The sequence below is a fragment of the Nerophis lumbriciformis genome, linkage group LG33 (assembly GCF_033978685.3).
Source record: "Nerophis lumbriciformis linkage group LG33, RoL_Nlum_v2.1, whole genome shotgun sequence".
NCBI classification, from domain to species: Eukaryota; Metazoa; Chordata; class Actinopteri; order Syngnathiformes; family Syngnathidae; genus Nerophis; species Nerophis lumbriciformis.
Window position 1 is genome coordinate 18345393 of NC_084580.2, and position 126551 is coordinate 18471943.

The 126551-nt window shown below is 39.1% G+C and overlaps 4 protein-coding genes, 2 long non-coding RNA genes and 3 pseudogenes across 6 annotated transcripts in view; 4 read left to right on the top strand and 5 right to left on the bottom strand.

The window, feature by feature from the left end:
* LOC140677490 (uncharacterized) overlaps positions 1-14392 on the top strand; it is a 14896-nt gene extending 504 nt beyond the window's left edge. The window contains exons 2-4 of the mRNA XM_072912126.1: positions 10031-10860; positions 10945-11604; positions 14255-14392. Coding sequence (XP_072768227.1) covers positions 10031-10860; positions 10945-11604; positions 14255-14392 — 1628 coding nt within the window. The remainder of the gene's footprint in view (positions 1-10030; positions 10861-10944; positions 11605-14254) is intronic.
* A 5780-nt stretch (positions 14393-20172) lies between these two features.
* Positions 20173-22995, bottom strand: LOC133575911 (uncharacterized). Its single transcript, XR_009811535.1, has 2 exons — positions 21686-22995; positions 20173-21531 (listed from the first exon to the last, which is right to left on the bottom strand). It is a non-coding gene; the product is annotated as an uncharacterized lncRNA (long non-coding RNA).
* An 86-nt stretch (positions 22996-23081) lies between these two features.
* LOC133575549 (major histocompatibility complex class I-related gene protein-like) lies at positions 23082-27122 on the bottom strand. The gene is made up of 6 exons (XM_061928212.2): positions 26938-27122; positions 26089-26355; positions 25636-25914; positions 24331-24639; positions 24111-24218; positions 23082-24012 (listed from the first exon to the last, which is right to left on the bottom strand). Exons 1-6 carry the CDS (start codon positions 26993-26995, stop codon positions 23987-23989), a joined length of 1047 nt encoding a protein of 348 aa, XP_061784196.1. The 5' UTR covers positions 26996-27122; the 3' UTR covers positions 23082-23986.
* Positions 27123-28736: 1614 nt separating this feature from the next.
* LOC140677491 (uncharacterized) lies at positions 28737-43319 on the top strand (annotated as a pseudogene).
* An 8649-nt stretch (positions 43320-51968) lies between these two features.
* Positions 51969-91596, bottom strand: LOC133575552 (uncharacterized). Its single transcript, XR_009811507.1, has 2 exons — positions 88274-91596; positions 51969-52618 (listed from the first exon to the last, which is right to left on the bottom strand). It is a non-coding gene; the product is annotated as an uncharacterized lncRNA (long non-coding RNA).
* On the bottom strand, positions 55537-58919 carry LOC133575550 (major histocompatibility complex class I-related gene protein-like; annotated as a pseudogene).
* A 4-nt stretch (positions 91597-91600) lies between the features above and the next one.
* On the bottom strand, positions 91601-95363 carry LOC133575605 (major histocompatibility complex class I-related gene protein-like; the record flags this gene model as incomplete). The annotated part of the gene is made up of 5 exons (XM_061928296.2): positions 95214-95363; positions 94365-94631; positions 93912-94190; positions 91817-92125; positions 91601-91704 (listed from the first exon to the last, which is right to left on the bottom strand). Coding segments are annotated over exons 1-5 (1017 nt in total), but the record flags the coding sequence as incomplete, so codon positions are not given.
* A 14549-nt stretch (positions 95364-109912) lies between these two features.
* Positions 109913-111443, top strand: LOC140677492 (uncharacterized; annotated as a pseudogene).
* LOC140677493 (uncharacterized) lies at positions 111440-112785 on the top strand. Its single transcript, XM_072912128.1, has 3 exons — positions 111440-111554; positions 111779-112011; positions 112264-112785. The coding sequence occupies exons 1-3, from the start codon at positions 111440-111442 to the stop codon at positions 112783-112785; spliced, it is 870 nt and encodes a 289-aa protein (XP_072768229.1).
* Positions 112786-126551: the final 13766 nt, after the last annotated feature.

The following is a 126551-nucleotide window of genomic DNA, read 5'->3' on the forward strand; positions in this document are numbered from 1 at the left end:
TTCACCACACCTAGTGTGTGTGTGACTATTGTTGGTACTTTCACTTTAACTTAACTTCTCTTATTATTGCAACAACAATGCCAACACACAGCAATTCCACTCAATCTAGGCCAAGCTGGCTGTACACTGTGGCATTGAACCCAGCAAAACTGGAAATGCCACAGCACAAGACAACACTAAGATCCTCCCTATGACGAAGGACTCGGAGGACAGCATTCCAGATGCCTTTGAGGTGGTGCCAAGAGTTCTTGTCCAGCATGACTATGCCAACTGGACACCACCTCAGAACTGTCCCTTACCTAACAACCGTGTCACATACATTGGTGGCTGGGTGGTAAGAAACATTCTCACCAGGCTAACGTGTCACACATGTAGATTTGTCTTAGTTACAGAAGTTCTCACACGGTCATACCACTTATTAAAATGAATAAACAATGGTGGACTTATTATTATTAATGTAATATATAGATATTGATATAATGTACAAATAAAAAAATGATATATATTTATATATACACAGACACACACATGACATAGCCCACATTCCTGTAGAGTTACATTCTTCTATTTACAGGTTTATGGATTTTCTATGAACTCGAATGTAACACTAATTCCATATAGGTGTATTGAGGGGATAAAAATAGTGTTTAAACAATAGTTTCTCTGTGGGTGGAAATTAAACAGTTTGAGTGGTAATGAATTTACATGAAAGTCACAACAGAAAACGTATACCTCCCAATCTCTGGAATACGGCATTTGGAATTATACACCATATTGAATGTGAATTCACAAGATAATATTTAACCATTTTACTTTTAAGACTCCAATCATTAGATTCAAGTCAATCATATTAAAACCCTCTTCAACACATTTAATCATTGCTACTTTTCTTATATAATGACATTTGCTTTTCCACATGAATTTTAGGTTGACGTCCTCAATAGTTGTAACAATCTTGGTTGTAGTAGGCAGGGAACAAGCCGGGGAGATAAGTCTGGACATGCTATCCATTTTAGTCAGCAAGATTCCTCCAAAGATGGATAAGTCCCGCTGAAGCCACCTGTTTAGGATTGATTTACAGCCATCAATATACGCTTTTCCAAGTTGACCTTATCTGCTCTGATCTTATTTGTTACATTAAACAATGCCTAAATATTTGCCCTCATCTTTCACTTTGATATTGTGCAATGTTGTGCTTGGACAATGGTGTAAGGTGAGGATTTCACACTTGTCCATGTTGAAGTCCAGTCCAGAAGCTTTAGAAAACAAATCAATAGCTTGTAGGGCCAAAGGGATTTGATGATGATTTTCAAAAAAAAGGGTGGCTTCATCAGCAAGTTGACTTATCAATATCTCATTTCCCATCACTTGAATGCCTTCTATAAAAGAGTTCTTCATGAAAATAGCTAACATTTCTGCCACCATTATAAATAGTAAAGGTGATCTTCCACAGCTTTGTCTTATTCCTCTTTTGACATCAAATGTAGATGAATCTAGTCTAGAGCTACTCAACTATTAATATCAGTGGATAACATTTGAATTGAATTCAATAAACATTTTTACCAGTATAAAATGATTGCAAACAGCCCCTTTAAGGCCTTTGGAAATGTTCCAGTCTGAAGTGAGACGTTAACTAGATGAAGGAATTGTGGTGACAAACTGCTCAGCACAGACTTTAGAAATCTAGTGGGTAACTCATCAAGGTGTGTATGTTAATGTTAGATATGTGTCGTCTCTAAGCAGAAGAAAACTTTGACCTTATGGCTCTTGGCACAGTTGTTCTGTCCATCTGACGCTTTGTGCTGACTTCACCGATGTTATAGTTTTATTTCTGTTAATGATAGTTAATCACATTTGGCAGTTCTGCCTCGCATGGGTTAGATTCCAAGCCAGGGTTAGATTCCAAGCCAGGGTTGGATCAGGAAGTAAAAACTAAAGCTGAAACAATTCATGTGATTGACTCGCTGTGGCCAAAGTGCTAAAAGTGGGAAGAGGGGAAAAGCATGAGGCTGAATCTTCTGGTGGCAAAGCATCCAAGAAAAGGAAAGTGAAATGTGAAATTAGACACGGTAAAGCCAAACATTGACTGGACGCTTGATCCAAGTCGCTTAACCGCAGTGACCATCATGAAAGATAAAGATGGTACATTTCAACATGATAGGATCTGCCGCTATGAATATTAATGAGCTACCTGTTACATCTCAGGGCAACAGGTGTGTACTTGTGGTCATGGACTACTTTACACGCTATGTCAACCTTTTTCCAGCGTGCCTTTAAATCCAGGGGAGACAGGGCCTTCTCTGTGGTCGGCCCTAAGCTCTAAAACACTCTGCCCCTCCATGTTCAAACTGCTCCCACAGTGGAGTGTTTTAAGTCTCGTCTTAAGACCCACTTTTATTATCGCATCAATTCCTAGATATGGTCGAAACTACTTAAAGTGCACTACGTATAATAAACGCAACATTATTAATATTGCTACCACGGATAATTTAAACAAAAACTCGTCAAAACAGCCCAATACTTATAATATGGGCTTTTTAAACATAAGATCATTGTCTCCCAAACCATTATTAGTTAATGAGGTCATTAGAGACAACAATCTTAACGTCATTGGTCTTAGCGAAACCTGGCTCAAACCAGACGATTTTTTTGCGCTAAATGAGGCATCTCCTCCTAACTATATGAATGCGCATATTGCCCGTCCCCTCAAAATATACAATGAAAACTTTAACCTTACCCCTAACCTAAAAAATAAATACAAATCGTTTGAGGTGCTTACTATGAGGTCTGTCGCACCGCTGCCTCTCGATGTGGCTGTTATCTACCGCCCCCCAGGGCCCTACTCGGACTTTATCAATGAATTCTCAGAGTTCGTTGCTGATCTAGTGACGCACGCAGACAATATAATCATAATGGGGGACTTTAATATCCATATGAATACCCCATCGGACCCTCAGTGCGTGGCGCTCCAGACTATAATTGATAGCTGTGGTCTTACACAAATAATAAATGAACCTACGCATCACAACGGTAATACGATAGATCTAGTGCTGGTCAGGGGTGTCACCACCTCCAAAGTTATGGTACTCCCGTATACAAAAGTAATGTCCGATCATTACCTTATAAAATTCGAAGTTCTGACTCATTGTCAACAGGCTAATAATAATAATAACTGCTATAGCAGCCGCAACATTAATGCTTCCACAACGATGACTCTTGCTGACCTACTGCCTTCGGTAATGGCACCATTCCCAAATTATGTCGGCTCTATTGATAACCTAACTAACAACTTTGACAATGCCCTGCGCGAAACCATTGATAGTATAGCACCGCTAAAACAAAAAAGGGCCCCTAAAAGGCGCACCCCATGGTTTACAGAAGAAACCAGAGCCCATAAATTATCATGTAGAAAGTTGGAACGCAAATGGCGCACGACCAAGCTTGAGGTTTTCCATCAAGCATGGAGTGATAGTTTAATATCGTATAAACGCATGCTTACCTTAGCTAAAGCTAAATATTACTCAAATCTCATCCGCCTCAACAAAAACGACCCTAAATTTTTGTTTAGTACAGTAGCATCGCTAACCCAACAAGGGACTCCTCCCAATAGCTCCACCCACTCGGCAGATGACTTTATGAATTTCTTTAATAAGAAAATTGAACTCATTAGAAAGGAGATTAAATATAACGCATCCCAGCTACAACTGGGTTCTATTAACAGAGATACGACTGCATATACGGATACTGCAATACAAAATAGTCTCTCTCTTTTTGATGAAATAACATTAGAGGAACTATTACGGCGTGTAAGTGGGATAAAACAAACAACATGTTTACTTGACCCACTTCCTGGGAAACTTATCAAGGAGCTTTTTGTATTATTAGGTCTATCAGTGCTAAATATTATAAACTTATCACTTTCCTCTGGCACTGTTCCCCTAGCATTCAAGAAAGCGGTTATTCATCCTCTGCTCAAAAGACCTAACCTCGATCCTGACCTCATGGTAAACTACCGACCGGTGTCCCACCTTCCGTTTATTTCGAAAATCCTCGAAAAAATTGTTGCACAGCAGCTAAATGAACACTTAGTGTCTAACAATCTCTGTGAACCTTTTCAATCCGGTTTCAGGGCAAATCACTCTACGGAGACAGCCCTCGCAAAAATGACTAATGATCTATTGCAAACGATGGATTCTGATGCGTCATCTATGTTGCTGCTTCTTGATCTTAGCGTTGCTTTCTATACCGTCGATCATATTATTTTATTAGAGCGTATCAAAACACGTATTTGTATGTCAGACTTAGCCTTGTCGTGGTTTAACTCTTATCTTACTGACAGGATGCAGTGCGTCTCCCATAACAATGTGACCTCGGACTATGTTAAGGTAACGCGCGGAGTTCCTCAGGGTTCGGTTCTTGGCCCTGCACTCTTTAGTATCTACATGCTGCCGCTAGGGGACATCATACGCAAATACGGTGTTAGCTTTCACTGTTATGCTGATGACACCCAACTCTACATGCCCCTAAAGCTGACCAACACGCCGGATTGTAGTCAGCTGGAGGCGTGTCTTAATGAAATTAAACAATGGATGTGCGCTAACTTCTTGCAACTCAACGCCAAGAAAACGGAAATGCTGATTATCGGTCCTGCTAGACACCGACATTTATTTAATAATACCACCTTAACATTTGACAACCAAACAATTACACAAAGCGACTCGGCAAAGAATCTGGGTATTATCTTCCACCCAACTCTCTCCTTTGAGTCACACATTAAGAGTGTTACTAAAACGGCCTTCTTTCATCTCCGTAATATCGCTAAAATTTGTTCCATTTTGTCCACTAGCGACGCTGAGATCATTATTCATGCGTTCGTTACGTCTCGTCTCGATTACTGTAACGGATTATTTACGGGTCTCCCTATGTCTAGCATTAAAAGATTACAATTGGTACAAAATGTGGCTGCTAGACTTTTGACAAGAACAAGAAAATTTGATCATATTACGCCTATACTGGCTCACCTGCACTGGCTTCCTGTGCACTTAAGATGTGACTTTAAGGTTTTACTACTTACGTATAAAATACTACACGGTCTAGCTCCGTCCTATCTTGCCGATTGTATTGTGCCATATGTCCCGGCAAGAAATCTGCGTTCAAAGAACTCTGGCTTATTAGTGATTCTCAGAGCCCCAAAAAAGTCTGCGGACTATAGAGCGTTTTCTATTCTGGCTCCAGTACTATGGAATGCCCTCCCGGTAACAGTTAGAGATGCTACCTCAGTAGAAGCATTTAAGTTCCATCTTAAAACTCATTTGTATACTCTAGGGGGGAGGGGGGGGGGGGGGGGGGTTACCCACATATGCGGTCCTCTCCAAGGTTTCTCATAGTCATTCACATCGACGTCCCACTGGGGTGAGTTTTTCCTTGCCTTTATGTGGGCTCTGTACCGAGGATGTCGTTGTGGCTTGTGCAGCCCTTTGAGACACTTGTGATTTAGAGCTATATAAATAAACACTGATTGATTGATTTTGCCGGAGCACATTTGTATCACTACTAGAGGTATTTTGACAAAAACAGAGGATTGTGTGTTTTATTTGTATGACCAGCAACATTTTAATGGTACTATATGTAGGACATTACAATGCAGTACTGCCATCTGCTGGTGATTTTTGGCTCCTGCACGATAAATTGACGTGTAGGCGAGAGGCAGGAGCTTAGTTTAACATTCACGTTGCCTTTTACCTCATTTTTCATTATAATTGATTCAATGTTTGTTTACTTCTTACTCTCACATCTTTACTAACTTTATATTTCATTATTAACACTTTTCTTCAATAGGAAGATGCTTTGTCTTGTGGGGATGATGCAATGCTTTGATTTAGATTCTTCATGAAAACGAGACAGTTTGAGGTTGATGTTCCTCTCAGTTTGTAACAATGTGTGATTGATTGATTGAAGGAGTTATGAGAAGTTTGCATAGGAAAGGGTACAGTTTCATCACGATACACATTCACTGCTACAAGAAAGCCTGAGATGGTTTCAGTTGAAATATTTGTTTGTCTCACACAGATAGAACACAACATATACAGAAAGTAGCATTTAAAAGACAACAATACTGCAGGAAAATAAAAGCAAAAGACTTTGTATATTCCCTGTGATAGAGTAGGTTGCTCTGGATGCGGAATGCTGGTCTGATATCTTCTTAGGACAAGGACTCTGGTCAGAGAGTAGGGCACAGAGAGGCTTTCAGGCACTCTTTAATGATGAAGTTGAACAATTGTAGTATAGGTGTGTGTGATGTGTGGTCTAAAGGGAACACATACAAATAATGATTAGGATACATTTAGGCAATAAAATATGCAATAAAACAACAGGATATGTATAATATTATATATAATATAATATACTCTACAATGTGTTATAAAACTAATATACAAACAAATGTACATGGACTATTAAAGCAGTCCATTAGAGATGAATGGGGAATAAGCACTGTTGATTTAGACAGTGCTTTAAACGTGGTCTGTGTCGCCATCTAGTGGTAGAATAGGGTAACTACTGTGTAAGAAGAAGTATTAACAGGGCGAAAGTTGAGCTGGCGAATTATGTCGTCAAGCAGAAACATTGTTGCAAACAAACACTCGTTTAAGGCTACATCTAACACATTATAGGCATTTTAGCATTAATAACCGTGCTATATTCGACGTATACTTACATTTTAGTCAGGAACGCACACAATGCTGTTTACACAAGAGCCCATATTACACAGAAACGCTACAAACAGGAAATGACGTCTCAGACTAGATCGCCAAATCGCCAAACTCACACAGTCACCAAATACATTTTATACTGTAATCAAATCTAATTTAGGTTGTTATTTTACTTCCTGATTCTGACTTACATGCATCAATAAGTGAACGTAAACAATTATTTTCAATAACCAAAGTAGTCAACTTTTGAATTATTAAAAGAACATAAAGGTGACTGACTTTCCTTCAGCGTGTCGTAGATAGTCTCCAATTCCTAAAAATAAATTGTTGATGGAGATACTCCATAAAACAGCACATAGTAAAACATGTTTTTGGTAAAAGTTCCTTTTGGCCCAGCCAACAAAATGACCACAAAAAGTATTTTGCATGATGACAAAAACATACCATTTAAAAGTGATTTTGGAATTACATTTTTTATTTCCATGATATTGAAGTTATGGGAATGACTATGTAATTAAAAGATAATGGTTAAGTTTAGAGATAAAGTTTAGGTGTGATAGACCGTATACAGAATAAAATATTTACACACTTTACATCAGTGAGTGTAAAGTTATGAATGCCTCAATCAATGCTGCCTCGTACTTGTAAAAACTTTTCAAATTGCCACCCATCAAATTGCCAAGTCTGTTTTTGTACTCACTTTTGAATTAATTTTAGTGGCTGGGACAAAAGGAAGTATTTCCCGCATTTTTATTGGTTGTTTTGCTACACACTTTTAACACAACACACAAAACATTAATTGTGTTAATAAATGTCATTATGTTAACAGTGTCAATCCAAAACTATTTCTATTCTCTCTTTATCTTATTTACTTATTTACCCAACAGACGTCCAGCAGCCCCCTCACATTAAAGAGGAAGAGGAGGAGCCACAGCCCCCTCACATTAAAGAGGAAGAGGAGGAAGTGTGGATCACTCAGGAGGGAGAGTGTCTTCTAGGGCACACACACACACACACACACACACACACACACACACACACACACACACACACACACACACACACACACACACTTAGTTTTTTGTAATTGGTTTTCAATCTTCATTATTTACTTCAAGTTATTACGATCTCTCTCTCTCTCTCTCTCTCTCTCTCTCTCTCTCTCTCTCTCTCTCTCTCTCTCTCTCTCTCTCTCTCTCTCTCTCTCTCTCTCTCTCTCTCTCTCTCTCTCTCTCTCTCTCTCTCTCTCTATCTATCTATCTACTAACCCCGTTTCCATATGAGTTGGGAAATTGTGTTAGATGTAAATATAAACGGAATACAATGATTTTCAAATCATTTTCAACCCATATTCAGTTGAATATGCTACAAAGACAACATATTTGATGTTCAAACTGATAAACTTTTTTTTTGCAAATAATCATTAACTTTAGAATTTGATGCCAGCAACACGTGACAAAGAAGTTGGGAAAGGTGGCAATAAATACTGATAAAGTTGAGGAATGCTCATCAAACACTTATTTGGAACATCCCACAGATGTGCAGGCTAATTGGGAACAGGTGGGTGCCATGATTGGGTATAAAAACAGCTTCCCAAAAAATGCTCAGTCTTTCACAAGAAAGGATGGGGCGAGGTACACCCCTTTGTCCACAACTGTGTGAGCAAATAGTCAAACAGTTTAAAAACAACGTTTCTCAAAGTGCAATTGCAAGAAATTTACAGTCCATAATATCATCAAAAGGTTCAGAGAATCTGGAGAAATCACTCCACGTAAGCGGCATGGCCGGAAACCAACACTGAATGACCGTGTCCTTAGATCCCTCAGACGGCACTGTATCAAAAACCGACATCAATCTCTAAAGGATATCACCACATGGGCTCAGGAACACTTCAGAAAACCACTGTCACTAAATACAGTTGGTCGCTACATCTGTAAGTGCAAGTTAAATCTTTACTATGCAAAGCGAAAGCCATTTATCAACAACATCCAGAAATGCCGCCGGCTTCTCTGGGCCCGAGATCATCTAAGATGGACTCATGCAAAGTGGAAAAGTGTTCTGTGGTCTGACGAGTCCACATTTCAAATTGTTTTTGGAAATATTCGACATCGTGTCATCCGGACCAAAGGGGAAGCGAACCATCCAGACTGTTATCGACGCAAAGTTGAAAAGCCAGCATCTGTGATGGTATGGGGGTGTATTTGTTCCCAAGGCATGGGTAACTTACACATCTGTGAAGGCACCATTAATGCTGAAAGGTACATACAGGTTTTGGAACAACATATGCTGCCATCTAAGCGCCATCTTTTTCATGGACGCCCCTGCTTATTTCAGCAAGACAATGCCAAGCCTCATTCAGCACGTGTTACAACAGCGTGGCTTCGTAAAAAAAGAGTGCGGGTCCTTTCCTGGCCCGCCTGCAGTCCAGACCTGTCTCCCATTGAAAATGTGTGGCGCATTATGAAGCGTAAAATACGACAGCGGAAACCCCGGACTGTTGAACGACTGAAGCTCTACATTAAACAAGAATTGGAAAGAATTCCACTTTCAAAGCTTCAACAATTACTTTCCTCAGTTCCCAATCGTTTGAGTGTTGTTAAAAGAAAAGGTGATGTAACACAGTGGTGAACATGCCCTTTCCCAACTACTTTGGCACGTGTTGCAGCCATGAAATTCTAAGTTAATTATTATTTGCAAAAAAAAAAAAAAAGTTTATGAGTTTGAACATCAAATATCTTGTCTTTGTAGTGCATTCAATTGAATATGGGTTGAAAATGATTTGCAAATGATTGTATTCCGTTAATATTTACATCTAACACAATTTCCCAACTCATATGGAAACGGGGTTTGTATCTATCTATCTATCTATATATATATATATATATATATATATATATATATATATATATATATATATATATATATATATATATATATATACATATATATATATATATATATATATATACATATACATACATTGTTTTGATTAATTTCAATATCTTACATACACTTGTTGTTACATATGTTGACCAGATGTTGAGATATTTGCTGGGAATCCATATTGGTTCTCCACGAGCGTCCCACTTTTGTTGATAAATATATTTAATCGGCTATGGAATAGTTTTTCCAGGATTTTGGAGAATGGTGGAAGTAATGAAACTGGTCTGTAGTTAGTAAAGCTCAAACAAAATCTTGTTGTTCGTGTATGACTTAAGTGTTATTATGACAATGACAATAAAGGAATTGATTGATTGATTGATTGATTATGTCTCCATTCTAATAAATTGGTACGACTTTTGCAATTTTCATTTTGTCAGCGGAGAGTCATGAAGAGGAGTGGCACACCAGTGTGGGACAGAAGGAGCTACAGGCCCCCTCCCACATTAAAGAGGAGCAGCTTCATGATGAAGATGAAGCTCAGTCCTTACAGCTTCATCACAGTCAAAGTGAGGAGAACAGAGGGGCGGAGCTTGTAAGTCAACACATCACAGAAGTTGATGGAGAGCATTGTGAAGATATAAAGTCAGAACCAGACAGCATCTTTGCTCCACTGTCAGACATGGACCACATGATGTCAGACTCTTCTGATCACAGTGACCACATCCAAAAACCTTTGGAGAGTAAAAATGACTCTAAAGGTGATACGAGACATCACACTAACAACAAACACTTTGACTGCTCTGAATGTGGGAAATCATTTAGACGGAAGAGTCATTTTACAGTTCACATGAAAATACATACTGGAGAGAAACCTTTTACCTGCTCTGTTTGTAAGAAGAGTTTCTCCACAAAACATTACATGACCACACACATGCGAACACACACTGGAGAGAAACCCTTTACTTGCTCCGTTTGTAAGAAGAGTTTCTCCAGAAAGCGTAACATTACCACACACATGAGATTACACACTGGAGAGAAACCTTTTACTTGCTCCGTTTGTAAGAAGAGTTTTTCCAAAAAGGGTGACATGACCACACACATGAGAACACACACTGGAGAGAAACCTTTTGCTTGCTCAGCTTGTGCTAAAAGATTCAACACTAAGAATGACATGACCAAACACATGAGAACACACACAGGTGAGAAACCTTTTATTTGCTCTGTTTGTAAGAAGAGTTTCTCCAGAAAGGAACGCATGACCACACACATGAGAACACACACTGGAGAGAAACCTTTTGATTGCTCAACTTGTGCTAAAAGATTCAACACTAAACAGGAAATTATATTGCACGTGAGAACACACACAGGTGAGAAACCTTTTACTTGCCCTGTTTGTAAGAAGAGTTTCTCCAGAAAGGAACGCATGACCACACACATGAGAACACACACTGGAGAGAAACCTTTTGCTTGCTCAACTTGTGCTAAAAGATTCAACACTAAACAGGAAATTATATTGCACGTGAGAACACACACAGGTGAGAAAGCTTTTACTTGCTCTGTTTGTAAGAAGAGTTTCTCCAGAAAGGAACACATGACCACACACATGAGAACACACACTGGAGAGAAACCTTTTGCTTGCTCAACTTGTGCTAAAAGATTCAACACTAAACAGGAAATTATATTGCACGTGAGAACACACACAGGTGAGAAACCTATTACTTGCCCTGTTTGTAAGAAGAGTTTCTCCAGAAAGGAACGCATGACCACACACATGAGAACACACACTGGAGAGAAACCTTTTGCTTGCTCAACTTGTGCTAAAAGATTCAACACTAAACAGGAAATTATATTGCACGTGGGAACACACACAGGTGAGAAAGCTTTTATTTGCTCTGTTTGTAAGAAGAGTTTCTCCACAAAACAAACCATGACCGCACACATGAGAACACACACTGGACAGAAACTGTTTAGTTGCACTGTGTGTGATAAGATGTTCAGGTTTAAGAATCAGGTCAGTAGACACAAGTGTGTAACAGTCATGGAAGCTGCAGAGATTTAAAAACACTTAAACAGTGATTGTGCTAAATGTACTTTAAAAACACAGCATGTTTAATATGAATGTATATTTGATGTTGTATGTAGTGCTTCTCATCTTCTAGTCTTATATGTTGTCCTGTCGTTACTTTTTAAGTTGTGTGCATGTATTGAATATTATATATGTAGCTACTAGTTTATTTTATTTTCTCATTATTTAAAGAGAAGGCATCTTATCTATTTTTTTTTGTGTGTCTTATAAAAACACACATTTTTTCGATTGCATTTTATTGATGCTATTATCCAATTAAAAGTATGAATGAATAAAATGGTTAACAAAATGTGGACTCTGGTAGATTAGCAGCATTGTTACATCATGGATGTTAACTACTGCAAAACATCAACAAAGAAGAAAAAGGCTGAAGTTAGCAACACATAACTAAACTTTAGAGCCATCGTGAGTGGAGTTGGTTGTTTTTATTGCTGCATTTGTACTTTTTTCACCTCACATCTTCACTTTTAATCCTAAAGTCTTCTTCAAATATATTGTTGTAGGCTTCTGAGATTTGTGTTCTTGGTGTGTGTGTGTGTGTAGTCTGTGGAAAGGGTTGTTGTCCCTTGTGGCTCTATTACTTAGGATGATCAATGATTCCAGAACAAATAAAACATTTCCACTGTTTTTTTATGAGGCAAACATCTGTGTTGTATTGAAAGAGCAATCCATCTAAATATAGGCCTATCTCTCTGCTCAACCTTGACCACAACATTTTTACAAAGGTACTAGCCACTAGATTAAACAAACCCATAGAAACAATTATTCATGCAGATCAAGTTGGCTTTACACCTGGTAGGCATTCTTTTTTTAATGTGTGACGCTAGGTAAACATTTTGTATTCTGACAAGAGGGACTATGCCAATGGAGCTGTCCTGTCACTGGACGCCCAGAAAGCCTTTGATTCTATTGAATGGCCATATTTATTTAAAGTTATGAGGTTTGATTTTGGGGAAACTTTTGTAAATTGGATTAAAATGATTTATCACTCTCCTAAATCCGCTGTTATCACAAATAACATGAAATCAGGGCCATTTAGTCAACACCGAGGAGTACGTCAAGGAGACTGTCTGTCTCCCGTGCTATTTAAGATAGCACTAGAACCCTAGCCAATAGGAATAAGGAATCACCCTAGTATTAGAGCCATTCCAGTTGGTGCATCAGAAGCTCTCGCCAGCTTGTATGCAGATGATTTAATTGTCACTCTTGTCAGAGTTTGTAGTTGACGAACCCCAAGATGCAGAGATGGCAGCAGGCTTGGTACAAGAAAACATGTTTTTAATGTTCAAAAATAAGAAAATGAAAACACGAACCAGAAAACAGGAAGCAGGAACAGGAGTCAGGATCCAGGGAATAGCTTAACGACAGCATACAGCAAACAACGACACGACAGGTAGGAACGACAATGATCCAGCCATGACTGGAGGAGAAGGCAGGTTTAAATAGTAGCTGGCTGATTGACACCAGGTGTGGCCAGGTGCCAATCAGCCACAGCTGAGGGGAAGCAGCACTCAGGGAGACACTCAGGAAATGAAGACAAAATAAAAGCGCTGACAGGAAACTAAGACAAACAGAGAAAAAACTAAAACATAGTCAAACTGTCAGGGACAAGCCTGACAACTCTAATGAATCCCAAGCAGGACATCCCTAACCTTTTTCAATATATTAGCTCTTTTGGTAAAATTTCTGGCTATACCATAAATTGGGCCAAAAGTGATGTTATTTTTATTGGTGAAAATATTGACTTGCAGAACTGTCCAGTGAAAATTGTACCGTATTATATTATATATCTCGGACTCAAAATATCTAAAAGTCCTAAATCATTGTTAATATTAAACCTTCCTGAGACAAACTGAAATCCAACATAGAATACTGGAGAACCCTACCACTATCTATGAGTAAATGCCATAAAGATGGTATCCCTACCAACATTTTCGTACCTCTTCCAAAATCTACCAAGTTTTATATCAAATTATTACTTTAAGAAAACAGATACAAACATTTTGGATTTTGTTTGGGGGTATAAAAAACATAGATTATCTAAAAAACCTATATTCAGATCTACCCGTGGTGGTTTGGGTCTTCCGATATTCAAACATTGTTATTGGGCAGCAAATGCTCGGGCATCGGCATACTGGCAATGGTGGTCATTGACATACTGGCAATGGTGGTCATTAACATACTGGCAATGGTGGTCATTAACATACTGGTAATGGTGGTCATTGGCAATAAGGCAATGGTGGTCATTAACATACTGGCAATGGTGGTCATTGACATACTGGCAATGGTGGTCATTGGCATACTGGTAATGGTGGTCATTGACATACTGGCAATGGTGGTCATTGACATACTGGCAATGGTGGTCATTGACATACTGGCAATGGTGGTCATTGGCATACTGGTAATGGTGGTCATTGACATACTGGCAATGGTGGTCATTGACATACTGGCAATGGTGGTCATTGGCATACTGGTAATGGTGGTCATTAACATACTGGCAATGGTGGTCATTGACATACTGGCAATGGTGGTCATTGGCATACTGGTAATGGTGGTCATTGGCATACTGGCATAGGTGGTCATTAACATACTGGCAATGGTGGTCATTGACATACTGGCAATGGTGGTCATCGGCATACTGGCAGTGGTGGTCATTAGCATACTGGCAATGGTGGTCATTGGTATACTGGCAATGGTGGTCATCAGACTATGAGTTATTCAACTATGTCCCTTTGTGGATACAATTTGAATTGATGTCCCTAATAAAGCCATATGTCTCCTTGACATCTTTACTTTTTACTCAGGCTTCATCTATTGAGTCAGTAAGTCATAGTTTTGTTGTAAGAAATTATCTTAGGATCTTAATGCAAATAAAAAACATTTATAAAGTTCCAAATATATGGATCCATACACCAGTCTGCCATAATTTTGTCTTTACCACAGCATTATTGGACAAGACATGTGCAGCATGGCACAGGAAGGGGCTAAAATGTCTACAGGATTTCTATATTGATGGAAATGTTGCTTCCTTTGGCCAATTACAAGAAAAGTATAGTTTATCTAACTAATTTTTTCAGATATATGCAACTTAGACATTTTGTAAGCGAGAACATCCCTCATTTGAAACCAAAGAGAAAGGACATGCTCTCTTGGAATTATTTTTGATTTCTCCGAACAAAAAAATCTCTCTAATTTTACATTCTGTTTTAGTAAAGAGCTTGAGTTGGCACTATCTATTAAGAGAGCATGGGAAAAAATAAATGGGTGATGGTCTCCCTAATGAGGTATGGACGACTGCACTTTCATACATTCATTAACAGGGCTCAACAAGGAGTTCCTTTCAAGTCTACTTTAAGCTAGTTCGGTGACGATCGCAAACATTTTCATCTGCTCGAATCTCATGCCAAACAAAGTATCATCGGTATGTATCGTTGAGTAGTATGCTAATTTTTAATTTGAGTTGTATTTTTTTGTTGGCTGTGATGTAATTTGGGACGTTTTATGGCCAAAAGTCAGTCATGCTAATTTTCGTAATTCAGTGATCGAAGCAGCTCCTATTTTCCCATCAAGCAGTTGTTTGAACATTCAGTTGACACAACCGAGCGCATAAAAGATTACATAGCCACTCAGGCCCAAGAGAAAAGTCAAATAAAAGTTGAATCACCACACAATCAGCCATCATCATGGAATGAAACACAACATTATAAACCACCAGATGTGAGCTCCATTCAACACTCACATCTCCAGACAGAGCACAATGAACACAGAGTTGGCTTTGTTTCTACCCTACAACAAAGGACGACACCTTCACGGCCAGAAGTCACATCAGTCACCAGTCCATCTTCAAACAACATACGAGACAATCACCAAGATTACAAGTCAAGCTACAGTTCTCCTTTGCATCCAAGGTCCAGCCGTACACCTTGTCAGCCTGTCTACAATCAAGGGAATGTGGCAGACTTTGCAAGATATCTACCTCACCGTGACCTAGTCACAACGAGCCTGATAAAGTTCAGCGACCAGCCATGCAGTTACAGGGCTTGGAAACAGTCCTTTGTGAACACAGTCAGAGGCCTCAACATAACGTCCAGTGAAGAAATGGATTTGTTGGTCACGTGGCTAGGCAAGGAGTCAGCTAAGCACGCAAAACGCATCAGGGCTGTCCATGTCAACTCCCCAGACAAAGGCCTAAAAAGGATATGGGACAGACTGGAAACCTGTTACAGCGCACCCAAAATGGTTGAGGATTCACTGTTTGAACGGATCCACGGCTTCCCTAAAATCATCAACAGAGACTATTCAAAGCTCCATGAGTTGAGTGATTTTCTCATAGAATTGGAGGCAGCCAAGGAAGATGGAGACCTGCCTGACCTTGCATATTTGGACACAGCGCGTGGGATAAACCCATTAGTTCAAAAGTTACCATTCAACCTTCAAGAAAAGTGGCTCAACGTTGGCACAAACTATAAATTACAACACAATGTAACATTTCCCCCCTTTTATGTTTTTGTTGACTTCATTGGAAAACAAGCTATAATTAGGAATGACCCAGGCTTCAAGTTTGCAGGTCAAATTGACACCTCAAAAGCAGACAAAGTCCAATGGAAGCAGATCCAAAATAGAGAAGTCTCAGTTCATAAGATCGATTTCCAGTCTACTGCCCCTCCTATTAATGACAAGCAACACTTTGAAGATGATGATCCCGAGAAACAATGCCCTATTTATAAAAAGCCTCACATGCTCCAGAAATGTCGGGCCTTCCGTACAATGCCGTTGCAACGCAAGAATTCCTGAAAGAGAATGGCATATGTTTTAAGTGTTGCACATCCACTCAACACATAGCAAAAAACTGTAAATGTATTACTAAGTGCACTGAGTGTGAGAGCGCAAAACACATTTCTGCACTTCATCCTGGACCTGCACCATGGATCCAGGTCCCAACCCCCCTGACACAGCTTGGCGGGGAGCAAGACTCAGAAACTTCAACTGAGGTCAGTGCTTGATGTACAGATGTATGTGGTGTGATCAAAGCTACAAATCCTGCTCAAAGATCTGCCTTGTTAAAATATATCCTAGCAGCCGTCCTGAGAAATCCCTGAAAGTTTATGCAATCATCGACGAGCAGAGTAACAAGTCCCTTGCTCGTTCAGAGTTCTTTGAGATCTTCAACATTCAAAATCCTTCATCTCCATACACACTCCGAACCTGCTCTGGAGTGACGGAAACCACTGGGAGAAGAGCTTCACGCTATAAAATTGAATCCATGGACGGAAAAGTGCGCCTCTCTTTACCAAGCCTCCTGGAATGTGATGATCTACCTAACAACAGATCAGAAATCCCAACAACTAATGCTGCAGCCAACCATACTCACCTCAAATCAGTTGCTAACCTCATCCCAGAGCTGGATCCTAACGCGTCTATCATGCTTCTCCTTGGGAGAGACATCATCCCTGTCCACAAAGTGCGCAAACAGGTTGATGGGCCACGCGATGGTCCCTATGCTCAAAAACTTGACCTTGGATGGGTGATCGTTGGAAATGTAGGCTTGGGGGATGTTCACAAGCCGACCACAGTGAATAACTTCAACACCATTACGACTGAACAAAGGCGTACCACAGTCTTTAAACCTTGTCCTAACGTATTTCAAGTCAAGGAGAGACATGGCCAGTTTCAAAGCCCTGAAAACTCAAAGGTAACCTTCACAAAGAAATGTAAGCAAGATGACGTGGGCTCTACAGTGTTTCAGCAGACTAAAGATGACAACAAAGTCGGTCCATTCATTGATGACATCCCCTTCCTGCAAATCATGGAGAGGGGTTTGAAAAAGGACATAACCAACAGCTGGGCAGCTCCGCTGTCATTTAAGACTCCTAGCCCAAGCTTTCTGACAACAACAAAAACAAATCCTTTTTCCTCTCTGAGACACAACTTCGAAAGAAAACCAGTGATGAAAGAGCACTTTTTTAGCTTCATGGAAAATATCTTTCAAAATGAACATGCTGAAATAGCTCCCCCACTCACATCTAATGAAGAAAGATGGTATTTACAGGCCTTTGGTGTCTACCATCCGAAGAAACCTGGTAACATCCGTGTGGTGTTTGACTCCAGCGCCCAATACTATGGTGTGTCACTAAGCGACGTGCTGTTAACTGGACCCGACCTCAACAACACCCTTATAGGGGTACTCCTCAGGTTTCGCAAAGAAGCTGTAGCCATAACAGCAGACATTCGGCAGATGTACCACTGTTTCTTAGTCAGAGAAGATGACCGCAATTATCTCAGGTTTTTATGGTTCAGAAACAACAACTCATGTGAAGACATCATGGAATACAGAATGAGGGTCCATGTCTTTGGAAATGGTCCCTCTCCCGCAGTGGCCATCTACTGTTTAAGACTGAAAAATGCAGAGCCCGTTGTAAAGCAGTTGGTCAACCGCGACTTTTATGTAGATGAAGGGCTAACATCACTTCCCTCCGTCGAAACTGCAGTGAAGCTGCTCAAGAGGACGCAAGACGTTCTGTCAGACTTATACTTGAGGCTTCACAAAATCGCCTCAAATAAAGGAAAAGTTATGAATGCATTCCCATCTCAGGACCATGCCATCAATTTAAAGGACCTGGACTTCACTTCAGATACCCTGCCCATGCAACATAGTCTGGGACTTAACTGGGATCTAACGTCAGACACATTTACCTTTCAAGTAGCTGATGAGCAAAAGCCTTTCACCCGCAGAGGTGTCTTGTCAACTGTCAACAGCATCTATGATCCCCTAGGATTTCTTGCCCCTGTCACCATACAAGACAAGCTGATCCTGCGTGAGTTCATGCAGAACAACGGAGATTAGGATGCACCTCTTCCTCAAGAAATGGAAGAGACATGGTCAACGTGGCGATGCTCATTGAAAGATCTCAGCAATCTCCAGATCCCAAGAGTTTACACACAGGCCTCTCCTACAGCGGTGTTAAAAAGAGAGATAGTCATCTTTTGTGACGCTTCCACAAAGGCAATTGCAGCAGTTGCACACTTAAAACTAACAGAGAAAAATGGAACCAAACACGTGGGATTATATATATATATATATATATATATATATATATATATATATATATATATATATATATATATATATATATATATATATATATATATATATATATACATATATATATATATATACACACATATATATATATATACACACATATATATATACACACACATATATATATATATATATATATATATATATATATATATATATATATATATATATATATATATATATATATATATATATATATATATATTTCTTGGCCATTCTTCAGAGAATATGAATGATAACACAAAAACCTTTCTTCCACTCATGCTTAATGGTTGTGTGAAGCTATTTATTGGCAGACAACTGTGTTTACTCTTTTTAAATCAAAATTACAAAAGAAAGTACTGTATTTTTCGGAGTATAAGTCGCACCTGCCGAAAATGTATAATAAAGAAGGAAAAAAACATGCATAAGTTGCACTGGCAAACTATGAAAAAAACTGCGACTTATAGTTCGAAAAATACGGTACCCAAAAAAGATCAGTTATAATAATACATAATGTTGTATATAGAGAACATACAAACACTTTATTTATTGAATCACAAATATTGAAATTCAACGATTTGGTGCAATTTGCAAACAGCTAAAATGGTGTACAAAGCAAACTATAACCTGCTACCCAAGAATGTACAACAAGTATTCTCTACAAAAGAGGAGAAATATAACCTTAGAGAAAAATCTAATTGAAAACATTTGTATGCACTTATAACACTTAAAACCTTTAGCATATCTGTATGTGGAATTAAATGATGGAATGGATTAACCAAAGAAACCAATATGATCCAGTTTAAGAGACTGTTCAAAACGTACAAAAAAGAACAAATATGATGAACATCTTCAACCTTTTTTTTTTAGATAAGGATTATTTATGTATTTAATATTTGTTGACTTACTACGGTAGATTAATTATTTATTCACTGTTCTGTTACAGAGAACAAGGAAATGGGATAAAATTGCTATGATATGAAAAGTGGTAGGATTAAGTAAGCTCTGCTTCTTCCTACTCCTTTTCGGACGTGCTGTCATGAAACAACTGGAAATATGTGATGCATTACATGTATCGTATGCATGTTCCACATAAACTGAACTGAAACTGAACGGCAATAACACGAGACAAAAGTTTGCCCCTTTTAGGCTCATTACCTGACACGTACTTTTGTTTTTCTCGTTCTAATTATGTTTTTCAAGAGACGGTTGGCAACACTAAATTCACACTAAATAATTCAAACAGCTGGAAAAAAAATCTTATTTTATCTGTAAAAGTGTCTCACAATCTGCTGTATGTGCTTGTGTCTTTTTGACAGGAATACTTGAGACATTTGACACTTGTTTTGCATGACTGCAAGCTGAGATTGTTATCATGTGTGTAATGACAAACCACCTCCAACACAGAATTGTATTTGACAAGTTTTTACTGAATAAAACACCCAGAATGTACATGAAACATAGTACACATAAAACACTGAATATCAAGAGTATATGAACGGCCTACCTTGTTTACTTCCCAAATGACATCCTCGGCATGTTTGGCAATCAAGCAAAAATATGACTATGCAAAAAGGAAAGGAAAAACAGCAAATATTTTCAAAAAATATAAACATTCTGCAACGCTTTGTCATAAAAACCTTGTGTCACTGTCCCCCTCCGTCACACTAACTGGTAGGGTTGGCTACCCAATTCAGTACTTTTGTAGGTAATGACCGAATTCCCTCGGTACTATCAATTCACGTAAAATCAAACGGTGCCGTAGTTCGATACCTTTGTTGCATGTGACGTCATGTCCGGTTTCAGACTGGTCATGTCTGGTTTCAGACTAAACACGTAAACAATCACTCAAGCAGCACTCAGGCCGGACTCAGCCAAACTCCCTCTAAGTCACCTTGCCATTTTCAACACCAACAAAGTGTGCTTAATAAAAAATACGCTCAAATGTAAAGTAATGCTACACCCTTTCAAAATGCGCTAGCTTAATGCTAATATACATAGGATTAGCCATAGACAGGCAATTATTAGCATGAGCGATTTAACATGGCGATTTCAACACCTTTGATTTGGTAAAGGAAACGATAACTAATAATATAATTCGAATTTTACAGTTTTGTCCAATGAGGACAATACTTACAGTATTGACACTTTGTAGGGCGCAACCTAACAAATTCATCTTCCTGAAAAAAAGCTACTTTCTAGTTTGACAACATAGCATAAATAGTTATACAGTGCTGCCATCTAATGGTCTTGGAAGTGCAACTGCATTGCAAGTGAGACTAATGTAACCAGAAAACAAGATATAACAACTGGACAGCAGTTCTCATAATCATCATTCTTAAATGTTACAACAAAAAATTGATTATCAAACAATTAACATTAACATAAAAAAGTACCGAAAAATTGTGCTATTGTTCCACAATATTTGTAAAAATAATGATGACATGTGACACAAGGTGATATTCACTGATAAGCAGCTGTCTATTGGTTTGAAAAGGAAAGAATAAATCCTTGTCAATGTGATGACACGTGAGCCCCAAATGATGACATCACAACTACATGGACACAAACATCAACATCAACATGATTCACTGGCAAAATATTGTTGACAAATGCAGATTGAAGGTGTTTTCTCAGCCATAAACACCCAAAGAAGACATGATGGATGAGATGAGGAGCAATTAGTGCAGATGTGAAAGAAACGTCCAAGTGTGATGAGGTCCCTCAGCGATGGAGACATCTCTCTGTGTTCCAGTGCACAAAGCATCCTGGAGGAAGAAGATGACTCAGCACATTCCCAACAAAAGCAGGTGAATCCAAGTGCGGATGTTAGCATGTGGCAGAGTGAGAGCCAAGTTGAACATCATCTTCACACAAAGTCGGAAGAACATTTGGAGGTGCATGAAAAAGAAAAGTCCTCACTGTGTCTCACTCAGCCTTCAGCCTTCACGTCTCTCTGAGAGCTCGTTACCAGCGTCACCAGCTGTGGGAGCACAAAACGCACCGTGAGCTGGTTACGCTGCTCATGCAGAGCCAACACCTCACTCTGGTGAAGGAAGTCCATCCAGAAGGTGCATCTTCACTCATATCACATCTTTGCAGCTGTCAATTCAATCAGAAGCATCAAGAAGCAGAATTCTGCTCTTCTACTTCCTGACTAGTCTAAGACTAAGTCTCCAAACAGGTTAAGCTTGGCTTCAAGGCTCATGTGCAACCAGCCCTCCAGTGTCTTAGTCACCTAAGTGTCCCATTATTGATTGATTGATTGATTGAGACTTTTATTAGTAGGTTGCGGTGGTAGTAGATTCGAGAGAGAAATCTCGTTCGTTGGTTGACCTTTTTGATTACCTTGGTTGCCATTTTATCACAGGAAAGATCAGCCTCTAGAATGGAACCTAGGTAGGTGACCTCATCCTTCCTGGTGATAACAATGTCACCCACTTTTATAGTGAAGTCATTGACTTTCTTAAGGTTGATGTGGGACCCAAACAGGATGGATTCAGTTTTACCCAAGTGTATGGATAGCTTAGTGCCATGCCTCTGTTTCCTTTCACTTTGCCCATTTCATCTTCTTCTTTTTTACTGGCTTCTTGATCTTTATTCTTGAGTCTGTTCTGTGTGAGATGCTAAATAATTGTGTGAATGCTCCAAACATTCACTAATATGGTTTTCTACACCAAAATTCATCTATTTATTATTAAACTTCTTCTTCTTGTTAAGATTTTGGCGCGTTCTACCTTCCATATTTTTCACCCGAATCAAACCGTTCCAACTTCAAACTGTTCAGCCTATTCGGGAATCGTGGGCTTTCCCTTGACAAATTCCAAATATTCCCAGATTTCCCCAGAATTCCAGATTTTCCGGGACATTTTTTCCCATTCCAAATGAATTGGCCATTTTTCAAACTTCCACCGTTTCCATTTTTCTACCTATTTAAACCATTCCACCTTCAACACATTCCACCATCCTGGAAATTCAAATTTCCCTTTTTTCCAAGTTAAAAACAATTCCAAGATTTTCCACAATTCCTGGTTTTCCAAAGCCCCATTTCCACCCTTTTTTTCTGGCGACTACTCCTTTCACATTTTTCAACGCATTTCAACCATTCTACTGTCAAAACATTCCTCTTAATCAGGACAAAAAACTAATTCCAGGAATACCATTTCTCAATTCAACATGTTACTATTTCAACATTTCTCGACCGATTTGAAAAATTCCAACACCAACCATTTCAACTCATTCAAGTTGTTTTCATTTTCCAACAAATTGCCAAATACCATTTACTATTTTTAAATGTTTTGCTCATTCAGGATATTCATGCTCCTAATCATTTCCTAAAAAATTCCCAATTTTCCAGGAAGTTCCCATTGAAATGAATGGGACATTTTTCCAAGTTGCGCAATTCCCACATTTTTCAATCTATTCAAAGCATTTCAACATTAACACATTCCTCTCATCCTGGACATTCAAACTAACACTTTCCCAAGTTTCAAACCAAATTCCGGTTTTCCTGGGAATTCAAACTCTTCAACATTCAAACTTTCTTCTATTCTTACATTCATACTACATTCTGTCAGCATTTCAGTTCAACTTCAGCATTGGAGCATTCACACGCCATTCCTTCAGGAATTGCCTCATTTAGTTACATTTGTATCTCCTCCTCCTACTATTGTGGGGGATTGATAATCAGCATATATTCTGCACATACATGAAGACAGACACGCTTAATGGATTGCGCTCTCTATTTTGCTCATTTCAGAGACTCTGCACACAAATTAATTAGATCAGGTTTGCACATATTTTAATACACACAAACCTTTAGTAGATCAGGCCCTTGATGTTCGTTATCATGACGACTCATCAAAAGTTGGCTGTGATACTTTCTATTGCGTGCGCTTACACGAGTATCAAGCTACTCCTAATGGAGGGAAGCTTTTATTTTCCTGCTGAACTTGTAACACGTGTCTACATCACACCTTAAAACAGGAAGTTTGCAAGTTGACCCTTACAAAGATACCAACAATCCAGAATTTTGGTGGTAACAGAAACAGAAAGTCAATATTATATGGAATATACCTGACATAAAGGTGTATAACAAAGATGAATATGTAATAAATGATATTAATAACTTCAATCTTTGTGGGGGTAAACTTACAAAGTGTGTGAGTGATGCTTCACCACTGCTTTGTTTATTGTTATGGTTTCCAAGAAAGAGAAGATGTTTTACTTACCAGCTGGATCGTATTCGGCTGAAATGAAAGAGAAAGCAGGTGAAATTCACATCTCATGAATGACGGCAGAGACTTTTTCGAGTCTTCCTGAAAGAGGAAACATTTGTGTCCCTCACCTTGTCTGCTTCGGCGACGCTTGATGATGAAGATGATGATGAAGATGCCGGCCGCCAGGAGGAGCACCACAGCGAGGACCGCCAGCGTGGCAGTGACGCTCACGTTGCCTGTTGGTATGGTATGGTTTATTTGTTTGACAGCTGCTTCATAAGTCACATGAAGGAACATCAGGTGGTTACATTGACACTATTCAACATGTCCTAGATGTGTCTTTCTCACCTTCATGGCTTGCGTTGCTCAGGATGCTTCTTCTCTCCAGCTTGGTGACCAGGTCCTCCTTGACGCCAGACAGCTGGAACACACATTCGTACTTGCCCTCCACCTCGGCCGTCACCTCCACTTTCAGGTCCACCGACATCTGGAAGGTTCCGTCGTGGTTGGGGAGCAGCTCTCCGTGCTCCACGTCCTCGAAGATCTGCTCGCCGTCTTTCCTCCAAAACAAGTCGGCTAGGTCGGGGTAGAAACCTGTCGCCATGCAGGTGACCGGAGAGGATGGCGTCTTCTGGAGGAGGAACACCTCTGGAAGCTCTGCACAGGAAGTGACGTGTGAATGGAGGATGACGTGGAGAGAAGATGGAGGTAAAGATGGAGTGAAAGAGAGAGAATAAAGGTAAAGATGGAGAGAAAAGGAGACAATTAAGGTAAAGATAGAGATAAATGGACAAAATGGAGGTAAAGATAGAAAAAAAGGAGAAAATGTAGGTAAAGAGAGAGAGAAAAGGAGAGAATGAAGGTAAAGATAGAGAGAAAAGGTGAGAATAAAAGGTAAAGATGGTGATAAAAGGAGAGAATGGAGGTAAAGATAGAGAAAAAATGAGAAAATGAAGGGAAAGATTAGAGAAAAGAAGGCAAAGATGCAGAAAAAAAGAGAACATTTGAGGTTAAGATGGATAGAAAAGGAGAGAATGAAAGTAAAGATGGAGAGAATAAAAGGTCAAAATGGAAAGAAAAGGAGAGAAAGGAGGTAAAGATGGAGAGAGAAGGAAAGAATGAAGGTAAAGATGGAGAGAAAATGTGAGAATAAAAGGTAAAGATGGTGATAAAAGGAGAGAATGGAGGTAAAGATAGACAGACAATTAGAAAATGAAGGGAAAGATTAGAGAAAAGAAGGCAAAGATGCAGAAAAAAGGAGAACATTTGAGGTAAAGATGGAGAGAAAAGGAGAGAATGAAGGTAAAGATGGAGAGAATGAAGGTAAAGATGGAGATAAACGGACAAAATGGAGGTAAAGATGGAGATAAACGGACAAAATGTAGGTAAAGATGGATAAAAAAGGAGAAAATGTAGGTAAAGAAAGAGAAAAGGCGAGAATGAAGTAACGATGGAGTAAATGAAGGTAAAGATGGAAAGAAAAGGTGAGAATAAAAGATAAAGATTGAGATAAAAGGAGAGAATTGAGGTAAAGATGGAGAGAAAAGGAGGTGAAGAGAAAAGAGTATTAGGAGACAGAGTGTAATGTCAGTAATGTTCCTATAGGGGGAGTGCTAACATGTTAAAAGGTGAAAGTACAAGGTGTGCTTCTACCTGTTCTCATTAGGACCTTCTTCCCATACTCCACATACTTCTTCAAGTAAGAAGGACATTCCTCAGTGTAATAATACTTATTGTCGTCTAGTATAAATATGTCTTGGTCCCACTTGAGTTTGGAGGGGAAAGCTTGTTGTTTTGCTGCAGTAAATGTCCATGTCTTCATGTCCAACGATATGAAATCTTCTCCATCATAACTGAACTGCTGCCAACCTTTAACCTCATCAGTCTCATCATTCCATTCACATCCTGACATCTTCTGAACAATGTGAACACCTGAGAGACACAAAGTGTTGTAAAGCAGAGTGAAACTAACACACAACATGTCTTTGTTGTAGGTTATTATGGGATGGACAGAGACAAGGTATATCAGTGCAGTAATGTGTGTTTTTAATACAGTATAAACATATCAAATATATTAGAATAGTAGAAAGTTCAACATAAACAAACCTCCAGTTTGGTTGAAACGCTTCATGGCTATTTCAATGTTGGTTTTGAAGACATGTTCAACAACAATGTAGTAATCTGTTTGTCTCTGCCAGTAGTTTGGATCCTCTGCTGTGATTTTGTTCATCCAGTCCTGTTTGGATTCTGCTTTCCTGATGTTGCTGTCATAGTAACTAATCTCAACTTCATCAACATAACCAACACTCACATACTCTGGGAAGTTTGGAACTTGAGAGGATGCAGTGTGGAAATACTTGAGTGAATGAATCACTGAAAGACAAAAGGCATAAAAACAACATTTGATTCTTTAGTTTCATGTTGAACAATTCCTATTTGAAATGATGCTGTCTTCATTTCAACTTCAAACACTGCTGCTTCTCACAGTAAACAATCACTTCCTGTTCTAAGAGACAATAACAGCGTTTGTCTTTGACTTCATATTTATACCTCACTTTAAGACCACACACATGAATAACTTGACTTATTTCCTTCTACAACCGTAAGTGTCAAATAAATATATGACATTATTGCTAGCAGAGAAGTCAAAGTAGTTTTTCTAGGTGAGGGGAAGTTCAAACTAGTGATGTCACTGCCAAAGCATGGAAATATAGCAGCGCCTTATGGAATGTTTACAATGGAATACAACAACAATATTAGAATACTCTTCATTTAAATATTAGGACTATTCCCAGTAAAAAAGCATTTAAGAAACATGTAAAGTCACTTTTTAGACTTAAGAGTTTACCTTTCATGTTATCAGTTTGAGAACTTTTTTCTTTTTCTCTTTCCTTTCTTTTATGAAATGAGCATGTAGGAATGAGGTGTATAAAGTTGTAAAGAAAGTGGACTTACCAGGCGTCACGCTGTGTGTTTGTACAACTAGGAGAAAGAAGAAAAGCAAGTTCATCATTAAATGTCACAAGTGCCGAAGTCAATAAAAAAAGTTTCTAGTTTTAATCCTCAGAGAAAAGCAAGGCGACGACAACTTGCTTGACGAGTAAACATGAAATGGACGCCAAGGCGGAAACGAGCTTCTATAAAATCACGTGACTTGAAAGAACTTTCTGGAGGAGGAGACAAATATTTGACAGCAACGCAGCTAACACATGAATATTAACAAAATAAAAGTCATATCATCATTACAAGAATAAAAGTGAATCTAGCGAGGGTGACGTCATGTTTTTTGAAGCAGCTTTATCATAATACACACACACACTTTATAGGAACAATACACAACAACAAGATGAACCTTTTACATAAGTCATATTGTAGCGTCTAAGCCAGGCATGTCCAAAGGGCGGCCCGAGGGCCATTTGTGGCCCCCAGCTAATTTGTTAACGGCCCCCGGCACATTCTGAAAATACTACAATAAAAATGTAAAACATGAAAAAGTGTAATAAAAGAGTAAACAGGTGAAATGTAACAAGAAAAAGTGGCAATGTTGACACTAATAACACAAAGCTGCCATGTGGACTGTTATTGACCTATTGAAGGCTCCAATTACTTCACTGGAACAATTCCACTTTGAAATATTTTGGGGGGAAAATATTGCATATTTTGTGCGAAACGTAGTTTTCTTTTAAAAAAAGGGCATCAAACAAACAAACAAACAAAAAATGAAAAAATTATAAAATCTTATAATCAACAGATCTACAGACTTAAGCGTTAAAAGTAAAAAAAAAAATAGAAATTTGGCTTATTTTCAACACTTATTCTTTTTATTTTTTTATTGTTATGAATTATTGACCTATTTATGGTTCCAATTACTTCACATCAAATATTCCACTTTGAAATATTTTGGGGGGAAATGTTGCATAGTTTGTGTGTTTGCCATAAAAATAAGGGTTTTGACATAAAGGGCATAAACATAAAAACAACATTTAATAAAACGTTATAACGACAGACAGACCTGAAGTTGATATCGAGATTCAAGCGTTAAATGAAAAAATAATTTATGACTTATTTCTAACATTTTTTATGACTGAGACCCTTCCGGGTACCCGGGACCAAACTTGAGGAAAGCCATAAAGGTTAAAAAACAACAACTATATATTGTATTGGTTTTAAAAAAGGAAAAATATAAAAATGGCCCCCGCATGCTTTGATTTTTCAGTCTGTGGCCCTGAGTGGAAAAAGTTTGGACACCCCTGGTCTAAGCGTTTAAAACACTCTTTTAAAAGGACAAAAAACTATTTTATTTGTAACTGTTTGTATGTGTGTAATAATTGAAGAATTGAACATACATATACAATGCACACACATATCAAGGCACTTTCAATATTCAATATTTTATAACAAGTTAAACAATTACATAGGAATATAAAATAAATCAAATTAAATACAATGCTCATACCAACCACACCTTGAAAAATAAGACACAATACAAATGAGATTAAAATAAAACATATATAAGTAAATATAATAAATTAAAATTGGGCTTATTAAAAACAACTTAAATTTCTCCAATAAATATTTAAATTTAAGGCTGTTTTTACTTCTTACAATTTTCCAATATGTAATTAATATTTTAATGTAGGAGATTGGGTTTCACTTTAAGAAAGCGACTTTTGTGTATGAAAAATGTAGCTCGCACGAGCTGGGTTGCATATGACGTCATACCGTTTGTTCTTCTTCGTGGCTTAATTGACACGATGGTCAAGCAGCTGGAGCGTAGAACTAAAACAAGTGAGAGTGAGTGTAGAGTTTGAGCACAAAATGTCCTATAGCTGGCTTGCAATCACGTGACCTAGAGGCACATCTGGCCACTCCCGGGTTTCAGACCATGGTCTAGAGTCCCATTAGGCTACTGTTTATTTACCTGAATCCTTGCAGAAAGGTTTAGCAGCAAATATAAAAGCCATCATTACAAAAAGATATTTAAAATGGGATGGAGTGGATTTTAAAAATATAGTTTCTAAAGATTGAAAGCATTTATCATCAGCAAGACGTTACTGACCTCACTTCATTTGACACTCACAAGGATTTAGAGAAGAAACCATTAGATGCACCAATGTCTTTACATCTGAGGGCTCCACTAATTAAACATTAAGTTTAAGTTAAGGATAAGTTTGTTTGCAGTTGATTTCCTGCTACAAATATTAGTCTCATCTACAATTCATGTCTGCCGTTGTTTTTATGCTGTGAAGTTCATATTTTGTCTGTGAAGTTGACCGAGAGGAAGTCGCTACTACCACAAAATAAAATACAAGTCCTTTAAAATGAGTGTTTTTTACGTAAAGGTAAAGTAAAGTAATATAATGTATGAATGGATGTATATAGTGTAATATATTTGGGAGGGTTGTGATCTTTTAATGGCTTTTAAGTAGAGGAGACACAAACATCAGTGTGGATCTACAGGAGCTTTATTTTTCTACTCACCACAAAGTGAATTATGTTCCTTCAACAATTGTTATTTCTTTGGAATCCAAGTAAATAATATATTACATATAGCTTATTATTTGTGCACTACTGACAAGTGATGCACCAAAAATGTGGTGGTCTTAAATAGACTTTGCTCACCAAAACCGGATGTTGTGGTTGAAATATCCACTTCTGCTGGTGACTGAGTCTTTTACGGAGCACACGAATGACGTAGCTCATCCAAAGCTGATGAGAAATTCACATTCAGGTTGCATTGCGTTTAGACTGAAGTCACACTTAAAAAGCTAAGAATCCAATGGGATCCAGGACTACCTCCTGATGTGGCCTCAATCTGATGCCAAAAGATCAGATGTGAAGGACTTTGGAGCGTTTGGACTGTCAAAAAAAATCAAATGTTTGTCACTTGAGGGCAGAAAAATAATCAGATTTGGTGTGCAGTAAACGGGCCATAAGACTTGCTCAGTGGCCTTGTGGTTAGAGTGTCTGCCCTGAGACTGGAAGGTGGAGAGTTCAAACCCTGGCCGAGTCATACCAAAGACTTAAAAAATGGGACCCATTACCTCCCTGCTTGGCACTCAGCATCAAGGGTTGGAATTGGGGGTTAAACCACCAAAAATATTCCCGGGCGCGGCACCGGTGCTGCTCACTGCTCCCCTCACCTCCCAGGGGGTGAACAAGGGGATGGGTCAAATGCAGAGGACAAATTTCCCCACACCTAGTGTGTGTGTGACTATTGTTGGTACTTTAACTTTAACTTAACTTCTCTTATTATTGCAACAACAATGCCAACACACAGCAATTCCACTCAATCTAGGCCAAGCTGGCTGTACACTGTGGCATTGAACCCAGCAAAACTGGAAATGCCACAGCACAAGACAACACTAAGATCCTCCCTATGACGAAGGACTCGGAGGACAGCATTCCAGATGCCTTTGAGGTGGTGCCAAGAGTTCTTGTCCAGCATGACTATGCCAACTGGACACCACCTCAGAACTGTCCCATACCTAACAACCGTGTCACATACATTGGTGGCTGGGTGGTAAGAAACATTCTCACCAGGCTAACGTGTCACACATGTAGATTTGTCTTAGAAGAAGTTCTCACACGGTCATACCACTTATTAAAATGAATAAACAATGGTGGACTTATTATTATTAATGAAATATATAGATATTGATATAATGTACAAATAATAAAATGATATATATTTATATATACACAGACACACACATGACATAGCCCACATTCCTGTAGAGTTACATTCTTCTATTTACAGGTTTATGGATTTTCTACGAACTAGAATGTAACACTAATTCCATATAGGTGTATTGAGGGGATAAAAATAGTGTTTAAACAATAGTTTCCAGTAAAGTAGGGTCTGTGGGTGTAAATTAAACAGTTTGAGTGGTAATGAATTTACATGAAAGTCACAACAGAAAACGTATACCTCCCAATCTCTGGAATACGGCATTTGGAATTATACACCATATTGAATGTGAATTCACAAGATAATATTTAACCATTTTACTTTTAAGACTTCAATCATTAGATTCAAGTCAATCATATTAAAACCCTCTTCAACACATTTAATCATTGCTACTTTTCTTATATAATGACATTTGCTTTTCCACATGAATTTTAGGTTGACATCCTCAATAGTTGTAACAATCTTGGTTGTAGTAGGCAGGGAACAAGCCGGGTAGATAAGTCTGGACATGCTATCCATTTTAGTCAGCAAGATTCTTCCAAAGATGGATAAGTCCCGCTGAAGCCACCTGTTTAGGATTGATTTACAGCGATCAATATACGCTTTTCCAAGTTGACCTTATCTGCTCTGATCTTATTTGTTACATTAAACAATGCCTAAATATTTGCCCTCATCTTTCACTTTGATATTGTACAATGTTGTGCTTGGACAATGGTGTAAGGTGAGGATTTCACACTTGTCCATGTTGAAGTCCAGTCCAGAAGCTTTAGAAAACAAATCAATAGCTTGTAGGGCCAAAAGGATTTGATGATGATTTTCAAAAAAAAGTGTGGCTTCATCAGCAAGTTGACTTATCAAAATCTCATTTCCCATCACTTGAATGCCTTCCATAAAAGAGTTCTTCATGAAAATAGCTAACATTTCTGCCACCATTATAAATAGTAAAGGTGATCTTCCACAGCTTTGTCTTATTCCTCTTTTGACATCAAATGTAGATGAATCTAGTCTAGAGCTACTCAACTATTAATATCAGTGTATAACATTTGAATTGAATTCAATAAAAAATGTTACCAGTATAAAATGATTGGTGTTTACGGCGGTCACTCACCCTGTCTGGTCAACACGTACGTGCAGAGAAGGCGTGCACACGTACAAAAGCAGTCCAAGAGAGGCAACAAACAATTTGCAATTATGTTATTGTTAAGATAGGATTTACATTCAATGACAGCTAACGCTAACTATCCAAGTCGCTATTATTAGCTAACAACACTTAAAGCTAATGCATGTGTTACGTACGTATGTAGTTACATCATTACGGCCTAGAAGCCGAAAGAAAGGAGGGATATGCTGTGTGAAATCAATTGGAAAGTTAGCGCCCTCTAGACATCTGTGTAAATGTTGCAAACAGCCCCTTTAAGGCCTTTGGAAATGTTCCAGTCTGAAGTGAGACGTTAACTAGATGAAGGAATTGTGGTGACAAACTGCTCAGCACAGACTTTAGAAATCTAGTGGGTAACTCATCAAGGTGTGTATGTTAATGTTAGATATGTGCCATCTCCAAGCAGAAGAAAACTTTGACCTTGGCTCTTGGCACAGTTGTTCTGTCCATCTGACGCTTTGTGCTGACTTCACCGATGTTATAGTTTTATTTCTGTTAATGATAGTTAATCACATTTGGCAGTTCTGCCTCGCATGGGTTAGATTCCAAGCCAGGGTTGGATCAGGAAGTAAAAACTAAAGCTGAAACAATTCATGTGATTGACTCGCTGTGGCCAAAGTGCTAAAAGTGGGAGGAGGGGAAAAGCATGAGGCTGAATCTTCTGGTGGCAAAGCATCCAAGAAAAGGAAAGTGAAATGTGAAATCAGACACGGTAAAGCCAAACATTGACTGGACGCTTGATCCAAGCCGCTTAACCGCGGTGACCATCATGAAAGATAAAGATGGTACATTTCAACGTGATAGGATCTGCCGCTATTAATATTAATGAGCTACCTGTTACATCTCAGGGCAACAGGTGTGTACTTGTGGTTATGGACTACTTTACACGCTATGTCAACCTTTTCCAGCGTGCCTTTAAATCCAGGGGAGACAGGGCCTTCTCTGTGGTCGGCCCTATAAGCTCTAGAACACTCTGCCCCTCCATGTTCAAACTGCTCCCACAGTGGAGTGTTTTAAGTCTCGTCTTAAGACCCACTTTTATTCTTTGGCTTTTAACACTACGTGAGTTGTGTGGTCCTCTGTCCTCTGTTGTCCTGTGTGGTTTTTTTTAATACATTTTTATTTCTATTTACTGTTTTAATTGGTTTTACCCTTTAAAATCGTTTTTAATCATATTGTTTTTGTATTGTTTTTATATTGGTTTTATATTTATTCATTTTTTGTTTTTATTCAGTCATTAATGGAGCTAAGGATAATATTTGAATATTGTTTTTAATATTGTTTTTGATATTGTTTTTAATATTGTTGTGCCGCACTTTGGAATTATTTTTGTTGTTTAAATGTGCTATATAAATAAAGTGGATTGGATTGGATTTACAGTAGCAAAATGTATGTTTGAGGACTATATCAGACAACATGGGTTGCCAGAGTGTAGTCACACAGACCAGGTAGGCAATTTGCGTCAGACCTTGTAGAACACTTTGTAAAACCTTGCTGGAATAGTTACCTCTACTGCCTCCCAGTGGCCGTTAGAAAGGATGCATACATTTTGTGTTGAAGTCCTTAAAGCTGTCTCTCACTTTTTGTCTTGTCCTTTGTGTCCCAGATGAAGTGGTTAGTGGCTCGGGGGAGGATAGGCGGGGCATTAGTTCAGCAACATTCTTCTTTTCTTTTCTTTTTTACAAGAACTTTGCTGACAAAGTGCAAGTGTTTGTAGGCGTTACTGTACATGTTGGTATTGATCACACCACCCAGGGAAAGTTTTCAGGATCATTAAATGATTTTGACTTTCATTTTGTGAACAATATAAACATATATGAACACAACAATGTAAGACCACTAGTTATGCGAATATAGTTGTACACGTTGGCTCCAATGACACTAGGATGAGACAGTCAGAGATTACAAAGAGAAACATAGCCAGGACTTGTGATCTCGCTAGAAAGATGTCCAGGCATCGAGTAATTGTCTCTGGCCCCCTGCCTGCGAGAGGCAATGATGAGAGATATAGCAGATTAGTCTCGCTTAACAAGTGGCTGACTAGCTTCTGTAGACAACAGGGACTAACGTTTATTGATAATTGGCCTTCTTTCTAGGGCAAACCAGGCTTGCTGATGAGAGACGGCCTTCACCCTAACCAGGAAGGCGCCATCATCCTGGCTAAAAACATAGACTACTGTTTAAGTCACATTTGACGAACTACACTAGAGCAAGCCCGGTCACAGGCAATTACAGAGCCTGCTAGTCCGGGTGAGGAGTCAGTTAAGCTAGAACTAGCCAGCGCCAGGCTGGATAATCCCTGTACACATAGCAATTCTCTTAGAATAATACACAACTCACATAATGTGTTTTCTGTTGTGAATGTGTCAGAGGTAGATATGCATTCTACTGAGGTGGCAAATCATGATGCGTTCAGTCGATCGCAGCATCAAGAAAACAATCTGAAAATTCCCGTCGTATCAATTCCTAGATATGGTCGAAACTACTTAAAGTGCACTACGCATAATAAATGCAACATTATTAATATTGCTACCACGGATAATTTAAACAAAAACTTGTCAAAACAGCCCAATACTTATAATATGGGCTTTTTAAACATAAGATCATTGTCTCCCAAAACGTTATTAGTTAATGAGGTCATTAGAGACAACAATCTTAATGTCATTGGTCTTAGCGAAACCTGGCTCAAACCAGACGATTTTTTTGCGCTAAATGAGGCATCTCCTCCTAACTATACGAATGCGCCTATTGTCCGTCCCCTCAAAAGGGGTGGGGGGGTCGCACTAATATACAATGAAAACTTTAACCTTACCCCTAACCTAAATAATAAATACAAATCGTTTGAGGTGCTTACTATGAGGTCTGTCGCACCGCTGCCTCTCGATATGGCTGTTATCTACCGCCCCCCAGGGCCCTACTCGGTATTATCAATGAATTCTCAGAGTTCGTTGCTGATCTAGTGACGCACGCAGACAATATAATCATAATGGGGGACTTTAATATCCATATGAATACCCCATCGGACCCTCAGTGCGTGGCGCTCCAGACTATAATTGATAGCTGTGGTCTTACACAAATAATAAATGAACCTACGCATTGCAATGGTAATACGATAGATCTAGTGCTGGTCAGGGGTGTCACCACCTCCAAAGTTATGGTACTCCCGTATACAAAAGTAATGTCCGATCATTACCTTATAAAATTCGAAGTTCTGACTCATTGTCAACAAACTAATAATAATAATAACTGCTATAGCAGCCGCAACATTAATGCTGCCACAACGATGACTCTTGCTGACCTACTGCCTTCGGTAATGGCACCATTCCCAAATTATGTCGGCTCCATTGATAACCTAACTAACAACTTTGACAATGCCCTGCGCGAAACCATTGATAGTATAGCACCGCTAAAACAAAAAAGGGCCCCTAAAAGGCGCACCCCATGGTTTACAGAAGAAACCAGAGCCCATAAATTATCATGTAGAAAGTTGGAACGCAAATGGCCCGCGACCAAGCTTGAGGTTTTCCATCAAGCATGGAGTGATAGTTTAATATCGTATAAACACATGCTTACCTTAGCTAAAGCTAAATATTACTCAAATCTCATCCGCCTCAACAAAAACGACCCTAAATTTTTGTTTAGTACAGTAGCATCGCTAACCCAACAAGGGACTCCTCCCAATAGCTCCACCCACTCGGCATATGACTTTATGAATTTCTTTAATAAGAAAATGGAACTCATTAGAAAGGAGATTAAAGATAACGCATCCCAGCTACAACTGGGTTCTATTAACACAGATACGACTGTATATACGACGGATACTGAAATACAAAATAGTCTCTCTCTTTTTGATGAAATAACATTAGAGGAACTATTACAGCGTGTAAGTGGGATAAAACAAACAACATGTTTACTTGACCCACTTCCTGGGAAACTTATCAAGGAGCTTTTTGTATTATTAGGTCCATCAGTGCTAAATATTATAAACTTATCACTCTCCTCCGGCACTGTTCCCCTAGCATTCAAGAAAGCGGTTATTCATCCTCTGCTCAAAAGACCTAACCTCGACCCTGACCTCATGGTTAACTACTGACCGGTGTCCCACCTTCCGTTTATTTCAAAAATCCTCGAAAAAATTGTTGCACAGCAGCTAAATGAACACTTAGTGTCTAACAATCTCTGTGAATCTTTTCAATCCGGTTTCAGGGCAAATCACTCTACGGAGACAGCCCTCGCAAAAATGACTAATGATCTATTGCTAACGATGGATTCTGATGCGTCATCTATGTTGCTGCTTCTTGATCTTAGCGCTGCTTTCGATACCGTCGATCATAATGTTTTATTAGAGCGTATCAAAACACGTATTGGTATGTCAGACTTCGTCGGGGTTTAACTCTTATCTTACTGACAGGATGCAGTGCGTCTCCCATAACAATGTGACCTCGGACTATGTTAAGGTAACGTGCGGAGTTCCTCAGGGTTCGGTTCTTGGCCCTGCACTCTTGAGTATGTACATGCTGCCGCTAGGGGACATCATACGCAAATACGGTGTTAGCTTTCACTGTTATGCTGATGACACTCAACTCTACATGCCCCTAAAGCTGACCAACACGCCGGATTGTAGTCAGCTGGAGGCGTGTCTTAATAAAATTAAACAATGGATGTCCGCTAACTTCTTGCAACTCAACGCCAAGAAAACGGAAATGCTGATTATCGGTCCTGCTAGACACCGACATTTATTTAATAATACCACCTTAACATTTGACAACTAAACAATTACACAAAGCGACTCGGCAAAGAATCTGGGTATTATCTTCCACCCAACTCTCTCCTTTGAGTCACACATTAAGAGTGTTACTAAAATGGCCTTCTTTCATCTCCGTAATATCGCTAAAATTTGTTCCATTTTGTCCACTAGCGACGCTGAGATCATTATTCATGCGTTCGTTACGTCTCGTCTCGATTACTGTAACGTATTATTTTCGGGTCTCCCTATGTCTAGCATTAAAAGATTACAGTTGGTACAAAATGTGGCTGCTAGACTTTTGACAAGAACAAGAAAGTTTGATCATATTACGCCTATACTGGCTCACCTGCACTGGCTTCCTGTGCACGTAAGATGTGACTTTAAGGTTTTACTACTTACGTATAAAATACTACACGGTCTAGCTCCGTCCTATCTTGCCGATTGTATTGTGCCATATGTCCCGGCAAGAAATCTGCGTTCAAAGAACTCTGGCTTATTAGTGATTCCCAGAGCCCAAAAAAAGTCTGCGGACTATAGAGCGTTTTCTATTCTGGCTCCAGTACTATGGAATGCCCTCCCGGTAACAGTTAGAGATGCTACCTCAGTAGAAGCATTTAAGTTCCATCTTAAAACTCATTTGTATACTCTAGCCTTTAAATAGACCCCCTTTTTCGAGCAGTTGATCTGCCATTTATTTTCCTTTCTCCTCTGCTCCCCCTATCCCTTGTGGAGAGGGAGACACACAGGTCCGGTGGCCATGGATGAAGTGCTGGCTGTCCAGAGTCGGGACCCGGGGTGGACCGCTCGCCTGTGTATCGGTTGGGAACATCTCTGCGCTGCAGACCCGTCTCCGCTCGGGATGGTTTCCTGCTGACCCCACTATGGACTGGACTCTTACTATTATGTTGGATCCACTATGGACTGTACTCTCACAATATTATGTCAGACCCACTCGACAGCCATTGCATTCGGTCTCCCCTAGAGGGGGGGGGGGGGGTTACCCACATATGCGGTCCTCTCCAAGGTTTCTCATAGTCATTCACATCGACGTCCCACTGGGGTGAGTTTTTCCTTGCCCTTATGTGGGCTCTGTACCGAGGATGTCATTGTGGCTTGTGCAGCCCTTTGAGACACTTGTGATTTAGGGCTACATAAATAAACACTGATTGATTGATTTTGTCGGAGCACATTTGTATCACTACTAGAGGTATTTTGACAAAAACAGAGGATTGTGTGTTCTATTTGTATGACCAGCAACATTTCAATGGTACTATATGTAGGACATTACAATACTGTACTGCCATCTGCTGGTGACTTTTGGCTCCTGCACGATAAATTGACGTGTAGGCGAGAGGCAGGAGCTTAGTTTAACATTCACGTTGCCTTTTACCTCATTTTTCATTATAATTGATTCAATGTTTGTTTACTTCTTACTCTCACATCTTTACTAACTTTATATTTCATTATTAACACTTTTCTTCAATAGGAAGATTGTTTGTCTTGTGGGGATGATGCAATGCTTTGATTTAGATTCTTCATGAAAACGAGACAGTTTGAGGTTGATGTTCCTCTCAGTTTGTAACAATGTGTGATTGATTGATTGAAGGAGTTAAGAGAAGTTTGCATAGGAAAGGGTACAGTTTCATCACGGTACACATTCACTGCTACAAGAAAGCCTGAGATGGTTTCAGTTGAAATATTTGTTTAACTCACACAGATAGAACACAACATATACAGAAAGTAAGACAACAATACTGCAGGAAAATAAAAACAAAATAAAAGCAAAAGACTTTGTATATTCCCTGTGATAGAGTAGGTTACTCTGGATGCGGAATGCTGGTCTGATATCTTCTTAGGACAAGGACTCTGGTCAGAGAGTAGGGCACAGAGAGGCTTTCAGGCACTCTTTAATGATGAAGTTGAACAATTGTAGTATAGGTGTGTGTGATGTGTGGTCTAAAGGGAACACATACAAATAATGATTAGGATACATTTAGGCAATATAATATGCAATAAAACAACAGGATATGTATAATATTATATATAATAAAATATACTCTACAATGTGTTATAAAACTAATATACAAACAAATGTACATGGACTATTAAAGCAGTCCATTAGAGATGAATGGGGAATAAGCACTGTTGATTTAGACAGTGCTTTAAACTTGGTCTGTGTCGCCATCTAGTGGTAGAATAGGGTAACTACTGTGTAAGAAGAAGTATTAACAGGGCGAAAGTTGAGCTGGCGAATTATGTCGTCAAGCAGAAACATTGTTGCAAACAAACACTCGTTTAAGGCTACATCTAACACATTATAGGCATTTTAGCATTAATAACCGTGCTATATTCGACGTATACTTACATTTTAGTCAGAAACGCACACAATGCTGTTTACACAAGAGCCCATATTACGCAGAAACGCTACAAACAGGAAATGACGTCTCAGACTAGATCGCCAAATCGCCAAACTCACACAGTCACCAAATACATTTTATACTGTAATCAAATCTAATTTAGGTTGTTATTTTACTTCCTGATTCTGACTTACATGCATCAATAAGTGAACGTAAACAATTATTTTCAGTAGCCAAAGTAGTCAACACTTGATTTATTAAAAGAACATAAAAGTGACTGACTTTCCTTCAGCGTGTCGTAGATGGTCTCCAATTCCTAAAAATAAATTGTTGATGGAGATACTCCATAAAACAGCACATAGTAAAACATGTTTTTTGGTAAAAGTTCCTTTTGGCCCAGCCAACAAAATGACCACAAAAAGTATTTTGCATGATGACAAAAACATACCATTTAAAAGTGATTTTGGAATTACATTTTTTATTTCCATGATATTGAAGTTATGGGAATGACTATATAATTAAAAGATAATGGTTAAGTTTAGAGATCAATTTTAGGTGTGATAGACCGTATACAGAATAAAATATTTACACACTTTACATCAGTGAGTGTAAAGTTAAGAATGCCTCAATCAATGCTGCCTCGTACTTGTAAAAACTTTTCAAATTGCCCCCCATCAAATTGCCAAGTCTGTTTTTGTACTCACTTTTGGATTAATTTTAGTGGCTGGGACAAAAGGAAGTATTTCCCGCATTTTTATTGGTTGTTTTGCTACACACTTTTAACACAACACACAAAACATTAATTGTGTTAATAAATGTCATTATGTTAACAGTGTCAATCCAAAACTATTTCTATTCTCTCTTTATCTTATTTACTTATTTACCCAACAGACGTCCAGCAGCCCCCTCACATTAAAGAGGAAGAGGAGGATCCACAGCCCCCTCACATTAAAGAGGAAGAGGAGGAAGTGTGGATCGCTCAGGAGGGAGAGTGTCTTCTAGGGCACACACACACACACACACACACACACACACACACACACACACACACACACACACACACACACACACACTTAGTTTTTTGTAATTGGTTTTCAATCTTCATTATTTACTTCAAGTTATTACGATCTCTCTCTCTCTCTCTCTGTCTCTCTCTCTCTCTTTCTCTCTACAAACCCCGTTTCCATATGAGTTGGGAAATTGTGTTAGATGTAAATATAAACGGAATACAATGATTTGCAAACAATTTTCAACCCATATTCAGTTGAATATGCTACAAAGACAACATATTTGATGTTCAAACTGATACACTTTTTTTTGTTGTTGCAAATAATCATTCACTTTAGAATTTGATGCCAGCAACACGTGACAAAGAAGTTGGGAAAGGTGGCAATAAATACTGATAAAGTTGAGGAATGCTCATCAAACACTTATTTGGAACATCCCACAGATGTGCAGGCTAATTGGGAACAGGTGGGTGCCATGATTGGGTATAAAAACAGCTTCCCAAAAAATGCTCAGTCTTTCACAAGAAAGGATGGGGCGAGGTACACCCCTTTGTCCACAACTGTGTGAGCAAATAGTCAAACAGTTTAAAAACAACGTTTCTCAAAGTGGAATTGCAAGAAATTTACAGTCCATAATATCATCAAAAGGTTCAGAGAATCTGGAGAAATCACTCCACGTAAGCGGCATGGCCGGAAACCAACACTGAATGACCGTGACCTTAGATCCCTCAGACGGCACTGTATCAAAAACCGACATCAATCTCTAAAGGATATCACCACATGGGCTCAGGAACACTTCAGAAAACCACTGTCACTAAATACAGTTGGTCGCTACATCTGTAAGTGCAAGTTAAATCTTTACTATGCAAAGCGAAAGCCATTTATCAACAACATCCAGAAATGCCGCCGGCTTCTCTGGGCCCGAGATAATCTAAGATGGACTCATGCAAAGTGGAAAAGTGTTCTGTGGTCTGACGAGTCCACATTTCAAATTGTTTTTGGAAATATTCGACATCGGGACCAAAGGGGAAGCGAACCATCCAGACTGTTATCGACGCAAAGTTCAAAAGCCAGCATCTGTGATGGTATGGGGGTGCATTAGTGCCCAAAGCATGGGTAACTTACACATCTGTGAAGGCACCATTAATGCTGAAAGGTACAGACAGGTTTTGGAACAACATATGCTGCCATCTAAGCGCCGTCTTTTTCATGGACGCCCCTGCTTATTTCAGCAAGACAATGCCAAGCCTCATTCAGCACGTGTTACAAGAGCGTGGCTTCGTAAAAAAAGAGTGCGGGTCCTTTCCTGGCCCGTCTGCAGTCCAGACCTGTCTCCCATTGAAAATGTGTGGCGCATTATGAAGCGTAAAATACGACAGCGGAAACCCCGGACTGTTGAACGACTGAAGCTCGACATAAAACAAGAATGGGAAAGAATTCCACTTTCAAAGCTTCAACAATTAGTTTCCTCAGTTCCCAATCGTTTATTGAGTGTTGTTAAAAGAAAAGGTGATATAACACAGTGGTGAGCATGCCCTTTCCCAACTACTTTGGCACGTGTTGCAGCCATGAAATTCTAAGTTAAATATTCTTTGCAAAAAAAAATAAAGTTTATGAGTTTGAACATCAAATATCTTGTCTTTGTAGTGCATTCAATTGAATATGGGTTGAAAAGGATTTGCAAATGATTGTATTCCGTTAATATTTACATCTAACACAATTTCCCAACTCATATGGAAACGGGGTTTGTATCTATCTATCTATCTATCTATATATATATATGTATATATACATATATATATATATATATATGTATATATATATATATATATATACACATACATTGTTTTGATTAATTTCAATATCTTACATACACTTGTTATTACATATGTTGACCAGATGTTGAGATATTTGCTGGGAATCCATATTGGTTCTCCATGAGCGTCCCACTTTTGTTGATAAATATATCTAATCGGCTATGGAATAGTTTTTCCATGATTTTGGAGAATGGTGGAAGTAATGAAACTGGTCTGTAATTAGTAAAGCTCAAACAAAATCTTGTTGTTCGTGTATGACTTAAGTGTTATTATGACAATGACAATAAAGGAATTGATTGATTGATTGATTGATTATGTCTCCAGTCTAATAAATTGGTACGACTTTTGCAATTTTCATTTTGTCAGCGGAGAGTCATGAAGAGGAGTGGCACACCAGTGTGGGACAGAAGGAGCTACAGGCCCCCTCCCACATTAAAGAGGAGCAGCTTCATGATGAAGATGAAGCTCAGTCCTTACAGCTTCATCACAGTCAAAGTGAGGAGAACAGAGGGGCGGAGCTTGTAAGTCAACACATCACAGAAGCTGATGGAGAGCATTGTGAAGATATAAAGTCAGAACCAGACAGCCTCTTTGCTCCACTGTCAGACATGGACCACATGATGTCACACTCTTCTGATCACAGTGACCACATCCAAAAACCTTTGGAGAGTAAAAAGGACTCTAAAAGTGATACGAGACATCACACTAACAACAAACACTTTGACTGCTCTGAATGTGGGAAATCATTTAGACGGAAGAGTCATTTTACAGTTCACATGAAAATACATACTGGAGAGAAACCTTTTACCTGCTCTGTTTGTAAGAAGAGTTTCTCCACAAAACATTACATGACCACACACATGAGAACACACACTGGAGAGAAACCCTTTACTTGCTCCGTTTGTAAGAAGAGTTTCTCCAGAAAGCGTAACATTACCACACACATGAGATTACACACTGGAGAGAAACCTTTTACTTGCTCCGTTTGTAAGAAGAGTTTTTCCAAAAAGGGTGACATGACCACACACATGAGAACACACACTGGAGAGAAACCTTTTGCTTGCTCAGCTTGTGCTAAAAGATTCAACACTAAGAATGACATGACCACACACATGAAAACACACACAGGTGAGAAACCTTTTATTTGCTCTGTTTGTAAGAGATTCTCCAGAAAGGAACGCATGACCACACACGTGAGAACACACACTGGAGAGAAACCTTTTGCTTGCTCAACTTATGCTAAAAGATTCAACACTAAACAGGAAATTATATTGCACATGAGAACACACACAGGTGAGAAACCTTTTACTTGCCCTGTTTGTAAGAAGAGTTTCTCCAGAAAGCAAAGCATGATCAGACACATGAGAACACACACTTGAGAGAAACCTTTTGCTTGCTCAGCTTGTGCTAAAAGATTCAACACTAAACAGGAAATGATATTGCACGTGAGAACACACGCAGGTGAGAAAGCTTTTACTTGCTTTGTTTGTAAGAAGAGTTTCTCCACAAAGCAAACCATGACCGCACACGAGAACACACACTGGAGAGAAACTGTTTAGTTGCACTGTGTGTGATAAGATGTGCAGGTTTAAGAATCAGGTCAGTAGACACAAGTGTGTAACAGTCATGGAAGCTGCAGGGATTTAAAAACACTTAAACAGTGATTGTGCTAAATGATACTTTAAAAACACAGCATGTTTAATATGAATGCATATTTGATGTTGTATGGAGTGCTTCTCATCTTCTAGTCTTATATGTTGTCCTGTTGTTACTTTTTAAGTTGTGTGCATGTATTGAATATTATATATGTAGCTACTATTTTATTTTATTTTCTCATTATTTAAAGAGAGGGCATCTTATTTAAATTTGTTTTTTTTGTGTGTCTTATAAAATCACACATTTTTTCGATTGCATTTTATTGATGTTATTATCCAATAAAAAGTATGAATGAATAAAATGGTTAACAAAATGTGGACTCTGGTAGATTAGCAGCACTGTTACATCATGGATGTTAACTACTGCAATACATCAACAAAGAAGAAAAAGGCTGAAGTTAGCCACACATAACTAAACTTTAGAGCCATCGTGAGTGGAGTTGGTTGTTTTTATTGCTGCATTTGTACTTTTTTCACCTCACATCTTCACTTTTAATCCTAAAGTCTTCTTCAAATATATTGTTGTAGGCTTCTGAGATTTGTGTTTTTGGTGTGTGTGTGTGTAGTCTGTGGAAAGGGTTGTTGTCCCTTGTGGCTCTATTACTTAGGATGATCAATGATTCCAGAACAAATAAAACATTTCCACTGTCTCTTTATGAGGCAAACATCTGTGTTGTATTGAAAGAGCAATCCATCTAAATATAGGCCTATCTCTCGGCTCAACCTTGACCACAACATTTTTACAAAGGTACTAGCCACTAGATTAAACAAACCCATAGAAACAATGATTCATGCAGATCAAGTTGGCTTTACACCTGGTAGGCATTCTTTTTTTAATGTGTGACGCTAGGTAAACATTTTGTATTCTGACAAGAGGGACTATGCCAATGGAGCTGTCCTGTCACTGGACGCCCAGAAAGCCTTTGATTCTATTGAATGGCCATATTTATTTAAAGTTATGAGGAGGTTTGATTTTGGGGAAACTTTTGTAAATTGGATTAAAATGATTTATCACTCTCCTAAATCCGCTGTTATCACAAATAACATGAAATCAGGGCCATTTAGTCAACACCGAGGAGTACGTCAAGGAGACTGTCTGTCTCCCGTGCTATTTAAGATAGCACTAGAACCCTAGCCAATAGGAATAAGGAATCACCCTAGTATTAGAGCCATTCCAGTTGGTGCATCAGAAGCTCTCGCCAGCTTGTACGCAGATGATTTAATTGTCACTCTAATGAATCCCAAGCAGGACATGCCTAACCTTTTTTTCGGACTCAAAATATCTAAAAGTCCTAAATCATTGTTAAAATTAAACCTTCCAGAGACAAACTGAAATCCAACATAGAATACTGGAGAACCCTACCACTATCTATGAGTAAATGCCATAAAGATGGTATCCCTACCAACATTTTCGTACCTCTTCCAAAATCTACCAATTTTTACATCAAATTATAACTTTAAGAAAACAGATACAAACATTTTGGATTTTGTTTGGGGGTATAAAAAACATAGATTATCTAAAAAAAACCTATATTCAGATCTACCCGTGGTGGTTTGGGTCTTCCGATATTCAAACATTGTTATTGGGCAGCAAATGCTCGGGCATCAGCATACTGGCAATGGTGATCATTGACATACTGGCAATGGTGGTCATTAACATACTGGCAATGGTGGTCATTGGCAGACTGGCAATGGTGGTCATCAGACTATGAATTATTCAACTATGTCCCTTTGTGGATACAATTTGAATTGATGTCCCTAATAAAGCCATATGCCTCCTTGACATCTTTACTTTTTACTCAGGCTTCATCTATCAAGTCAGTAAGTCATAGTTTTGTTGTAAGAAATTCTCTTAGGATCTTAATGCAAATAAAAAACATTTATAAAGTTCCAAATATATGAATCCATACACCAGTCTGCCATAATCTTGTCTTTACCACAGCATTATTGGACAAGACATGTGCAGCATGGCATAGGAAGGGGCTAAGATGTCTACAGGATTTCAATATTGATGGAAATGTTGCTTCCTTTGGCCAATTGCAAGAAAAGTATAGTTTATCTAACTCATTTTTTCAGATATATGCAACTTAGACATTTTGTAAGCGAGAACATCCCTCATTTGAAACCAAAGAGAAAGGACATGCTCTCTTGGAATTATTTTCGATTTCTCCGAACAAAAAAATCTCCTCTCTACTTTTACATTCTGTTTTAGTAAAGAGCTTGAGTTGGCACTATCTATTAAGAGAGCATGGGAAAAAATAAATGGGTGATGGTCTCCCTAATGAGGTATGGACGACTGCACTTTCATACATTCATTAACAGGGCTCAACAAGGAGTTCCTTTCAAGTCTACTTTAAGCTAGTTCGGTGACGATCGCAAACATTTTCATCTGCTCGAATCTCATGCCAAACAAAGTATCATCGATATGTATCGTTGAGTAGTATGCTAATTTTTGATTTGAGTTGTATTTTTTTGTTGGCTGTGATGTAATTTGGGACGTTTTATGGCCAAAAGTCAGTCATGCTAATTTTCGTAATTCAGTGATCGAAGCAGCTCCTATTTTCCCATCAAGCAGTTGTTTGAACATTCAGTTGACACATTAGAGCGCACAAAAGAACACATAGCCACTCAGGCCCAAGAGAAAAGTCAAATAAAAGTTGAATCACCTCACAATCAGCCATCATCATGGAATGAAACACAACATTATAAACCACCAGATGTGAGCTCCATTCAACACTCACATCTCCAGACAGAGCACAATGACCACAGAGTTGGCTTTGTTTCTACCCTACAACAAAGGACGACACCTTCACGGCCAGAAGTCACATCAGTCACCAGTCCATCTTCAAACAACATACGAGACAATCACCAAGATTACAAGTCAAGCTACAGTTCTCCTTTGCATCCAAGGTCCAGCCGTACACCTTGTCAGCCTGTCTACGATCAAGGGAATGTGGCAGACTTTGCAAGATATCTAGCTCACCGTGAGCTAGTCACAACGAGCCTGATAAAGTTCAGCGACCAGCCATGCAGTTACAGGGCATGGAAACAGTCCTTTGTGAACACAGTCAGAGGCCTCAACATAACGTCCAGTGAAGAAATGGATTTGTTGGTCACGTGGCTAGGCAAGGAGTCAGCTAAGCACGCAAAACGCATCAGGGCTGTCCATGTCAACTCCCCAGACAAAGGCCTAAAAAGGATATGGGACAGACTGGAAACATGTGACAGCGCACCCAAAATGGTTGAGGATTCACTGTTTGAACGGATCCACGGCTTCCCTAAAATCATCAACAGAGACTATTCAAAGCTCCATGAGTTGAGTGTTTTTCTCATAGAATTGGAGGCAGCCAAGGAAGATGGAGACCTGCCTGACCTTGCATATTTGGACACAGCGCGTGGGATAAACCCATTAGTTCAAAAGTTACCATTCAACCTTCAAGAAAAGTGGCTCAACGTTGGCACAAACTATAAATTACAACACAATGTAACATTTCCCCCCTTTTATGTTTTTGTTGACTTCATTGGAAAACAAGCTATAACTAGGAATGACCCAGGCTTCAAGTTTGCAGGTCAAATTGACACCTCAAAAGCAGACAAAGTCCAATGGAAGCAGATCCAAAATAGAAAAGTCTCAGTTCATAAAATCGATTTCCAGTCTACTGCCCCTCCTATTAATGACAAGCAACACTTTGAAGCTGATGATCCCGAGAAACAATGCCCTATTCATAAAAAACCTCACATGCTCCAGAAATGTCGGGCCTTCCGTACAATGCCGTTGGACCAAAGCAAGAATTCCTGAAAGAGAATGGCATATGTTTTAAGTGTTGCACATCCACTCAACACATAGCAAAAAACTGCAAATGTATTACTAAGTGCACTGAGTGTGAGAGCGCAAAGCACATTTCTGCACTTCATCCTGGACCTGCACCATGGATCCAGGTCCCAACACCCTTGACGAAGCTTGGCGGGGAGCAAGACTCAGAACCTTCAACTGAGGTCAGTGCTCGATGTACAGACGTATGTGGTGTGATCAAAGCTACAAATCCTGCTCAAAGATCTGCCTTGTTAAAATATATCCTAACGGCCGTCCTGAGAAATCCCTGAAAGTTTATGCAATCATCGACGAGCAGAGTAACAAGTCCCTTGCTCGTTCAGAGTTCTTTGAGATCTTCAACATTCAAAATCCTTCATCTCCATACACACTCCTAACCTGCTCTGGAGTGACGGAAACCACTGGGAGAAGAGCTTCAGGCTACAAAATTGAATCCATGGATGGAAAAGTGTGCCTCTCCTTACCAAGCCTCCTGGATTGTGATGATCTACCTAACAACAGATCAGAAATCTCAACACCTAATGCTGCAGCCAACCATACTCACCTCAAATCAGTTGCTAACCTCATCCCAGAGCTGGATCCTAGTGCGTCTATCATGCTTCTCCTTGGGAGAGACATTATTCCTGTCCACAAAGTGCGCAAACTTGACCTGGGATGGGTGATCGTTGGAAATGTAGGCTTGGGGGATGTTCACAAGCCGACCACAGTGAATAACTTCAACACCATTACGACTGAACAAAGGCGTACCACAGTCTTTAAACCTTGTCCTAACGTATTTCAAGTCAAGGAGAGACAGGGCCAGTTTCAAAGCCCTGAATACTCAAAGGTAACCTTCACAAAGAAATGTAAGCAAGATGACGTGGGCTCTACAGTGTTTCAGCAGACCAAAGATGACAACAAAGTCGGTCCATTCATTGATGACATCGCCTTCCTGCAAATCATGGAGAGGGGTTTGAAAAAGGACATAACCAACAGCTGGGTAGCTCCGCTGTCATTTAAGACTCCTAGCCCAAGCTTTCTGACAACAACAAAAACAAATCCTTTTTCCTCTCTGAGACGCAACTTTCAAAGAAAACCAGTGATGAAAGAGCACTTTTTTAGCTTCATGGAAAATATCTTTCAAAATGAACATGCTGAAATAGCTCCCCCACTCACATCTAATGAAGAAAGATGGTATTTACCGGCCTTTGGTGTCTACCATCCGAAGAAACCTGGGAACATCCGTGTGGTGTTTGACTCCAGCGCCCAATACTATGGTGTGTCACTAAACGACGTGCTGTTAACTGGACCCGACCTCAACAACACCCTTATAGGGGTACTCCTCAGGTTTCGCAAAGAAGCTGTAGCCATAACAGCAGACATTCGGCAGATGTACCACTGTTTCTTAGTCAGAGAAGATGACCGCAATTATCTCAGGTTTTTATGGTTCAGAAACAACAACTCATGTGAAGACATCATGGAATACAGAATGAGGGTCCATGTCTTTGGAAATGGTCCCTCTCCCGCAGTGGCCATCTACTGTTTAAGACTGAAAAATGCAGAGCCCGTTGTAAAGCAGTTGGTCAACCGCGACTTTTATGTAGATGATGGGCTAACGTCACTTCCCTATGTCGAAACTGTATTGAAGTTGCTCAAGAGGACGCAAGAGGTTCTGTCAGACTCAAACTTGAGGCTTCACAAAATCGCCTCAAATAAAGGAAAAGTTATGAATGCATTCCCATCTCAGGACCATGCCATCAACTTAAAGGACCTGGACTTCACTTCAGATACCCTGCCCATGCAACATAGTCTGGGACTTAACTGGGATCTAACGTCAGACACATTTATCTTTCAAGTAGCTGATGAGCAAAAGCCTTTGACCCGCAGAAGTGTCTTGTCAACTGTCAACAGCATCTATGATCCCCTAGGATTTCTTGCCCCTGTCACCATACAAGGCAAGCTGATCCTGCGTGAGTTCATGCAGAACAACGGAGATTGGGATGCACCTCTTCCTCAAGAAATGGAAGAGACATGGTCAATATGGCGATGCTCATTGAAAGATCTCAGCAATCTCCAGATCCCAAGAGTTTATACACAGGCCTCTCCTACAGCGCTGTCAAAAAGAGAGATAGTCATCTTTTGTGACGCTTCCACAAAGGCAATTGCAGCAGTTGCACACTTAAAACTAACAGAGAAAAATGGAACCAACCACGTGGGATTTCTCATGGGAATGGCCAAGCTTACACCCTTGTCAGAACAAACTGTCCCTAGACTTGAGCTTTGTTCTGCAGTATTAGCGGTTGAGCTTGCCGAGCTCCTCACCTCAGAGATGGACATGGAGGTTGACATCACTTTCTACAGCGACAGCAAGGTCGTTCTTGGTTATATCATCAATGCCAGACCTCTTGTACCAGTGTCCACCGACCCAGATGACCCCCAAATATTCTCACCAGCAACACTCCTCACACAAAAGGTCAGTCCCTCAACTGCTCCCGTAGGCGACTGGGTGAAAGATCTCCACCAGCAACAGTGGCGTCAAGTCCAGCATTTGGCTCAAACCTTTTGGGACAAATGTAAGAAGCAATACCTAGCCACACTTCAGCCACAAAGGAAGTGGCATTCACCCCACCCTAACCTCCTGCCTGGAAGTGTAGTGCTCCTCAAAGATGACCAACTGAAGAGAAACCATTGGCCTTTAGGACTAATTACACAAGTCTTCCCAAGCAAAGATGGCAGAGTTCGCAAAGTGGAGATAAAAATCTCCAGAAAGGATGGGACCAAAGTGTTCCTGTGGCCAGTCACAGAGACAATCCTGCTTATGGCACCAGAGAAGCCAAAGTATCCTTTGGGACAGTTTGGTAGTGGCGGGTTAATCCGCCAGGCGGGGAGTGTTCTGTCTTGTTTGTTGAATTTATTAATAATATATGTAAAATCAGTGTTTAAGTTCACTTTGGAAATCAACAGTAAGGTGCACTTCCTCCTTTAGACAGCAGGAGGCAGCATAGCCTAGTTTACAGTAATGTCCATGTTAACAGGGCTCAACAAGGAGTTCCTTTCAGGTCTACTTTAAGCTAGTTCGGTGACGATTGCAAACGTTTTCATCTGCTCGAATCTCATGCCAAACAAAGTATCATTGGTATGTATTGTTAAGTAGTATGCTAATATTGGATGGAGTTGTATTATTTGTTGGTTGTGATGTAATTTGGGACGTTTTATGGCCAAAAGTCAGTCATGCTAATTTTCGTAATTCATACAGTGAAGTGAATGTTAGCATAGTAGGCTAGTTTGTTGTAGAGCACTTAAATTACATATTTTGTGGCATTTATTTATCCATTTAAGTTCAATACACAGCACAATGTATGTTTTATTGTAGTATGCTTGTGTGTGTGTAATTGGCTGTGTGTGCATGTCTGTAATGTAAGCATCCTTCTGCTTGTATGCTTTCAGTTTTACCCTTTTTACGGTCAATAAACCTGTGGACTAGAAGACGTTTTTCAGAGTGTTTGATCAAGAAAAGGTGTTCGGGTAAAGCCAATATATATATACATATATATATTTCTTGGCCATTCTTCAGAGAATATGAATGATAACACAAAAACCTTTCTTCCACTCATGCTTAATGGTTGTGTGAAGCTATTTATTGGCAGACAACTTTGTTTACTCTTTTTAAATCACAATTACAAAAGAAAGTACCGTATTTTTCGGAGTATAAGTCGCACCGGCCGAAAATGTATAATAAAGAAGGAAAACAACATATAAGTTGCACTGGCAAACTATGAAAAAAACTGCGACTTATAGTCCGAAAAATACGGTAACCAAAAAAGATCAGTTATAATAATACATAATGTTGGATATAGAGAACATGCAAACACTTTATTTATTGAATGACAAATATTGAAATTCAACGATTTGGTGCAATTTGCAAACAGATAAAATGGTGTACAAAGCAAACTATAACCTGCTACCCAAGAATGTACAACAAGTATTCTCTACAAAAGAGGAGAAATATAACCTCAGAGAAAAATCTAATTGAAAACATTTGTATGCACTTATAACACTTAAAACCTTTAGCATATCTATCTGTATGTGGAATTAAATGATGGAATGGATTAACATAAGAAACCAATATGATCCAGTTTAAGAAACTGTTCAAAACGTACAAAGAAGAACAAATATGATGAACATCTTCAACCTTTTTTTTTTAGATAAGGATTATTTATGTATTTAATATTTGTTGACTTACTACGGTAGATTAATTATTTATTCACTGTTCTGTTACAGAGAACGAGGAAATGGGATACAATTGCTATGATATGAAAAGGGGTAGGATTAAGTAAGCTCTGCTTCTTCCTACTCCTTTTCAGACGTGCTGTCATGAAACAACTGGAAATATGTGATGCATTACATGTATCGTATGCATGTTCCACATAAACTGAACTGAAACTGAACGGCAATAACACGAGACAAAGTTCGCCCCTTTTAGGCTCATTACGTGACACGTACTTTTGTTTTTCATTCCAATTATGTTTTTTCAAGAGACGGTTGGCAACACTAAATTCACACTAAATAATTCAAACAGCTGGGAAAAAAAACTTATTTTATCTGTAAAAGTGTCTCACAATCTGCTGTATGTGCTTGTGTCTTTTTGACAGGAATACTTGAGACATTTGACACTTGTTTTGCATGACTGCAAGCTGAAAGTGTTATCATGTGTGTAATGACAAACCACCTCCAACAAAGAATGTATTTGAAAAGTTTTTACTGAATAAAACACCCAGAATGTACATGAAACATAGTACACATAAAACACTGAATATCAAGAGTATATGAACGGCCTACCTTGTTTACTTCCCAAATGACATCCTAGCCATGTTTGGCAATCAAGCAAAAATATGACTATGCAAAAAGGAACGGAAAAACAACAAATATTTAAAACAAATATAAATATATTTCACAACGCTTTGTCATAAAAATCTTGTGTCACTGTCTCCCTCCGTCACACTAACTGGTAGGGTTGGCTACCCAATTCAGTACTTTTGTAGGTAATGACCAAATTCCTTCGGTACTATCAATTCACGTAAAATCCAACGGTGCCGTAGTTCGTACCTTTGTTGCATGTGACGTCATGTCCGGTTTCAGACTGGTCATGTCTGGTTTCAGACTAAACACGTAAACAATCACTCAAGCAGCACTCAGGCCGGACTCAGCCAAACTCCCTCTAAGTCACCTTGCCATTTTCAACACCAACAAAGTGTGCTTAATAAAAAATACGCTCAAACCTAAAGTAATGCTACACCCTTTCAAAATGCGCTAGCTTAATGCTAATTTACATAGTATTAGCCATAGACAGGCGACTATTAGCATGAGCGATTTAACATGGCGATTTCAACACCTTTGCTTTGGTAAAGGAAACGAAAACTAATAATACAGTTAGAATTTTACAGTTTTGTGCAATGACGACAATACTTACAGTATTGACACTTTGTAGGGCGCAACCTAACAAATTCATCTTCCTGAAAAAAAGCTACTTTCTAGTTTGACAACATAGCATAAATAGTTATACAGTGCTGCCATCTAATGGTCTTGGAAGTGCAACTGCATTGCAAATGAGACTAATGTAACCAGAAAACAAGATATAACAACTGGACAGCAGTTCTCATAATCATCATTCTTAAATGTTACAACAAAAATTGATTATCAAACAATTAACATTAACATAAAAAAGTACCGAAAAATGGTGCTATTGTTCCAAAATATTTGTAAAAATAATGATGACATGTGACACAAGGTGATATTCACTGATAAGCAGCTGTCTTTTGGTTTGAAAAGGAAAGAAGACATCCTTGTCAATGTGATGACACGTGAGCCCCAAATGATGACATCACAACTACATGGACACAAAGATCAACATCAACATGATTCACTGGCAAAATATTGTTGACAAATGCAGATTGAAGGTATTTTCTCAGCCATAAACACCCAAAGAAGACATGATGGATGAGATGAGGAGCAATTAGTGCAGATGTGAAAGAAATGTCCAAGTGTGATGAGGTCCCTCAGCGATGGAGACATCTCTCTGTGTTCCAGTGCACAAAGCATCCTGGAGGAAGAAGATGACTCAGCACATTCCCAACAAAAGCAGGTGAATCCAAGTGCAGATGTTAGCATGTGGCAGAGTGAGAGCCAAGTTGAACATCATCTTCACACAAAGTCAGAAGAACATTTGGAGGTGCATGAAAAAGAAAAGTCCTCACTGTGTCTCACTCAGCCTTCAGCCTTCACGTCTCTCTGAGAGCTCGTTACCAGCGTCACCAGCTGTGGGAGCACAAAACGCACCGTGAGCTGGTTACGCTGCTCATGCAGAGCCAACACCTCACTCTGGTGAAGGAAGTCCATCCAGAAGGTGCATCTTCACTCATATCACATCTTTGCAGCTGTCAATTCAATCAGAAGCATCAAGAAGCAGAATTCTGCTCTTCTACTTCCTGACTAGTCTAAGACTAAGTCTCCAAACAGGTTAAGCTTGGCTTCAAGGCTCATGTGCAACCAGCCCTCCAGTGTCTTAGTCACCTAAGTGTCCCATTATTGATTGATTGATTGATTGATTGAGACTTTTATTAGTAGGTTGCGGTAGTAGTAGATTCTAGAGAGAAATCTCGTTCGTTGGTTGACCTTTTTGATTACCTTGGTTGCCATTTTATCACAGGAAAGATCAGCCTCTAGAATGGAACCTAGGTAGGTGACCTCATCCTTCCTGGTGATAACAATGTCACCCACTTTTATAGTGAAGTCATTGACTTTCTTAAGGTTGATGTGGGACCCAAACAGGATGGATTCAGTTTTACCCAAGTGTATGGATAGCTTAGTGCCATGCCTCTGTTTCCTTTCACTTTGCCCATTTCATCTTCTTCTTTTTTACTGGCTTCTTGATCTTTATTCTTGAGTCTGTTCTGTGTGAGATGCTAAATAATTGTGTGAATGCTCCAAACATTCACTAATATGGTTTTCTACACCAAAATTCATCTATTTATTATTAAACTTCTTCTTCTTGTTAAGATTTTGGCGCGTTCTACCTTCCATATTTTTCACCCGAATCAAACCGTTCCAACTTCAAACTGTTCAGCCTATTCGGGAATCGCAGGATTTCCCTTGACAAATTCCAAAAATTCCAAGATTTCCCAGAATTCCAGATTTTCCGGGACATTTTTCCCCATTCCAAATGAATTGGCCATTTTTCAAACTCCCACCGTTTCCACATTTTTCTACCTATTTAAACCATTCCACCTTCAACACATTCCACCATCCTGGAAATTCAAATTTCCCTTTTTTCCAAGTTAAAAACAATTCCAGGATTTTCCACAATTCCTGGTTTTCCAAAGCCCCATTTCAATTGTTTGCCCAATTCAAACAATTCCAACACCAACAAATTCAGCTCATTCAGGATATTCATGCTCCTAATCATTTCCTAAAAAAATCCCAATTTTCCAGGAAGTTCCCATTGAAATGAATGGGACATTTTTCCAAGTTGCGCAATTCCCACATTTTTCAATCTATTCAAAGCATTTCAACATTAACACATTCCTCTCATCCTGGACATTCAAACTAACAATTTCCCATGTTTCAAACAAAATTCCAGTTTTCCTGGGAATTCAAACTCTTCAACATTCAAACTTTCTTCTATTCTTACATTCATACTACATTCTGTCAGCATTTTAGTTCAACTTCAGCATTGGAGCATTCACACGCAATTCCTTCAGGAATTGCCTCATTTAGTTACATTTGTATCTCCTCCTCCTACTATTGTGGGGGATTGATAATCAGCATATATTCTGCACATACATGAAGACAGACACGCTTAATGGATTGCGCTCTCTATTTTGCTCATTTCAGAGACTCTGCACACAAATTAATTAGATCAGGTTTGCACATATTTTAATACACACAAACCTTTAGTAGATCAGGCCCTTGATGTTCGTTATCATGACGACTCATCAAAAGTTGGCTGTGATACTTTCTATTGCGTGCGCTTACACGAGTATCAAGCTACTCCTAATGGAGGGAAGCTTTTATTTTCCTGCTGAACTTGTAACACGTGTCTACATCACACCTCAAAACAGGAAGTTTGCAAGTTGACCCTTACAAAGATACCAACAATCCAGAATTTTGGTGGTAACAGAAACAAAAAGTCAATATTATATGGAATATACCTGACATAAAGGTGTATAACAAAGATAAATATGTAATAAATGATATTAATAACTTAAATCTTTGTGGGGGTAAACTTACAAAGTGTGTGAGTCATGCTTCACCACTGCTTTGTTTATTGTTATGGTTTCCAAGAAAGAGAAGATGTTTTACTTACCAGCTGGATCGTATTCGGCTGAAATGAAAGAGAAAGCAGGTGAAATTCACATCTCATGAATGAAGGCAGAGACTTTTTCGCGTCTTCCTGAAAGAGGAAACATTTGTGTCCCTCACCTTGTCTGCTTCGGCGACGCTTGATGATGAAGATGATGATGAAGATGCCGGCCGCCAGGAGGACCACCACAGCGAGGACCGCCAGCGTGGCAGTGACGCTCACGTTGCCTGTTGGTATGGTATGGTTTATTTGTTTGACAGCTGCTTCATAAGTCACATGAAGGAACATCAGGTGGTTACATTGACACTATTCAACATGTCCTAGATGTGTCTTTCTCACCTTCATGGCTTGCGTTGCTCAGGATGCTTCTTCTCTCCAGCTTGGTGACCAGGTCCTCCTTGACGCCAGACAGCTGGAACACACATTCGTACTTGCCCTCACCTCGGCCGTCACCTCCACTTTCAGCTCCACCGACATCTGGAAGGTTCCGTCGTGGTTGGGGAGCAGCTCTCCGTGCTCCACGTCCTCGAAGATCTGCTCGCCGTCTTTCCTCCAAAACAAGTCGGCTAGGTCGGGGTAGAAACCTGTCGCCATGCAGGTGACCGGAGAGGATGGCGTCTTCTGGAGGAGGAACACCTCTGGAAGCTCTGCACAGGAAGTGACGTGTGAATGGAGGATGACGTGGAGAGAAGATGGAGTGAAAGAGAGAGAATAAAGGTAAAGATGGAGGGAAAAGGAGACAATTAAGGTAAAGATAGAGATAAATGGACAAAATGGAGGTAAAGATAGAAAAAAATTAGAAAATGTAGGTAAAGAGAGAGAGAAAAGGTGAGAACAAAAGGTAAATATGGTGATAAAAGGAGAGAATGGAGGTAAAGATAGAGAAAAAATGAGAAAATGAAGGGAAAGATTAGAGAAAAGAAGGCAAAGATGCAGAAAAAAAGAACATTTGAGGTTAAGATGGATAGAAAAGGAGAGAATGAAAGTAAAGATGGAGAGAATAAAAGGTCAAAATGGAAAGAAAAGGAGAGAATGGAGGTAAAGTTGGAGAGAAAGGAGGTAAAGATGGAGAGAGAAGGAAAGAATGAAGGTAAAGATGGAGAGAAAATGTGAGAATAAAAGGTAAAGATGGTGATAAAAGGAGAGAATGGAGGTAAAGATAGACAGACAATTAGAAAATGAAGGGAAAGATTAGAGAAAAGAAAGCAAAGATGCAGAAAAAAGGAGAACATTTGAGGTAAAGATGGAGAGAAAAGGAGAGAATGAAGGTAAAGATGGAGAGAATAAAAGGTCAAGATGGAGAGAAAAGGAGAGAATTGAGGTAAAGTTGGAGAGAAAAGGAGACAATGAAGGTAAAGATGGAGATAAACGGACAAAATGTAGGTAAAGATGGAGAAAAAAGGAGAAAATGTAGGTAAAGAAAGAGAAAAGGTGAGAATGAAGTAACGATGGAGTAAATGAAGGTAAAGATGGAAAGAAAAGGTGAGAGTAAAAGATAAAGATTGTGATAAAAGGAGAGAATGGAGGTAAAGATGGAGAGAAAAGGAAAAAATGAAGGTAAAGATGAGAGAAAAGAAGGAAAAGATGCAGAAAAAAGGAGAAAATTTAGGTAAAGATGTAGCGAAAAGGAGAGAATGAAGATAAAGATGAAGAGAAAAGGAGAGAATGAGGTAAAGATGGAGAGAAAAGGAGAGAATGAAGGTAAATGTGAAAAGAAAAGGAGAGAATGGAGGTAAAGATGGAGAGAAAAGGAGAGAATGGAGATAAAGATGGAGAGAAAAGGAGGTGAAGAGAAAAGAGTGTAATGTCAGTAATGTTCCTATAGGGGGAGTGCTAACATGTTAAAAGGTGAAAGTACAAGGTGTGCTTCTACCTGTTCTCATTAGGACCTTCTTCCCATACTCCACATACTTCTTCAAGTAAGAAGGACAACGCTCAGTGTAATAATACTTAGTGTAGTCTAGTGTAGGTTTGTCTTGGTCCCACTTGAGTTTGGTGGGGAAAGCTTGTTGTTTTGCTGCAGTAAATGTCCATGTCTTCATGTCCAACGATATGAAATCTTCTCCATCATAACTGAACTGCTGCCAACCTTTAACCTCATCAGTCTCATCATTCCATTCACATCCTGTCATCTCCTGGACAATGTGAACACCTGAGAGACACAAAGTGTTGTAAAGCAGAGTGAAACTAACACACAACATGTCTTTGTTGTAGGTTATTATGGGATGGACAGAGACAAGGTATATCAGTGCAGTAATGTGTGTTTTTAATACAGTATAAACATATCAAATATATTAGAATAGTAGAAAGTTCAACATAAACAAACCTCCAGTTTGGTTGAAACGCTTCTTAAGTGTTTCAATGTTGTCTTTGTAGACATGTTCAGCAACAACATTGTTCTCTGTTTGTCTCTGCCAGTAGTTTGGATTCTCTGCTGTGATTTTGTTCATCCAGTCCTGTTTGGATTCTGCTTTCCTGATGTTGCTGTCATAGTAACTAATCTCAACTTCATCAACATAACCAACCTCCACATACTCTGGGAAGTTTGGAACTTGAGAGGATGCAGTGGTGAAATACTTGAGTGAATGAATCACTGAAAGACAAAAGGCATAAAAACAACATTTGATTCTTTAGTTTCATGTTGAACAATTCCTATTTGAAATGATGCTGTCTTCATTTCAACTTCAAACACTGCTGCTTCTCACAGTAAACAATCACTTCCTGTTCTAAGAGACAATAACAGCGTTTGTCTTTGACTTCATATTTATACCTCACTTTAAGACCACACACATGAATAACTTGACTTATTTCCTTCTACAACCGTAAGTGTCAAATAAATATATGACATTATTGCTAGCAGAGAAGTAAAAGTAGTTTTTCTAGGTGAGGGGAAGTTCAAACTAGTGATGTCACTGCCAAAGCATGGAAATATAGCAGCGCCTTATGGAATGTTTACAATGGAATACAACAACAATATTAGAATACTCTTCATTTAAATATTAGGACTATTCCCAGTAAAAAAAATCATTTAAGAAACATGTAAAGTCACTTTTTAGACTTAAGAGTTAATCTTTCATGTTATCAGTTTGAGAACTTTTTTCTTTTTCTCTTTCCTTTCTTTTATGAAATGAGCATGTAGGAATGAGGTGTATAAAGTTGTAAAGAAAGTGGACTTACCAGGCGTCACGCTGTGTGTTTGTACAACTAGGAGAAAGAAGAAAAGCAAGTTCATCATTAAATGTCACAAGTGCCGAAGTCAATAAAAAAAGTTTCTAGTTTTAATCCTCAGAGAAAAGCAAGGCGACGACAACTTGCTTGACGAGTAAACATGAAATGGACGCAAAGGCGGAAACGAGATTGTATAAAATCACGTGACTTGAAAGAACTTTCTGGAGGAGGAGACAAATATTTGACAGCAACGCAGCTAACACATGAATATTAACAAAATAAAAGTCATATCATCATTACAAGAATAAAAGTGATGTTTTTTTAAACAGCTTTATTATAATACACACACAAACTTTATAGGAACTGTTAAGGTGTTTGAGCTTCGTGGAGTTCTTTATGCGTGCACATGAAAGACACTTTCATCGAGTCTGATGAACGTCCTCTTGCACGAGGAGAAACTTTATTTCTTCTTCTAACACAACAACACACAACACTAGAGCGCCCCAAGTGGGGAACATGCGCTATAACAGCCAACCTTTACAATAAAGCCACACAGAGTAAGAGCGCAGATCAATCTTAACACCCCCACTCGCTATTTGCTCACTGTGTTAAACCAATTTTTAAACAATAATTCAAGAACATCCCTCACCATCCTGTTTTGCCAAACATATTCTGTGAAAAACATTTCAACTTTTGTTTAGTAGCTGGTTTTGTCAGGTCGAGTGCATGTGGATAAGTAAATTAAACTTCCCACTGCTTCTCTGTACTGTCTTGGTTGTTTCAACTTTTCAGCATTTTCTGCGTAATCAAGTTTTGGTTCACAAGGAGTTTCTCTTGGTTTACAATTTTCCATATCAAACCTTTGTAAAACCTTTTTCACATATCTCTCTTGTGACATTTTGACTAGTCCATTTGTTTGTGCAAAGTCTATTCCTAAGAAATGTTTTGGGATTCCCAAATCCTTCATTTTGAATCTCTGAGTTAACATTCTTTTTACATCCTGCATTGATTTTTCACTTGAAGCAGCTAAAATAAGGTCATCTACCCAAATAATAAGTATTACCTTTTTACCATATTTTTCTCTTGTGTACACACAATGATCTGCTTCATTTTGCACAGTCATTTTCACATAAATGGGTGTGTAACACTGTATTCCAGTTTCTGCCCGACTGTTTGAGTCCATACAATGATTTGTTCAGTTTACATACCAGTTTTTCACCAGTGTTAGAGTTTTTCTCGTATCCTTGTGGTTGTTCTAAATAGATTTCACAGTCTATGGGTGCGTGCAGATACGCGGTCTTCACGTCCATCTGATGTAAGATTAGGTCCTCCTGTGCCGCCTTCTGCATGAGAATTCTTACACTTAACATGTCAGCTGTCGGTGAAAACGTCTCTTCGTAATCAGTTCCTACTTTCTGGTCGTATCCTTTGGCAACAAATCTCGCCTTATATTTATTAGATCCATCTGTGTCTGTTTTGAGTGCATAAACCCACTTTGCTTTTAAAGCTCGCTTACCTGGTGGTAAGTCAGTCAACTGGAATGTGTCATTTTCCACTAGTGAGTTCATCTCCTCATCCATGGCGTTTTTCCAGTGCATTGACTTGGATGATAACACGGCTTCCTGATAAGTTTCTGGAATGTCACAAACTGCTCGATAACAGAAATCAACGCATGTTTGTAATCTGTCCAATGAATCATCAGTCTCAAAATCTTGTAAATAAGCTGGCTTTTGTTTTATCCTGAATGGATTCTTTCTGATTTCTGTTTCAGCATTTGCCGCTGACTGTTCCACATCTTCCTGCTCATTTAAATCCTCAGTTTTGTTTTCAGGTTGAACTCTGTCCTCATCCTTCTGGTCACTGTCACAGACTGCATTGTCTCTGTTGCCAATGTCATGTCCTGCGTATGGCTCCAAAGTTTGTGTCTCTCTCTCTACACTTGTTTTGGTTGCGAATCTCACCAATCTGATCTTTTGGACCTTTTCCATTTCTGGATAATATACAAGGAAGGCTGGGCTGTTTTTATCATATCCTATGAAAATGCCCTGCTCACTTTTGGAGTCTAGTTTTCCTTTTTCTTGTTTGTAACTAAAACATGTAGACCCAAACTTTTGCATTTGTGACACATTTGGTACTTTTCCTGTAAGTAACTCATATGCTGTTTTCTTTGTCCGTCTATTGTAACACCTGTTTCTAACATGAGCTGCTGTTTGAATGGCATAGTTCCACAAATAGTTTGGTAGTTTGCTTTCTATCAGTAAGCATCTAGCCATGTCAAACAGTGTTCGCCATTCTCTCTGCTGTGCCATTTTGGTGTGGCGAATAAGGCGCTGACGTCTCATGTCTTATTTTGTTCTTTGTTAGTAACATTTGGAACTCTCTGTTTGTAAACTCAGTGCCGTTGTCTGAACGTATACACTTCACATCTCCATAGGGTGCTACATCTGCTAAGAACTTTTCTGTTGCAGCAATTGCATCACTTTTTGACTTAAGGAAATATACTAATACAGCACCTGAATAGTCATCTGTGAAACATTTGTGTCCTTCTATGCTTTCAGTTTTCATTGGCCCTGCTAGGTCTGTATGGATTAACTCCAGGGGTTTATTTGCTTTAGCATCTAGCTCCCTATTTCTCGTTTGGGTAAACTTGCCTTTTGTACATATTTCACACATCTGATCTGGCTTAACAACATTTCCCTTAATTACCATACCTTTGACCACAGTTTGGAGTTTGATTACATCATCATAGTTGCAGTGCCCTAGAATCTCGTGCCATGTTTGTACGTCATGACAAACTTTACACTGATCTTCATTTGCATCAACAGTTGGTAGATAATATAGCTTCTCATTTTCGTTTATGTTAAATCTGTTACCATCTTTAGTGATCATGTGGCTCTCCCCTTTCTTGAACGTTATGGTTGCTCCTCCGTCGGCTGCTCTCGCCACTGAAAAGATGTTGTGGGGATATGAGGGCATGTACAGAGCATTTCGTAGTTGTGCCCTGTGCTGTCGTCCATCGCTGTCCACTAGATGTATCGTTGCTGTTCCTCTTCCTTGGGCCATTCCACTGCATCTTGTCCCATCAGCTAGTTCCACTGAATGAGTCTCTGGTTGAAAAGTGTTGTCAAAGCTTGTAAAGTTATTTACATCATTTACAATGTGGGATGTCGCTCCTGCATCCACCATAATGCCTTTCATCTTTATTTTGGGTGCTGACTCACTTTCTTCTTGTGCTGCTTTGAAGAGGTAATCTCTGGATTGTTCATCAGTAACCTTTCTGACATTGTCTCGTTTATCTTTCTTTTTGCATATGGTTTCTTGGTGTGTGTTGCTCTTACATAAAGTTGCACCACACTTTTCGGATACACATTCTTGCTCTGTGTCCTTTTAATCCACATTTGAAACATGTTAGATCTCCATCTTCACTTCTACTTTGAGTGCTGCTGGTGTACTTCTTCTGGATATTTCTATCTTGTTTTGTGAACGTTTTCATCACATTGTCTGTTGGCTCAGCAGTACTAATTTTCTCTGACTCTTCGTAAATACGTAATCTTCTTTTGAAATCTGTAAATGTCACATTGTCTTCATTTTGCGTTACATGTACAGCTAATGGCTTGTAAGAGTCAGGTAGGCCTCCAAGACTCATGGCTATGATCAGACTATCACTGAGAGTCTCACCGGCATCACGAAGTGCTGTAATCAGGTTTTCTGCTCTGATGATGTAGTCCGTAGTTGACTCTCTGTCTGCTTTCCGTAGTTTTGTCAAGGACGTGTACAGGTTGATTATTCGTGGCTTGCTTTTTCCTGAGTAATGGTCCCTCAGTATTTTCAGTGCTTTCCTGCCATCGTATGCAGCATCATGTCTTATTAAAGACAAGCTTTTATCATCGATCAACCTGATGAGCTCTGCATAGCAGTCTGGATTCTTTATTCTGTCCGCTGCTGCTTGCTCTTCTCCTACTGGTTCATTTAGAACAGTGTCTTTCAACTTTAAAATATGTAAGTGTCCCAAAAATCTTGCTTCCCAAAGGTCATACTTGCTTTCGGATCCATCAAAGTACTTTGCGGGGATACTGCTCCAGTAGTACGAGCCGCCATATTTGTTTAAGCTCCGCACTTTAGCGCTATGCTATGCTAATTAGCACAAACTTTACCGCGGTTACTTCTTCTTCGAGGGTACACGCTACTTTATTGGCTAAAGTCACTTTTATGCTCCGTGTAATACTTCACGTTTGCAATACCTTTATCCTTGGTCAAGCAGTTCTCCTCTGTTAGCTCAAGTCCACACCTGTAAACTTTCTTGGCTTCTCTGTCCGTGCGTCGACACAACGCTACCTGGCCTTGTTTGCTTGAGTTGGCTGGAATCTCTGGGGTTCCTGGGCACCATAACCTGTTAAGGTGTTTGAGCTTCGTGGAGTTCTTTGGGCGTGCACATGAATGACACTTTCATCGAGTCTGTTCAACGTCCTCTTGCACGAGGAAACTTTATTTCTTCTTCGTCTTAACATACAACTGCTGCGGTGCTAACCAGCACACAGCACCAGAGCGCCCCAAGTGGGGAACATGCGCTATAACAGCCAACCTACACAAAAAGCACACACAGAGAGCGCAGATCAATCTTAACATTGACACTAATAACACAAAGCTGCCATGTGGACTGTTATTGACCTATTGAAGGCTCCAATTACTTCACTGGAACAATTCCACTCTGAAATATTTTGGGGGGAAAATATTGCATATTTTGTGCGAAACATGGTTTTCTTTCACAAAAAGGGCATCAAACAAACAAAAAATGAAAAAATTATAAAATCTTATAATCAACAGATCTACAGACTTAAGCGTTAAAAGTAAACAAAAAAAAATAGAAATTTGGCTTATTTTCAACACTTATTCTTTTTATTTTTTTATTGGTATGAATTATTGACCTATTTAAGGTTCCAATTACTTCACATCAAATATTCCACGTTGAAATATTTTGGGGGGAAATGTTGCATAGTTTGTGTGTTTGCCATATAAATAAGGGTTTTGACATAAAGGGCATAAACATAAAAAAAACATTTAAAAAAACGTTATAACGACAGACAGACCTGAAGTTGATATCGAGATTCAAGCGTTAAATGAAAAAATAATTTATGACTTATTTCTAACATTTTTTATGACTGAGACCCTTCCGGGTACCCGGGACCAAACTTGAGGAAAGCCATAAAGGTTAAAAAAAAACAACCTATATATTGTATTGGTTTTAAAAAAGGAAAAATATAAAAATGGCCCCCGCATGCTTTGATTTTTCAGTCTGTGGCCCTGAGTGGAAAAAAGTTTGGACACCCCTGGTCTAAGCGTTTAAAACATTCTTTTAAAAGGAAAAAAAAACATTTTATTTGTAACTGTTTGTATGTGTGTAATAATTGAAGAATTGAACATACATATACAATGCACACACATATCAAGACACTTTCAATATTCAATATTTTATAGCAAGTTAAACAATTACATAGGAATATAAAATAAATCAAATTAAATACAATGCTCATACCAACCACACCTTGAAAAATAAGACACAATACAAATGAGATTAAAATAAAACATATATAAGTAAATATAATAAATTAAAATTGGGCTTATTAAAAAAAACTTAAATTTCTCCAATAAATATTTAACTTTAAGGCTGTTTTTACTTCTTACCATTTTCCAATATGTAATTAATATTTTAATGTAGGAGGTGGGGTTTCACTTTAAGAAAGCGACTTTTGTGTATGAAAAATGTAGCTCGCACGAGCTGGGTTGCATATGACGTCATACCGTTTGTTCTTCTTCGTGGCTTAATTGACACGATGGTCAAGCAGCTGGAGCGTAGAACTAAAACAAGTGAGAGTGAGTGTAGAGTTTGAGCACAAAATGTCCTATAAAAAGATCAGAATCCAATGGGATCCAGGACTACCTCCTGATGTGGCCTCAAACTGATGCCAAAAGATCAGATGTGAAGGACTTTGGAGTGTTTGGACTGTCAAAAAAAATCAAATCTTTATCACTTGAGGGCAGAAAAATAATCAGATTTGGTGTGCAGTAAACGGGTCATTAGACTTGCTCAGTGGCCTTGTGGTTAGAGTGTCTGCCCTGAGACTGGAAGGTGGAGAGTTCAAACCCTGGCCGAGTCATACCAAAGACTTAAAAAATGGGACGCATTACCTCCCTGCTTGGCACTCAGCATCAAGGGTTGGAATTGGGGGTTAAACCACCAAAAATGATTCCCGGGCGTGGCACCGCTGCTGCTCTCTGCTCCCCTCACTTCCCAGGGGGTGAACAAGGGGATGGGTCAAATGCAGAGGACAAATTTCCCCACACCTAGTGTATGTGTGTGACTATTGTTGGTACTTTAACTTTAACTTAACTTCTCTTATTATTGCAACAACAATGCCAACACACAGCAATTCCACTCAATCTAGGCCAAGCTGGCTGTACACTGTGGCATTGAACCCAGCAAAACTGGAAATGCCACAGCACAAGACAACACTAAGATCCTCCCTATGACGAAGGACTCGGAGGACAGCATTCCAGATGCCTTTGAGGTGGTGCCAAGAGTTCTTGTCCAGCATGACTATGCCAACTGGACACCACCTCAGAACTGTCCCTTACCTAACAACCGTGTCACATACATTGGTGGCTGGGTGGTAAGAAACATTCTCACCAGGCTAACGTGTCACACATGTAGATTTGTCTTAGTTACAGAAGTTCTCACACGGTCATACCACTTATTAAAATGAATAAACAATGGTGGACTTATTATTATTTATGTAATATATAGATATTGATATAATGTACAAATAATAAAATGATATATATTTATATATACACAGACACACACATGACATAGCCCACATTCCTGTAGAGTTACATTCTTCTATTTACAGGTTTATGGATTTTCTATGAACTAGAATGTAACACTAATTCCATATAGGTGTATTGAGGGGATAAAAATAGTGTTTAAACAATAGTTTCTCTGTGGGTGGAAATTAAACAGTTTGAGTGGTAATGAATTTACATGAAAGTCACAACAGAAAACGTATACCTCCCAATCTCCGGAATACGGCATTTGGAATTATACACCATATTGAATGTGAATTCACAAGATAATATTTAACCATTTTACTTTTAAGACTCCAATCATTAGATTCAAGTCAATCATATTAAAACCCTCTTCAACACATTTAATCATTGCTACTTTTCTTATATAATGACATTTGCTTTTCCACATGAATTTTAGGTTGACGTCCTCAATAGTTGTGACAATCTTGGTTGTAGTAGGCAGGGAACAAGCCGGGGAGATAAGTCTGGACATGCTATCCATTTTAGTCAGCAAGATTCTTCCAAAGATGGATAAGTCCCGCTGAAGCCACCTGTTTAGGATTGATTTACAGCCATCAATATACGCTTTTCCAAGTTGACCTTATCTGCTCTGATCTTATTTGTGACATTAAACAATGCCTAAATATTTGCCCTCATCTTTCACTTTGATATTGTGCAATGTTGTGCTTGGACAATGGTGTAAGGTGAGGATTTCACACTTGTCCATGTTGAAGTCCAGTCCAGAAGCTTTAGAAAACAAATCAATAGCTTGTAGGGCCAAAGGGATTTGATGATGATTTTCAAAAAAAGTGTGGCTTCATCAGCAAGTTGACTTATCAATATCTCATTTCCCATCACTTGAATGCCTTCTATGAAAGAGTTCTTCATGAAAATAGCTAACATTTCTGCCACCATTATAAATAGTAAAGGTGATCTTCCACAGCTTTGTCTTATTCCTCTTTTGACATCAACTCTTGGAAAACTCCCTCAGTCTAGAGCTACTCAACTATTAATATCAGTGGATAACATTTAAATTGTAGCAAAACGTTTGTGTCCAAATCCAAAATATTTCAAGGTTTTCAAAATAAATGGATCCTCAACACAGTCAAATGTTTTTTAAAAGTCTAAAAACAACAAGAGACTTTCGCTGTTGATGATAGCTTTATAGTTCACCAAGTCTAAAACTAGCCTGTATAAAACGTTCTTTTAGGAATCCAGAGCAAAAAAATATATATATGTATATAAATATATATATATATATATATATATATATATATATATATATATATACATATATACACAAACCCCGTTTCCATATGAGTTGGGAAATTGTGTTAGATGTAAATATAAACGGAATACAATGATTTGCAAATCCTTTTCAACCCATATTCAGTTGAATGCACTACAAAGACGTGATATTTGATGTTCAAATTCATAAACTTTTTTTTTTTTTGCAAATAATAATTAACTTAGAATTTCATGGCTGCAACACGTGCCAAAGTAGTTGAGAAAGGGCATGTTCACCACTGTGTTACATGGCCTTTCCTTTTAACAACACTCAGTAAACGTTTGGGAACTGAGGAGACACATTTTTTTAAGCTTCTCAGGTGGAATTCTTTCCCATTCTTGATTGATGTACAGCTTAAGTTGTTCAACAGTCCGGGGGTCTCCGTTGTGGTATTTTAGGTGTGACTAGCTCCTAGTGTGACTATACATAAAAGATCTTATAAATATTTTAATGAAGTAAAATTTATAGATGATGTGAAACATGTTAACTGGGAAATTGTGTGTCTTGAGGAGGATCCCGAAGCGGCTTTGAGCACATTCATGAAGTTATTTTTGCAGATTGTAGATAAGCATGCTCCTGTCAGGAAAACAACTGTCAAGGCAAATGGCGCCCCTTGGTTAGGGAATGAGCTCAAAGCACTTATGAAGCAACGTAACCAGGCTAAAAAGTTGGCAGACTCTTCTGGTCTACTTTCTGATGCAATGATCTATCGTAAATTAAGAAATCGTGTAACTAAAATAAATAGAAGTAATAAAAAGGTATATTATCAGACAAAGATCTATGACTTTAGACATGATGGAAAACAATTGTGGAAAATTTTAAATCAAATAATGGGAAGATCAGCATCATGTAAAACAAATTCGTATATAGAAGTTGATGGAGCTTACCTGACTAAGCCAATGGAAATTGCCACATATTTTAATAATTACTTCACAAACAAGGTGGAAAATCTGAGAGTGAATATGACACCTTCTGATGGCTCCTCCTCATGCACATTAATTGAAAATCATATAATGAAGGGTAAAAACTGCAGGTTCGATTTTGTACCAGTTAGTAGTTCTGATATTGAGAAATTGTTGTTATCACTGCCATCTGATAAACCTGCTGGGACGGACATGCTAGATGGCAAATTGTTAAGAATTGCGGCATGCCATGTATCAACTCCGATTTGTCATATATTTAATAAATCATTAAGATATGGAGTCTTTCCTGGGGTTTGGAAGGAGGCTAAGGTCATCCCTCTACCCAAGGACAAAAATAAGGATTTTACTGGTATAAATAGTAGACCAATAAGCATACTTCCTGTTCTTAGTAAATTGATGGAAAAAGTTGTTTTCAAACAAATTCAAGATTACTTTACCTACAACAAACTGATGTCGGGTTCCCAGCATGCTTATAGGCAAGGTCACTCAACATCTACTGCTCTAGCTCAGCTGACTGATGACTGGCTGTCACAAATGGACGTCAAGAAGATGGTTGGTACTGTCCTGATTGACTTTAGTGCGGCATTCGATGTCATAGATCACAACATAATGATCTCCAAACTGAGAAAATATGGTTTTAATAGTATGTCACTTTCTTGGATGTTGAGCTATCTATCAGCAAGATCACAGAGAGTGTGTTTTAATGGTAGCCTATCTGAACGCAAGTACAATTACTGCGGCGTGCCTCAAGGAAGCTGCTTAGGTCCTTTACTTTTTATTATTTTTACTAATGATCTTCCCTGTGTTACAACAAACACCAATATGGTTATGTATGCAGATGACACAACTCTATACAGTACTGCCTCTACCTTAAATGACCTAGAAAACAACTTAAATCAGGACCTGGAGACAGTGTCCCGCTGGGTAAATGATAGTAAACTTGTTGTGAATATTGACAAAACAAAAAGCATTCTTTTTGGATCCAGGCATATGCTTGTTGATGACCCACAGCTTCATATTTTAATGTCAGACATACGTATTGAGCAGGTCAAAAAAGCAAAATTGCTTGGTGTGCTATTAGACAGTCAACTGTCATGGTCTGATCATATTAATGGTATTTCAATGAGAATGGGAAGAGGTTTAGCCATGGTCAGGAAGTGCTCCACCTTCTTGACATCCTCAACAATGGCTCAAGTCATACAGTCCTTGGTTTTCTGTCATCTTCATTACTGTCCTATAATATGGTCCGCTACGACTAAGTCTGACCTGAACAAACTGCAACTTGTTCAGAACAGAGCGGCTAGACTGCTACTTAAATGTTCTTTGCACACTAATATTGCATTTATGCATTCACGCCTGTCCTGGTTGTCTGTTGAACAAAAGATGCATTGTAGTCTCATTATGTTCTTTAGAACTATCATTTTAGATCAATCACCAGATTACTTTTACAAACAGTTTTTAAAATCAACTAATACACATATTCATGACACTAGGAATGCCAGCAATGGCTATTTGGCACTTCCTGCTCCCAGGACCAATCTCCTCAAACATACAGTCATGTATAGATGTACATCATTTTGGAATGGGTTGCCATCTCACATTAATCTCTCACAAAGTAAATTGTCATTCAAGACAGCTTTGAAGATACACCTATTGCAGCTGCCCACATGACGAGAATTTTTAATACTGGTTTTAACTAGCTTTTTATCTTATGTTGTATTTTTCCATTGTATAATGTCTGTTATTGCATGTATTCTTTGCATTTTTCATTTTGTATGCTCCTATATGGACCCCAGGAAGACTAGCAGTCGCCTTGGCGTCAGCTAATGGGGATCCATTCAATAAACAATAAACAATAAACGACGTGGTCGCATAGTGATGCGGGTGTGGTTCTCCCAAGGATGCAGACGGCTTGGACACAGCTTGCAGGTAGGAAAAATGATTTATTTTAAATATAAATAATATGATGAATAAACAAAAGGGCTAGCGTGGGAGCTAGCAAACCAAAAGAGCCTAGCGTGAGAACTAGTAGCTAAGAAACAGTAAATAATCGTCGTCATCAGTTGTGTGAGAACAAACTACGAAGCCAGACAGAGTGAGGCCAGAGCAAAGACTAAATAGCCCTCTGATTAGTGCCCGGGCAACAGGTGCGCGTCCCGAACACTAACCAAAGGCAGGTGAAAGTAATCAGCTGACATGGCAACTGAACACAAACAAAATCAAATGTGCTGAAAACATATGTGACGAGAAACATAAACAAACTATGATCCGTGCAGCGGATCGTAACATTAGGCTTCATAATGCGCCACACATTTTCAATGGGAGACAGGTCTGGACTACAGGCAGGCCAGTCTAGTACCCGCACTCTTTTACTATGAAGCCACGTTGATGTAACACGTGGCTTGGCATTGTCTTGCTGAAATAAGCAGGGGCGTCCATGGTAACGTTGCTTGGATAGCAACATATGTTACTCCAAAACCTGAATGTACCTTTCAGCATTAATGGCGCCTTCACAGATGTGTAAGTTACCCATGTCTTGGGCACTAATACACCCCCATACCATCACAGATGCTGGCTTTTCAACTTTGCGCCTATAACAATCCGGATGGTTCTTTTCCTCTTTGGTCCGAAGGACACGACGTCCACAGTTTTCAAAAACAATTTGAAATGTGGACTCGTCAGACCACAGAACACTTTTCCACTTTGTATCAGTCCATCTTAGATGAGCTCAGGCCCAGTGAAGCCGACGGCGTTTCTGGGTGTTGTTGATAAATGGTTTTCGCCTTGCATAGGAGAGTTTTAACTTGCACTTACAGATGTAGCGACCAACTGTAGTTACTGACAGTGGGTTTCTGAAGTGTTTCTGAGCCCATGTGAAGATATCCTTTACACACTGATGTCGCTTGTTGATGCAGTACAGCCTGAGGGATCCAAGGTCACGGGCTTAGTTGCTTACGTGCAGTGATTTCTCCAGATTCTCTGAACCCTTTGATGATATTACGGACCGTAGATGGTGAATTCCCTAAATTCCTTGCAATAGCTGGTTGAGAAAGGTTTTTCTTAAACTGTTCAACAATTTGCTCACGCATTTGTTGACAAAGTGGTGACCCTCGCCCCATCCTTGTTTGTGAATGACTGAGCCTTTCATGGAATCTACTTTTATACCCAATCATGGCACCCACCTGTTCCCAATTTGCCTGCACACCCGTGGGATGTTCCAAATAAGTGGTTGATGAGCATTCCTCAACTTTATCAGTATTTATTGCCACCTTTCCCAACTTCTTTGTCACGTGTTGCTGGCATCAAATTCTAAAGTTAATGATTATTTGCAAAAAAAAAAAAGTTTATCAGTTTGAACATCAAATATGTTGTCTTTGTAGCATATTCAACTGAATATGGGTTGAAAATGATTTGCAAATCATTGTATTCCTTTTATATTTACATCTAACACAATTTCCCAACTCATATGGAAACGGGGTTTGTATATATATACTGTATATGTCATGTCTGTGTGATCATGTTTTGTTTTAGTAATGTTCGGTTTTATTTTTTGGACTTTTTGTGCACTTTTGTTTTGTTTTGTCACCATAGTTACCCATTAGTTTCACCTGTCATGTCACGCACCTGTTTTGAGTCACGCACCTGTTGTTAATCATGTCTGTGTTATTTAAGCTTTTCATTTTCTGTTGTTCGTCCTGGTGTCATATCCTTTCTAACCCTGCTATCCTCTCGTTTCAAGCCCTGTTCACGGTCCCATGCCACAGTAAGTGTTTTGTTATTTCGTGTTCAGTTTCTGCCTTTGTGCAAGTTTTGTTTTCATTCGCCAAGTATTTTTTTACCTCCGCCATTGTGCGCGCTTTTCGTTTATTCCTTTTTTGATAGTAATAAATAAATCATGTACCCACCTTCAAGCCATGTCCGATCCAAATTTTCTTGCATCTTGGGAAAACAAAAACTCCATAGTCCAAGTCTTGTCAGTATATATATATATATATATATATATATATATATATATATATATATATATATATATGTATATATATATATATATATATATATATGTATATATATATATATATATATATGTATATATATATATATATATATATATATATATATATATATATATATATGGCAGCACGGTGGAGGAGGGGTTAGTGCATCTGCCTCACAATACGAAGGTCCTATGTAGTCCTGAGTTCAAACCTGGGCTCGGGATCTTTCTGTGTGGAGTTTGCATGTTCTCCCCGTGACTGCGTGGGTTCCCTCCGGGTACTCCGGCTTCCTCCCACCTCCAAAGACATGCACCTGGGGATAGGTTGATTGGCAATACTAAATTGGTCCTAGTGTGTGAATGTGAGTGTGAATGTTGTCTGTCTATCTGTGTTGGCCCTGCGATGAGGTGGCGACTTGTCCAGGGTGTACCCCGCCTTCCACCCGATTGTAGCTGAGATAGGCTCCGGCGACCCCAAAATGGATGGATGGATGGATGGATATATATATACATATATATATATATATATATATATATATATATATAAAGGAACACTTTGAAAACACATCAGATTTCAATGGTGAAAAAAAAAATATCTATACTGATATGGACAGTTTAATGTCTCAGGAACAAAAGGATGCCACATCTTTTGATGGAAATAAAAGTTTTCAGCCTACAGAGGGCTCAGTATATAGACACCCCAAAAATCAAAGTGAAAAAAATGATGTGGCAGGCTCGTCCATTTTGCCTAAATTCAATTTCTGCAACTCAAAATTCTTTTCAATATCTTATGTGGCCCCCACGTGCTTGTGTGCATGCTTGACAACGTCGCGGAATGCTCATAATGAGATGACGGATGGTGTCTTGTGGGATGTCCTCCCAGATCTGTCTAAGGGCATCAGTGAGCTCCTGTAAAGTCTGAGGAGCAACCTGGCGGCGTCTGATGGACCGAAACATTATGTCCCAGAAGTGTTCTATCGGGGTTGGATCAGGTGATCGTGAGGGCCAATCAATTGTGTCAATTCCTTCATCCTCCAGATACTGTCTGCATACTCTTGCCACATGAGGCCAGGCATTGTCATGGACCAGGAGGAACCCAGGACCTACTGCACCAGCGTAGGGTCTGACCATGGGTGCAAGGATTTCATCCCGATACCTAATGGCAGTCAGACTGCCGTTCTCTAGCCTGTAGAGGTCTGTTGGTCCCTCCATGGAAATGCCTCCCCAGACCATCATTGACCCACCACCGAACGGGTCATGCTGAATGATGTTGCAGGCAGCATAGCGCTCTCTTTGCGTTCTCCAGACCCTTTCACGTCTATCACAGGTGCTCAGGGTAAACCTGCTCTCATCTGTGAAAAGGACAGGGCGCCAGTGGCGGACTTGCCAATTCTGGTGTTCTATGGAAAATGCCAATCGAGCTCCAGGGTTCTGAGCAGTGAGCACAGGGCACACTACAGGACGTCGTGCCCTGAGGCCACCCTCGTGAAGTCTGTTTCTGACTGTTTGGGCAGAGACATTCACACCAGTAGCCTGCTGGAGGTCATTCTGTAGGGCTCGGGCAGTGCTCAACCTGTTCCTCCTTGCACAAAGCAGCAGATATCGGTCCTGCTGATGGGATGAGGACCGTCTACGGCCCTGTCCGGCTCTCCTAGAGTAACTGCCTGTCTCCTGGCGTCTCCTCCATGCTCTGGAGATTGTACTGGGAGACACATCAAATCTTCATGCAACAGCACGCATGGATGTGCCATCCTGGAGGAGTAGGACAATCTGCGCAACTTCAGGAGGGTAAAGAAATCGCCTCATGCTCCCAGTCGTGATAATGACTCTAGCTAAAGCCAACACTTGTGGAAAAACAGTTAAAAAAGATCAAGAGAGAGGAACTTGAAATGGCCTCCACCTGCAAAACCAGTCCTGTTTTGGAGACCATCTCGTTGTTGCCCCTCTAGTGCACCTGTTGTTAATTCCATCAACACCAATGCAGCTGAAACTGATTAACAACCCCCTCTGCCACGTACCTGACCAAAACCTTAGCAGAAAAGTGCAATTGAATTCATGCCATACCCTGATAAAGAAACTGTTACTTTAATTTTTTGAGCAGTATATATATATATATATATATATATATATATATATATATATATATTTATATATATATATATATATATATATATATATATATATATATATATATATATATATATATATATATATATATATATATATATATATATATATATATATATATATATACAATTTCCCAACTCATATGGAAACGGGGTTTGTATATATATATATATATATACATATATAGTTTTGCAAAAAAGAGCACAGTGAGTCAATGTTAATCTTGTATTTTAAGCACTTTGGTCTTTAAAGTAACATCTGTGAGGTCATTTGAGTAAGTAAATATTTTCTTGCCAAGTTGATTTCCAGTCTATATTTTTATACAAGTTATTCCAGTAAAAACTGCTGCATATTTGAAAACAATGTCGCTTTGGAAAATATCACTAAAGCACTGATTTGAGGATTTGTCAGTCAATAGTGAGCACGTATTAGCAATAAATTTATCATTGGAGTAAAAGTTGAATACGTAACAATTCAGATCCTAAGATTAGTAACCTTCTAGCACCTTCTGGTATTGCATCAAAATAATGAAATGTTCACAGGTGTAACAGGTAGACCATATACTGAGCTAAATTATTCTTAATATACAGAGTAGATGTATATATATATACATATATATATATATTCTTATATGTAATGTCTTGATATTGCAAATATCTGTTGGGAGAGGAATTGTGTTTGTATATCATTGACCATGACAATAGAAATCTACTATGAAAATGTTATAATTTTACTGGAAATTCTGAAATATTATAACTACATCTTAGCAAACAATTTGAAACCTCCTATGGTTTAAAGACATGAGCAGTAACAAAGTTCCATATGAAATTATAATGTTTTGTTTTTTAATGACAGTTTCTCCTTGATTCTTTGGGCCACAGACACTAATTTTGGATTTGTCTGAGTTCAGTTGAAGAAAATGTTTTTGCATCCACACACTGATCTGTTCCATGCAGCGACAAAGTGAATCAACAGGCCGACGTTCACCTGCCGTCAGTGACACATAGATCTGAGTGTCATCTGCATAGTTGTGGTAGGACACATTGAAACTGCATGTGAACTGGCTTAGTGGCAGCATGTACAAGTTGAACAATAGGGTCCCAGAATAGAGCCCTGAGGAACCCCACAGGTCATAGACATTTGGTCAGAGACACAGTTACCAATTCCAACAAAGTATGTCCTGTGATCGAGATAGGACTTGAACCAGTTCAGAGCAGAAACCGATATTCCCACCCACTTTTCTAACCTCTGTAATAAGATAGAATGGTCAACTGTTTCAAAGGCAGCCCTCAGGTCCAGCAGAACCAAGACTGAGACTTGTCCTGCATCTGTTTACAGGCAGATATCATTTGTCACCTTATCACTGGTTCAGTGCTGTGGTGGGACCTAAAGCCTGATTGGAAAGTATCAAACACATTGTTGAACAGGAGAACGTCACCAAGCTTTTGGTAGTGATGTACGGATCGATACTGAAATTTCAATACGGCCGATACCAGCTCTTCATGCTCTAATATCGATTCTCAAGTCAAAATATTGATAGTTTTGATACTTTCGTTGTTTGAGACAATGTATATCATTAACATGAACACAGTGTAAAGTTACTAAATCACTGAGATCTTGTCAAAATAAAACGCGATTGGTGGGAACTACTTTTTCTCTCGCAGAGGCAGCGGCACATTGTGCTGTGCTCAGTCATTCAGTCGGTCATTTGTTTATTTAAGAAAATTACCGGCAAGTAAAATGAGTCAGTCAGTATTATAAAACAGCAAGTGTATGTTTCCTTTTATGTAGACTATTTGAAGACACTTCATACAGAGTTGAATATAGACAAGATAATGCATTTAGTGCAGAATATCACCATTATTTGTTTCGCCCTCTGACTTTATATCAATTGAAGATGATTCCCCAAGATCAGCAACACTTTAAATACACTACTTTTTAAACATTACCAGACCCATTAGGTATATTTGCGCAAAGTATCAGTATCGGACCCGTATTGCCGATATCAGCCTGGATTTTACTCGGTATCGGATCTGAATAAAAATCAGTGGTATTGCACATAAGCAACTTTTAGGAGACACCTTTTTTCAGGACTTAGACCAAAAATGGCAGATTTGATATGAATTATCCAAATCGCTATTATTACAAACCCCATTTCCATATGGGTTGGGAAATTGTGTTAGATGTAAATATAAATGGAATACAATGATTTGCAAATCCTTTTCAACCCATATTCAATTGAATGCACTACAAAGACAACATATTTGATGTTCAAACTCATTAACTTTATTTTCTTTTTGCAAATAATAATTAACTTAGAATTTCATGGCTGCAACACATGCCAAAGTAGTTGGGAAAAGGCATGTTCACCACTGTGTTACATCACCTTTTCTTTTAACATATCTCAATAAACGATTGGGAACTGAGGAAACTAATTGTTGAACCTTTGAAAGTGGAATTCTTTCCCATTCTTGTTTTATGTAGAGCTTCAGTCGTTCAACAGTCCGGGGTCTCCGCTGTCGTATTTTACGCTTCATAATGCGCCACACATTTTCGAAGGGAGACAGGTCTGGACTGCAGGCGGGCCAGGAAAGTACCCGCACTGTTTTTTACTAAGCCACGCTGTTGTAACACATGTTGAATGTGGCTTGGCATTGTCTTGCTGAAATAAGCAGGGGCGTCCATGAAAAGGACGGCGCTTAGATGGCAGCATATGTTGTTCCAAAATGTGTATGTACCTTTCAGCATTAATGGTGCCTTCACAGATGTGTAAGTTACCCATGCTTTGGGCACTAATGCACCTCCATACCATCACAGATGCTGGCTTTTGAACTTTGCGTTGATAACAGTCTGGATGGTTCGCTTCCCCTTTGGTCCGGATGACACGATGTCGAATATTTCCAAAAACAATTTCAAATGTGGACTCGTCAGACCACAGAACACTTTTCCACTTTGCATTAGTCCATCTTAGATGATCTCGGGCCCAGAGAAGCCGGCGGCATTTCTGGATGTTGTTGATAAATGGCTTTCGCTTTGCATAGTAGAGCTTTAACTTACTTACAAATGTAGCGACGAACTGTATGTAGTGAAGTGTTCTTGAGCCCATGTGGTGATATCCTTTAGAGATTGATGTCGGCTTTTGATACAGTGCCGTCTGAGGGATCGAAGGTCACGGTCATTCGATGTTGGTTTCCGGCCATGCCGCTTACGTGGAGTGATTTCTCCAGATTCTCTGAACCTTTTGATGATATTATGGACCGTAGATGTTGAAATCCCTAAATTTCTTGCAATTGCACTTTGAGAAACGTTGTTCTTAAACTGTTTGACTATTTGCTCACGCAGTTGTGGACAAAGGAGTGTACCTCGCCCCATCCTTTCTTGTGAAAGACTGAGCATTTTTTGGGAAGCTGTTTTTATACCCAATCATGGCACCCACCTGTTCACATTCAGCCTGCACACCTGTGGGATGTTCCAAATAAGTGTTTGATGAGCATTCCTCAACTTTATCAGTATTTATTGCCACCTTTCCCAAATTTTTTGTCATGTGTTGATGGCATCAAATTCTAAAGTTAATAAAAAATGTTTATCAGTTTGAACATCAAATATGTTGTCTTTGTAGCATATTCAACTGAAAATTATTTGCAAATCATTGTATTCCGTTTATATTTACATCTAACACAATTTCCCAACTCATATGGAAACGAGGTTTGTAGCTAACAACACCCAAAGCTAATGCATGAGTTACGTACGTATGTAGTTACATCATTACGGCCTAGAAGCCGAAAGAAAGGAGGGATATGCTGTGTGAAATCAATTGGAAAGTTAGCACCCTCTAGACATCTGTGTAAATGTTGCAAACAGCCCCTTTAAGGCCTTTGGAAATGTTCTAGTCTGAAGTGAGACGTTAACTAGATGAAGGAATTGTGGTGACAAACTGCTCAGCACAGACTTTAGAAATCTAGTGGGTAACTCATCAAGGTGTGTATGTTAATGTTGGATATGTGCCGTCTCTAAGCAAAAGAAAATCTTTGACCTTGGCTCTTGGCACAGTTGTTCTGTCCATCTGACGCTTTGTGCTGACTTCACCGATGTTATAGTTTTATTTCTGTTTGTGATAGTTAATCACATTTGGCAGTTCTGCCTCGCATGGGTTAGATTCCAAGCCAGGGTTCAATTCCAAGCCAGGGTTGGATCAGGAAGTTAAAACTAAAGCTGAAACAATTCATGTGATTGACTCCTTGTGGCCAAAGTGCTAAAAGTGGGAGGAGGGAAAAGCATGAGGCTGAATCTTCTGGTGGCAAAGCATCCAAGAAAAGGAAAGTGAAATGTGAAATTAGACACGGTAAAGCCAAACATTGACTGGACGCTTGATCCAAGTCGCTTAACCGCAGTGACCATCATGAAAGATAAAGATGGTACATTTCAACATGGTAGGATCTGCCGCTATGAATATTAATGAGTTACCTGTTAGGGGCAACAGGTGTGTACTTGTGGTTATGGACTACTTTACACGCTATGTCAACCTTTTCCAGCGTGCAATTACAGTCGCAAAATGTATGTTTGAGGACTATATCAGACAACATGGGTTGCCAGAGTGTAGTCACACAGACCAGGTAGGCAATTTGAGTCAGACCTTGTAGAACACTTTGTAAAACCTTGCTGGAATAGTTACCTCTACTGCCTCCCATTGGCCGTTAGAAAGGATGCATACAATTTGTGTTAAAGTCCTTAAAGCTGTCTTTAGGCCGTAAGGTGAACCCATTTTTAAATCTGTATTTTTAGTCTTATTATCAAGGAATAATGAGGTCACACTTATATTACAACATTAATGCTAAGGTTTCGTCCAGTAGTGGGCCGGTAACGTCTGATGATGATGATGATTATGATGAAGATGTATATGTGCAAGTGAACAAATGGATCCACAAGGGACAACAACCCTTTCCACAGTAGACTACACACACCTGAAACATAAATCTTAAAAACAACCAACTCCACTCACGGTGCCTCTAAAGTTCAAGTGATGTGTTGCTAACTTCAGCCTTTTTCTTCTTTGTTGATGTTTTGCAGCAGTTAACATCCATGATGTAACAATGCTGCTAATCTACCAGAGTCCACATTTAGTTAACAATTTTATTCATTCATACTTTTAATTGGATAATAACATCAATAAAATGCAATTGAAAAAATGTGTGGATTTATCAGAGACGGAAAACCCCCAAATGAAAATAATAAGATGTCCTCTCTTCAGAGATGAGGGAAAAAAAATAGTAGCTACATATATAATATTCAATAAATGCACACAACTTAAAAAGTAACTACAGGACAACATATACGACTAGAAGATGAGAAGCACTACATACAACATCAAATATACATTCATATTAAACATGCTGTGTTTTTAAAATACATTTAGCACAATCACTGTTTAAGTGTTTTTAAATCTCTGCAGCTTCCATGACTGTTACACACTTGTGTCTACTGACCTGATTCTTAAACCTGAACATCTTATCACACACAGTGCAACTAAACGGTTTCTCTCCAGTGTGTGTTCTCACGTGTGACATCATTTCATACTTTGTGTTGAATTGTTTAGCACAAGTTGAGCAAGCAAAAGGTTTCTCTCCAGTGTGTCTTCTCATGTGTCTGGTAATGTCAAGCTTTCTGGAGAAACTCTTCTTACAAACAGAGCAAGTAAAAAAATTCTCTCCAGTGTGTGTTCTCATGTGAAATATCATGTCATTCTTAGTGTTGAATCTTTTAGTGCAAGCTGAGCAGGCAAAAGGTTTCTCTCCAGTGTGTGTTCTCATGTCTCTGGTCATGTTAAGCTTTGTGGAGAAACTCTTCTTACAAACAGAGCAAGTAAAAGGTTTCTCTCCAGTGTGTGTTCTCATGTGTGTGGTGATGTCAAGCTTTCTGGAGAAACTTTTCTTACAAACAGAGCAATTTAAAGGTTTCTCCCCAGTATGTATTTTCATATGTGTGGTCATGCAATGTTTTGTGGAGAAACTATTTTTACAAACAAAGCAAGTAAAAGGTTTCTCTCCGGTATGTATTCTCATGTGTGCTGTAAAACGACTCTTCCTTCTAAATGATTTCCCACATTCAGAGCAGTCAAAGTGCTTGTTGTTAGTGTGATGTCTTGTATCACCTTTAGAGTCATTTTTACTCTCCAAAGGTTTTTGGATGTGGTCACTGTGATCAGAAGAGTGTGACATCATGTGGTCCATGTCTGACAGTGGAGCAAAGATGCTGTCTGGTTCTGACTTTATATCTTCACAATGCTCTCCATCAGCTTCTGTGATGTGTTGACTTACAAGCTCCGCCCCTCTGTTCTCCTCACTTTGACTGTGATGAAGCTGTAAGGACTGAGCTTCATCTTCATCATTAGCCTCCCACAACCTTTGAAGCTGCTCCCACAGTTCCTCCTCTTCCTCTTTAATGCGGGAGGGGGCCTGTAGCTCCTTCTGTCCCACACTGGAGCTCCACTCCTGCTGCTTGGAGGGAATCTCTTCTTGACTCTCTACTGACACCTGCTGGACGTCTGCAGAACATAAAACACAAATGAGGTGTTACTGTATGGAAGTTTGCAGTATTCAAACTATTGACATGTGAGCTAGGCCAAATAGACAGTGATGGGCAAGCGACCTGAAAAATGTAGTAAGCTAAGCTACAAGTTACTCTCAATTAAATGTAGCTAAGCTATCCTCAGAGAATTGTAGCAAGGTACACTACACGCTACTCTGCAAAAGTAGCTTGCCACATCAAAGCTACATTTAACAGCATTTCTATCTATTGACCCACATCTATAATATCAATGTTAATGTAACTGAGAGTGTAGAAATGGACCCAGTGAGGGTCCATTGCTGTTAACTACCCGTCATTTAGCTGGGGACACCTCACAACTACCTCTAGGGGTCCCCGCACTCCACTGTATGCATTCATTTATTTGTTCTTGTATTTCTACCCTACTTGAGACACCAACAAGGAAAAGTAGCTTCCATATGAGGAGGTATGAACAAGTTAGGACATAAATCATGGTCCCAATAAGGAAAATGTCTCATTTGCACCTCTGGTGGTGAAATCTATCAAAATGCGGGTGGTCCCAAAAAGGAGGAATTTGTCAAATTGACTGTGTCGGTTTTAAAAGTGCTCCCATTCTGGTCAACATATGAAATAACAAGTGTGTGTAAGAAATTGAAATGAGTCAAAACAAATATATAGATAGATAGATAAATAGATAGAGAGAAAGAGAGAGAGAGAGAGAGAGAGAGAGAGAGAGATTGTGATAACTTGAAGTAAATAATGAAGATTGAAAACCAATTACAAAAAAAAATCCAAAACAAATTTACTAAAAGCTTCTGTATGTATTTGTATATATTATTAATGTTGTAAATATAAATCTTAATATATCTAGAAAGGGTGGTCCTAAAGAGGTAGGCATTTTTCAGAGGTCTCAAGAAGTTCACACATACAAGAATGTATGTGTGTGTAATGTATGTGTGTGTGTGTGTGTGTGTGTGTGTGTGTGTATGTGTGTGTGTGTGTGTGTGTGTGTGTGTGTGTGTGTGTGTGTGTTTTCCTGTATTTGTACCCCTCTTGAGACATGAAGAAGGAAAAGTAACTTCCATATGAGGACCGGTGAACAAGTTAGGACATAAATCAAGTTCCCAATACGGAAAACCATTGCATCTAATAGAGAGCCAAATAGTAGAGTCTGTGAACATTGCTCCAAAGTCAGGATTTTTTGTTGATTTAATGTGCATACAAAATTTCCATTGACAGGTGCAAAGGCAGCAATATATGATTAAACAAGACGGCAGCGAAAGAAGGACTAAAGAAGGACTTCCCTATTCATCCCCCTCTGGTCAACATATTAAATAACAAGTGTGTCTAAAAATCTGAAGCTTTCCCCCTATGGCCAACATATGTAATAACAAGTGTGAATAAGAAATTGAAATGTTCCTCCTTTGGAAAAAATTTATAAAATAAATATGTATATAGAGACAAATTGTAATAACTTGAAGTAAATAATGAAGATTAAAAAACAATTACAAACAAAACATTTAAAACAAAACGTATTAAAAATTAACTAAAAGCTTACCTTTTTTTATATTTGCATAGTATGTATATATTAATGTTGTAAATACAAATCTTTATAAATCTAGAAAGGGTGGTCCTAAAGAAGTAGGCACTGCCACATCTAATAGAGAGCCAAATACTAAAGTCTGTGAACATTGCTCCAAAGTCAAGATTTTTTGTTGATTTAATGTGCATACTAAAGTGAACATTGACAGCTGCAAAGGCAGCAATATATGATAAAACAAGACGGCAGCTAAAGAAGGACTTCCCTATTCATCCCCAAAAAACCCGCCAGGTGAGCGGCTGTTTTTACCACTTCCGGTGCTGACGTAAGACAACCCACGTCCCATATGTTTTTTTAAAAAATGAAATAAGTTTATTTCCGTCATATAATCAACCATCAACTATTTTGTGTCATCAGTTTAACTGTACAGATTATACATATTTAACAATCATACACATTTACACACAAAAAGAAAAGAACAATAACAACCGAAAAAGAAATAGGCTGAAACCAAAGCTTTTTTTTGCCTTGGCACTAAGAGGGATTACCCCCAATACTTCTGAGCCGGAAACAAAAATAACGACAACATAAATGAAGTAGTTGAAAGCTTCAATAATTACTTTGTAAATATTGGACCAAAATTGGAAGAAAGGATTCCAGACCCAGTTTCAATTGAGGACTATGACATCATAGAGCAAAATCCCAACTCAATGTTCCTCAGTAATGTGACAAAGGAGGAAATAGTTGTAATCGTGAAAAAATGCAAATCAAAGACTTCAACTGATAGTAATGGAATTGATATGGAAACGATAAAAAAGGTTATTTGAGAGATCTCAGGACCATTGGTGTATATCAGTAACCTATCATCTCAAACAGGCAAATTCCCAAACAAAATGAAAATAGCTAAAGTTGCACCAATTTATAAGACTGGAGACAAACACCAATTTACAAATTATAGACCTGTTTCTTCACTTCCACAATTTTCTAAAATAATTGAAAAACCCCCCCCACCCCCCGCCCCCTCCATATCCCACACCCCGGATTGTAAATAATGTAAATAATTCAATGTATATACTCTGATGATTATCTTAACTTGTGTGATGACTGTATTATGATGATAGTATATATCTGTATCATGAATCAATTTAAGTGGACCCAGACTTAAACAAGTTGAAAAACTTATGCGGGTGTTACCATTTAGTAGTCAATTGTACGGAATATGTACTGTACTGTGCAATCTACTAATAAAAGTCTCAATCAATCAATCAATTAAACCTTGGTGTTACACACATGTACATTGATATAGGCATGTACCTTGGTGTTACACACATGTACTTTGATATAGACATGTACCTTGGTGTTACACACATGGACACAAGAATGGTTCAAATGTATAAAGAAGGCAAGGGTTACAATTATTTCACAACAGGTCCGATTTCTTTTATGTTTGTATTTTAATGATACCATATGGTGAGATCACCATATTTTAGCTACATGAACGTTTTGTTTGTTTGTTTGTTTTCACCAATATCTAGCAGTCACACACCTGGCAATTTTATTTAGCAATATTTGGTATAATAAGTTTCCACCAAAATACTTGGTACATCATTTATTTTGATGCGATAGCTAAACATAATTATAGTTGCAATAGTTGTGTTTGATTTTCAACGGACTGCTTAATGAATAATTATTGGTAAATGCAATCTATGAAATATTTCATTCATTAATTTGGAAAGTTCTTCACTTTAAACAGAATGACATTTACCCCTACTTATGACGTTGAAGACATTACACACCATTATACTAAATGTATGACTATTCCTTGCAGGTTGCATGAAGGAATTGTTCTACAATCCTATCAGCAATGAAAGGCAGTTTTGTTGCCTTAAGGCCGAGTGTATGCCTTCCATGAATGTTCACTGTGCTCCCCATAAGCTGTGGCTTGCTATTGAGAAGAAGTCAATAGTGCATATTGTACCTGTTTTGCTGGGTGTGTAATTATATAGGATCATAGAAAACCCAATCTGAATAATAACATTCATATTAAATGTTTAACTTGTGTCGTGCTTAAGTTTTAACCCAAAAGGCAATGCATGTAATATTCATTCTGTTTGTGTAAAAGTTCAACATTTAGAATGATTTTGAAGTTTTTAAACCTCTTGCCATCTCCAGGTATTGCATAAATTACAATGATTTTTGTGACTCTAGAACATTTTTTTTTTTTTGATGATGATCATGTTCCACAGATTCCACTCCATTGTTGAGTTTTGGGTACTGAAAAAAAGAAAAATAATGTGTCATTTAAAATCATTTGCTGAGTAATATAACTGTTAATTGGTACTTTTTAGTAAAAAAATAACTGTCAATAACAACCTATTAGTAGATAATCCATGACACTTAGAACATTTCTGATTACAGGATAACAATGATGTAATGTACCTTTTATGAATATTTGTACACAACATTATTGTATAATGTAGCAATATGTTTCAACAATGTTTATTTCAACTTCTGTCCATGTCATGTTTTATCATACCTGGTGTGGTGGATTCAGAACTATCCTCTACTTGGCCAGTCTGTGGGATAACTTCATCCATGGAAGCAGCAGCAGTAGTTGACGCTGATGTTGACGTTTCTGTAGGTCCATGCCGCACTAGTGTTCTTCTTCTTTTCACGCTAACTGTTGATGTATAGCCCATTTCTAACAATGGCAAAGGGTGGTCATCAGTTGGTTTACCATGCAAGAAATGTTTATTGCAGATCTGTGAGTCTTTTGTAGGCTTCCAGTCCACCCACTTGTTATTAGTGTTCTTACATTTCCTATTAACGGCCTTAATCCATCTTATTTTCATGTCTGGATCTTTTGGAAACGGGTACTGTTTGAATGGTGGATCACAAACACATCTTCCTGAGTCAAAATAACACTCATGAATGTCACACATAGTTTGTTTCCATCTTGTGATGTGATATGTACTATTAGAACATCTCACAACTGAGCAAATTGTCTTTGACATATTGAAAAATATACACGACGCGGAATAAACAATAATTCAGAAATATATCTACTACTATTCACGCTAAAGAGTAAACACAAACCACGAACTGACGAAGTTTACTAAAAAAGTATGGAGTCGCTTGGCTTTGTTTATCCCTCACGAACTTTGACCTCGACAAATTGGACATGCGCAGAAGCCAACTTGGAAGTGGTCCATTGAAATACCGGAAGAGATCACCAATGCAAAAGATAGCAAAAAGAAGCATTTGACACAATTAATCATAGCATCTTAATAAACTAATTAGAACGGTATGGAATCAGAGGGTTGGTCTTGAACTGGGTTAGAAGCTACTTAACCAACAGGAAGTGTACAAAAAGACTGTCTCTGTGACGCTTGTTTTCTTTTTGTGTCATTGGGCTGCTTGAGTGTAGTTCACTTTTACGACACTGGAGGGGGCTTTGAACGCCTCATTACATCAGCAAGCTCTGAAAGTTACTGTGAACTTCAAAGTCAATTGTTTAATTGGCAGTGTGCGTCAATACAAAGTGAGTTACTTTATATACACTTTAATATCACTTGTTATGTGCTTAAAACTGTATTGCAACTCATTTTGTCTGTTTTATTGTAGTCTAATGGCTGTTTGGCATCAGGTTGACAAGCTAACTGCTAGCTGAATATCATACCCTGGTTGGGGCCTGTTTGTAGCATTGGACATGTTTGTTAGCCCCAACTTACCATTTACAATTATTGTTGTGATGCTATTTACATTCTATTACTCATTACATTACTCAGGGCTGGGATGTTCAAATTCCGTGCATTTATGTACATGTGTATACACAGCTAAGTGATGTGTATTTAACAGCCCTGTAACAGGCTAGTTCCTATATTCCATTGCATTGTGCTCACTTTAGTTGATTTATAATGATTGTATTTGTTTTGTAGATGAAACCACACACACACACACGCACACACACATACACACAACTCATGCAAGTCTTCAATAGACAATCAAACCTACAAATATGGATTTGGACAATCTATTATTCCTCCTGCACTCACCTGAACGAATAATTGCTGTCCTGACCCGACACCCTGAAGTGATTGCTAATCCATATTAATCCAGTCAGAGCCGTCACTACAGGAGGCAATACGTGAAGATAGGGGAACACACTTCTACAGAGCTCAAAATATCGTGTGGCGTACCTCAGGGATCAATACTTAGACCAAGATTGTTCAATCTTTATATAAACAATATTTGTTAAGTTACAAAGGACTTAAAGTTAGTATTATTTGCAGATGATACAACTGTGTTTTGTTCAGGAGAGAACACACACAAGCTAATACAAATAATAACAGAAGAAATGAACAAATTAAAAAGATGGTTTGACAAAAACAGACAATCTTTGAATCTCAGTAAAACTAAAATAATGCTATTTGGTAACAGTAGAAGGGAAAGTCAAACACAAATACAAATAGACAGAGTAGACATTGAAAGGGTAAAAGAAAACACATTTTGGGGTGTAATAATAGATGATAAACTGAACAGGAAACCTCATGTAAAAAATATACAACATAAAGTAGCAAGAAACACGTCAATAATGAATAAAGCAAAACATGATCTGGACCAAAAATCACTTCTTATTCTCTACTGCTCACTAGTGTTACATATCTGAGTTATTGTGCAGAAATATGGGAAACAACTACAAATGTGCGCTTCATTCCCTAACGGTGTTACAAAAAAGATCAGTTATAATAATGCATAATGTTGGATATAGAGAACATGGAAACACTTTATTTATTGAATCACAAATATTGAAATTCAACGATTTGGTGCAACTTGCAAACAGCTAAAATGGTGTACAAAGCAAACTATAACCTGCTACCCAAGAATGTACAACAAGTATTCTCTACAAAAGAGGAGAACTATAACCTTAGAGAAAAATCTAATTAAAAACATTTGTATGCACTTATAACACTTAAAACCTTTAGCATATCTGTATGTGGAATTAAATGATGGAATGGATTAACAAAAGAAACCAATATGATCCAGTTTAAGAGACTGTTCAAAACGTACAAAGAAGAACAATTATGATGAACATCTTCAACCTTTTTTTTTTAGATAAAGATTATTTATGTATTTAATATTTGTTGACTTACTACGGTAGATTAATTATTTATTCACTTTTCTGTTACAGAGAACAAGGAAATGGGATAAAATTGCTATGATATGAAAAGGGGTGGGATTAAATAAGCTCTGCTTCTTCCTACTCCTTTTCGGACGTGCTGTCATTAAACAACTGGAAATATGTGATGCATTACATGTATCGTATGCATGTTCCACATAAACTGAACTGAAACTGAACGGCAATAACACGAGACAAAGTTCGCCCCTTTTAGGCTCATTACCTGACACGTACTTTTGTTTTTCATTCTAATTATGTTTTTTCAAGAAACGGTTGGCAACACTAAATTCACACTAAATAATTCAAACAGCTGGAAAAAAAATCTTATTTTATCTGTAAAAGTGTCTCACAATCTGCTGTATGTGCTTGTGTCTTTTTGACAGGAATACTTGAGACATTTGACACTTGTTTTGCATGACTGCAAGCTGAAAGTGTTATCATGTGTGTAATGACAAACCACCTCCAACACAGAATTGTATTTGACAAGTTTTTACTGAATAAAACACCCAGAATGTACATGAAACATAGTACACATAAAACACTGAATATCAAGAGTATATGAACGGCCTACCTTGTTTACTTCCCAAATGACATTCTCGGCATGTTTGGCAATCAAGCAAAAATATGACTATGCAAAAAGGAAAGGAAAAAACCGCAAATTGTTTAAAAAAATATAAACATTTTGCAACGCTTTGTCCTAAAAATCTTGTGTCACTGTCCCCCTCCGTCACACTAACTGGTAGGGTTGGCTACCCAATTCAGTACTTTTGTAGGTAATGACCGAATTCCCTCGGTACTATCAATTCACATAAAATCAAACGTTGCCGTAGTTCGATACCTTTGTTGCATGTGACGTCATGTCCGGTTTTAGACTGGTCATGTCTGGCTTCAGACTAAACACGTAAACAATCACTCAAGCAGCACTCAGGCCGGACTCAGCAAGTCACCTTGCCATTTTCAACACCAACAAAGTGTGCTTAATAAAAAATACGCTCATACGTAAAGTAATGCTACACCCTTTCAAAATGCGCTAGCTTAATGCTAATTTACATAGGATTAGCCATAGACTAGCGATTTCAACACCTTTGATTTGGTAAAGGAAACGATAACTAATAATATAATTAGAATTTTACAGTTTTGTGCAATGAGGACAATACTTACAGTATTGACACTTTGTAGGGCGCAACCTAACAAATTCATCTTCCTGAAAAAAAGCTACTTTCTAGTTTGACAACATAGCATAAATAGTTATACAGTGCTGCCATCTAATGGTCTTGGAAGTGCAACTGCATTGCAAAGGAGACTAATGTAACCAGAAAACAAGATATAACAACTGGACAGCAGTTATCATAATCATCATTCTTAAATGTTACAACAAAAAATTGATTATCAAACAATTAACTTTAACATAAAAAAGTACCGAAAAATTGTGCTATTGTTCCAAAATATTTGTAAAAATAATGATGACATGTGACACAAGGTGATATTCACTGATAAGCAGCTGTCTATTGGTTTGAAAAGGAAAGAAGACATCCTTGTCAATGTGATGACACGTGAGCCCCAAATGATGACATCACAACTACATGGACACAAAGATCAACATCAACATGATTCACTGGCAAAATATTGTTGAAAAATGCAGATTGAAGGTGTTTTCTCAGCCATAAACACCCAAAGAAGACATGATGGATGAGATGAGGAGCAATTAGTGCAGATGTGAAAGAAATGTCCAAGTGTGATGAGGTCCCTCAGCGATGGAGACATCTCTCTGTGTTCCAGTGCACAAAGCATCCTGGAGGAAGAAGATGACTCAGCACATTCCCAACAAAAGCAGGTGAATCCAAGTGCAGATGTTAGCATGTGGCAGAGTGAGAGCCAAGTTGAACATCATCTTCACACAAAGTCAGAAGAACATTTGGAGGTGCATGAAAAAGAAAAGTCCTCACTGTGTCTCACTCAGCCTTCAGCCTTCACGTCTCTCTGAGAGCTCGTTACCAGCGTCACCAGCTGTGGGAGCACAAAACGCACCGTGAGCTGGTTACGCTGCTCATGCAGAGCCAACACCTCACTCTGGTGAAGGAAGTCCATCCAGAAGGTGCATCTTCACTCATATCACATCTTTGCAGCTGTCAATTCAATCAGAAGCATCAAGAAGCAGAATTCTGCTCTTCTACTTCCTGACTAGTCTAAGACTAAGTCTCCAAACAGGTTAAGCTTGGCTTCAAGGCTCATGTGCAACCAGCCCTCCAGTGTCTTAGTCACCTAAGTGTCCCATTATTGATTGATTGATTGATTGATTGAGACTTTTATTAGTAGGTTGCGGTAGTAGTAGATTCTAGAGAGAAATCTCGTTCGTTGGTTGACCTTTTTGATTACCTTGGTTGCCATTTTATCACAGGAAAGATCAGCCTCTAGAATGGAACCTAGGTAGGTGACCTCATCCTTCCTGGTGATAACAATGTCACCCACTTTTATAGTGAAGTCATTGACTTTCTTAAGGTTGATGTGGGACCCAAACAGGATGGATTCAGTTTTACCCAAGTGTATGGATAGCTTAGTGCCATGCCTCTGTTTCCTTTCACTTTGCCCATTTCATCTTCTTCTTTTTTACTGGCTTCTTGATCTTTATTCTTGAGTCTGTTCTGTGTGAGATGCTAAATAATTGTGTGAATGCTCCAAACATTCACTAATATGGTTTTCTACACCAAAATTCATCTATTTATTATTAAACGTCTTCTTCTTGTTAAGATTTTGGCGCGTTCTACCTTTCATATTTTTCACCGGAATCAAACCGTTCCAACTTGAAACTGTTCAGCTTATTCGGGAATCGCGGGCTTTCCCTTGACAAATTCCAAAAATTCCCAGATTTCCCAGAATTCCCGGGACATTTTTCCCATTCCAAATGAATTGGCCATTTTTCAAACTTCCACCGTTTCCACATTTTTCTACCTATTTAAACCATTCCACCTTCAACACATTCCACCATCCTGGAAATTCAAATTTCCCTTTTTCCAAGTTAAAAAAAATTCCAGGATTTTCCACAATTCCTGGTTTTCCAAAGCCCCATTTCCACCCTTTTTTCCTGGCGACTACTCCTTTCACATTTTTCAACGCATTTCAACCATTCTACTGTCAAAACATTCCTCTTAATCAGGACAAAAAACTAATTCCAGGAATACCATTTCTCAATTCAACATGTTACTATTTCAACATTTCTCGACCGATTTGAAAAATTCCAACACCAACCATTTCAACTCATTCAAGTTTTTTTTTTACCATTTTCCAACAAATTGCCAAATACCATTTACTATTTTTCAATTTGTTGCCCTATTCAAACAATTCCAACACCAACAAATTCAGCTCATTCAGGATATTCATGCTCCTAATCATTTCCTAAAAAAATCCCAATTTTCCAGGAAGTTCCCATTGAAATGAATGGGACATTTTTCCAAGTTGCGCAATTCCCACATTTTTCAATCTATTCAAAGCATTTCAACATTAACACATTCCTCTCATCCTGGACATTCAAACTAACACTTTCCCAAGTTTCAAACCAAATTCCGGTTTTCCTGGGAATTCAAACTCTTCAACATTCAAACTTTCTTCTATTCTTACATTCATACTACATTCTGTCAGCATTTCAGTTCAACTTCAGCATTGGAGCATTCACACGCAATTCCTTCAGGAATTGCCTCATTTAGTTACATTTGTATCTCCTCCTCCTACTATTGTGGGGGATTGATAATCAGCATATATTCTGCACATACATGAAGACAGACACGCTTAATGGATTGCGCTCTCTATTTTGCTCATTTCAGAGACTCTGCACACAAATTAATTAGATCAGGTTTGCACATATTTTAATACACACAAACCTTTAGTAGATCAGGCCCTTGATGTTCGTTATCATGACGACTCATCAAAAGTTGGCTGTGATACTTTCTATTGCGTGCGCTTACACGAGTATCAAGCTACTCCTAATGGAGGGAAGCTTTTATTTTCCTGCTGAACTTGTAACACGTGTCTACATCACACCTTAAAACAGGAAGTTTGCAAGTTGACCCTTACAAAGATACCAACAATCCAGAATTTTGGTGGTAACAGAAACAGAAAGTCAATATTATTTGGAATATACCTGACATAAAGGTGTATAACAAAGATGAATATGTAATAAATGATATTAATAACTTAAATCTTTGTGGGGGTAAACTTACAAAGTGTGTGAGTGATGCTTCACCACTGCTTTGTTTATTGTTATGGTTTCCAAGAAAGAGAAGATGTTTTACTTACCAGCTGGATCGTATTCGGCTGAAATGAAAGAGAAAGCAGGTGAAATTCACATCTCATGAATGAAGGCAGAGACTTTTCCGCGTCTTCCTGAAAGAGGAAACATTTGTGTCCCTCACCTTGTCTGCTTCGGCGACGCTTGATGATGAAGATGATGATGATGATGCCGGGCGCCAGGAGGACCACCACAGCGAGGACCGCCAGCGTGGCAGTGACGCTCACGTTGCCTGTTGGTATGGTATGGTTTATTTGTTTGACAGCTGCTTCATAAGTCACATGAAGGAACATCAGGTGGTTACATTGACACTATTCAACATGTCCTAGATGTGTCTTTCTCACCTTCATGGCTTGCGTTGCTCAGGATGCTTCTTCTCTCCAGCTTGGTGACCAGGTCCTCCTTGACGCCAGACAGCTGGAACACACATTCGTACTTGCCCTCCACCTCGGCCGTCACCTCCACTTTCAGGTCCACCGACATCTGGAAGGTTCCGTCGTGGTTGGGGAGCAGCTCTCCGTGCTCCACGTCCTCGAAGATCTGCTCGCCGTCTTTCCTCCAAAACAAGTCGGCTAGGTCGGGGTAGAAACCTGTCGCCATGCAGGTGACCGGAGAGGATGGCGTCTTCTGGAGGAGGAACACCTCTGGAAGCTCTGCACAGGAAGTGACGTGTGAATGGAGGATGACGTGGAGAGAAGATGGAAGTAAAGATGGAGTGAAAGAGAGAGAATAGAGGTAAAGATGGAGAGAAAAGGAGACAATTAAGGTAAAGATAGAGATAAATGGACGAAATGGAGGTAAAGATAGAAAAAAAAGGAGAAAATGTAGTTAAAGAGAGAGAGAAAAGGAGAGAATGAAGGTAAAGATGGAGAGAAAAGGTGAGAATAAAAGGTAAATATGGTGATAAAAGGAGAGAATGGAGGTAAAGATTGAGAGAAAAGGAGAAAATGAAAGGAAAGATGAGAGAAAAGGCAAAGATGCAGAAAAAAGGAGAAAACTGAGGTAAAGATGGAGCGAAAAGGAGAGAATGAAGATAAAGATGGAGAGAAAAAGAGAGAATGGAGGTAAAGATAGAGAGAAAGGAGGTAAAGATGGAGAGAGAAGGAGAGAATGAAGATAAAGAGAAATGGAGAGAATGGAGGTAAAGATGGAGAGAAAATGTGAGATTAAAATGTAAAGATGGTGATAAAAGGAGAGAATGGAGGTAAAGATGGAGAGAAAAGGAGAAAATGAAGGGAAAGATGCAGAAAAAAGGAAAACATTTGAGGTAAAGATGGAGAGAATGAAGGTAAAGATGGAGAGAAAAGGAGATAATTAAAGGTCAAGTTGGAGAGAAATGGAGACAATGAAGATAAAGATGGCGATAAATGGACAAAATGGAGGTAAAGATGGAGAAAAAAGGAGAAAATGTAGATAAAGAAAGAGAAAAGGCGAGAATGAAGTAACGATGGAGTAAATGAAGGTAAAGATGGAAAGAAAAGGTGAGAATAAAAGATAAAGATTGTGAGAAAAGGAGAGAATGGAGATAAAGATGGAGAGAAAAGGAGAGAATGGAGGTAAAAATGGAGAGAAAAGGAGACAATGGAGGTAAAGATGGAGGGAAAAGGAGAGAATGAAGATAAAGATGGAGAGAAAAGGAGAGAATGAGGTAAAGATAGAGAGAAAGGAGGTAAAGATGGAGAGAGGAGGAGAGAATGAATATAAAGAGAAATGGAGAGAATGGAGGTAAAGATGAAGAGAAAATGTGAGATTAAAATGTAAATATGGTGATAAAAGGAGAGAATTGAGGTAAAGATGGAGAGAAAAGGAAAAAATGAAGGGAAAGATGAGAGAAAAGAAGGAAAAGATGCAGAAAAAAGGAGAAAATTGAGGTAAAGATGGAGAGAAAAGGAGAGAATGAAGGTCAAGATGGAGAGAAAAGGAGAGAATGGAGGTAAAAATGGAGAGAAAAGGAGACAATGGAGGTCAAGATGGAGAGAAAAGGAGAGAATGGAGGTAAAAATGGAGAGAAAAGGAGACAATGGAGGTCAAGATGGAGAGAAAAGGAGAGATTGGAGGTAAAGATGGAGAGAAAAGGAGAGAATGAAGGTAAAGAAAGAGAAAAGGCGAGAATGAAGTAACGATGGAGTAAATGAAGGTAAAGATGGGAAGAAAAGGTGAGAATAAAAGATAAAGATTGTGATAAAAGGAGAGAATGGAGATAAAGATGGAGAGAAAAAGAAAAAATGAAGGGAAAGATGAGAGAAAAGAAGGAAAAGATGCAGAAAAAAGGAGAAATTTGAGGTAAAGATGGAGAGAAAAGGAGAGAATGGAGGTAAAGATGGAGAGAAAAGGAGGTGAAGAGAAAAGAGTATAAAGAGACAGAGTGTAATGTCAGTAATGTTCCTATAGGGGGAGTGCTAACATGTTAAAAGGTGAAAGTACAAGGTGTGCTTCTACCTGTTCTCATTAGGACCTTCTTCCCATACTCCACATACTTCTTCAAGTAAGAAGGACAATGCTCAGTGTAATAATACTTATTGTAGTCTAGATCAAGTATGTCTTGGTCCCACTTGAGTTTGGAGGGGAAAGCTTGTTGTTTTGCTGCAGTAAATGTCCATGTCTTCATGTCCAACGATATGAAATCTTCTCCATCATAACTGAACTGCCTCCAACCTTTAACCTCATCAGTCTCATCATTCCATTCACATCCTGACATCACCTGGACAATGTGAACACCTGAGAGACACAAAGTGTTGTAAAGCAGAGTGAAACTAACACACAACATGTCTTTGTTGTAGGTTATTATGGGATGGACAGAGACAAGGTATATCAGTGCAGTAATGTGTGTTTTTAATACAGTATAAACATATCAAATATATTAGAATAGTAGAAAGTTCAACATAAACAAACCTCCAGTTTGGTTGAAACGCTTCATGGCTATTTCAATGTTGTCTTTGTAGACATGTTCATAAACAACATTCCTCTCTGTTTGTCTCTGCCAGTAGTTTGGATCCTCTGCTGTGATTTTGTTCATCCAGTCCTGTTTGGATTCTGCTTTCCTGATGTTGCTGTCATAGTAACTAATCTCAACTCCATCAACATAACCAACCTCCACAAACTCTGGGAAGTTTGGAACTTGAGAGGATGCAGTGCGGAAATACTTGAGTGAATGAATCACTGAAAGACAAAAGGCAGAAAAACAACATTTGATTCTTTAGTTTCATGTTGAACAATTCCTATTTGAAATGATGCTGTCTTCATTTCAACTTCAAACACTGCTGCTTCTCACAGTAAACAATCACTTCCTGTTCTAAGAGACAATAACAGCGTTTGTCTTTGACTTCATATTTATACCTCACTTTAAGACCACACACATGAATAACTTGACTTATTTCCTTCTACAACCGTAAGTGTCAAATAAATATATGACATTATTGCTAGCAGAGAAGTAAAAGTAGTTTTTCTAGGTGAGGGGAAGTTCAAACTAGTGATGTCACTGCCAAAGCATGGAAATATAGCAGCGCCTTATGGAATGTTTACAATGGAATACAACAACAATATTAGAATACTCTTCATTTAAATATTAGGACTATTCCCAGTAAAAAAGCATTTAAGAAACATGTAAAGTCACTTTTTAGACTTAAGAGTTAATCTTTCGTGTTATCAGTTTGAGAACTTTTTTCTTTTTCTCTTTCCTTTCTTTTATGAAATGAGCATGTAGGAATGAGGTGTATAAAGTTGTAAAGAAAGTGGACTTACCAGGCGTCACGCTGTGTGTTTGTACAACTAGGAGAAAGAAGAAAAGCAAGTTCATCATTAAATGTCACAAGTGCCGAAGTCAATAAGAAAAGTTTCTAGTTTTAATCCTCAGAGAAAAGCAAGGCGACGACAACTTGCTTGACGAGTAAACATGAAATGGACGCCAAGGCGGAAACGAGCTTCTATAAAATCACGTGACTTGAAAGAACTTTCTGGAGGAGGAGACAAATATTTGACAGCAACGCAGCTAACACATGAATATTAACAAAATAAAAGTCATATCATCATTACAAGAATAAAAGTGATTCTAGCGAGGGTGACGTCATGTTTTTTGAAGCAGCTTTATTATAATACACACACACACTTTATCGGAACAATACACAACAACAAGATGATCACATAAGTCATATTGTAGCGTCTAAGCCAGGCATGTCCAAAGGGCGGCCCGAGGGCGATTTGTGGCCCCCAGCTAATTTGTTTACGGCCCCCGGCACATTCTGAAAATACTACAATAAAAATGTCAAACATGAAAAAGTGTAATAAAAGAGTAAACAGGTGAAATGTAACAAGAAAAAGTGGCAATGTTGACACTAATAACACAAAGCTGCCATGTGGACTGTTATTGACCTATTGAAGGCTCCAATTACTTCACTGGAACAATTCCACTTTGAAATATTTTTTGGGGGAAAAAATTGCATATTTTGTGCGAAACATAGTTTTCTTTCACAAAAAGGGCATCAAACAAACAAACAAACAAAAAATGAAAAAATTATAACATCTTATAATCAACAGATCTACAGACTTAAGCTTTAAAATTAAAGAAAAAAAATAGAAATTTGGCTTATTTTAAACACTTATTCTTTTTATTTTGTTATTGTTATGAATTATTGACCTATTTAAGGTTCCAATTACTTCACATCAAATATTCCACGTTGAAATATTTTGGGGGGAAATGTTGCATAGTTTGTGTGTTTGCCATATAAATAAGGGTTTTGACATAAAGGGCATAAACATAAAAACAACATTTAAAAAAAACGTTATAACGACAGACAGACCTGAAGTTGATATCGAGATTCAAGCGTTAAATGAAAAAATAATTTATGACTTATTTCTAACATTTTTTATGACTGAGACCCTTCCGGGTACCCGGGACCAAACTTGAGGAAAGCCATAAAGGTTAAAAAAAAAAAACAACTATATATTGTATTGGTTTTAAAAAAAGGAAAAATATAAAAATGGCCCCCGCATGCTTTGATTTTTCAGTCTGTGGCCCTGAGTGGAAAAAGTTTGGACACCCCTGGTCTAAGCGTTTAAAACACTCTTTTAAAAGGACAAAAAACTATTTTATTTGTAACTGTTTGTATGTGTGTAATAATTGAAGAATTGAACATACATATACAATGCACACACATATCAAGGCACTTTCAATATTCAATATTTTATAGCAAGTTAAACAATTACATAGGAATATAAAATAAATCAAATTAAATACAATGCTCATACCAACCAGACATTGAAAAATAAGACACAATACAAATGAGATTAAAATAAAACATATATAAGTAAATATAATAAATTAAAATTGGGCTTATTAAAAACAACTTAAATTTCTCCAATAAATATTTAAATTTAAGGCTGTTTTTACTTCTTACCATTTTCCAATATGTAATTAATATTTTAATGTAGGAGATTGTGTTTCACTTTAAGAAAGCGACTTTTGTGTATGAAAAATGTAGCTCGCACGTTGCATATGACGTCATACCATTTGTTCTTCTTCGTGGCTTAATTGACACGATGGTCAAGCAGCTGGAGCGTAGAACTAAAACAAGTGAGAGTGAGTGTAGAGTTTGAGCACAAAATGTCCTATAGCTGGCTTGCAATCACGTGACCTAGAGGTCATACCATGGTCTTGAGTCCCAATAGGCTACTGTTTATTTACCTGAATCCTTGCAGAAATGTTTAGCAGGACAATGGTGTATGGTGAGGATTTCACACTTGTCCATGTTGAAGTCCAGTCCAGAAGCTTTAGAAAACAAATCAATAGCTTGTAGGGCCAAAGGGATTTGATGATGATTTTCAAAAAAAAGTGTGGCTTCATCAGCAAGTTGACTTATCAATATCTCATTTCCCATCACTTGAATGCCTTCTATAAAAGAGTTCTTCATGAAAATAGCTAACATTTCTGCCACCATTATAAATAGTAAAGGTGATCTTCCACAGCTTTGTGTTATTCCTCTTTTGACATCAAATGTAGATTAATCTAGTCTAGAGCTACTCAACTATTAATATCAGTGTATAACATTTGAATTGAATTCAATAAAAAATGTTACCAGTATAAAATGATTGGTGTTTACGGCGGTCACTCACCCTGTCTGGTCAACACGTACCTGCAGAGAAGGCGTGCACACGTACAAAAGCAGTCCAAGAGAGGCAACAAACAATTTGCAATCATGTTATTGTTAAGATAAGATTTACATTCAATGACAGCTAACGCTAACTATCCAAATCACTATTATTAGCTAACAACACTTAAAGCTAATGCATGTGTTACGTACGTATGTAGTTACATCATTACGGCCTAGAAGCCGAAAGAAAGGAGGGATATGCTGTGGGAAATCAATTGGAAAGTTAGCGCCCTCTAGACATCTGTGTAAATGTTGCAAACAGCCCCTTTAAGGCCTTTGGAAATGTTCCAGTCTGAAGTGAGACGTTAACTAGATGAAGGAATTGTGGTGACAAACTGCTCAGCACAGACTTTAGAAATCTAGTGGGTAACTCATCAAGGTGTGTATGTTAATGTTAGACATGTGCCGTCTCCAAGCAGAAGAAAATCTTTGACCTTGGCTCTTGGCACAGTTGTTCTGTCCATCTGACGCTTTGTGCTGACTTCACCCATTTTATAGTTTTATTTCTGTTAATGATAGTTAATCACATTTGGCAGTTCTGCCTCGCATGGGTCAGATTCCAAGCCAGGGTTAAATTCCAAGCCAGGGTTGGATCAGGAAGTAAAAACTAAAGCTGAAACAATTCATGTGATTGACTCGCTGTGGCCAAAGTGCTAAAAGTGGGAGGAGGGGAAAAGCATGAGGCTGAATCTTCTGGTGGCAAAGCATCCAAGAAAAGGAAAGTGAAATGTGAAATTAGACACGGTAAAGCCAAACATTGACTGGACGCTTGATCCAAGCCGCTTAACCGCAGTGACCATCATGAAAGATAAAGATGGTACATTTCAACATGATAGGATCTGCCGCTATGAATGAGCTACCTGCTACATCTCAGGGCAACAGGTGTGTACTTGTGGTCATGGACTACTTTACACGCTATGTCAACCTTTTTCCAGCGTGCCTTTAAATCCAGGGGAGACAGGGCCTTCTCTGTGGTCGGCCCTAAGCTCTAGAACACTCTGCCCCTCCATGTTCAAACTGCTCCCACAGTGGAGTGTTTTAAGTCTCGTCTTAAGACCCACTTTTATTATCGTATCAATTCCTAGATATGGTCGAAACTACTTAAAGTGCACTACGTATAATAAACGCAACATTATTAATATTGCTACCACGGATAATTTAAACAAAAACTCGTCAAAACAGCCCAATACTTATAATATGGACTTTTTAAACATAAGATCATTGTCTCCCAAAACGTTATTAGTTAATGAGGTCATTAGAGACAACAATCTTAACGTCATTGGTCTTAGCGAAACCTGGCTCAAACCAGACGATTTTTTTGCGCTAAATGAGGCATCTCCTCCTAACTATACGAATGCGCATATTGCCCGTCCCCTAACCTAAAAAATAAATACAAATCGTTTGAGGTGCTTACTATGAGGTCTGTCGCAGCGCTGCCTCTCGATGTGGCTGTTATCTACCGCCCCCCAGGGCCCTACTCGGACTTTATCAATGAATTCTCAGAGTTCGTTGCTGATCTAGTGACGCACGCAGACAATATAATCATAATGGGGGACTTTAATATCCATATGAATACCCCATCGGACCCTCAGTGCGTGGCGCTCCAGACTATAATTGATAGCTGTGGTCTTACACAAATAATAAATGAACCTACGCATCGCAACGGTAATACGATAGATCTAGTGCTGGTCAGGAGTGTCACCACCTCCAAAGTTATGGTACTCCCGTATACAAAAGTAATGTCCGATCATTACCTTATAAAATTCGAAGTTCTGACTCATTGTCAACAAACTAATAATAATAATAACTGCTATAGCAGCCGCAACATTAATGCTGCCACACCGATGACTCTTGCTGACCTACTGCCTTCGGTAATGGCACCATTCCCAAATTATGTCGGCTCTATTGATAACCTAACTAACAACTTTGACAATGCCCTGCGCGAAACCATTGATAGTATAGCACCGCTAAAACAAAAAAGGGCCCCTAAAAGGCGCACCCCATGTTTTACAGAAGAAACCAGAGCCCATAAATTATCATGTAGAAAGTTGGAACGCAAATGGCGCGCGACCAAGCTTGAGGTTTTCCATCAAGCATGGAGTGATAGTTTAATATCGTATAAACGCATGCTTACCTTAGCTAAAGCTAAATATTACTCAAATCTCATCCGCCTCAACAAAAACGACCCTAAATTTTTGTTTAGTACAGTAGCATCGCTAACCCAACAAGGGACTCCTCCCAATAGCTCCACCCACTCGGCAGATGACTATGAATTTCTTTAATAAGAAAATTGAACTCATTAGAAAGGAGATTAAAGATAACGCATCCCAGCTACAACTGGGTTCTATTAACAGAGATACGACTGTATATACGACGGATACTGCAATACAAAATAGTCTCTCTCTTTTTGATGAAATAACATTAGAGGAACTATTACGGCGTGTAAGTGGGATAAAACAAACAACATGTTTACTTGACCCACTTCCTGGGAAACTTATCAAGGAGCTTTTTGTATTATTAGGTCCATCAGTGCTAAATATTATAAACCTATCACTTTCCTCCGGCACTGTTCCCCTCGCATTCAAGAAAGCGGTTATTCATCCTCTGCTCAAAAGACCTAACCTCGATCCTGACCTCATGGTAAACTACCGACCGGTGTCCCACCTTCCGTTTATTTCGAAAATCCTCGAAAAATTTGTTGCACAGCAGCTAAATGAACACTTAGTGTCTAACAATCTCTGTGAACCTTTTCAATCCGGGTTCAGGGCAAATCACTCTACGGAGACAGCCCTCACAAAAATGACTAATGATCTATTGCAAACGATGGATTCTGATGCGTCATCTATGTTGCTGCTTCTTGATCTTAGCGCTGCTTTCGATACCGTCGATCATAATATTTTATTAGAGCGTATCAAAACACGTATTTGTATGTCAGACTTAGCCTTGTCGTGGTTTAACTCTTATCTTACTGACAGGATGCAGTGCGTCTCCCATAACAATGTGACCTCGGACTATGTTAAGGTAACATGCGGAGTTCCTCAGGGTTCGGTTCTTGGCCCTGCACTCTTTAGTATCTACATGCTGCCGCTAGGGGACATCATACGCAAATACGGTGCTAGCTTTCATTGTTATGCTGATGACACCCAACTCTACATGCCCCTAAAGCTGACCAACACGCCGGATTGTAGTCAGCTGGAGGCGTGTCTTAATGAAATTAAACAATGGATGTCCGCTAACTTCTTGCAACTCAACGCCAAGAAAACGGAAATGCTGATTATCGGTCCTGCTAGACACCGACATTTATTTAATAATACCACCTTAACATTTGACAACCAAACAATTACACAAAGCGACTCGGCAAAGAATCTGGGTATTATCTTCCACCCAACTCTCTCCTTTGAGTCACAAATTAAGAGTGTTACTAAAACGGCCTTCTTTCATCTCCGTAATATCGCTAAAATTTGTTCCATTTTGTCCACTAGCGACGCTGAGATCATTATTCATGCGTTCGTTACGTCTCGTCTCGATTACTGTAACGGATTATTTACGGGTCTCCCTATGTCTAGTATTAAAAGATTACAGTTGGTACAAAATGCGGCTGCTAGACTTTTGACAAGAACAAGAAAGTTTGATCATATTACGCCTATACTGGCTCACCTGCACTGGCTTCCTGTGCACTTTAGGTGTGACTTTAAGGTTTTACTACTTACGTATAAAATACTACACGGTCTAGCTCCATCCTATCTTGCTGATTGTATTGTGCCATATGTCCCGGCAAGAAATCTGCGTTCAAAGAACTCTGGCTTGTTAGTGATTCCCAGAGCCCAAAAAAAGTCTGCGGACTATAGAGCGTTTTCTATTCGGGCTCCAGTACTATGGAATGCCCTCCCGGTAACAGTTAGAGATGCTACCTCAGTAGAAGCATTTAAGTTCCATCTTAAAACTCATTTGTATACTCTAGCCTTTAAATAGACCCCCTTTTTCGAGCAGTTGATCTGCCATTTATTTTCCTTTCTCCTCTGCTCCCCCTATCCCTTGTGGAGAGGGAGACACACAGGTCCGGTGGCCATGGATGAAGTGCTGGCTGTCCAGAGTCGGGACCCGGGGTGGACCGCTCGCCTGTGTATCGGTTGGGAACATCTCTGCGCTGCAGACCCGTCTCCGCTCGGGATGGTTTCCTGCTGACCCCACTATGGACTGGACTCTGACTATTATGTTGGATCCACTATGGACTGTACTCTCACAATATTATGTCAGACCGACTCGACAGCCATTGCATTTGGTCTCCCCTAGAGGGGGGTGGTTACCCACATATGCGGTCCTCTCCAAGGTTTCTCATAGTCATTCACATCGACGTCCCACTGGGGTGAGTTTTTCCTTGCCCTTATGTGGGCTCTGTACCGAGGATGTCGTTGTGGCTTGTGCAGCCCTTTGAGACACTTGTGATTTAGGGCTATATAAATAAACACTGATTGATTGATTTTGTCGGAGCACATTTGTATCACTACTAGAGGTATTTTGACAAAAACAGAGGATTGTGTGTTTTATTTGTATGACCAGCAACATTTCAATGGTACTATATGTAGGACATTACAATACAGTACTGCCATCTGCTGGTGACTTTTGGCTCCTGCACGATAAATTGACGTGTAGGCGAGAGGCAGGAGCTTAGTTTAACATTCACGTTGCCTTTTACCTCATTTTTCATTATAATTGATTCAATGTTTGTTTACTTCTTACTCTCACATCTTTACTAACTTTATATTTCATTATTAACACTTTTCTTCAATAGGAAGATTGTTTGTCTTGTGGGGATGATGCAATGCTTTGATTTAGATTCTTCATGAAAACGAGACAGTTTGAGGTTGATGTTCCTCTCAGTTTGTAACAATGTGTGATTGATTGATTGAAGGAGTTATGAGAAGTTTGCATAGGAAAGTGTACAGTTTCATCACGGTACACATTCACTGCTACAAGAAAGGCTGAGATGGTTTCAGTTGAAATATTTGTTTAACTCACACAGATAGAACACAACATATACAGAAAGTAGCATTTAAAAGACAACAATACTGCAGGAAAATAAAAGCAAAAGACTTTGTATATTCCCTGTGATAGAGTAGGTTACTCTGGATGCGGAATGCTGGTCTGATATCTTCTTAGGACAAGGACTCTGGTCAGAGAGTAGGGCACAGAGAGGCTTTCAGGCACTCTTTAATGATGAAGTTGAACAATTGTAGTATAGGTGTGTGTGATGTGTGGTCTAAAGGGAACACATACAAATAATGATTAGGATACATTTAGGCAATATAATATGCAATAAAACAACAGGATATATATAATATTATGTATAATATAATATACTCTACAATGTGTTATAAAACTAATATACAAACAAATGTACATGGACTATTAAAGCAGTCCATTAGAGATGAATGGGGAATAAGCACTGTTGATTTAGACAGTGCTTTAAACGTGGTCTGTGTCGCCATCTAGTGGTAGAATAGGGTCACTACTGTGTAAGAAGAAGTATTAACAGGGCGAAAGTTGAGCTGGCGAATTATGTCGTCAAGCAGAAACATTGTTGCAAACAAACACTCGTTTAAGGCTACATCTAACACATTATAGGCATTTTAGCATTAATAACCGTGCTATATTCGACGTATACTTACATTTTAGTCAGAAACGCACACAATGCTGTTTACACAAGAGCCCATATTACGCAGAAACGCTACAAACAGGAAATGACGTCTCAGACTAGATCGCCAAATCGCCAAACTCACACAGTCACCAAATACATTTTATACTGTAATCAAATCTAATTTAGGTTGTTATTTTACTTCTTGATTCTGACTTACATGCATCAATAAGTGAACGTAAACATTTATTTTCAGTAGCCAAAGTAGTCAACACTTGATTTATTAAAAGAACATAAAGGTGACTGACTTTCCTTCAGCGTGTCGTAGATGGTCTCCAATTCCTAAAAATAAATTGTTGATGGAGATACTCCATAAAACAGCACATAGTAAAACATGTTTTTGGTAAAAGTTCCTTTTGGCCCAGCCAACAAAATGACCACAAAAAGTATTTTGCATGATGACAAAAACATACAATTTAAAAGTGATTTTGGATTTACATTTTTTATTTCCATGATATTGAAGTTATGGGAATGACTATGTAATTAAAAGATTATGGTTAAGTTTAGAGATAAAGTTTAGGTGTGATAGACCGTATACAGAATAAAATATTTACACACTTTACATCAGTGAGTGTAAAGTTAAGAATGCCTCAATCAATGCTGCCTCGTACTTGTAAAAACTTTTCAAATTGCCCCCCATCAAATTGCCAAGTCTGTTTTTGTACTCACTTTTGAATTAATTTTAGTGGCTGGGACAAAAGGAAGTATTTCCCGCATTTTTATTGGTTGTTTTGCTACACACTTTTAACACAACACACAAAACATTAATTGTGTTAATAAATGTCATTATGTTAACAGTGTCAATCCAAAACTATTTCTATTCTCTCTTTATCTTATTTACTTATTTACCCAACAGACGTCCAGCAGCCCCCTCACATTAAAGAGGAAGAGGAGGATCCACAGCCCCCCCACATTAAAGAGGAAGAGGAGGAAGTGTGGATCACTCAGGAGGGAGAGTGTCTTCTAGGGCACACACACACACACACACACACACACACACACACACACACACACACACACACACACACACACACACACACACACACACACACACTTAGTTTTTTGTAATTGGTTTTCAATCTTCATTATTTACTTCAAGTTATTACGATCTCTCTCTCTCTCTCTCTCTCTCTCTCTCTCTCTCTCTCTATCTATCTATCTATCTACAAACCCCGTTTCCATATGAGTTGGGAAATTGTGTTAGATGTAAATATAAACGGAATACAATGATTTGCAAATCCTTTTCAACCCATATTCAGTTGAATATGCTACAAAGACAACATAATTGATGTTCAAACTGATAAACATTTTTTTTTGCAAACAATCATTAACTTTTGAATTTGATGCCAGCAACACGTGACAAAGAAGTTGGGAAAGGTGGCAATAAATACTGATAAAGTTGAGGAATGCTTATTTGGAACATCCCACAGATGTGCAGGCTAATTGGGAACAGGTGGGTGCGATGATTGGGTATAAAAACAGCTTCCCAAAAAATGCTCAGTCTTTCACAAGAAAGGATGGGGTGAGGTACACCCCTTTGTCCACAACTGTGTGAGCAAATAGTCAAACAGTTTAAAAACAACGTTTCTCAAAGTGCAATTGCAAGAAATTTACAGTCCATAATATCATCAAAAGGTTCAGAGAATCTGGAGAAATCACTCCACGTAAGCGGCATGGCCGGAAACCAACACTGAATGACCGTGACCTTAGATCCCTCAGACGGCACTGTATCAAAAACCGACATCAATCTCTAAAGGATATCACCACATGGGCTCAGGAACACTTCAGAAAACCACTGTCACTAAATACAGTTGGTCGCTACATCTGTAAGTGCAAGTTAAATCTTTACTATGCAAAGCGAAAGCCATTTATCAACAACATCCAGAAATGCCGCCGGCTTCTCTGGGCCCGAGATAATCTAAGATGGACTCATGCAAAGTGGAAAAGTGTTCTGTGGTCTGACGAGTCCACATTTCAAATTGTTTTTGGAAATATTCGACATCGTGTCATCCGGACCAAAGGGGAAGCGAACCATCCAGACTGTTATCGACGCAAAGTTCAAAAGCCAGCATCTGTGATGGTATGGGGGTGCATTAGTGCCCAAAGCATGGGTAACTTACACATCTGTGAAGGCACCATTAATGCTGAAAGGTACAGACAGGTTTTGGAACAACATATGCTGCCATCTAAGCGCCGTCTTTTTCATGGACGCCCCTGCTTATTTCAGCAAGACAATGCCAAGCCTCATTCAGCACGTGTTACAACAGCGTGGCTTCGTAAAAAAAGAGTGCGGGTCCTTTCCTGGCCCGCCTACAGTCCAGACCTGTCTCCCATTGAAAATGTGTGGCGCATTATGAAGCGTAAAATACGACAGCGGAAACCCCGGACTGTTGAACGACTGAAGCTCCACTTTAACGTGGCGTCACGTTAAAGTGGTCTGGTGTGGGTCACGGGCTGTGGCGGGGGGTGGCGGCCTCCTGGCCGTAGTTCCTGGTTGTCGGCCGCGTGGACTGGGGGGATGTCCGGGCCCTCTACTCCTCCTACTTATAGCGCACACAGTCACACATATATAGGACTTTGGGGATTGTCCTGCGGGGAGGCATGGCGGGGGGTTGAGGATGCCTCCAATGGGGCTCCAGTCCTCCTTTCTTGTCCCCTGCTCGTCCATCCCTCAATCTTAGCTGCATATTAGACACTTAGGATTTGGGGGGCTTGGTTTGGTTGGGACCCACCATGACCTTGATGTCCCCCAATTTTAATCGCATTATTAGTTCCCACAAGCATACATATCTCACTCACGCTACAGTACACACATCAATAGGGACTGGAGGTCGGCTGTAACGGCTGACCTCCTAATTTTAACTACACAGTAGACACTCTGGGGGCCTTGTACACATGCATGGGGGGTTTGGGGTTCGGCGCACCCCTCATTGCCTCGTCGGCCGGCGGGGACTGCGGTCTGGTGGCCTGCCAGGCTTTTATTCATTTATTATTGTTATATATATATTTTTTATTTTTAATGTATTTATTATTTTTATTTTTATTATTACTCATTTTTATTTTATTTTATTTTTTAAATTTTATTTTTTATTTTATTTTTTTATTTTATTTTATTTCATTTTTTTTTTTTTTTTTTTTTAAATCTTATTATTTATTTGTGTGTGGCGTCGCGCGGGTCTCACTTCCTGTTGGATGGGGTCCGTGCCCGTGTGGCCCGACCTTGCGCTGTGGGGTCTCTGTTGGTGACTTGGTGTGGTGGCGGCGCAGCCCCCGTGTCTGGTCTGGATGCTGTGTCCCGGTTGTTTGGGCGGTGGTGTGTTTGTGCGGGTTTGGGTTGGGGTGGGGGGCCTTTTGGTTGGGGGGGTTGTTGGTGTCTCTTGTTTGCGTGTTGGCGTTCGGGCTGACCGGCGGGCTGGCGCCGGCTGGTCTCCGTGGCCCTGGTGGCGTGTGGTTGCTGGTCGCAGTTTTTCTTTGATCGCTTTGATTTGATTGGCTGGTGCTGGCTGTCTGGGGTTATTGCGGCTGCTGTTTCTGCTGCCGTTTGTTTGTGGTGTGGGCGCCCGTGGCTGCTGGGTCTGGTGCAGGGGTGTGGCTGATGTTGTGACTGGTGGCAGCGCGCGCGCGTGATGGCTGTCGGGGCTGACGAACTGTGTATATGTATGTATATGTGTGTGTATGTATGTATGTTTATATATGTGTATGTGTACATATGTGTATGTATATGTATATATGTGTATGTGTGGGTATGTATACGTGTATGTGTGTATGTGTATGTGTATGTGTGTATGTATGTATGTATGTATATTTCTGGGGGTACGCTCTGGGCCTGCCTGTCAGACGGGGGTCGACGCCTCAGGCTACTGCATCCGAACTGCGTGTCTGGAGCTCCTGGGTCCCGCTGTCCATCCCTTCCGGGTGCCCGTCTTGGTTGGGGCCTGTTGGGCCTAGTCCCTGCGTCTATTGTGGTAGCTTGGTGCTGCAAGGTATTCCGAGGTGCTGCGAGTCGGCCAGTTGCTGGGGTAGTGACCTTGTTTGTCAGCATGTCTGTGATCTTCTTTTAATTCTTTTTTTTTTTAATTAATTAATTAATTAATTAATTAATTTATTTATTTTTTAAATATATTTTATTAATATTATTTTTTAATTTTTCCCCTCCCTCAGGGGGGGGGCTCGGCGGGGCGGTTGCTGGTTGTTCCATCTCCATCGTTGGGGTCCCTGCGGGTGGGGTGGGTGGTTCCCGTGGCCCTGTGCCTGGGTGGTCCTGCGGCGGCCGGTTTGGGTGGGGTGGCCGGGGGCTGGCCTCGCCGCGCTCTCCGGGGGTGGGGGGTGGGCTCGTGGGGGCCCGGTTGCCGGTGGGGCGGGGGCGGTCTTCCCGTCCGGTTGCGGGGAGTCTCTGGGTCCCTCGGGCGGGGCGTCTCGCCTTTCTGCCCGTGTGGGGTGTGGTCTCTCGCTGGCTTGGGGTCTGGCTGTCCCCTGCTTTTCTCGTGCCCTGTCCTCTGCCGGGTGCGTCTGTCTGCGGCCTGCTGCTGGCCCTTGTGGGCGGTACGGTGGGTCGGGCTCTGGGGTTCCTGTCGCTGGCCGGCTTGGCTGCGTGGGGGCGGTGGTCCCTGGTTCCCTGGGCACCACGCCTCCTGTTTGTGGGTTGGGCTCTCGGGGGTGATGGGGCCGTGCTCTGGCTCCCACGCACTCTGGGAGTCGAATGTATTGTACATGCAAATTCACATATGCTCACATACGTACATAGGTACCTACGCTCCCACATACATACACAAATACAGTACATATTTACCTACCTAATGTTCATACATCCACACGCACATTCAATATACAAACATACACATACTGTACATATACATTCACTGTACAAACACATATACACATTCTGTACATATACATTCATTGTACAAACACATATACACATTCTGTACATATACAAGTACATATGCATACTTACACTCATGCACATAATCACGTTTCATCAAACATATATTAACGTTGTTGCCCTAGGGTAAACTGGGTGTAACACATGGCACACTGACAAAGCTTAACCTATTCTGACTATAACAATCTACAAGGTTAATGTAAGTTGCTTCTCTTTCTCCCCCTCCATTTTTCTGCATTCTTTCGTATCTCAAGTTATCATTACGTATATGTATTGTTGCATTTAAACAACTGTATTGTTGATAATAAAGGTAAATTATTGGTATTGTTCATTATCAATAGCGCTATTTCTATTGGTATTTGTATTGATCCATTTGTAGTGTAATAATGCTCATTGTCATTTCTGTATTATTTTTTATTTTTCGCTAACTGCTTATTTGCTATTACTTTTACCATCATATTTGTACATGTCATATTTGCTGATGTTGCTCTATTGTTGTTGTTGTTGTTGTTTGCTGTTGTTGTTTTTGTCTCTCTGTCTAATCCCCCTCTTGTCCCCACAATTTCCCCCTCTGTCTTCTTTTTTTCTCTTTCTATCCCCTCCTGCTCCGGCCCGGCTGCACTAAATGATAATATAAATACATTTAATAAAGTCAAATACAAATAAGGCAACAAGAGAAGTATCCTACACTTCTCTTTTGTAAAGTAAATCTGAACAGCCGACATGGGCATCTACATCAACTATATGATTTGCCTGAGAAGCTGGACAGGACATTAAAAAAAAAAAAAAAAGAAAAAAAAAAAAAAGAAAAGGTGATGCAACACAGTGGTGAACATGCCCTTTCCTAACTACTTTGGCACGTGTTGCAGCCATGAAATTCTAAGTTAATTATTATTTGCAAAAAAAAAAAAAAGTTTATGAGTTTGAACATCAAATATCTTGTCTTTGTAGTGCATTCAATTGAATATGGGTTGAAAAGGATTTGCAAATGATTGTATTCCGTTAATATTTACATCTAACACAATTTCCCAACTCATATGGAAACGGGGTTTGTATATATATATATATATATATATATATATATATATATATATATATATATATATATATATATATATATATATAGACACATACATTGTTTTGATTAATTTCAATATCTTACATACACTTGTTATTACATATGTTGACCAGATGTTGAGATATTTGCTGGGAATCCATATTGGTTCTCCACGAGCGTCCCACTTTTGTTGATAAATATATCTAATCGGCTATGGAATAGTTTTTCCATGATTTTGGAGAATGGTGGAAGTAATGAAACTGATCTGTAGTTAGTAAACCTCAAACAAAATCTTGTTGTTCGTGTATGACTTAAGTGTTATTATGACAATGACAATAAAGGAATTGATTGATTGATTGATTGATTATGTCTCCATTCTAATAAATTGGTACGACTTTTGCAATTTTCATTTTGTCAGCGGAGAGTCATGAAGAGGAGTGGCACACCAGTGTGGGACAGAAGGAGCTACAGGCCCCCTCCCACATTAAAGAGGAGCAGCTTCATGATGAAGATGAAGCTCAGTCCTTACAGCTTCATCACAGTCAAAGTGAGGAGAACAGAGGGGCGGAGCTTGTAAGTCAACACATCACAGAAGCTGATGGAGAGCATTGTGAAGATATAAAGTCAGAACCAGACAGCCTCTTTGCTCCACTGTCAGACATGGACCTCATGATGTCAGACTCTTCTGATCACAGTGACCACATCCAAAAACCTTTGGAGTGTAAAAAGGACTCTAAAAGTGATACGAGACATCACACTAACAACAAACACTTTGACTGCTCTGAATGTGGGAAATCATTTAGACGGAAGAGTCGTTTTACAGTTCACATGAAAATACATACTGGAGAGAAACTTTTTACCTGCTCTGTTTGTAAGAAGAGTTTCTCCACAAAACATTACATGCCACACACATGAGAACACACACTGGAGAGAAACCCTTTACTTGCTCCGTTTGTAAGAAGAGTTTCTCCAGAAAGCGTAACATTACCACACACATGAGATTTCACACTGGAGAGAAACCTTTTACTTGCTCCGTTTGTAAGAAGAGTTTTTCCAAAAAGGGTGACATGACCACACACATGAGAACACACACTGGAGAGAAACTTTATGCTTGCTCAGCTTGTGCTAAAAGATTCAACACTAAACAGGAAATAATATTGCACATGAGAACACACACAGGTGAGAAACTTCTCCAGAAAGGAACGCATGACCACACACATGAGAACACACACTGGAGAGAAACCTTTTGCTTGCTCAGCTTGTGCTAAAAGATTCAACACTAAGAAGGAAATTATATTGCACGTGAGAACACACACAGGTGAGAAAGCTTTTACTTGCTCTGTTTGTAAAAAGAGTTTCTCCACAAAGCAAACCATGACCAAACACATGAGAACACACACTGGAGAGAAACCCATTTACTTGCTCCGTTTGTAAGAAGAGTTTCTCCAGAAAGCGTAACATTACCACACACATGAGATTACACACTGGAGAGAAACCTTTTACTTGCTACGTTTGTAAGAAGAGTTTTTCCAAAAAGGGTGACATGACCACACACATCAGAACACACACAGGTGAGAAACCTTTTATTTGCTCAGTTTGTAAAAAGAGTTTCTCCAGAAAGGAACGCATGACCACACACATGAGAACACACACTGGAGAGAAACCTTTTGCTTGCTCAACTTGTGCTAAAAGATTCAACACTAAACAGGAAATAATATTGCACATGAGAACACACACAGGTGAGAAACTTCTCCAGAAAGGAACGCATGACCACACACATGAGAACACACACTGGAGAGAAACCTTTTGCTTGCTCAGCTTGTGCTAAAAGATTCAACACTAAGAAGGAAATTATATTGCACGTGAGAACACACACAGGTGAGAAAGCTTTTACTTGCTCTGTTTGTAAAAAGAGTTTCTCCACAAAGCAAACCATGACCAAACACATGAGAACACACACTGGAGAGAAACCCATTTACTTGCTCCGTTTGTAAGAAGAGTTTCTCCAGAAAGCGTAACATTACCACACACATGAGATTACACACTGGAGAGAAACCTTTTACTTGCTACGTTTGTAAGAAGAGTTTTTCCAAAAAGGGTGACATGACCACACACATCAGAACACACACAGGTGAAAAACCTTTTATTTGCTCAGTTTGTAAAAAGAGTTTCTCCAGAAAAGAACGCATGACCACACACATGAGAACACACACTGGAGAGAAACCTTTTGCTTGCTCAACTTGTGCTAAAAGATTCAACACTAAACAGGAAATAATATTGCACATGAGAACACACACAGGTGAGAAACTTCTCCAGAAAGGAACGCATGACCACACACATGAGAACACACACTGGAGAGAAACCTTTTGCTTGCTCAGCTTGTGCTAAAAGATTCAACACTAAGAAGGAAATTATATTGCACGTGAGAACACACACAGGTGAGAAAGCTTTTACTTGCTCTGTTTGTAAAAAGAGTTTCTCCACAAAGCAAACCATGACCAAACACATGAGAACACACACTGGAGAGAAACCCATTTACTTGCTCCGTTTGTAAGAAGAGTTTCTCCAGAAAGCGTAACATTACCACACACATGAGATTACACACTGGAGAGAAACCTTTTACTTGCTACGTTTGTAAGAAGAGTTTTTCCAAAAAGGGTGACATGACCACACACATGAGAACACACACTGGAGAGAAACCTTTTGCTTGCTCAGCTTGTGCTAAAAGATTCAACACTAAGAATGACATGACCACACACATGAGAACACACACAGGTGAGAAACATTTTATTTGCTCTGTTTGTAATAAGAGTTTCTCCAGAAAGGAACGCATGACCACACACATGAGAACACACACTGGAGAGAAACCTTTTGCTTGCTCAGCTTGTGCTAAAAGATTCAACACTAAGAAGGAAATTATATTGCACGTGAGAACACACACAGGTGAGAAAGCTTTTACTTGCTCTGTTTGTAAAAAGAGTTTCTCCACAAAGCAAACCATGACCACACACATGAGAACACACACTGGAGAGAAACCCTTTACTTGTTCCGTTTGTAAGAAGAGTTTCTCCAGAAAGCGTAACATTACCACACATATGAGATTACACACTGGAGAGAAACCTTTTACTTGCTCCGTTTGTAAGAAGAGTTTTTCCAAAAAGGGTGACATGACCACACACATGAGAACACACACTGGAGAGAAACCTTTTGCTTGCTCAGCTTGTGCTAAAAGATTCAACACTAAGAATGACATGACCACACACATGAGAACACACACAGGTGAGAAACCTTTTATTTGCTCTGTTTGTAAGAAGAGTTTCTCCAGAAAGGAACGCATGACCACACACATGAGAACACACACTGGAGAGAAACCTTTTGCTTGCTCAACTTGTGCTAAAAGATTCAACACTAAACAGGAAATTATATTGCACATGAAAACACACACAGGTGAGAAACCTTTTACTTGCCCTGTTTGTAAGAAGACTTTCTCCAGAAAGCAAAGCATGATCAGACACATGAGAACACACACTTGAGAGAAACCTTTTGCTTGCTCAGCTTGTGCTAAAAGATTCAACACTAAGAAGGAAATTACATTGCACGTGAGAACACACACAGGTGAGAAAACCTTTACTTGCTCTGTTTGTAAGAAGAGTTTCTCCACAAAGCAAACCATGACCGCACACATGAGAACACACACTGGAAACTGTTTAGTTGCACTGTGTGTGATAAGATGTTCAGGTTTAAGAATCAGGTCAGTAGACACAAGTGTGTAACAGTCATGGAAGCTGCAGGGATTTAAAAACACTTAAACAGTGATTGTGCTAAATGATACTTTAAAAACACAGCATGTTTAATATGAATGTATATTTGATGTTGTATGGAGTGCTTCTCATCTTCTAGTCTTATATGTTGTCCTGTTGTTACTTTTTAAGTTGTGTGCATGTATTGAATATTATATATGTAGCTACTATTTTATTTTATTTTCTCATTATTTAAAGAGAGGGCATCTTATTAAAAAAATTTTTTTGTGTGTGTCTTATAAAATCACACATTTTTTCGATTGCATTTTGTTGATGTTATTGTCCAATTAAAAGTATGAATGAATACAATGGTTAACAAAATGTGGACTCTGGTAGATTAACAGCATTGTTACATCATGGATGTTAACTACTGCAAAACATCAACAAAGAAGAAAAAGGCTGAAGTTAGCAACACATAACTAAACTTTAGAGCCATCGTGAGTGGAGTTGGTTGTTTTTATTGCTGCATTTGTACTTTTTTCACCTCACATCTTCACTTTTAATCCGAAAGTCTTCTTCAAATATATTGTTGTAGGCTTCTGAGATTTGTGTTTTTGGTGTGTGTGTGTGTGTAGTCTGTGGAAAGGGTTGTTGTCCCTTGTGGCTCTATTACTTAGGATGATCAATGATTCCAGAACAAATAAAACATTTCCACTGTCTCTTTATGAGGCAAACATCTGTGTTGTATTGAAAGAGCAATCCATCTAAATATAGGCCTATCTCTCTGCTCAACCTTGACCACAACATTTTTACAAAGGTACAAGCCACTAGATTAAACAAACCCATAGAAACAATTATTCATGCAGATCAAGTTGGCTTTACACCTGGTAGGCATTCTTTTTTTAATGTGTGACGCTAGGTAAACATTTTGTATTCTGACAAGAGAGACTATGCCAATGGAGCTGTCCTGTCACTGGACGCCCAGAAAGCCTTTGATTCTATTGAATGGCCATATTTATTTAAAGTTATGAGGAGGTTTGATTTTGGGGAAACTTTTGTAAATTGGATTAAAATGATTTATCACTCTCCTAAATCCGCTGTTATCACAAATAACATGAAATCAGGGCCATTTAGTCAACACCGAGGAGTACGTCAAGGAGACTGTCTGTCTCCCGTGCTATTTAAGATAGCACTAGAACCCTAGCCAATAGGAATAAGGAATCACCCTAGTATTAGAGCCATTCCAGTTGGTGCATCAGAAGCTCTCGCCAGCTTGTACGCAGATGATTTAATTGTCACTCTAATGAATCCCAAGCAGGACATCCCTAACCTTTTTCAATATATTAGCTCTTTTGGTAAAATTTCTGGCTATACCATAAATTGGGCCAAAAGTGATGTTATTTTTAATGGTGGAAATATTGACTTGCAGAACTGTCCAGTGAAAATTGTAGCGTATTATATTATATATCTCGGACTCAAAATATCTAAAAATCCTAAATCATTGTTCAAATTAAACCTTCCTGAGACAAACTGAAATCCAACATAGAATACTGGAGAACCCTACCACTATCTATGAGTAAATGCCATAAAGATGGGATCCCTACCAACATTTTCGTGCCTCTTCCAAAATCTACCAATTTTTACATCAAATTATTACTTTAAGAAAACAGATACAAACATTTTGGATTTTGTTTGGGGGTATAAAAAACATAGATTACCTAAAAAAACCTATATTCAGATCTACCCGTGGTGGTTTGGGTCTTCCGATATTCAAACATTGTTATTGGGCAGCAAATGCTCGGGCATCGGCATACTGGCAATGGTGGTCATTGGCATACTAGCAATGGGGGTCATTGGCATACTGGCAATGGTGCTCATCAGACTAGGAATTATTCAACTATGTCCCTTTGTGGATACAATTTGAATTGATGTCCCTAATAAAGCCATATGCCTCCTTGACATCTTTACTTTTTACTCAGGCTTCATCTATCAAGTCAGTAAGTCATAGTTTTGTTGTAAGAAATTCTCTTAGGATCTTAATGCAAATAAAAAACATTTATAAAGTTCCAAATATATGGATCCATACACCAGTCTGCCATAATCTTGTCTTTACCACAGCATTATTGGACAAGACATGTGCAGCATGGCATAGGAAGGGGCTAAGATGTCTACAGGATTTCAATATTGATGGAAATGTTGCTTCCTTTGGCCAATTACAAGAAAAGTATAGTTTATCTAACTCATTTTTTCAGATATATGCAATTTAGACATTTTGTAAGCGAGAACATCCCTCATTTGAAACCAAAGAGAAAGGACATGCTCTCTTGGAATTATTTTCGATTTCTCCAAACAAAAAAATCTCCTCTCTAATTTTACATTCTGTTTTAGTAAAGAGCTTGAGTTGGCACTATCTATTAAGAGAGCATGGGAAAAATAAATGGGTGATGGTCTCCCTAATGAGGTATGGACGACTGCACTTTCATACATTCATTAACAGGGCTCAACAAGGAGTTCCTTTCAAGTCTACTTTAAGCTAGTTCGGTGACGATCGCAAACATTTTCATCTGCTCGAATCTCATGCCAAACAAAGTATCATCGGTATGTATCGTTGAGTAGTATGCTAATTTTTGATTTGAGTTGTATTTTTTTGTTGGCTGTGATGTAATTTGGGACGTTTTATGGCCAAAAGTCAGTCATGCTAATTTTCGTAATTCAGTGATCGAAGCAGCTCCTATTTTCCCATCAAGCAGTTGTTTGAACATTCAGTTGACACAACCGAGCGCATAAAAGATTACATAGCCACTCAGGCCCAAGAGAAAAGTCAAATAAAAGTTGAATCACCACACAATCAGCCATCATCATGGAATGAAACACAACATTATAAACCACCAGATGTGAGCTCCATTCAACACTCACATCTCCAGACAGAGCACAATGAACACAGAGTTGGCTTTGTTTCTACCCTACAACAAAGGACGACACCTTCACCCCCAGAAGTCACATCAGTCACCAGTCCATCTTCAAACAACATACGAGACAATCACCAAGATTACAAGTCAAGCTACAGTTCTCCTTTGCATCCAAGGTCCAGCCGTACACCTTGTCAGCCTGTCTACGATCAAGGGAATGTGGCAGACTTTGCAAGATATCTAGCTCACCGTGAGCTAGTCACAACGAGCCTGATAAAGTTCAGCGACCAGCCATGCAGTTACAGAGCATGGAAACAGTCCTTTGTGAACACAGTCAGAGGCCTCAACATAACGTCCAGTGAAGAAATGGATTTGTTGGTCACGTGGCTAGGCAAGGAGTCAGCTAAGCACGCAAAACGCATCAGGGCTGTCCATGTCAACTCCCCAGACAAAGGCCTAAAAAGGATATGGGACAGACTGGAAACCTGTTACAGCGCACCTGAAATGGTTGGGGATTCACTGTTTGAACGGATCCACGGCTTCCCTAAAACCATCAACAGAGACTATTCAAAGCTCCATGAGTTGAGTGATTTTCTCATAGAATTGGAGGCAGCCAAGGAAGATGGAGACCTGCCTGGCCTTGCATATTTGGACACAGCGCGTGGGATAAACCCATTAGTTCAAAAGTTACCATTCAACCTTCAAGAAAAGTGGCTCAACGTTGGCACAAACTATAAATTACAACACAATGTAACATTTCCCCCCTTTTATGTTTTTGTTGACTTCATTGGAAAACAAGCTATAACTAGGAATGACCCAGGCTTCAAGTTTGCAGGTCAAATTGACACCTCAAAAGCAGACAAAGTCCAATGGAAGCAGATCCAAAATAGAAAAGTCTCAGTTCATAAAATCGATTTCCAGTCTACTGCCCCTCCTATTAATGACAAGCAACACTTTGAAGATGATGATCCCGAGAAACAATGCCCTATTCATAAAAAACCTCACATGCTCCAGAAATGTCGGGCCTTCCGTACAATGCCGTTGGACCAAAGCAAGAATTCCTGAAAGAGAATGGCATATGTTTTAAGTGTTGCACATCCACTCAACACATAGCAAAAAACTGCAAATGTATTACTAAGTGCACTGAGTGTGAGAGCGCAAAGCACATTTCTGCACTTCATCCTGGACCTGCACCATGGATCCAGGTCCCAACCCCCTTGACGAAGCTTGGCGGGGAGCAAGACTCAGAACCTTCAACTGAGGTCAGTGCTCGATGTACAGACGTATGTGGTGTGATCAAAGCTACAAATCCTGCTCAAAGATCTGCCTTGTTAAAATATATCCTAACGGCCGTCCTGAGAAATCCCTGAAAGTTTATGCAATCATCGACGAGCAGAGTAACAAGTCCCTTGCTCGTTCAGAGTTCTTTGAGATCTTCAACATTCAAAATCCTTCATCTCCATACACACTCCTAACCTGCTCTGGAGTGACGGAAACCACTGGGAGAAGAGCTTCAGGCTACAAAATTGAATCCATGGATGGAAAAGTGTGCCTCTCCTTACCAAGCCTCCTGGATTGTGATGATCTACCTAACAACAGATCAGAAATCTCAACACCTAATGCTGCAGCCAACCATACTCACCTCAAATCAGTTGCTAACCTCATCCCAGAGTAGCTGGATCCTAACGCGTCCATCATGCTTCTCCTTGGGAGAGACATCATCCCTGTCCACAAAGTGTGCAAACAGGTTGATGGGCCACGTGATGGTCCCTATGCTCAAAAACTTGACCTTGGATGGGTGATCGTTGGAAATGTAGGCTTGGTAGATGTTCACAAGCCGACCACAGTGAATAACTTCAACACCATTACGACTGAACAAAGGCGTACCACAGTCTTTAAACCTTGTCCTAACGTATTTCAAGTCAAGGAGAGACATGGCCAGTTTCAAAGCCCTGAAAACTCAAAGGTAACCTTCACAAAGAAATGTAAGCAAGATGACGTGGGCTCTACATTGTTTCAGCAGACTAAAGATGACAACAAAGTCGGTCCATTCATTGATGACATCGCCTTCCTGCAAATCATGGAGAGGGGTTTGAAAAAGGACATAACCAACAGCTGGGCAGCTCCGCTGTCATTTAAGACTCCTAGCCCAAGCTTTCTGACAACAACAAAAACTAATCCTTTTTCCTCTCTGAGACGCAACTTCGAAAGAAAACCAGTGATGAAAGAGCACTTTTTTAACTTCATGGAAAATATCATTCAAAATGAACACGCTGAAATAGCTCCCCCACTCACATCTAATGAAGAAAGATGGTATTTACCGGCCTTTGGTGTCTACCATCCGAAGAAACCTGGGAACATCCGTGTGGTGTTTGACTCCAGCGCCCAATACTATGGTGTATCACTAAATGACGTGCTGTTAACTGGACCCGACCTCAACAACACCCTTATAGGGGTACTCCTCAGGTTTTGCAAAGAAGCTGTAGCCATAACAGCAGACGTTCAGCAGATGTACCACTGTTTCTTAGTCAGAGAAGAGGACCGCAATTATCTCAGGTTTTTATGGTTCAGAAACAACAACTCTTCTGAAGACATCATGCAATACAGAATGAAGGTCCATGTCTTTGGAAATGGTCCCTCTCCCGCAGTGGCCATCTACTGTTTAAGACAGTCAGTGAAAAATGCAGAGCCCGTTGTAAAGCAGTTTGTCAACCGCGACTTTTATGTAGATGACGGGCTAACGTCACTTCCCTCCGTCGAAGCTGCAGTGAAGCTGCTCAAGAGGACCCAAGAGGTTCTGTCAGACTCAAACTTGAGGCTTCACAAAATCGCCTCAAAAAAAGGAGAAGTTATGAACGCATTCCCATCTCAGGACCATGCCATCAACTTAAAGGACCTGGATTTCACTTCAGATATCTTGCCCATGCAACGTAGTCTGGGACTTAACTGGGATCTAATGTCAGACACATTTACCTTTCAAGTAGCTGATGAGCAAAAGCCTTTCACCCGCAGAGGTGTCTTGTCAACTGTCAACAGCATCTATGATCCCCTAGGATTTCTTGCCCCTGTCACCATACAAGGCAAGCTGATCCTGCGTGAGTTCATGCAGAACAACGGAGATTGGGATGCACCTCTTCCTCAAGAAATGGAAGAGACATGGTCAACGTGGCGAGGCTCATTGAAAGATCTCAGCAATCTCCAGATCCCAAGAGTTTACACACAGGCCTCTCCTACAGCGCTGTCAAAAAGAGAGATAGTCATCTTTTGTGACGCTTCCACAAAGACAATTGCAGCAGTTGCACACTTAAAACTAACAGAGAAAAATGGAACCAACCACGTGGGATTTCTCATGGGAATGGCCAAGCTTACACCCTTGTCAAAACAAACTATCCCTAGACTTGAGCTTTGTTCTGCAGTATTAGCAGAGGTGGGACCAAGTCATTGTTTTGCAAGTCACAAGTAAGTCTCAAGTCTTTGCCCTCAAGTCCGAGTCAAGTCCCGAGTCAAGACAGGCAAGCCCCGAGTCAAGTCCAAAGTCAAGACTGGAAAGTCTCAAGTCAAGTCCTAAGTCCTGCATTTTGAGTTTCGAGTCCTTTCAAGTCCTTTTAACCACAGACTAATATATTAACACAGATTGTGTATGCTTTTCAAATGCTGTATTTATTTATTAAAACAAGTGCATTTTAAATTGCAGGAAAGAAAATTGTGCTGACATTGCACTTTATAATAGCACTATTAACCAGTCATTTTAAACATTAACTCATTCCTTTACAGAACAAACACATTGAAAAATAAAGTGCAAATGTACTTATTTGTACAAAAGTGTTAACATTGAAAAAACATGACATATACGTGAACATAACAAAAAAGTTGTACTTTTTATATGTCAGGGCCCTATGCTGCATTGCATTTGCAAAAGACCAAATTAGCCAAGAGTCTGTCAGTCATTTGTGCACGATGGGGGCGTAGTATGATGCCACCATGGCTGAAAACTCGCTCCACTGGAGCACTGGAGGCAGGCACTGCCAAGACTCTCATGGCCACTCGGAACAGTGAAGGAAGAGTCTTCATGTTCAATGCCCAGAACAAAAGGGGGAGAGAGTTTTTTTGGGTTGGTGCACTACTTGTAAGTGTATCTTGTGTTTTTTATGTTGATTTAATTAAAAAAAAAAAATATATATATATATATATTTCTTGTGCGGCCCGATACCAATCAATCCACGGACCAGTACCGGGCCGCGGCCCGGTGGTTGGGGACCACTGAGGTAAACAACCAACAGTATGTCAGAAAGCTAGCTAAAATGGTACACATATTCATAATATAGTATACATTTTAACTGACCTTTATTTTACTATTTTTGTCTTTTTTTTAGGTGGCTAAAATACGCGGTGCTGCTGACCGCCGTCTAACGTTACGTGTGATATATTGACTAACGTAACCCTGCTTGAAAAAAATCACTGAACAAAAAGTATGAATAAGGTAGTGAACTGCAACAGATTCCCGTGTTTGCAATAACGTTATAACGTTAGCAGTGAGTTTACAGCCTCACTGATTTAACTACACAGCAAATAAAAGTCACGTTACTTAGCCAATAAACGTTATCTTACATTCAAAACTTACCCTTCTTTGTGCAACTTCAAATGCCGGACGAAGTTGGAAGTTGTTGCCTCTCCATCAGTCATTTTCGAACCGCATGTGTTGCATACTGCAAACCGTTTTGTGTTGACCACCTCGTAATTTTTATACCCAAACGAAATTATTTTAGGCATCATTTTTTGTTCACTGACGTGTGGTTTGGACATGTCTTCTTCGTTGGTTGTCCTGCAATTTGATTGGATGAATGCTGTGTGATGAAAACAAAGTAGATCTAATTTGATTGGCTGTTGTACTGACAGCACACCAGCTGACACACGCAACGCTGATAGACAAGTACACAATGAAAAATACGGAGCGCTCCCGAATAACTTTTTCATCTTTGGGTTTTGGGGAAAGTAGCAAGTCATGTCAAGTCATGTCAATTCAAAAGGCTCAAGTCCAAGTGAAGTCACAAGTCATTGATGTTAAAGTCTAAGTCGAGTTGCAAGTCTTTTTACATTTTGTCAAGTCGAGTCTAAAGTCATCAAATTCATGACTCGAGTCTGACTCGAGTCCAAGTCATGTGACTCGAGTCCACACCTCTGAGTATTAGCGGTTGAGCTTGCTGAGCTCCTCACCTCAGAGATGGACATGGAGGTTGACATCACTTTCTACAGCGACAGCAAGGTCGTTCTTGGTTATATCATCAATGCCAGACCTCTTGTACCAGTGTCCACCGACCCAGATGACCCCCAAATATTCTCACCAGCAACACTCCTCACACAAAAGGTCAGTCCCTCAACTGCTCCCGTAGGCGACTGGGTGAAAGATCTCCACCAGCAACAGTGGCGTCAAGTCCAGCATTTGGCTCAAACCTTTTGGGACAAATGGAAGAAGCAATACCTAGCCACACATCAGCCACAAAGGAAGTGGCATTCACCCCACCCTAACCTCCTGCCTGGAAGTGTAGTGCTCCTCAAAGATGACCAACTGAAGAGAAACCATTGGCCTTTAGGACTAATTACACAAGTCTTCCCAAGCAAAGATGGCAGAGTTCGCAAAGTGGAGATAAAAGTCTCCAGAAAGGATGGGACCAAAGTGTTCCTGCGGCCAGTCACAGAGACAATCCTGCTTATGGCACCAGAGAAGCCAAAGTATCCTTTGGGACAGTTTGGTAGTGGCGGCTTAATCCGCCAGGCGGGGAGTGTTCTGTCTTGTTTGTTGAATTTATTAATAATATATGTAAAATCAGTGTTTAAGTTCACTTTGGAATTCAACAGTGAGGTGCACTTCCTCCTTTAGACAGCAGGAGGCAGCATAGCCTAGTTTACAGTAATGTCCATGTTAACAAGGAGTTCCTTTCAAGTCTACTTTAAGCTAGTTCGGTGACGATTGCAAACGTTTTCATCTGCTCGAATCTCATGCCAAACAAAGTATCATCGGTATGTATTGTCAAGTAGTATGCTAATATTGGATGGAGTTGTATTATTTGTTGGTTGTCATGTAATTTGGGACGTTTTATGGCCAAAAGTCAGTCATGCTCCATCCATCCATTTTCTACCGCTTATTCCCTTTGGGGTCGCGGGGGGCGCTGGAGCCTATCTCAGCTACAATCGGGCGGAAGGCGGGGTACACCCTAGACAAGTCGCCACCTCATCGCAGGGCCAACACAGATAGACAGACAACATTCACACTCACATCCACACACTAGGGCCAATTTAGTGTTGCTAATTTTCGTAATTCATACAGTGAAGTGAATGTTAGCATAGTAGGCTAGTTTGTTGTAGAGCACTTAAATTACATATTTTGTGGCATTTATTTATCCATTTAAGTTCAATACACAGCACAATGTATGTTTTACTGTAGTATGCTTGTGTGTGTGTAATTGGCTGTGTGTGCATGTCTGTAATGTAAGCATCCTTCTGCTTGTATGCTTTCAGTTTTACCCTTTTTACGGTCAATAAACCTGTGGACTAGAAGACGTTTTTCAGAGTGTTTGATCAAGAAAAGGTGTTCGGGTAAAGCCAATATATATATACATATATATATTTCTTGGCCATTCTTCAGAGAATATGAATGATAACACAAAAACCTTTCTTCCACTCATGCTTAATGGTTGTGTGAAGCTATTTATTGGCAGACAACTTTGTTTACTCTTTTTAAATCACAATTACAAAAGAAAGTACCGTATTTTTCGGAGTATAAGTCGCACCGGCCGAAAATGTATAATAAAGAAGGAAAACAACATATAAGTTGCACTGGCAAACTATGAAAAAAACTGCGACTTATAGTCCGAAAAATACGGTAACCAAAAAAGATCAGTTATAATAATACATAATGTTGGATATAGAGAACATGCAAACACTTTATTTATTGAATGACAAATATTGAAATTCAACGATTTGGTGCAATTTGCAAACAGATAAAATGGTGTACAAAGCAAACTATAACCTGCTACCCAAGAATGTACAACAAGTATTCTCTACAAAAGAGGAGAAATATAACCTCAGAGAAAAATCTAATTGAAAACATTTGTATGCACTTATAACACTTAAAACCTTTAGCATATCTATCTGTATGTGGAATTAAATGATGGAATGGATTAACATAAGAAACCAATATGATCCAGTTTAAGAAACTGTTCAAAACGTACAAAGAAGAACAAATATGATGAACATCTTCAACCTTTTTTTTTTAGATAAGGATTATTTATGTATTTAATATTTGTTGACTTACTACGGTAGATTAATTATTTATTCACTGTTCTGTTACAGAGAACAAGGAAATGGGATACAATTGCTATGATATGAAAAGGGGTAGGATTAAGTAAGCTCTGCTTCTTCCTACTCCTTTTCAGACGTGCTGTCATGAAACAACTGGAAATATGTGATGCATTACATGTATCGTATGCATGTTCCACATAAACTGAACTGAAACTGAACGGCAATAACACGAGACAAAGTTCGCCCCTTTTAGGCTCATTACGTGACACGTACTTTTGTTTTTCATTCCAATTATGTTTTTTCAAGAGACGGTTGGCAACACTAAATTCACACTAAATAATTCAAACAGCTGGGAAAAAAAACTTATTTTATCTGTAAAAGTGTCTCACAATCTGCTGTATGTGCTTGTGTCTTTTTGACAGGAATACTTGAGACATTTGACACTTGTTTTGCATGACTGCAAGCTGAAAGTGTTATCATGTGTGTAATGACAAACCACCTCCAACAAAGAATGTATTTGAAAAGTTTTTACTGAATAAAACACCCAGAATGTACATGAAACATAGTACACATAAAACACTGAATATCAAGAGTATATGAACGGCCTACCTTGTTTACTTCCCAAATGACATCCTCGGCATGTTTGGCAATCAAGCAAAAATATGACTATGCAAAAAGGAACGGGAAAACAACAAATATTTAAAACAAATATAAATATATTTCACAACGCTTTGTCATAAAAATCTTGTGTCACTGTCTCCCTCCGTCACACTAACTGGTAGGGTTGGCTACCCAATTCAGTACTTTTGTAGGTAATGACCAAATTCCTTCGGTACTATCAATTCACGTAAAATCCAACGGTGCCGTAGTTCGTACCTTTGTTGCATGTGACGTCATGTCCGGTTTCAGACTGGTCATGTCTGGTTTCAGACTAAACACGTAAACAATCACTCAAGCAGCACTCAGGCCGGACTCAGCCAAACTCCCTCTAAGTCACCTTGCCATTTTCAACACCAACAAAGTGTGCTTAATAAAAAATACGCTCAAACCTAAAGTAATGCTACACCCTTTCAAAATGCGCTAGCTTAATGCTAATTTACATAGTATTAGCCATAGACAGGCGACTATTAGCATGAGCGATTTAACATGGCGATTTCAACACCTTTGCTTTGGTAAAGGAAACGAAAACTAATAATACAGTTAGAATTTTACAGTTTTGTGCAATGACGACAATACTTACAGTATTGACACTTTGTAGGGCGCAACCTAACAAATTCATCTTCCTGAAAAAAAGCTACTTTCTAGTTTGACAACATAGCATAAATAGTTATACAGTGCTGCCATCTAATGGTCTTGGAAGTGCAACTGCATTGCAAAGGAGACTAATGTAACCAGAAAATAAGATGTAACAACTGGACAGCAGTTCTCATAATCATCATTCTTAAATGTTACAACAAAAATTGATTATCAAACAATTAACATTAACATAAAAAAGTACCGAAAAATGGTGCTATTGTTCCAAAATATTTGTAAAAATAATGATGACATGTGACACAAGGTGATATTCACTGATAAGCAGCTGTCTTTTGGTTTGAAAAGGAAAGAAGACATCCTTGTCAATGTGATGACACGTGAGCCCCAAATGATGACATCACAACTACATGGACACAAAGATCAACATCAACATGATTCACTGGCAAAATATTGTTGAAAAAATGCAGCTTGAAGGTATTTTCTCAGCCATAAACACCCAAAGAAGACATGATGGATGAGATGAGGAGCAATTAGTGCAGATGTGAAAGAAACGTCCAAGTGTGATGAGGTCCCTCAGCGATGGAGACATCTCTCTGTGTTCCAGTGCACAAAGCATCCTGGAGGAAGAAGATGACTCAGCACATTCCCAACAAAAGCAGGTGAATCCAAGTGCAGATGTTAGCATGTGGCAGAGTGAGAGCCAAGTTGAACATCATCTTCACACAAAGTCAGAAGAACATTTGGAGGTGCATGAAAAAGAAAAGTCCTCACTGTGTCTCACTCAGCCTTCAGCCTTCACGTCTCTCTGAGAGCTCGTTACCAGCGTCACCAGCTGTGGGAGCACAAAACGCACCGTGAGCTGGTTACGCTGCTCATGCAGAGCCAACACCTCACTCTGGTGAAGGAAGTCCATCCAGAAGGTGCATCTTCACTCATATCACATCTTTGCAGCTGTCAATTCAATCAGAAGCATCAAGAAGCAGAATTCTGCTCTTCTACTTCCTGACTAGTCTAAGACTAAGTCTCCAAACAGGTTAAGCTTGGCTTCAAGGCTCATGTGCAACCAGCCCTCCAGTGTCTTAGTCACCTAAGTGTCCCATTATTGATTGATTGATTGATTGATTGATTGAGACTTTTATTAGTAGGTTGCGGTAGTAGTAGATTCTAGAGAGAAATCTCGTTCGTTGGTTGACCTTTTTGATTACCTTGGTTGCCATTTTATCACAGGAAAGATCAGCCTCTAGAATGGAACCTAGGTAGGTGACCTCATCCTTCCTGGTGATAACAATGTCACCCACTTTTATAGTGAAGTCATTGACTTTCTTAAGGTTGATGTGGGACCCAAACAGGATGGATTCAGTTTTACCCAAGTGTATGGATAGCTTAGTGCCATGCCTCTGTTTCCTTTCACTTTGCCCATTTCATCTTCTTCTTTTTTACTGGCTTCTTGATCTTTATTCTTGAGTCTGTTCTGTGTGAGATGCTAAATAATTGTGTGAATGCTCCAAACATTCACTAATATGGTTTTCTACACCAAAATTCATCTATTTATTATTAAACTTCTTCTTCTTGTTAAGATTTTGGCGCGTTCTACCTTCCATATTTTTCACCCGAATCAAACCGTTTCAACTTCAAACTGTTCAGCCTATTCGGGAATCGCGGGCTTTCCCTTGACAAATTCCAAAAATTCCAAGATTTCCCAGAATTCCAGATTTTTCAGGACATTTTCCCCATTCCAAATGAATTGGCCATTTTTCAAACTTCCACCGTTTCCACATTTTTCTACCTATTTAAACCATTCCACCTTCAACACATTCCACCATCCTGGAAATTCAAATTTCCCTTTTTTCCAAGTTAAAACAAATTCCAGGATTTTCCACAATTCCCGGTTTTCCAAAGCCCCATTTCCACCCTTTTTTCTGGCGACTACTCCTTTCACATTTTTCAACGCATTTCAACCATTCTACTGTCAAAACATTCCTCTTAATCAGGACAAAAAACTAATTCCAGGAATACCATTTCTCAATTCAACATGTTACTATTTCAACATTTCTCGACCGATTTGAAAAATTCCAACACCAACCATTTCAACTCATT

Excerpts from the sequence above, each read along its gene's own strand:
- LOC133575549 (XM_061928212.2), bottom strand. The coding sequence starts at position 26,995 with ATGATGAACTTGCTTTTCTTCTTTCTCCTAGTTGTACAAACACACAGC. Across the intron at positions 26,356-26,937 it reads AACACACAGCGTGACGCCTG|TGATTCATTCACTCAAGTAT; the intron begins GTAAGTCCACTT and ends TTTGTCTTTCAG. Across the intron at positions 24,219-24,330 it reads GAGCAACGCAAGCCATGAAG|GCAACGTGAGCGTCACTGCC; the intron begins GTGAGAAAGACA and ends CCATACCAACAG.
- LOC140677493 (XM_072912128.1), top strand. The coding sequence starts at position 111,440 with ATGACCACACACATGAGAACACACACTGGAGAGAAACCTTTTGCTTGC. Across the intron at positions 111,555-111,778 it reads CATGAGAACACACACAGGTG|GAAACCCATTTACTTGCTCC; the intron begins AGAAACTTCTCC and ends ACACACTGGAGA. Across the intron at positions 112,012-112,263 it reads AGAATGACATGACCACACAC|ATGAGAACACACACTGGAGA; the intron begins ATGAGAACACAC and ends ATGACCACACAC.